The sequence below is a fragment of the Pristiophorus japonicus genome, chromosome 2 (assembly GCF_044704955.1).
Source record: "Pristiophorus japonicus isolate sPriJap1 chromosome 2, sPriJap1.hap1, whole genome shotgun sequence".
Classification (NCBI taxonomy): domain Eukaryota; kingdom Metazoa; phylum Chordata; class Chondrichthyes; family Pristiophoridae; genus Pristiophorus; species Pristiophorus japonicus.
This window is the reverse complement of record NC_091978.1, coordinates 125,312,255-125,456,433: the sequence shown is the minus strand read 5'-3', so window position 1 is coordinate 125,456,433 and position 144,179 is coordinate 125,312,255. Positions and strand designations below refer to the sequence as shown.

Genomic DNA, 144,179 nt, shown 5'->3' with positions numbered 1-144,179 from the left:
ACACCTTTGTAAAAAAAGCCAACCTTAAGTTAAGGAAATTGGCGCTGAACCTGCTGAAATGTCATTCACAGCATACATTGAGGTGTTGTTAAACTTGCAGAAGAGCCTTTTCAATCTAGTAGCCTTAATACAATTGAATGCAACTGCGTGTCAATTTCATACTATTTCAGTCCACAGTATTTTCAGTTAGTGAGTGATTTTTTTTTTTCAGCGCATGCACAGTGATTTTCCGGCGCAGACAACAAGCTCCGCCCACGGAATTGTCTTCAGGTAGCACGTGCTAAAAATAACTTCTGCTTTGCAGAAAGTGCCATTTTTATTGCGCAAACGGGGGGAAAAAAACTTACGTTTTATCGTATGTGGGCGCCAGAAATTGTGAATATGGAAAATCTGGGCCTTAGTTTAATTTGGCAGACCTTGTGAAACCTTCTCACGGACCCGAGTTATAGAATAGGGTAAACATTTGAGACATGTGGTCAGAGACAGTGAAGTAAATGGATACTGGCAAGTGTTTTTCATTAGTGCCCGAGAAATCAATGCTATGGACACATTTAAACGTGACACAAGCTAAACATATTATTAAAAGTCTATATTGAAGATGTACAAAAATCTTTTAAAAATCTGTGAAAGCAATTATTTTAGAATGTTGATGTTACCCCACAACAGCAGTATCTAATGCAAGGATAATCTTAATTAAAAAAAAACATTCACTGTTATGACAAATTTTCCTCTTCAGTTACTTGCCCGACTTTAATTTAAGCACTATTGTCACTAGGTCTCCTTAGCACATTGGTATTAATACACTACAGGAAAAAAAAGTGACATTTAAAACTACACTGCTCATATAATACTCCCAATTTATCATTTCAGACTGCTCCCATCATTAATACTTCATCATGCTATTGCACGGAAAGTTGCCTATGGCAAGATGCTGGCCGCAAGCTCGGCGCTGAGTAGCGCCCTTGATGGTAGGTGGTCCAAGGCTTGTTGGGCAGGCATTGGGAGGGTCAGTGGTCCACTGGAGTTCAGGGTGGAGAGTCAGGGTGGTCACGGCCATGATGCTCACCACGTGCTGGAGGAGAAGAGGCCAGGTCACCAGTGGGGAAGGAGAGGTCCAATCATCGCTGAAGGAGGAGGAGAGGCCAACCGCCGTTGTAGAAAAGGAGGAAACCTGGTCGCCATTAATGAGGAGGTCACCAGTGAGGAAGGAGAAGTCTAGCTGTCGCTGAAGGGGAGGAGGCCCAAACGGCGTTGTGGAGGAGAGGCCCATCTGTCTCCAGTCGTCTTGGACCCCCTTGCCACTGGACCAAGACCTCGCTCAGCTAAGCCTGTGTGGTACCGGTGTAACAGCCACCCCACGTTAAAAGAACACGCGCAGGCATCTTTCACTCCTTTAACATGAAGTTCGGGACCTGGAACATCAGAACCCTCGTGGACAACTCCAACAGCGACAGGCCGGAACGCTGCACCGCCATCGTTGCCCGGGAACTTAGACGCTTTGATGTCGACATCGCCGCCCTAAGTGAGACCCGGCGGGCAGGGGAAGGCCAGCTCAAGGAACAAGGTGGAGATTACACCTTCTTCTGAAAAGGGAAACCAGAGGAAGAATGCCGCCTCCACGAAGTCGGTTTCGCTATCAAAAACAAGCTGGTTGACCGCCTCAAAGACTCCCCCTGCAGGATTAACAAACATAGAAACATAGAAACATAGAAAATAGGTGCAGGAGTAGGCCATTCAGCCCTTCAGTACCCCATTCCTGCTTTCTCACCATACCCCTTGATTCCCCTAGTAGTAAGGACTTCATCTAACTCTTTTTTGAATATATTTAGTGAATTGGCCTCAACAACTTTCTGTGGTAGAGAATTCCACAGGTTCACCACTCTCTGGGTGAAGAAATTCCTCCTCATCTCGGTCCTAAATGGCTTCCCCCTTATCCTTAGACTGTGTCCCCTATTTCTGGACTTCCCCAACATTGGGAACATTCTTCCTGCATCTAACCTGTCTAACCCCGTCAGAACTTTAAACGTTTCTATGAGGTCCCCTCTCATTCTTCTGAACTCCAGTGAATACAAGCCCAGTTAATCCAGTCTTTCTTGATAGGTCAGTCCCGCCATCCCGGGAATCAGTCTGGTGAACCTTCGCTGCACTCCCTCAATAGCAAGAATGTCCTTCCTCAGGTTAGGAGACCAAAACTGTACACAATACTCAAGGTGTGGCCTCACCAAGGCCCTGTACAATTGTAGCAACACCTCCCTGCCCCTGTACTCAAATCCCCTCGCTATGAAGGCCAACATGCCATTTGCTTTCTTAACCGCCTGCTGTACCTGCATGCCAACCTTCAATGACTGATGTACCATGACACCCAGGTCTCTTTGCACCTCCCCTTTTCCTAATCTGTCACCATTCAGATAATAGTCTGTCTCTCTGTTTTTACCACCAAAGTGGATAACCTCACATTTATCCACATTATACTTCATCTGCCATGCATTTGCCCACTCACCTAACCTATCCAAGTCGCTCTGCAGCCTCATAGCATCCTCCTCGCAGCTCACACTGCCACCCAACTTAGTGTCATCCGCAAATTTGGAGATACTACATTTAATCCCCTTGTCTAAATCATTAATGTACAGTGTAAACAGCTGGGGCCCCAGCACAGAACCTTGCGGTACCCCACTAGTCACTGCCTGCCATTCTGAAAAGTCCCCATTTACTCCTACTCTTTGCTTCCTGTCTGACAACCAGTTCTCAATCCATGTCAGCACACTACCTCCAATCCCATCTGCTTTAACTTTGCACATTAATCTCTTGTGTGGGACCTTGTCGAAAGCCTTCTGAAAGTCCAAATATACCACATCAACTGGTTCTCCCTTGTCCACTCTACTGGAAACATCCTAAAAAAATTCCAGAAGATTTGTCAAGCATGATTTCCCTTTCACAAATCCATGCTGACTTGGACCTATCATATTACCTCTTTCCAAATGCACTGCTATGACATCCTTAATAATTGATTCAATCATTTTACCCACTACCGATGTCAGGCTGACCGGTCTATAATTCCCTGTTTTCTCTCTCCCTCCTTTTTTAAAAAGTGGAGTTACATTGGCTACCCTCCACTCCATAGAAACTGATCCAGAGTCAATGGAATGTTGGAAAATGACTGTCAATGCATCCACTATTTCCAAGGCCACCTCCTTAAGTACTCTGGGATGCAGTCCATCAGGCCCTGGGGATTTATCGGCCTTCAATCCCATCAATTTCCCCAACACAATTTCCCGACTAATAAGGATTTCCCTCAGTTCCTCCTCCTTACTAGACCCACTGACCCCTTTTATATCCGGAAGGTTGTTTGTGTCCTCCTCAGTGAATACCGAACCAAAGTACTTGTTCAATTGGTCCGCCATTTCTTTGTTCCCAGTTATGACTTCCCCTGATTCTGACTGCAGGGGACCTACGTTTGTCTTTACTAACCTTTTTCTCTTTACATATCTATAGAAACTTTTGCAGTCCGTCTTAATGTTCCCTGCAAGCTTCTTCTCGTACTCCATTTTCCCTGCCCTAATCAAACTCTTTGTCCTCCTCTGCTGAGTTCTAAATTTCTCCCAGTCCCTGGGTTCGCTGCTATTTCTGGCCAATTTGTATGCCACTTCCTTGGCTTTAATGCTATCCCTGATTTCCCTTGATAGCCACGGTTGAGCCACCTTCCCTTTTTTATTTTTACGCCAGACAGGAATGTACAATTGTTGTAGTTCATCCATGCGGTCTCTAAATGTCTGCCATTGCCCATCCACAGTCAACCCCTTCAGTATCATTCGCCAATCTATCCTAGCCAATTCACGCCTCATACCTTCAAAGTTACCCTTCTTTAAGTTCTGGACCATGGTCTCTGAATTAACTGTTTCATTCTCCATCCTAATGCAGAATTCCACCATATTATGGTCACTCTTCCCCAAGGGGCCTCGCACAACGAGATTGCTAATTAATCCTCTCTCATTGCACAACACCCAGTCTAAGATGGCCTCCCCGCTAGTTGGTTCCTCGACATATTGGTCTAAAAAACCATCCCTTATGCACTCCAGGAAATCCTCCTCCACCGTATTGCTTCCAGTTTGGTTAACCCAATCTATGTGCATATTAAAGTCACCCATTATAACTGCTGCACCTTTATTGCACGCACCCCTAATTTCATGTTTGATGCCCTCCCCAACATCACGACTACTGTTTGGAGGTCTGTACACAACTCCCACTAACGTTTTTTGCCCTTTGGTATTCTGCAGCTCTACCCATATAGATTTCACATCATCCAAGCTAATGTCCTTCCGAACTATTGCCTTAATTTGCTCCTTAACCAGCAATGCTACCCCACCTCCTTTTCCTTTTATTCTATCTTTCCTGAATGTTGAATACCCCTGGATGTTGAGTTCCCAGCCCTGATCATCCTGGAGCCACGTCTCCATAATCCCAATCACATCATATTTGTTAACATCTATTTGCACAGTTAATTCATCCACCTTATTGCGGATACTCCTTGCATTCAGACACAAAGCCTTCAGGCTTGTTTTTTTAACACCCTTTGTCCTTTTAGAATTTTGCTGTACAGTGGCCCTTTTTGTTCTTTGCCTTGGGTTTCTCTGCCTTCCACTTTTCCTCATCTCCTTTCTGTCTTTTGCTTTTGCCTCCTTTTTGTTTCCCTCTGTCTCCCTGCATTGGTTCCCATCCCCCTGCCATATTAGTTTAAATCCTCCCCAACAGCACTAGCAAACACTCCCCCTAGGACATTGGTTCCGGTCCTGCCCAGGTGCAGACCGTCCGGTTTGTACTGGCCCCACCTCCCACAGAACCGGTTCCAATGCCCCAGGAATTTGAATCCCTCCCTGCTGCACCACTGCTCAAGCCACGTATTCATCTGCGCTATCCTGCGATTCCTACTCTGACTATCACGTGGCACTGGTAGCAATCCCGAGATTACTACTTTTGAGGTCCTACTTTTTAATTTAGCTCCTAGCTCCTTAAATTTGTTTCGTAGGACCTCATCCCTTTTTTTACCTATGTCGTTGGTACCAATGTGCACCACGACAACTGGCTGTTCTCCCTCCCTTTTTAAAATGTCCTGCACCCGCTCCGTGACATCCTTGACCCTTGCACCAGGGAGGCAACATACCATCCTGGAGTCTCGGTTGCGGCCGCAGAAACGCCTATCTATTCCCCTCACCATTGAATCCCCAATCACTATTGCTCTCCCACTCTTTTTCCTGCCCTCCTGTGCAGCAGAGCCAGCCATGGTGCCATGAACTTGGCTGCTGCTGCCCTCCCCTGATGAGTCATCCCCCTCAACAGTACCCAAAGCAGTATATCTGTTTTGCAGGGGGATGACCACATGGGACTCCTGCACTACCTTCCTTGCACTGCTCTTCCTGTTGGTCTTCCATTCCCTATCTGGCTGTGGACCCTTTCCCTGCGGTACGACCAACTCGCTACACGTGATACTCACGTCATTCTCAGCATCGTGGATGCTCCAGAGTGAATCCACCCTCAGCTCCAACTCTGCAACGCGGACCGTCAGGAGCTTGAGGTGGATACACTTCCTGCAGATGTAGTCGTCAGGGACACTGGTGTCGTCCCTGAGTTCCCACATGGTACAGGAGGAGCATAACACCCGACCAAGCTCTCCTGCCATGACTTAACCCTTAGATACACTTAAATTGGCAACAACAATGTTAAAAGTTACTCACTGATATAGAAGAGAAAAAAGAAAAACTACTCACCAATCCAGCCAATCACTTACCCTCTTGGCTGTGACGTCACCTTTTGATTTCTTTCTACTTCTTTTTGCCTTCTCCCTGTAGCTGCACAAGTACACCTTTTATAGGCCTCTCCACGCACCTCCGACGCTGCTCCCGACTGCCGCCGACGCTGGGCCCCGGACTCCCTGTTGTGCCTTTTATAGGCCTCTCCACGCACCTCCGACGCTGCTCCCGACTGCCGCCGACGCTGGGCCCCGGACTCCCTGCTGTGTCTTTTATAGGCCTCTCCACGCACCTCCGACGCTGCTCCCGACTGCCGCCGACGCTGGGCCCCGGACTCCCTGCTGTGCCTTTTATAGGCCTCTCCATGCACCTCCGACGCTGCTCCCGACTGCCGCCGACGCTGGGCCCCGGACTCCCTGCTGTGCCTTTTATAGGCCTCTCCACGCACCTCCGACGCTGCTCCCGACTGCCGCCGACGCTGGGCCCCGGACTCCCTGCTGTGCCTTTTATAGGCCTCAGCAACACACCTCCTCGACGCTGCTCCCGACTGCCGCCTCATGATTCTCCGACTCACCCTATCCGGAATCAATGCGCCACAGTCATCAGTGCGTACGCCCCAACACTCATTGCAACAGATGAGACCAAAGAGTGTTTTTACTCCAACCTCAAAATCCCTGTCCTGCGTCCCTGCGGATGATAAATTGATCCTCCTCAGTGACTTCCAATACCAGGGTCGGCAAGGACACAGCCCTCTGGGGTGGCGTGATTGGCAGAGAGGGGTTAGGGAAAACCAACTCCAGTGGTAACCTACTCCTGACAAAATGTCTAGAACATGAACTTCTCAACACCAACACCTTGTTCCACCAGAGGGACAAATACAAGGCATCGCGGCAACACCCTCACTCTAAACACTGGTACCAGCTCGACTATATCATCGTCCGAGCCAGGGACCGCAAGGATGTGCACATCATCCGTGCCATGACAGGAGCTGATGACTGCTGGACGGACCACCGCCTAATCCGATCCATCATCAATATAAACATAGTCCCAAAGCGGCGAGGGCAGCAGAAGCAGTGCTGCAAAAAAGTCAATGCTGGGGCACTTAAGGACCCAGCTAAGGGAGCCCTATACAGCCAGCACCTCACAGCTAACCTGGTGTGCCTTGATGACCCCGAGAGGCAGAATGCCCTCAGCGCTTGGTCTGCCCTCCAGGCCTCCATAACCAGTGTCTGCGAAGAGACGCGCTGTCACTCAACCAGGAAACACCAGGACTGGTTTGATGAGAATGACCAGGAGATCCAAGAGCTATTAGATCACAAGTGCAGGGCATTTCTGAGCCTTAAACAACAACCCAATTCGGGAGCAGCAAGGCAGCATTACAGACAGCTTCAGGCTGAGGTCCAACAAAAAACTCGGGACTCAAAGTACAGATGGTGGATGGAGAAAGCATAGGAGTTACAGCAGCTAGCCGACAGCCATGATATGTGAGGATTCTTCATCGCAGTCAAGGCCATCTACGGTCCAAACCCAAGGCCCCACCGCACTGCTGGCCAACAACGGGGAAACATTCATCAAGGATACCGAGGTAGTCAGGGCTCGCTGGAAGGAGCACTTCGAAGATCTCCTCAATCGAGACTCTGCCTTTGACTCGAGTGTTCTTGACTCCATCCCGCAGCATGCTACCCGCCACCATCTCAGTAAAACCCCAACACTGCACGAAGTAGAAAAAGCTGAAAGGCAGCTTAAGAACAACAAGGCTACGGGAGCGGATGGAATCCCCACTGAGGCACTGAAGTATGGCGGAGAGGCACTGTTGGCATGAATACATGACACCATCTTTCTCATCTGGAGGGAGGAGAGCGTGCCAGGAGATCTCAGAGATGCAGTGATTGTGAACATCTTTAAAAAAGGGGACAAATCCGACTGCGGCAACTACAGAGGAATCTCCCTGTTATCAGCCACTGGGAAGGTTGTCGCTAGAGTCCTCCTCAGCCGATTTCTCCCTGTGGCTGAGGAGCTCCTCCTGGAGTCACAGTGCAGATTTCGTTCCCTACGGAGTGCAACGGGCATGATTTTTACAGAGCGACAGCTGCAGGAAAAATGCAGGGAACAGCGCCAGCCCTTATACATGGCCGCCTTCGACCTTACAAAGACCTTTGACACTGTCAACCACGAGGGTCTATGGAGCGTCCTCCTCTGTTTCGGATGTCCCCAAAAGTTCGTCACCATCCTCCTTCTGCTCCACGACGACATGCAGGCTGTGATCCTTACCAACGGATCCATTAAAGACCCAATCCACGTCCGGACCGGGGTCAAACAGGGCTGCGTCATCGCCCCAACCCTCTTCTCAATCTTCCTCGCTGCCATGCTCCACCTCACAGTCAACAAGCTCCCCGCTGGAGTGGAACAAAACTACAGAACCAGTGGGAACTTGTCCAACATTCATCGTCGTCTCCAGGCCAGGTCCAAGACCACCCCAACCTCTGTCGTCGAGCTACAGTACACGGATGATGCCTGCATCTGCACACATACAGAGGCTGAACTCCAAGTCATAGTCAACATATTCACTGAGGCGTACAAAAGCATGGGCCTTACGCTAAACATCCGTAAGAGAAAGATCCTCCACCAACCTGTCCCCGTCGCACAGCATTGCCCCCCAGTCATCAAGCTCCACGGCGCGGCCCTCAACAACATGGACCACTTCCCATACCTCGGGAGCCTCTTATCAACAAGAGCAGACATTGACAACGAGATTCAACACTGCCTCCAGTGCACCATTGCAGCCTTCGGCCGCCTGAGAAAAGAGTGTTTGAAGACCAGGCCCTCAAATCTACCACCAAGCTCATGGTCTACAGGGCTGTAGTAATACCTGCCCTCCTGTATGGCTCAGAGACATGGACCATGTACAGTAGACACCTCAAGTCGCTGGAGAAATACCACCAACGATGTCTCCACAAAATCCTGCAAATCCCCTGGGAGGACAGGCGCACTAATGTTAGCGTCCTCATCCAAGCCAACATCCCCAGCATTGAAGCACTGACCACACTTGATCAGCTCCGCTGGGCAGACCACATCGTCCGCATGCCAGACACGAGACTCCCAAAGCAAGCGCTCTACTCGGAACTCTTTCACTGTAAACGAGCCAAAGGTGGGCAGAGGCAATGTTACAAGGACACCCTCAAAGCCTCCCTGATAAAGTGAAACATCCCCACTGACACTTGGGAGTCCCTGGCCAAAGACTGCCCGAAGTGGAGGAAGTGCATCTGGGGGGGCCGCTGAGCACCTACAGTCTCAACGCCGAGAGCATGCTGAAATCAAGCGCAGGCAGCGGAAAGAGTGTGCGGCAAACCTGTCCCATCCACCCTTTCCCTCAACGACTATCTGTCCCACCTGTGACAGGGACTGTGGTTCTCATATTGGACTGTTCAGCCACCGAAGGTCTCATTTTTAGAGGGACTGCCTATGATGCACGGAAAGATGTTCTCTACAACAACCTGTATTGGAAGGATAGAATCAGTAATGGTCCTGCTGGGTATTTTTCACAGTTGAACTAGATCCAGTGCCTGGGATTTTCTGCTTCTGTGTGAGTCAACTCTTATTTTTATCCATTCACTTTAAAGGGTAGAAAATCAGGGGCCGGTGAGTGCAGAAGTAGAAAACCATGGCCATTATATATTTTTTAAAAATACACCCATTATTACACTCCGCTGAAATTCTAGTGACAACAAACAAGGCAATAGCCTGGGTTTCTTTCTTTTTTCCCCGCCAGACGGCATTTGCTACTTTTTTATTGGTATTTCAGAAACTTGATCAGCGTCTCCTCCCCAAGTACAGTAAACCTCTACTCTATGGTGCAAATATCTTGCTAGAGATGTTCCAAAAGTACCAGACACATCTTTCCCAAAATTATCAACACTTGTGTCTGGAAGGTGCGGATTCATGTGGAGGCACAATTCCCAATTCCACCAATACTGGCAAACCCTCTTGTACCTCACCAAATGGCCATTCTTTATATATGTGGATCTAGACATTTAAGTGATTGGCTATTTGACTGGGGAGGCATCACAGGCAAGCCTGATTCTGTCTTTACCTGATAACACATTCAATCTTGTCTGATCTTTCTCCTCCCTTGCTCAAGGGCAAATGCATATGCCACAGAACCACTTTGGTTGAGATCAGCTTACTCAATTAGGTATGGTGCCTGGGACCTCCCCCATCTATATTGAAAACCAAGGCATACAATGTGGCCAAAACTAGTGGGAGGCCAGATGATTGGGAATTTTTAAAAAGCCAGCAGAAAACAACTAAAAAACTGACTGAGAGGGAAAATAGATTATGAAAGTAAACTAGCATAAAATATAAAAACAGATAGCAAGAGTTTGTATAGGTACATAAAAAGAAAGAGTGGCTAAAGTGAATGTTGGTCCCCTGGAGGATGAGACTGGGGAATTAATAATGGAGAACAGGGAAATGGCAGAGACGTTGAACAAATATTTTGTATCGGTCTTCAGGGTAGAAGACACTAAAAACACCCCAATTGTAGAAAATCAAGGGACTATAGGGAGGGAGGAACTTAATACTATCACTATCACTAATGAAGTAGTACTAGGTAAAATAATGGGTCTAAAGGCGGACAAGTCCCCTGGACCTGATGGCTTACATCCTAAGGTCTTAAGAGAAGTGGCAGCAGAGATGTATTGGTTGTAATCTACCAAAATTCCCTGGATTCTGGAGCGGTCCCAGCGATTGGAAAACCGCAAATGTAATGCCCCTATTTAAAAAAGAAGGCAGACAAAAAGCAGGAAACTATAGACCAGTCAGCCTAACATCTGTCGTTGGGAAAATGCTGGAGTCCATTATTAAGGAAGCAGTAGCGGGACATTTGGAAAAGCATAATTCAATCAAGCAGAATCAGCATGGTTTTATGAAAGGGAAATCATGTTTGACAAAATTGCTGGAGTTCGTTAAGAATGTAACGAACAGAGTGGATAAGGGGAAACCAGTGGATGTGGTGTATTTGGATTTCCAGAAGGCATTCGATAAGGTGCCACATAAGAGGTTACTGCACAAGATAAAACATCACGGGATTGGGGGTAATATATTAGCATGGATAGAGGATTGGCTAACTAACAGAAAACAGAGAGTCGGATAAATGGGTCATTTTCCAGTTGGCAAACAGTGACTTGTGGGGTACCGCAGGGATCGGTGCTGGGTCCTCAACAATTTACAATCTATATTAATGACTTGGATGAAGGGACCGAGTGTACTGTAGCCAAGTTTGCTGATGATACAAAGATGGGTGAGAAAGCAAATTGTGAGGAGGACACACAAAATCTGTGAAGGCATATAGACAGGCTAAGTGAGTGGGCAAAGATTTGGCAGATGGAGCATAATGTTGGAAAATGTGAGGTTATCCACTTTGGCAGAAATAATAGAAAAGCAAATTATAATTAAAATGGAGAAAAATTGCAAAGTGTTGCAATACAGGGAGACCTGGGGGTCCTTGTGCATGAAACACAAAAGGTTAGTATGCAGGTACAGGAAGTAATCAGGAAGGCAAATGGAATGTTGGCCTTTATTGCAAGGGGGATAGAGTATAAAAGCAGAGAAGTCCTGCTACAACTGTACAGGGTATTGGTGAGGCCACACCTGGAGTACTGCATACAGTTTTTGTCATGTACGTAACCTTCATGTAACTGTAACCTTCATAACAACACTGTATACTGTATACACCTAAGAAATGCACACCTTGACCACAGGGGGTGAACTTGTAGGAGACACTCCTCACCTGGTCATTCAGGTATCTAAAGGGAGGTCCCACGCAGGGTCATCACTTCTTGGTCACAGAGTGAACTTGTCTGCAGAATGTGCCTCGTGTGAATTTATAGTAGTGTGTAAGGACATTACATTTGGCGACGAGAAACAGGAATTGACAACTCACGAGAATGGCCACCGGTAGCACAGAGGAACAGTACTATGTTGGTGAGGACTGGGACGATTTCGTTGAGAGGCTCCAGCAGAGCTTTGTCACGAAGGACTGGCTGGGAGATGCAGCGGCTGACAAGCGAAGGGCGCATCTACTGACCAGCTGTGGGACCTAGGACGTACGCGCTGATGAAAGACCTGCTCGCACCCGAGAAGCCGGCGGACAAAATCTTTGAAGAGCTCAGCAAACTGATCGGAGAGCACCTCAAACTGGCAAGCAGTATACACATGGCCCGACACCGATTCTATACACACCGACGTCGGGAAGGGCAGAGCATACTGGACTTGGTTGCGGCTCTTCGGCGCTTGGCCAGTCTCTGTAAGTTCACAGATGCCTGCAGGAAGGAGATGTTAAGGGATTTTTTTTTCGAGGGCATTGGTCATGCCGAGATTTTCAGAAAGCTAATTGAGACCAAGGAATTGACCTTGGAAGTGGCGGCGTTGATGGCTCAGACCTTCATGGTGGGGGAGGAGGAAACCAAAATAATATATGCGCGCAACTCTGCTTCCAACGTGGCGATGGATCAGGGAGTTAACATTGTAAATGCGACTCAGAACCCCGCAGGCAGGCAAGGGCAATTCAACACCACCCAGGCAGCAACAGACTCTAGAGTGGGTCCTCAAAAGAGACAATGGCAGGTTGAACAGACATTTACGCCATCACAGTGGACAATACGTCCCGGGATGGGGCCATTGACGCCCATTAACAGAGTGCTCAAGAGTAATCAAAGAGACAATCAGAGAGGAATGACTGGTAACAGCCCTTTTGTTCACAACGATCTCAGCTCATGCTGGAGGTGCGGGGGCAGACATGCTGCAAAAACCTGTAGGTTTCAACAATTTATCTGTAGAAATTGTAACTTCAGTGGACATTTAGCCAGAATGTGCAGGAAGCCCGCAGCGAGGCTAATTTACGAGGCAGATCAACCAGAATAGGGGTTGCAAGGCAGGTTGATGCTTGGGACAAAGCAACGGACGCTGAAGTTCAGCAGGTTCATGTGGCAAACATCCACAGCTCATATACCAAAACTCCATCTATGACGATGAAAGTCCTATGGACGCATGAAGCTGGACACAGGGGCCAGCCAGTCACTTATGAGTGTCCAACAATTCGAGAAACTATGGCCACTCAGAGCTAGCAGACCCAAACTAGAACGCATGACACGCAATTACGGACGTACACCAAAGAGATCATCCCAGTGCTAGGCAGTGCAATGTTGGTGGTCACACATAATGGATCAGAGAACTGGCTGCCACTCTGGATTGTCCCGGGAAATGGTCCGGCGCTTTTGGGGAGGAGCTGGCTAGCCGAGATGAACTGGAAATGGGGGGATGTGCACACCATTTCATCTGTGGAGTGAAGTTCATGCTCACAGGTCCTACAGAAATTTGAGTCACTATTTCAACCTGGTGTTGGGACTTTCAAAGGTACCAAAGTAGTGATACGCATCACCCCGGACGCCAGACCAGTGCACCACAAAGCCAGAGCTGTGCCGTATGTGATGCGGGAGAAAATTGAGAGTGAGTTGGACAGGTTGCTAAGAGAGGGCATAATTTCACCCGTTGAATTCAGCGACTCGGCAAGCCCCATTGTCCCTGTCCTAAAAACGGATGGCTCGGTCAGGATCTGTGGCGACTACAAGGCCACTATCAACCGAGTGTCACTACAAGACCAATACCCACTTCCGAGAGCGGAGGATCTTTTTGCCACACTGGCAGGCGGCAAGCTGTTCACCAAGTTGGACCTCACTTCAGCCTACATGACCCAGGAACTGGCCGAAGAATCCAAGCTACTGACCACCATCACCACGCACAAGGGGCTGTTTGTCTACAACAGGTGTCCATTTGGCATTCGATCAGCGGCCGCTATCTTTCAAAGGAACATGGAAAGCCTGCTCAAATCCATCCCTGGAACAATCGTATTTCAGGACGACATCTTTATCACGGGTCAAGACACCGAGGAACACCTCCACAACCTGGAGGAGGTGCTACGCCGACTGGACTGGGTAGGCCTGCGACTAAAGAAGTCCAAGTGTGTGTTTTTGTCCCCAGTGGTCGAGTTTTTGGGCAGGAGGGTTGCCGCAGACGGGATCCGGCCTACCGAATCCAAAACGGAGGTGATTCGTCGTGCGCCCAGGCCCGGCAACACGCTGGAGTTGCGTTCATTCCTGGAACTCTTGAACTATTTCGGGAACTTTCTGCCGAACTTAAACACATTGTTGGAGCCGCTACACGTGCTCCTGCGTAAGGGTTGCGATTGGTTTTAGGGGGACTGTCAGGAACGGGCTTTCAATCGAGTGCGGAACCTGCTTTGTTTTAATAAGCTGTTGACTCTGTACAACCCCTGTAAGAAATTGGTTTTGACATGTGATGCATCATCCTATGGGGTTGGGTGCGTGTTGCAGCAGAGTAATGATGAGGGCCAAATCCAACCTGTGGCTTATGCTTCCAGGTCGCCCTCCCAAGCAGAACGGGAATATGGGATGGTTGAAAAGGAAGCACTCGCATGTGTCTACGGGGTGAAAAAGATGCACCAGTACCTTTTTGGCAGAAGGTTTGAGTTAGAAACGGACCACAAGCCATTAACATCCCTGTTGTCAGACAGCAAAGCTCTCAATGCCAATGCGTCAGCTCGCATACAGCGATGGGCTCTCACGCTGGTTGCGTATGACTACACCATACGGCACCGGCCAGGCACCGAAAATTGCGCTGTCGCACTCAGCAGGCTTCCACTGGCCACCACTGAGGGGGCAGCAGAGCAAAACGCTGAGATGGTCATGGCTGTTGAAGCCTTTGACAGCGCAGGCTCCCCCATCACAGCCCGCCAGATCAAAATCTGGACCAACAGAGATCCCCTCCTATCCTTGATTCAGAAATGTGTCCTGACTGGGGATTGGGCGCCCGCACACGGAGCATGCCCCGAGGAGGTCAGACCGTTTCACAGACGGATGGATGAGCTCTCCATCCAAGCCGACTGCCAACTATGGGGCAGCCGGGTAATCATGCCCCAGAAGGGAAGGGAAGCATTCATCAGGGATCTCCACAGCGGGCACCCAGGAATCGTGCTAATGAAGGCCATTGCCTGGTCACATGTATGGTGGCCGGGAATTGACTCAGACCTGATGCACGATGTGTGCCCAGCTGGGCAAGGCCCCCAGGGAGGCCCCACTCAGTCCATGGTCACGTATTCACGTAGACTACACGGGCCCGTTCATGGGAAAAATGTTCCTCATTGTTGTTGATGCGTACTCGAAATGGATCGAGTGCATCATATTGAATTCGTGCACGACATCCACCACTGTAGAGAGTCTGCGTGCGGTCTTTGCAACCCACGGCTTGCCGGACATCTTGGTGAGCGACAACGGCCCGTGTTTCACTAGCTATGATTTCCAGGAATTCATGTCGGGTAATGGCATCAAACATGTCAGGACGGCACCGTTCAAGCCGGCTTCCAATGGCCAGGTGGAACGTGCAGTCCAAATCATAAAACAGGGCATGCTCCGGATTCAAGGAGCCTCTCTTCATTACCGCCTATCGCGCCTCCTGCTGGCCTATAAGTCCCGCCCGCATTCGCTCACGGGAGTCCCGCCCGCGGAGCTACTCATGAAACGCACGCTTAAAACGCGGCTGTCCCTCATTCATCCTGCTCTATCGGACATTGTTGAGGGCAAGTGCCAGTCCCAAATCAAGTGCCATGATCGCAACTCAGTGGGGAGATGTATAGAAATAGATGCCCCTGTATTTGTTCTTAATCACGCTTTGGGGCCCAAGTGGCTTGAGGGTACTGTAATTGGCAAAGAGGGGAATAGGATCATAGTGGTCAGACTTAACAATGGACAGATATGCCGCAAGCATCTGGACCAAGTAAAAAAAAGGTTCAGCATGGACACTGAGGAACCTGAGGAAGATCATGAGATGTGGCCCACACCACCGCCAGTGAACGAGCAACAAGAACATTCAGCAGTATGCACAGTCCCTGTGGCCAGCCCGGATAAGCCAGAATCACCACAGGTGACAGAGACGCATGCCAAGGCTCAACAACCAAAGCCCCAACTGCGGCGCTCCACGAGAGAGCGTCGACCGCCTGAAAGACTTAATCTTTGACCCCATAAGATGTTGGGGGGAGGTGATGTCATGTATGTAACCTTCATGTAACTGTAACCTTCATAATAACATTGCATACTGTATACACCTAAGAAATGCACACCTTGACCACAGGGGGTGAACTTGTGGGAGACACTCCTCACCTGGTCATCCAGGTATATAAAGGGAGGTCCCACGTAGGGTCATCACTTCTTGGTCCCGTGAATAAAGGTTCAGGTCACAGAGTGACCTTGTCTGCAGAATGTGCCTCGTGTGAATTTATAATAGTGTGTAAGGACATTACAGTTTTGGTCTCCGTATTTAAGGAAGGATATACGGGCATTAGAGGCTGTTCAAAGAAGGTTCACTGGGCTAATTCCGGAGATGAGGGGGTTGATTTATGATGATAGGTTGGGCCTATACATATATTGTAGTTCAGAAGAATGAGAGGTGATCTTATTGAAACTTATAACATAATGAGGAGGCTCGACAAAGTGGATGCAGAGAAGATAACATGAGACTTACTCCGAGAGGTCGGGAGTTTGGAGGTCCGAGAGGTCAGTGAGTTCGGGAGGCCAGAGAGGTCGGTGAGTTCGGGAGGCCGGAGAAGTCGGTGAGTTCGGGAGGTCACCGAGGTCGGTGAGTTCGGGAGGCCACCGAGGCCGGTAAGGTGAGTTGGTTAAGTATCTCTCTTTTCTCTATTTCTTTTTAATTAGATCTTAAACTAGATAAGTCTAACTAGAGGGATGGCAGGGCAGCTCAGTCCCGTGGAGTGCACATCCTGCGGCATATGGGAAGTCCTGGATGCTTCGCACGGCCTAGTCAACCATGTGTGCAGGAGGTGTCTCCAGCTTCAACTACTCCAGCTCCGTGTTTCGGAGCTTAAACAGCAGCTGGAGTCAATACGGTGCATCCACGAGGTTGAGAGTTACCTGGATAGCATGTTTCAGGAGGTGGTCACCCCGCAGCTTAAAAGCGTGCAGGTAGAGGGGAACTGGGTGACCACCAGATGGACTAAGAATGCTAGGCAGGTAGTGCAGGAGTCCCCCGTGAATCCATCACGCTTTCAAACTGATATTCACTTTTGAATATTGGTGAGGGCGATGTGCCTCGGGGGGGCTGCAGCCAGAGCCAATTCCAAAGCACCACGGGTGGCTCAGCTACACAGGGGAGAGGAACGAAGAATAAAAGAGGTCTCGTCATGGGGGATTCTATAGTTAGGGGAACAGACAGGCGTTTCTCCGGCTGTAGACATGACTCCCGAATGGTATGGTGCCTCCCTGGTGCCAGGATCAAGGATGTCAGAGCGGGCACAGGGCATTCTGAGGGGAGAGGGTAAACAGCTAGAGGTCGTGGCCAATATTGGGACCAATTGCACAATATTTATTTTGTAAACGTGCCAAAGACCAATATGCTCACGGGGAGTTTTGCTAGTGCTGTTGGGAAGAGTTTAAACTAGCTTGGCAGGGGGATGGGAATTTGAGAACAAATTCAATAGGGAAGGAAGTAAAGCAGAAATTGGATAGCAAGAATTTAGAAAATGAATCTGTAATACAGAGGAAACAAAGCTTAGTAAGTAGTAATCAAGGAGGTCTTCCTGTGCTAAATGGTATATACTTTACAAGACCGCCCTAAGTGGAGGAAGTGTATCTGAGAAGGCGCTGAGCACCTCGAGTCTCAACGCCAAGAGCATGCAGAAATCAAGCGCAGACAGCAGAAAGAGCGTGCGGAAAATCTGTCCCACCCATCCCTTCCCTCAAAGACTATCAGTCCCACCTGTGACCGTGAGACTGTGGCTCTCGTACTGAACTGTTCAGCCACCAAAGAATTCACTTCAGGAGTGGAAGCAAGTCTTCCTCGATTCCGAGGGACTGCCTATGATGATGATGATAATACTTTAATGCAAGGAGTACAGCAAATAAGGTGGATGAGCTAAGAGCACAGGTAGATACTTTGGAGTATGACATTATAGCCATTACAGAATCATGGTTGAAAGAAGGGCAGGTTTGGCAGCTCAATATTCCTGGTTACAGGATTTTTAGACAAGACAGAGAGTGGGTAAAAAGGGGGGTGGCATCGCGGGTACTGATTAAGGAAACGATTACAGCGGTGAGGAGGGATGAATTATTAGAGGGATCGTCAAATAAGGCCATATGGGTCGAATTGAAAAATAAAAAAGGAGTGATCACACTGCTGGGCATGGATTATAGACCCCCAAACAGTGGGAGGGAGATAGAGGAGCAAATATGTAGGCAAATTGCTGTGAAGTCCAAAAACCATAGGGTAGTAATAGTAGGGGATTTTAACTATCCAAATATTGATTGGGACAAATATAGTGTGAAAGGTATAGAGGGTGCGGAATTCTTGAAATGCAATCAAGAGAACTTTTTTAGTCAGTATGTAACAAGCCGAACACGAGAGGGGGCGGTCTTGGATTTAGTTTTGGGGAATGTAGCTGGGCAGGTTGAAGGGGTATTAGTGGGAGAGCACTTGGGTGCCAGTGACCATAATTGAGTCAGATTCAAGTTGGTTATGGATAAGGACAAGGATAGGCCTGGAATAAAAGTCCCGAATTGGGGAAAAGCTAATTTTGCTAAGTTAAGGAGTGATTTGGTCATAGTGGACTGGAAACAGCTACTTGTGGGTAAATCAGTGTCGGAACAGTGGAAGGCATTCAAGGAGGAGATCCGGAGGGCTCAGGCCAAACATGTGCCCTTAAAGAAAAAGGGTGGGAATAATAATTCTAGAGCCCCATGGATGTCTAGGGACTTACAGGGGAGAATAAAGAAAAAAAGGGCCGCTTATGTCATATACCAACGGCTAAACACTATAGAATCTTTAGAGGAATGTAGAAAGTTAAGGGACAAAATTAAAAAGGATATTAGGAATGCTAAAAGAGAGCAGGAAAAATTCTTGACTAGCACAATTAAGGCAAACTCCAAGATATATTAAGAGTAAGAGGGTAACTAAAGAAAGGGTAGGGCCTAGTAGAGACCATGAGGGTAATTTTTGTGTGGAGGTGGAAGATGTTGGTAAGGTTCTTAATGAATACTTTGCATCTGTTTTCAGAAAGGAAAGGGGCACTGCAGATACTGCTATCGAGGAGGAGTGTGATATTCTGGATGAAATAAATACAGTGAGAGGAAATATTAAGGGGTATAGCAGCTTTGAAAGTAGATAAGTCCCCAGGCCCGTATGAAATGCATCCCATGCTGTTGAGCAAAGTAAAAGAGGAAATAGCAGAGGCCTTGACCATAATTTTCCAGTCCTCTTTGGATTTGGGCATGGTACTGGAGGATTGGAGGACTGCTAATGTAGTACCCTTGTTTAAGAAAGGAGAAAGAGATAGGCCAAGTAATTACAGGCCTGTCAGCCTAACCTCAGTGGTGGGAAAATTATTGGAAAAAATTCTGAAAGACAGGATAAATCTACATCTGGAAAGGCAAGGATTAATTAGGGGCAGTCAGCACGGATTTGTTACGGGAAGATCGTGTTTGACGACCCTGATTAAATTTTTTGAGGAGGTAACCAAAAGGGTCGATGAGGGTAGTACAAACAATGCAGTGCATATGAACTTTAGCAAAGCTTTTGATAAGGTCCCACATGGTAGACTGGTCACGAACGTTAAAGTCCATGGGATCCAGGGCAAAGTGACAAGTTGGATCCAAAATTGGCTTCGAGGTAAGAAGCAAAGGGTTGATGGATATTTTTGTGAATGGAAGTATGTTTCCAATGGGGTTCTGCAGGACTCTGTACTAGGTCCCTTGTTTTTGTGGTATATATCAACGATTTAGATTTGAATATAGGGAATTAAGAAGTTTGCAGACGACACTAAAATTGATTGGTTGATAATGAAGAGGCAAGTCATGGGCTACAGGAGGATATCAATCTACTAGTCAGATGGGCAGAGCAGTGGCAAATGGAATTTAATTCAGAGAAGTGTGAGGTAATGCATTTTGGGAGGCTAATAAGGAGAAGTTAAGCGGTAGGCCACTTAATAGTGTTGATGAAAAAAGGGACCTTGGAGTGCATGTCCACAGAACTCTTTTTGGGAGGAAACTAAAACATTAAATCGTGGCCCCCCGATCTGGGGGACGCACCAAACATTTACAAGGCCCTTTTTTTGTATGTTTTTGTTTTTGTTTTTTTTTGGGCACTAAAATCATATTTTTTTCTCCTAGTGCCCCCTATAAAAGGGGAGGGGGACACTAAAAACACCGCAATTAAAACAAATTAAACTTTAATTCTTAAAATCAAATTAAAATTTGGTTGCCGGGGGTTACGATGCACTCCAGTCCCTCCGGCGCCCACATCTCGCGGAAGGCCGCGAGCGTACCGGTGGACACCGCGTGCTCCATCTCCAAGGACACCCTGGCGCGGATGTACGCGCGGAAGAGAGGCAGGCAGTCAGGTTGAACGACCCACTCGACCGCCCGCTGCCTGGACCGGCTGATGGCACCCTTGGCCGTGCCCAGGAGCAGTCCTACGAGGAGGCCCTCGGACCTACCCGCTCCCCTCCGCACAGGGTGCCCGAAGATCAGGAGTGTGGGACTGAAGTGCAGCCAGAATTTCAGGAGCAGCCCCTTTAAATAATAAAACAGGGGCTGCAACCTCGTGCATTGAATAAAAACATGGAACACGGACTCTTCCAGACCGCAGAAATTGCAGGCGGCCTGGGAGCCCGTGAACCGGCTTAAAAATTTATTGCACGGTACTGCTCCGTGCACCACCCTCCAGGCCAAGTCCCCGATAAATAGTGGGAGGACTCCCGCGTAGAGTGCCCTCCATCGGGGACCCCCGCCTCCTCCGGACGGCAAGATGGTACGCCATGGCGTGTCCGGACGGCAGGCGAGGATGGCAAAGTTGAGAGTGTGCAGGAGCAGCCCGTACAGGAAATCCCTCCGCGCGGAACTGAAAGGCACGGATGAGATTTCCCCGAGGCGGCTCAAGTTGTGAGGCGCCGGCTCCCGAGGGAGATTCCAGGGTTTGGCGCCGATGTGGAATTCTGTCCGGACGGGGGTCAGTTCGGACGGGATCTCCCCACGTGCTTGAGCCTCCTCGATGAACCTAACGGAGTCAGGGCCCAGAGCTCTTTTTAGCGACTCGATGGCATCGGCCGCGCAGCGGACGTTGGCCGAATTTAGGCGCCGCGCCAGCACGTCTGACACCATCCAGCCCGCTCCTCTGCCATCGAGCAGGTCCCTGACCCTGGTCACCTCACTAACCACAGCCCTCTCGTCCGACCGCCACCTAAAACCTTGGTCGTGGAGGTACGGATTCCTGAGCAGCGGCTCCTGCAGGATGGCCGCCACTCCAGCTGGTGGAGAGCTGCGCTTGGTGGAGACTTTGTTCCAGACCCTGATGAGTTCCTTGTAAAAGACAGGCAGCTCCTGGAAGGCGGTCCTGATGCCCCCGAGCTCACAAACAGGAGCTGTGTGTTGTAGTTGAGGTCGTGCTGCTGGCGGAAGAAATACGTCGCCAGAGCACGCCACCGAGGAGGGGGCTCGACGTAAAGGTATCTCTGCAGGGTCTGAAGATGGAAAATCGCGAGCTGGGTGCTGACGCACACCAACGACTGACCGCCCTCCCCAAGCGGGAGACTCAAGACTGCGGCAGAGACCCAGTGCTTCCTGTTGTTCCAGAAGAAGTCCACCAGCTTCTTCTGTATCTTGGTGACAATCGCAGGGGGAGGGGTCAAAGTGACCAGCCGGTACCACAACATGGCGGTCACCAGCTGGTTTATGACTAGCGCTCGACCCCTGTAGGACAGCACTCGGAGCAGTCCTGTCCAGCGCCCTAGGCGAGCGGCGACCTTGGCCTCCAGCTCTTGCCAGTTCGCCGGCCAGGCTTCCTCGTCGGGGCTAAGGTAGACTCCCAGATAGAGGAGATGGGTCGTGCTCCAGGCAAAAGGCCTGACCTCCCCCGGCAGGGAGTCCACCTGCCACTGACCCACCAGGAGTCCGGAATATTTTTCCCAGTTGATCCTGGCAGAGGATGCGGCCGAGTAAATCTCCTGGCACTCTCGCATTCTCCGCAGGTCAGCGGGATCCTCTACCGCGAGTAGCACGTCATCGGCGTAAGCTGAGAGGGCGACCTCCACGCCCGGCCCTTGCAGAGCCAGTCCCGTCAACCTCGTCCGCAGGAGGCGCAGGAAAGGCTCCATGCAGATGGCATATAACTGGCCGGACATGGGGCATCCCTGGCGCACCCCTCTCCTAAAGCGAAGGGGCGCCGTCAAAGACCCGTTAACCTTTATCAGACACTCCGCGGCGGCGTACAAAAGTCGGATCCGGGCGACGAAATGCTTCCCGAACCCGAAAGCGCGCAGAGTCCCGAACAGATAGTCGTGATCCACCCTGTCGGACGCCTTCTCTTGGTCGAGAGATAGGAAGGCGACTAACAGACCAGCCTCCTGGGAATGATGAATGAGGTCCCGGACCAGATGGATGTTATCGTGGATTGTCCGGCCCGGGACCATGTAGGACTGGTCGGGGTGGATCATGTGGTCCAGCACGGGGCCAAGGCGAGCAGACATCGCCCTGGCGAAGATTTTGTAGTCCGTGCTGAGGAGGGAGACCGGGCGCCAGTTCTTAAGGAGGCGGAGATCGACCTTATAGGCAGCAGGACGATGACTGCCCTGCGCCAAGAGAGGGGCATCTCCCCGGTCGCCAGACTTTCCCCCAGGACCCGTACGTAGTCGCCCCCCAGGACGTCCCAGAACGCCCTGTGGAACTCCACGGTCAGCCCGTCCAGCCCCGGGGCTTTTCCCCGACGTCCAGAAGACGCGGTACGCAGTCCCCTCGTGCACCACATTAAAATTACCCTCTGTCGTCTCCTCCCGCGCCAGCCGGACAAAAAGTTGGTGTCGGTGAGGGAGGAGGAGCTTAGCGGGAACAAAGGGCGGGACGTTTGAAAGGATGACCCTCTGCGCGGTGGCCTCAAGAGGGTCCACCGGCAGGAACGTCCCGCCCACCGTGAGCCCCTTTTCAAGGGCCAGGCACACCGCCCGCTCCGACCCCAGGAAGAACACCGCCTTCCCAGACATCTTGGAGGCTGCGACAATGGCCGAGGGGCCGGCTACCCCAGCCATCGCCCGCACGCACTCCGCCCGCACGCACTCCTCAATGCTCATTGTGGGGTGAGTGTAGCTCTTAACCCCGTGTTTCTTTGTTATTAGTCTGAAAGGTGGCAGGGCAGCAGGTGGCGCAGGAGGCGCCGTGGATGTCGACGCCGCCTGTGCATATGTCTTTGCTGGCCCCGCTACCGGCGTGGATGGGGTCGCCATCACGGGGTCCCTTTAAGGGCTACATCCACCCGAAAGTCACAGGCCTTAATGTTCTTAATTGGCCTCGTTTAAGTGTGTGAGCAGAGGAGTTCTCAATGAGGCACACCTCTCCCCTGGTTGACAATTGGGGAGGGGCGTTGCTCTCTCTGCTCAGTTGTCTTAATTGTTTTTTCAATTAGGAGGAAAGAGGCTCTCAGAGAGAGAGGGGAGAGACAGAGAGAGAGAGAAAGAGTGCGGGGGCTGGGAAAGAGGGAAGCTGCGAGGGCAGGTCTCCCCTCACAGCGATGGGTGGGTGTTTTTCTTGGGGTGCACTCCCCAGATGATGGAAAAAACAAACACAGTCTTTGTAGATGGTCTTCGGGTGGGGGGAGAAGATGTCTTCACCTGGGGCAGCTGGAGCCACCCAGGCACACACTCCCAACGATGTTAAATAGGGTAATTAATAGTTCTTCAGCCAGGTAGCTCCAGCTATCCCAGGCTAGGCAATGGGGGAGGGGTGCTTCAGTGGTGTGTGGGGCCTAGTTGTGGGCCAGACCCCCACACACACTTCCACACACACACACCCCCCGCGATGTTCCGGCCCTCTAGCAAGTCTTCTTTCCTCCCCCCACCGATACAACAAAGTCTTTAGGGGAATGCACCAAAACACACCCACCTTTGGTTGATGAAGTTTCTCCCTCCCTCCACACTGGATAGTTGTTGTTCTTTTTCCCCCTCTCTCCAACTCTCTGCAGCAGTATTAAAGGTTGTTGAATTTTCTGCTCTCCTCCTCTCCCTCTGGATGAATTGGAATTGTAGTAAGCCCCCTCCTCCTCTTCCTGGGCTGTTTCACAGGGCTCACTCCAGGCTTTCCAGGCAAGAGCAACAGCAGCAAGCTCCTTCTCTCACAGCAACAGAGCTCCAAGTGAATAGGCCACGCCTCCAAAGCTCCACCATTGGTCCATAGAACTCTTTTTGGGAGAAAACTAAAACATAAAGTCATTAAATCGTGTCCCACACCAAACATTTTCAAGGCCCTTTTTTTGTTTTTTTTGGTGTTTTTTTTTTGTGTTTTTGATTTTTTTTAAAGTTTTTTTTTGGGCACTAAAATCATATTTTTTTCTCCATATGCCCCCTATAAAAGGGGAGGGGGACACTAACAAAACACCGGAAATTAAAACAAATTAACTTTTAAAACATAAAATCAAATTAAAATCTGGTTGCCGGGCGTGATGATGCACACCGCGTGCTCCATCTCCAAGGACACCCTGGCGCAGATGTATGCGCGGAAGTGAGGCAGGCAGTCAGGCTGAACGACCCCCTCGACCGCCCGCTGCCTGGACCGGCTGATGGCACCCTTGGCCGTGCCCAGGAGCAGTCCTACGAGGAGGCCCTCGGACCTACATGCTCCCCTCTGCACAGGGTGCCCAAAGATCAGGAGTGTGGGACTGAAGTGCAGCCAGAATTTCAGGAGCAGCCCCTTTAAATAATAAAACAAGGGCTGCAACCTCGTGCATTCGGTAAAAACATGGAACACGGACTCTTCCAGACCGCAGAAATTGCAGGCGGCCTGGGAGTCCGTGAACCGGCTTAAAAATTTATTGCACGGCACTGCTGCGTGCACCATCCTCCAGGCCAGGTCCCCGCTAAATAGTGGGAGGACTCCCGCGTAGAGTGCCCTCCATCGGGGACCCCTGCCTCCTCCGGACGGCAAGATGGTACGCCATGGCGTGGCCGGACGGCAGGCGAGGATGGCAAAGTTGAGAGTGTGCAGGAGCATCCCGTACAGGAAACCCCTCCACGCGGAACTGAAAGGCACGGAGGGGATTTCCTCGAGGCGGCTCAAGTTGTGAGGCGCCGGCTCCCGAGGGAGGTTCCGGGGTTTGGCGCCGATGAGGAATTCCATCCGGACGGGGGTCAGTTCGGACGGGATTTCCCCACGTGCTTGAGCCTCCTCGACATACCTAATGGAGTCGGGGCCCAGAGTTGTTTTTAGCGACTCGATGGCATCGGCCGCGAGGCGGACGTTGGCAGAATTTAGGCGCCGCGCCAGCATTTCTGGCGCCATCCAGCCCGCTCCTCCGCCATCGAGCAGGTCCCTGACCCTGGTCACCTCACCAGCCACAGCCCTCTTGTCCGACCGCCACCTAAAACCTCGGTGGAGGTACGGATTCCCGAGCAGCGGCTCCTGCAGGATGGCCGCCACTCCAGCCGGTGGAGAGCTGCGCTTGGTGGAGAATTTGTTCTAGACCCTGGTGAGTTCCTTGTAAAAGACAGGCAGCTCCTGGAAGGCTGTCCTGACGCCCCCCACACTCACAAACAGGAGCTGCGTGTCGTAGTTGAGGCCGTGCTACTGGCAGATGAAATACCTCGCCAGAGCACGCCACCTAGGAGGGGGCTCGATGTAAAGGTATCTCTGCAGGGTCTGAAGACGGAAAGTCGCGAGCTGGGTGCTGACGCACACCAACGACTGACCGCCCTCCCCAAGCGGGAGATTCAAGACCGCAGCAGAGACCCATTGCTTCCTGTTGTTCCAGAAGAAGTCCACCAGCTTCTTCTGTATCTTGGTGACAAACGCAGGGGGAGGGGTCAAAGTGACCAGCCGGTACCACAACATGGCGGCCACCAGCTGGTTTATGACTAGCGCTCGATCCCTGTAGGACAGCACTCGGAGCAGTCCTGTCCAGCGCCCTAGGCGAGCGGCGACCTTGGCCTCCAGCTCTTGCCAGTTCGCTGGCCAGGCTTCTTCATCGGGGCTAAGGTAGACTCCCAGATAGAGGAGATGGGTCGTACTCCAGGCAAAAGGCCTGAGCTCCTCCGGCAGGGAGTCCACCCACCACTGACCCACCAGGAGTCCGGAACATTTCTCCCAGTTGATCCTGGCAGAGGATGCGGCCGAGTAAATCTCCTGGCACTCACGCATCCTCCGCAGGTCAGCAGGATCCTTTACCGCGAGGAGCACGTCATCGGCGTAAGCCGAGAGGACGACCTCCACGCCCGACCCTTGCAGAGCCAGTCCCGCCAACCTCGTCCGCAGGAGGCGCAGGAAAGGCTCCACGCAGATGGCATATAACTGGCCGGACATGGGGCATCCCTGGCGCACCCCTCTCCCAAAGCGAAGGGGCGCCGTCAAGGACCCGTTAACCTTTATCAGACACTCCGCGGCGGCGTACAAAAGTCGGATCCGGGCGACGAAATGCGTCCCGAACCCGAAAGCGCGCAGAGTTCCGAACAGATAGTCGTGATCCACCCTGTCGAACGCCTTCTCTTGGTCGAGAGATAGTAAGGTGACCGACAGACCAGTCTCCTGGGAATGATGGATGAGGTACCGGACCAGATAGATGTTATCAAGGATTGTCCGGCCCGGGACCGTGTCGGACTGGTCGGGGTGGATCATGTGGTCCAGCACGGCATCAAGGCGAGCAGACATCGCCCTGGTGAAGATTTTGTAGTCCGTGCTGAGGAGGGAGACCGGGCGCCAGTTCTTAAGGAGGCAGAGATCGCCCTTCTTAGGCAGCAGGATGATGACTGCCCTGCGCCAAGAGAGGGGCATCTCCCCGGTCACCAGACTTTCCCCCAGGACCCGCGCGTAATCGCCCCCCAGGACGTCCCAGAACGCCCTGTGGAACTCCACGGTCAGCCCGTCCAGCCCCGGGGCTTTTCCCCTCGAGAGCCGGTCGAGGGCCCCGGTCAGCTCCGCCAGGCTTAGTGGAGCTTCCAGATTTTCGGCGCCCTCCGGGCCGACCTTCGGCAGGTCCTCCCACATAACTCTACGCGCTTCCTTGCTAGACGGCTCCGGAGAGAACAGAGCCCCGTAATATTCACGGGCCCTGTTGTTGACGCCCTCCAGATCCGAGACGAGAGAGCTGTCGTCGGCCAGGAGCGTCAAGAGCTGTTTACGGACACTCTGTCTTTTTTCCAGCGAGTAGAAGAAGGGGGAGCCGCGGTCCAGATCCCGCAGGAACCGGATCCGCGACCTCATGAACACGCCTCGGGACCCGACGAGTTGCAGGTCCTTCAGCGCGGCCTTCTTCGCTTCGTACACCGTCCGCAGGGCCGGGTCCTCGACGACTTGACCGAGACGGGACTCCAGGTCGAGCACCTCTTTTTCTAGGCGCCCGACCCTGGCCGCCCGCCTCTTGGTCGACCCCCTCGCGTACTCTTGACAAAAGATGCGGACGTGAGCCTTGCCCATGTCCCACCATAGCCTCAAGGAGGGGAAGCCCCCCTGCTTCCTTCTCCAGTCAGCCCAGAATCGACGGAACGAGTCCTGGAACCGCACGTCCTCCAGCAGCCGGTTGTTAAAGTGCCAGTACGCGGACCCCGTCCTCGCGCGGAGCGAAGCGAGCTCCGCCCACACCAGGTGGTGGTCCGAACATGGCACCGGCCGCATGGAGGCCGCCGGGACGCAGGAAACGTACGCCCGAGACACGTAAAGGCGGTCGACTCTGGACCATCCTACTCCAGGACTCACCCAAGTAAAGGCGCTGGAGTCGGGATGGAGATTTCGCCAGACGTCCACCAAGTCGAAGGACCCGACCAGGTCCCTCAACTTCTCCATCGCCGTCATGCTCTGCGAGGCACCGGAGCGGTCCCTCGCCTCGAGGGTGCAGTTAAAATCCCCCCCGAGGACAATGCAGTCGCCGACATCAACGGAGCCAAGAAGAGCGGACACTTCTTCGAAGAAGCGCGTTTGCTGCGGGCCGGGCTGAGGGGCGTACACGTTCACGAGATGGAGCGGCACGTCCCCCAGGTGAATCGTGACGTGCAGCAAGCGGCCTGGCACGGGCTCCTCGACCCCCAAGATCTCCGGCTGAAAATGCGGGGCCAACAAGATGGCCACCCCACAAGAAGTGGTAGTGAGGTGGCTCATGCGAACCTCTCCTTGCCATTCCAGGAGCCACGTGGCTTCGTCTCCCGGAACGGTGTGGGTTTCTTGCAGGAAGCACACCGCATATTTCCCCTCCCGCAGGAGCGAAAATTTGTTTAATCTACGGCGTGCCTCTCTGCCGCCGTTGATGTTGAGGCTGGCTATGATTATCTTCATGGCAAAAGCATAGTGCAACCTCTACCTAACCTATTGTGGGGGAGGGAGCGGAGTCTTTTGTTGACCTCCACTCCTTCAGCAGCCCAGCGAGGAACCTTTTGAGCCGGCGCAGCTCAAGGCCTTGCGCCTTTGATAAGGGCCCGCCCGCGGCCATGGTTTAGCGGCGGCGCGGACGGACGCGACGAGCAGCCCCAGCTCGGACCATCTTTCCAGGGCCAGATAGGCTCGGTTGCGGCGACCCTGGCTCTGGACCAAAAAGTCCCGGAGTTCCTTTGCAGGAATGAGGGGGGACTCAGCGGCAGGCACGAGGAGATCCACCGCCTCACTGGCGATGGTCTCGAGATCTTCTCCCTCATCCCCCACCGAGTCCCCGTCCCCCTCCGGGAGGTCGCCGCCAGCAGCCGGCCCGTCGACCGCACGAGGTACGGCAAACGGCCCGGCCACTCCATCCGGCCCTGGCTCTGCCCCGATCCCAGCCCCAGGATCGTCGGCAGAGGAGTCCCCACTGGGCTCTTTTAAAAGCGGTGCTGGGTCAGGAAGCGACAGCGGAAGGGGTTCCTCCTCCGCCCCAGGAGCCGGGGAACCCGGAGAGACCCGGCCAAAGAAATTCTCCAGGTCCTCCAAGTACCCCAGCTCCAAAGTAGGGGGCGAGGGTTGTTGTTCTTCCCCCTGCCCGCCGCCACCCCCCGGCCCAGCGTGTACAGAATCATTAAAATTGTTAACATTTTTTGTTTCTTCCGGGTCGAGCGACTCCCGGGGGAAGTTGGTTAATGGCTGGGCGGGCTCAGGTTCGGCCTTTTCGGCCCCGCCCGCCTTAGTCCCCGGGACGCTCGACCCGGCGGCTACGCATTCCTCCGCTGGCCCCACGCCCCCCACGACAGGCAGATCTTCCACGCCATCCCCGGGAGGCAGAGGCTGGGCAGCCTCGACTGTCTCACCCTCCCCGGGGACAGACTCCTCACGCCTACGGCGCAGTTTGGGGGCGCTGGTGGGGGACGCGGGACACGCGTGACACGCGGCGGGCACCGACTCCTCCGCGGAGGGATGTTGTTCCACCTCCGCCTCATTGGAGCGCCGCCTCCTTTTGTTCCTGGGGGGGCGCGGAGGCAGGGAGACCTCCATGTCTGCCGAGGCCTCCCGCTCCACTCCCCCCTTTTTCTTATCTTGCCCGCACCCGGGCCCCTCTGTGATATTGGTCAAGGGCTCGGGCATGGGCTCAGGGCACCCCGCGCTCGCCGGTGACAGGGTTGGGCTGAGCGCGGTGATCAAACTGTCTGGCGCACTGAGGGGACCCGCCTCGTGATGTTTCGCCTTCCTCTGCGCCTTCTTTCCGATCGGACGCTCTCCCTCCCCCCCGCCAGAGGCCGTGAAAACATAGGTCCCCGACGATGCCCGCGCACCTACGGCTCCCGGCACGCGGACGCAACTAGGGGGAGGGGTGGCGGCGGCGCCAGCCTTGGCCGCCTTCGGTGGTTTGGCGGCCTTGGAGGCGGGGCAGTTCTTGCGAACGTGCCCCACCTCCCTACAGGCACGCCGTCCGATGTCCAGCAGATGCGGTAGGCAGTCCCCTCGTGCACCACATTAAAATTACCCTCTGTCGTCTCCTCCCGCGCCAGCCGGACAAAAAGCTGGCGACGGAAGGAGAACACATGGCGCAGGCTGTTCTCCCTGAGGTCGAGCGGTATGGGGTTTATTCCTGACCTTACCTCCCCCAGTTGGTGTAGGTGAGGGAGGAGGAACTCAGCGGGAACAAAGGGCGGGACGTTTGAAAGGATGACCCTCTGCGCGGTGGCCTCAAGAGGGTCCAGCGGCAGGAACGTCCCACCCACCGTGAGCCCCTTTTCAAGAGCCAGGGACACCGCCCGCTCCGACCCCAGGAAGAACACCGCCTTCCCAGACATCTTGGAGGCCGCGACAATGGCCGAGGGGCCGGCTACCCCAGCCATCGCCCGCACGCACTCCGCCCGCACGCACTCCTCAATGCTCATTGTGGGGTGAGTGTAGCTCTTAACCCCGTGTTTCTTTGTTATTAGTCTGAAAGGTGGCAGGGCAGCAGGAGACGCCGTGGATGTGGATGCCGCCTGCGCGTATGTCTTTGCTGGCCCTGCCATCACGGGGTCCCTTTAAGGGCCACACCCACCCCTAAGTCACAGGCCTTAATGGTCTTAAATGGCCTCGTTGGCGTTTGAACAGAGGGAGCTCTAAAAGAGGCACACCTCTCCCCTAGTTGACAATTGGGGAGGGGCCTTGCTCCCTCTGCTCAGTTGTCTTAATTGTTTTTTCAATTAGGAGGAAAGGGCTCTCAGAGAGAGAGGGGAGAGACAGAGAGAGAGAGAGAAAGAGTGCGGGGGGTGGGAAAGAGGGAAGCTGCGAGGGCAGGTCTCCCATCACAGCGATGGGTGGGTGTTTTTCTTGGGGTGCACTCCCCAGCTGATGGAAAAACAAACACAGTCTTTGTAGATGGTCTTCGGGTGGGGGGAGAAGATGTCTTCACCTGGGGCAGCTGGAGCCACCCAGGCACACACTCCCAACGATGTTAAATAGGGTAATTAATAGTTCTTCAGCCAGGTAGCTCCAGCTATCCCAGGCTAGGCAATGGGGGATGGGTGCTTCAGTGGTGTGTGGGGCCTAGTTGTGGGCCAGACCCCCACACACACTTCCACACACACACACCCCCCGCGATGTTCCGGCCCTCTAGCAAGTCTTCTTTCCTCCCCCCACCGATACAACAAAGTCTTTAGGGGAATGCACCAAAACACACCCACCTTTGGTTGATGAAGTTTCTCCCTCCTTCCACACTGGATAGTTGTTGTTCTTTTTCCCCCTCTCTCCAACTCTCTGTAGCAGTAATAAAGGTTGATGAATTTTCAGCTCTCCTCCTCTCCCTCTGGATGTTGAATTGTAGTAAGCCCCTTCCTCCTCTTCCTGGGCTGTTTCACAGGGCTCACAACAGGCTTTCCAGGCAGGAGCAACAGCAGGTAGCTCCTTCTCTCACTGCTCCAGGCTCCAACTGAATAGGCCATGCCTCCAAAGCTCCACCATTGGTCCACAGATTCCCTGAAAGTAGCAGGCCAGGTGGATAAGGTGGTTAAGAAGGCATACAGAATGCTTGCCTTTATTGGCCGAGGCATAGAATATAAGAGCAGGGAGGTTATGCTTAAATTGTATAATACTTTGGTTAGGCCACAGCTGGAGTACTGCATGCAGTTCTGGTCACTGTATTAAAGGAAGGACGTGATTGCACTGGAGAGGGTGCAGAGGAGATTTACTAGGATGTTGCCTGGAATGTAGAATCTTAGTTATGAGGACAGATTGGATAGGCTGGGTTTGTTCTCATTGTAACAGAGAAGGTTGAGAGGAGACCTCATTGAGGTCTACAAAATATTGAGGAGCCTGGACATAGTGGATAGTAAGGGCGTTTTTCCATTGGTGGAGGGGTCTATTACGAGGGAGCATAGTTTTAAGGTGGTTGGTGGAAGGTTTAGAAGGGATTTGATGGGGAGCTTCTTTACGCAGAGGGTGGTAGGGATTTGGAACTCACTGCCTGGAAGAGTGGTGGATGCAGAAATCCTCTCCACTTTTAAGAAATGGTTGGATGGGCACTTAACCCTGCCGGTTACGGCACTTTATGGACCTAGAGCTGGTAATTGGGATTCGACTGGATAACGTCTTGTTGGCTGGCGCAGATATAATGGTAAGTACTGCAGGGAATTGAATACGGCCAGGGTGATCTCCTGGACTAGTTTCGATCGCCTGGAATTTTTCCAGATTTTTTTCCCTAAATTGGCCTGGGTTTTTATCCGGTTTTTGCCTCTCCCAGGAGATCACATGGCTCCAGTTGGGGTGGAGTGTAGAATGTTTCAGTGTGAGGGGTGTCACAGTTGTGTGGGGCGGACTGGTTGGGCCAGGTGCTCTTTACCTTTCCGCCATTGTTCATAGGTTTATATGTAACCTTCAGGGCTGCTGACCGAGGGCCGTACAGCTTTGTCGGCCGGCGCGGACAAAATGGGCCGAAATGGCCTCTTTCTGCGCTGTAAATTTCTGTTTCTATCTTTCTATATTTCCACTCATAGTGGAAGCTAAAACTAGGGGACATGGTCTTAGAATAAGGGGCCGACGATTTAAAACTGAGATGAGAAGAAAGTTCTTCTCTCAAGAGGGTTGTAAATCTATGGAATTTTCTGCCCCAGACAGCTGTGGAGGCTGGGTCATTGAATATAGTTAAGGCGGAGATAGACAAATTTTTGAGTGATAAGGGAGTAAAGAGTTGTGGGGAGCGGGCAGGGAAATGGAACTGAGTCCATGATTTGATCAGCCATGATCTCATTGAATCGTGGAGCAGGCTCGAGGGGCCAAATGGCCTATTCCTGCTCCTATTTATTCTGTTCTTATATGGTTCAGAGCCACACAAAAATAACACCATTTAAAACTAATCATAAAAATTAAGTTAGAACCAATTTCTTTCCAGTGGGTTTGTTCGAAAGTTAATTTTTTTGCCACAAACTTGTTGCAAAAGCATACTCTATAAATGATTTTAAAAGGCAGTTAAGAGAATTAATTGTTAAAGAGAAATATTAAAAGACTATAGGGAGGGATCATTTATTTACCATCAAACCTCCCAGGCAGACACACAAAATCCCATGGCATTATTTTTTTTTTTTTTTTTTTAAATTCATGTCCAATCGTTATCCAATCGTTACAATTCTTTGTCAAACGCCAGAGGTCACCCTGCACCAGTCAAGGATCACTCTGCGCCAATGCTCTTAGCCAAAAGGCCTAGAGCCACTGCACCGTTCCTGGAAGTACTGCAATACCAGGTTCGTGCCATGGAGGTGGATGGGTCAGGTCCCCCACACACCTCCGTGGAGGTGGATGGGTCACCAATCCCACCCACCTCCTGTTTACAAAAATGTAAGCATATACCTTCCTGACCAGGGAGGAACCACCCGGACGTCATGGTGGCTGGTCAGGTTAGTTATGCAGATCTTAGCCAAAAGGCCGAGAAGAGCTGAGGCATTCAGCTGGCCAACATTTATTACTCAACAACTTACATTTATCTAGCAACTTTAACGTAGTAAAATGTCAACCAACATCATTAAAACAAATTATCTCATTGCTGTTAATGGGACCCTGCTGTGCACAAACTGGCGCCATTACAGCAGAGACGACACTTCAAAAATACTTCATTGACTGAAGCGCTTGAGGATATCTGGAGTTCGTGAAAGGTACTATAAAAATTCAAGTTCTTTCCCTTTGTTAGGTTAAATGCCTAGTGGAGAACAATAGTGACACAGACTTAATGGGCCACACTGTTCTGCCAGACAATACCTTTGTCAATCAGGGAGTTAAGTGTTAGATATTGAATATTGGGGAACAGGTGTTTAGGTCACATTGCAATGGTTATGCTTCATCACAACTGGATGAATAAATAAATACTCTCTGCCTTCAGCAATTAAAACAGTCTCTTACTGAGATGCCGATATGCAGCCGAGAGCAAAGATAAACAATCCAATCTCTCTCACACACAAAGAAATGGGAAAGTTGTCTGAGACTAAATAAAAATCAAGTCCTTGTTGCAGTCAGGACAATGGCAAGCTCTCCACTGTGTGCATTTGTTGGTGCTTCACCAGGAAAGAATGTTTGTTGAAGCCCCTTCCGCAAGCATCACACACCATTTGTCCCCTGTGTGCGTGCCCTGGTGTCTCATGAGGAGGTATGGCTGAGTGAACCCTTTCCCACAGATATCCCACTTGTATGGGCGGTCCTCTGTGTGAGTGCCGTGGTGTTCCAGCAATGTGGACGATCGTGAACTTTCTGCCACACGTCAGAGGTACGGCTTCTCTCCAGTGTGGATGCACTTGTGCCGCAGCAGGTTGGAGGCATCGCTGAAACTCTTCCCAAGTATGGCACATTTATAAAGTTTCTCCCCTGTATGGGTGCATTTGCGGGCTAGCAGGTTTCAGTATTGCCCAAATCCCTTTCCACAAATGGAGCATTTATACGGGGTGTCTTCTAAGTATTGGTCAGAATCCTTCTCACTTTTTCTGCTCACAAAAAGCGTTTTTTCTCCGACATGTGTGCGCTGATGAGCCACCAGGAGATGTAACAGTTCGAATAACTTCCCGCACACACTACACTGGAAGAACTGATTAACTGCAAGATACCCTAATAACTCCCAAGACTGGCAGCACTCTTCCCCACAAGTTGAGCACAGATGTGGCTTCGCCAGCATGTGTGCAAACGAATGCATTTCTAATTCATTAAAGTCTTCCCCACAAGAATCACATTTAAATACAAGATTGTCTGCGCGTGTTTGCTGATGTTCCTTCCTACAGGTTGGTTTATTTTCTTTTTGTGGTAAAGTCTAACCAGGTGATACAAGCTGAGGAATTTTTTTTCATCACCTGGTTTCCGCTGGGGTTCCACAGGGCTCAGTACTCGGTCCCTTGCTTTTTGTAGTATATATTAGTGATTTAGACTTCAATGTAGGGGGCGTGATTCAAGAAGTTTGAAGGTGATACAAAAATTGGCCAAATGGTTGACAGTGAGGAGGAAAGCTTTAGACTGCAGGAAGATGTCAATGAACTGGTCAGTTGGGCAGGAAAATGGAATTCAATCCGGAAAGGTTTGAGGTAATGTATTTGGGGAGCGGCAGAAAAGCACAACAAATGGGAGGATACTGAGATGTGTCGAGGAACAAAAAGGAGTGTATATCCACAGATTCTTAAAGGTAGCAGGACAGGTCGATAAGCTAGTTAGGTTACAGCTAGAATACTGTGTCCAGTTCTGGTCACCACATTACAGGAAAGATGTGATTGCACTCGAGAGGGTACAGAGGAGATTTACGAGGATGTTGCCGGGAGTGGAAAATCTTAGCTATGAGGACAGATTGGATAGGCTGGGTTTGTTTTCCCTGGAACAGAAGAGGCTCAGGGCAGACCCCATTGAGGTGTATAAAATTATGAGGGGCCTAGATATAGTGGATAGAAAGGGCCTATTTCCCTTGGCAGAGGATTCAACAACCGGGGGCATAAATTTAAAGTAATTGGTAGAAGGTTTAGAGGGGATTTGAAGTGAAATTTCTTCACCCAGAAGGTTGTGGGGGTCTGAAACTCACTGCCTGAAAGGGTGGTAGAGGCAGAAATCCTCACCACATTTAAAAAGTACTTGAATGTGCACTTGAAGTGCTGTAACCTGCAGGTTTACGGACCTAGAGCTGGAAAGTGGGATTAGGCCGGATGGCCTCTTGTTGGCCGGCACGGACATGATGGGCTGAAATGGCCTCCTAGCGTGCTGTAAACTTCTATGATTCTATGATTCTGTGATTCTATGCTCGGGGATCTGGAAGGGCTTCTCTTCCACATATGCGCTTGTGTCTAACCAGATCATTTGACCGGATTAATTCTCTCCCAAACACATCACACTTGTACGGCCTCTCACCACTGTGAATGTGCTTGTGACTTGACAGAGTGGATGAATAATTAAAATTCTTCCCACGCTCGGAACAGTGATCTGGCCTGTCATTTGCATGTTGGTGCACTAACGTGGTGGACGACTGGCTGTACCTCCTATCACATATTGGGCATGGATAGGGCTTATCTCCAGTGTGGTTGCGTTTGTGTATGACCAGGTGATGGGACTAGACAAACTCCCTCCGCATACGTTGCAGTTTCTCACTGCTGTACAAACTTGTGCCTCAAAAACTGTGCGACGTGTTGAAGCTTTTCCCGCAGTCAGGACACTTAAATGGTTTGTCCCCCGAGCACAAGACTTTCTTCTGAAGGGGAACAAAGTCATTATGGTGCTTTACTGCCTCGGGACTTTCTCCTCTGTGAACCTCCTGATGTTGTTTGAGATCAGAGTATTGATTAAAGCCCTCTCTGTACTCTGAAGTTTGTCTTCAGAATGATGTTTATACTGCTGGATATCAGACAGAACTCTACTGAGAGTCAAAATCTGAAAGGCGGGCATCCTCCATGGGGCTGTCTGCCAATCCTATAACAGATCAACCAGGTTATTATTTTTTACATTTCAGTTAATATGACTCCAGTCCCCAATTGCCCCAATTGCCCACTCTCCTGTGAACCCCGTGTGTCTGGTTTCAGTTAGATTTCCATCTATTGTCAAGTCCATTACAAAACAAGAGAATGCGATTGTGATGCTACAGTTGGTTCCCCCCCCACACAAATCCCCATCATCTCCTCTTCCCCCCCCTCCCCACAACAAATCCCCATCATCTCCTCTTCCCCCCCCCTCCCCACAACAAATCCCCATCCTCTCCTCTTCCCCCCCTCCCCATAACAAATCCCCATCATCTCCAACCCCCCCTTCCACAACAAATCCCCATCCTCGCCTCGCACCCGCCCCCGCAACAAATCCCCATCCTCTCCACTCCCCCCCACAACAAATCTCCATCCTCGCCTCGCCTCGCCCCCCCCCCCACAACAAATCCCCATCCTCTCACCCTTCCCCCCCCATTTCCAAGAGGGAAAATGGTCAGGATGCCTGCTGTACATCGGTGTCCAGTTGGGATTGATGGAGGCCTGTAAAACGACTTCTCCTTGTATGGTTGTGTGTGTGGGGGGGGCGTGGGAAATGGGGGATAGGGGATAGAGAATTGGGAGAAGGGACAGCAGCACAACAGACAAAGTAAATAGAGAGGTGCAAACATAGGCGAAGAGCTGTCGCTCAGCTCCTGTGCGCGGTAATGAATATGTGCACCCAGTTTGGCCGCTTCCAACCACTACCCTCCTCCTCCTCCTCCTCCTCCTCCTCCCTCTCTACCTCGCTTCAGGGTTCAATACAACAGTTCAGCTTCTAGAGCAGGCCCCATGAACTATTCAGTTGATTGGCAACTGCTCAGGGTCCCCTTGAAACCTCATCAACAGCTCTCCGGGCAAATTACGGCCTGCGGTTTGCTGGTTGTTTTTAAACTGTTCCTGTGCCCGCTGCTTTGCAATGCATGGTCCGCACCCAAAGCCACAGACCTGCCTCCCTTCACTGCCCAGGAGGCACACCCGCCTTTCTTCACTGCCCACTGGCCCTCAGGACCCAACATGATCTGCACTCTCTATTCCTATTGGGTGTCCTTTGTTGCCACTTACAGGAGCTGCAGCTGGCCAGTTCGAACCTTCAGTGGGAAAGGAATTATTTTCACTTGGCTGCACACCCTAGCGAAGGTATGGTGTCAACATTAATATGTGCTCCCAAAGCAAGCGGTCTACTCAGAACTCCTACATGGCAAGCGAGCCAGAGGTGGGGAGAGGAAACATTTCAAGGACACCCTCAAAGCCTCCTTGATAAAGTGCAACATCCCCACCGGCACCTGGGAATACCTGGCCTAAATCCGCCCTAAGTGGAGGAAGAGCATCCGGGAGGGCGCTGAGCTCCTCGAGTCTCGTCGCCGAGAGTATGCAGAAAGCAAGCGGAAAGAGCGTGTGGCAAACCAGACACCCCACCCACCCTTTCCTTCAACGACTGTCTGTCCCACCTGTGACAGAGACTGTAATTTCCGTATTGGACTGTACAGTCACCTGAGAACTCACTTTTAGAGTGGAAGTAAGTCTTCCTCGATTTCGAGGGACTCCTATGATGATGTGGGATGCAACAAGGCGGCACACAACAAGGCGGCACACACACTGAAGGTCTGCAAATGGGCAGGGGCCTCTGAAGGCAACATACCGCATACAAATTCTTCCCCTGGTCGATAATTAACATCAGCCTGTCATTCCACAGCAAACACAAATAGACTTCGAAAATATTTCCAAGGCTCAACCAAGACAGGTATGCTTAAAAGAGAATACAAAACAGGGACGGGGGGGCAACAACAAGGCTAAATTGTTACAAAAATAATTGCTAGATACTGTAATAAAAGTGTATTTTTGAACCATTGGCGAGCGCTGCGCACCGACACATTGTGCTAGAAATTAGTTTTTTGGTCAGAGCGGTATTTTTTCGCCAAAAATACGGCTTTCACTCCGCTACCGCTACGAGGCCTCAAATTCAGGCTTCAATTCGCGTAGCGGTAAAAATCAGCATTGCATCAGAATTCGTGGCGCAATCTGCAAATTTTCTGCAACTTTAATCCAAGGCTGAAAACGCTGAGAGAGGCCTTGGGAGGGGGAAAACACTGAAAAAAATTGCAAAAAAATAAAAAAGCACAAAACATTCGCAAGACACTTAACTAGCGAATCGCTGCAAAAGAATTACAAAATAAAAACTTTAACTTACCTTTTTTGCAGATCTTCACACTTGGCACTTTCCCTTGGATTATGTTATGTATGTTAACTGGGTTTTACCTGCCACCGGCAGGCGTGACTGTTAGTCCTAATGGTCACTGGCAGACACGTGCAAGCCGTGTGTATAATGTTGGCAGCCATGTTGAATCCTCACTTTGAGAGTCAATAAACTGGAGTGAGGTCATGCCTGAACTAGCTCACTGTACTTAGCCTCATAGATGTAATGTCTGTAAGCTTGTAATGTTTGTAGCTCCACACTGTGGATGTGGACGTATTGTGTTCTGTAAGTGCATAGTTAATCATTAAACAGAACTAGGCAGTTTCCGGAGACTTCCGAGAGAGCTGCCTCCATGTTATAGCTGTGTGTGCTTGTGCTCTGTGAATATATCACAATTTCCCACCTTCAACTCCTTCATGTCTGTAGGTAAAATATGAACAAACCTAACCTGTCCATTATCAAACATCTTTACCAAATATGTGCGAGGACCACATATCTTCACCACACTTCCTGGTAACCACTTTAACCACTTATGGTGATGGTTCTTCACTCTCACCTTCTGGTTTAATTTCACACTTCTCTCTTTTACTCCAACTTTATCATGATTCTCTTTCTGTCTTAATTGTGTCTCTTTGATGGACTGTGCCAAATTTGGCTTTAACAATGAGAATCTGGTTCGTGGCTGTCGCTTGAGAAACAACTCTGCTGGTGTTCTACCAGTAGTTGTATGAGGAGTATTTCGATATGTAATCAAAAAATTAGCCAATTTGTGATCCAATGACAACTGTCGTTTCCTTGGATTAGGATCTAACATTTGTTTTATGAGGGCACGTTTTATAATTTGTACAGTGCGCTCTGCTGCACCATTCGAAGCAGGATGGTATGGTGGAACTTTGGTATGTTTCACACCATTTTTGCTTGTGAATTGTGCAAATTCTTCTGAACGAAATTGGGGTCCGTTATCTGAAACAATTTCTTCAGGGAGGCCAAATGCAGAAAATAATTTTCGCAAAATGTCCAATGTTTTACTTGTTGTTATTTTCCACATTGGAAACACCTCAACCCACTTCGAATGACTATCAATCACAATGAACAATTGTTGTCCTTCTAACTCAGCAAAATCAATATGTAGCCTTTGCCACACCCTGGGAGGCCATTTCCATGGCTGTAATGGTACTGGTGGTGGTTGCTTGCTTACCAATTGACATGTTGTACACTGCCTCACGATGTACTCTATATCTTTATCAAGACCTAGCCACCATAAATAACTGCGTGCAAAACTCTTGGTCAAGCACATTTTCAGGTGCTGGTCATGGAGATCTCCTAATAATTTGGACCTGAATTTATTTGGTATAACCATTCTTGCACCCTACATGATACAATCTTTATCGACTGATAATGCATTCCTACGAATGAAGAATGGATGTGTATCTTTGTCTGTTACCTGGTTTGGCCATCCATTTGCAATATAATCATACACCTTTGACATCACTGGGCCACATTTGGTTGTTCTACCAATCTCTTCAGCTGTGACTGTCAGTTCATCAATGTATGAAAAATAAAACACTTCTTCCCTATCGGGTGTAACTTGTGATGGGGAAGGCAATCTAGACATTGCATCAGCATTACTGTGATCAGCTGATCGTCTGTATTCAATATCATATGTATATGCTGACAAAATCAAAGCCCATCTCTGCATTCGGGCTGCAGCTAAGGTTGGAACTGGGGACTTTGGATGGAGGATTGCTGTTAGGGGCTTATGGTCTGTAACGATGGTAAACTTACGACCATACAAGTATTTGTGAAACTTCTTGACCCCAAAAATTAATGCCAAAGCTTCTCTTTCAATTTGCGCATAATTACTCTCACTGGCACTGAGAGTGCATGAAGCAAAAGCAATTGGTCTCTCCTCCCCACTACTTAATACGAGAGATTACTGCCCCAACTCCACACGGCGAGGCATCACATGCTAGCTTAATCTCCTTAGATATGTCATAGTGAACTAACATGGCGCTCTCTACCAATTTGCTTTTACACTCCTTGAATGCTGTATCGCATTCTTTTGACCACTTCCAATGGGCCTGTTTTTTCAAAAGTTCATTCAGTGGATGTAATACTGTAGCCAAATTTGGTAGGAACTTCCCATAATAGTTCAAAAGACCCAAGAATGAACGAAGTTCAGTGACATTCCTGGGAGTGGGTGCCTTTCTAATTGCATCCAATTTTTCCATGGTTGGATGTAAACCATCTTTGTCTACTCTGTACCCTAGGTACTCCACTGAGTTTTTAAATAACTCACACTTATGAGCAGACACTCGTACTCTGTGCTTCTCTAGCCATTTGAGGACTTCATTCAAAATGTTATTATGAATTTGCCTATTTGGTGCTGAAATTAGTATGTCATCCAAATAACATGCTACCCCTTCAATACCTTGCAAAATCTGGTTCATCACCCCTTGGAATATGGCAGGGGTGGAAGACACTCCAAACGGGAGCCTATTAAATTGATATAGGCCTAGATGAGTATTTATAGTCAAACATGAATTGGACTCCTCATCCAGTTCAAGCTGTAAGTAGGCATTCGTAAGATCCAGTTTTGAGAAGATCTGACCCCCTGTCAGTGTTGTGAACAAATCTTCGACATTCGGCAATGTATTGGGGACATTACCCTCTAGAACCTGGTTTACTTTATAATCACCACACAATCTTACCTTCCCATTGGACTTCGGTACAACAGCAATGGGTGTAGCCCAATTACATTGATCTATTTTACAAATAATGTTCTCAGTCTCTAGTCTTTTGAGTTCTTGCTCAACTTTCTCCTTGAGTGCATATGGTATGGAACGTGGCTTGTAGTAAAACAATTTAGCGTCCTTCTGTACTCTGACACGCCTTGAAGCCTTGGATCAGACTGCCCGTTTCGCAGAACACCTTCGGATACTGCTTGATAACCTCATCTGTTGATGAAAATCTCGCTTCCACACAGAAAATCTTACTCCAATCCAGCTTCAGTGAGCTCAACCAATTTCTTCCTAGTAAGGCAGACTTGTCTCCTTTCACTACTATTGGAGGCAAGTTCTGAACTTGACCTTTATATTTTACCGGTGCGGTGATACGACCTACCACAGGAATTTTCTCTCCCGAGTAGCCCCGCAGCTTTATCTTGGATTTCTCCAGTTGGAAATCACGCAATTTGTCGAGGTACAGTGACTCCGGTACTACACTCATGGATGCACCCGTGTCAATTTCCATTGCTATCTTGAATCCCGCAACATCTATGTGGATTTTGATGCTTTCCGAATCGCTGTCCGTTAACCTCGTGCTCCTGATGACGTGTAACTCTAACATCTCATCGTCCTGTTGTTGTTCTTCCATGCTATGTAGTCTCTTGGGATTTCTACTCATAGCTTTGAACGCTGGACTCATAGCTTTAAAAGCTGGTTTACCCTTCAGTCGGCATGCCTTCGCCAGATGCCCAGTCTTTCTGCAGAAGAAACACTCTGCCTTCACGTATGGACAACTTTGAGCAATGTGTTGTCCCAGGCATCTATAGCACGATTTCGACGCTCTGGTAGAATTTCCAGGTTCTGAGACTTTCGGCCATGCCTGTCTTTTACTTTGAACCTGCAGGTGATTTACCTTGGTTGACTGATGACCGTAATCATTATTTAATTCTCGGGAATATTGTTCAGCCATGCTCATCGACCTCGCTGTCTGACAAGCAATCTCAAAAGTCAAGTCATCCGTCGTCAATAACTTCCTTCTGATCGCATCATTTTTCACCCCACAAACAAAACGATCCCGTAATGCTCGGTTTTGAAAGTTTCCAAAATTACAGTGTATCGATAGCTTTTTTAATGCTATAATGTAATCACCGATACTTTCATCAGCCTTTTTCCGAATCCCGAAACGATAGCTTTCAGCAATTTCTAATGGTTTGGGGTTATAGTGCTGCTCCAGCTTTGTTAAAATCTCTTTAAGTGTTGTGTCCTTTGGCTCGTCAGGCACAAGCAGATTTACAAGGGTTTCGTATAATGCCGGACCTGCCTCTGATAAGAAGATTGCTCTCTTACGTTCCAACACAGCCTGGTTCTGAACTGCATTGTCTGGAACTTCGATTTATGTTATTTGCAGTGAAATACATTTCTAGCCGATCCACATACACTTTAAAACGTTCCCGGTTGTGTCTATATTCACCCAAATGTCCCAATAAACCTGCCATTTTAATCTCTAGCTGTTCACACCATGTGCTGTATTTTACCTTGGATTTTGTAGCTTTTTTCCAAAGACAGAAACTTCCAACGTGTCTCTGTCGGCTGGCTGAATCCTTCACCAACAAATATTAAGCTTTAAATCATCCGAAAAATCCCATCTCGGTCGCCAACTGTTAGGAGCTGTGTGTGCTTGTGCTCTGTGAATATATCACAGTAGAATTAGTCGATACGTAACAGATTCCATGGGCTTTTACTTTTCTGACCAGTCTGTCATGTGGAACCTTGTCAGAAGCCTTGCTAAAATCCATGTAGACTACATCAAACTCATCGACCCTCCTCATTATCTCCTCAAAAATTTCAATCGAGTTAGTCAGACATTCCCTTAACAAATTCATGATGACTTTCCTTGATTAATCTGTACCTTTCTAAATGACGATTAATACTGTCCCTCAGAATTTTTTTCCCATAATTTACCCACCATTGAGATTAGGCTGACTGGCCTTTAATTACTCAGTCTATCCCTTTCTCCCTTTTTAAACAATGGTACAAGGTTCGTAGTCCTCCAATACTACGGCATCACGCCTGTAGCCAGAGAGAATTGGAAAATGATGGTCAGAGCCCCGACTATTTCCTCCCTTGCTTCTCTTAACAGCCTTGGATATATTTCATCTGGGCCTGATGATTTATCTACTTTCAAAGAAGCTAAACCCCTTAATATTTCCTCTTTCACTATGTTTATCTCATCTAATATTTCACACTCCTCCTCCTTAACTACAATATCAGCATTGTCCCTCTCTTCAGTGAAGAGAGACACAGGTTACCTTTTTGGTCCCTAATAGGCCTGACTCTTTCCTTAGTTATCATCTTGCTATTTACGTATTTAGAAAACACCTTTGGGTTTTCCTTGATTTTACTTGCCAATATTTTTCATGTCCTCTCTTTGTTTTCCTAATTTACTTTTTAAAGCACTTTCTATACTCCTCTAGGCTTTCTGCAGTATTTAGCTCAGTACCTGACATAAGTGTCCCTTTTTTGCTTGTATACCCCATGACATCCAGGGGCTCTAGATTTGGGAATCCCACCATTCTTCTTTGTGGGAATATAATTTGCGCTGAATCCTCACTATCCCCTCCTTCAATGCCTGTCACTGCTCTGACACTGCTCCAGTTCACTTAAGCTAAATCACATTTCAGCTTAGTAAGATTGGTCTTTTCCCAATTGAGAACTTTTCCACCTGGTCTATCTTTGTCCTTTTCCATAACTATGCTAAGTCTAACTGAATTGTGATCACCACCAACAAAATATTCTCCCACTGATATTCCTTCCACCTGCCTATCCCCTCTCTTGTTGGGTTTCCTACATACTAGTTAAAAATGTTCTCCTGAATGCATTTTAAGAATTCTGCACCCTCTATTCCTTTTACACTGATTCTATCCTAGTTAATATTACAACTGCACAGGGTATTGGTGAGGCCACACCTGGAGTACTGCGTACAGTTTTGGTCTCCATATTTAAGGAGGATATACTTGCATTGGAGACAGTTCAGAGAAGGTTCACTCGGTTGATTCCGGAGATGAGGGGGTTGACATGAGGATTTGAGCAGGTTGGGCCTATACATATTGGGAGTTCAGAAGAATGAGAGGTGATATTGAAACTTATAAGATAATGAGGAGGCTCGACAAGGTGGATGCAGAGAGAATGTTTCCACTCATAGGGGAAACTAAAACTAAGGGACATGGTCTTAGACTAAGCGACCGCCCATTTCAAATTGAGATGAGGAGAAATTTCTTCTCACAAAGGGTTGTAAATCTATAGAATTCTCTGCCCCAGAGAGCTGTGGAGGCTGGGTCATTGAATATATTTAAGGCGGAGATAGACAGATTTTTGAGTGATAAGGGAGTAAAGGGTTATGGGGAGCAGGCAGGGAAGTGGAGCTGAGTCCATGATCAGATCAGCCATGATCTTATTGAATGGCAGAGCAGGCTCGAGGGGCCAATTGGCCTACTCCTGCTACTATTTATTTATTATGTTCTTAGTTGAAATCCACTACTATTACTGCTTTATTGTTTTTGCACTTCTCAGAAATGCCTACATATTTGTTCTTCTATCTCCCTCTGACTATTTGAGGGTCTAGAATACACACCCAATAGTGTGATTGCCCCTTTTTTGTTGTTCAATTCAACTCATATGGCCTCATTTGATGATCCTTCTAACATATCATCCCTGCAGCTGTAATTGTTTCTTTAACCAATATTGCGACCAGCCCCCCCTCCTTTTTTATTCCCCTCTCTAACTCGTCTGAAAACCCTATAACCAGGAATGTTGAGCTGCCATTCCTGCCCTTCTTTCAACTGTGATGTCATACTTCCACATGTCTATTTGTGCCTTCAGCTCATCTGCCTTATTCTCTAGACTCCATGCATTGAAGTATATACCAATAAGCACTGCCAACTTCTTTGTTGTCTATTTTCTATCCTTTGTTTCCTCTGCCTTCCAAACTCACTAATTTTCTGCCTTCCATTTCCAGCTTTGCTTCTCTCCCTTCTGAATCTATGCTCTGGTTCGCTCCCTCTCCCAAGTTAGTTTAAACTCTCTCCAACAGTGCCAGTTTAAACACTTCCCAACAACATGAACAAACCTCCCCATGAGGATATTGGTGCCAGCCCCATTGAGGTGCAACCCCTCCAGCTTGCACAGGTCCTGCTGTTATATATGTAAACTCATAATTACCATGTATAGCCACCAGAGGGCTTATCTCCTGGAGTCCCAAGGGGTCCTATAATAAAAGACTAAGATCACACTTTACTTTGAGCTCACAGCGTTCAGTCTGACTCTTTCTCCATACTTAACAACTGGTGACGAGATACAGATAAGCGAACCCAAAGATGCAGAGAACAGTGGGCATCCTGGAGAAATTCTCTGGAGGGAGATGATTGGGAAACTTTTGTGGAGCGACTCGACCAATACTTCGTGGCCAATGAGCTACATGGGGAAGAGAACGCTGACAAATGAAGGGCGATCCTCCTCATTGTCTCATGAAGAATCTGCTCACTCCAGCGAAACCCACGGAGAAACTGTACGATGATTTGTGCACACTGGTCCGAGAGCATTTGAAACCGAAGGAAAGCGTTCTGATGGCGAGATACCGGTTCTACACCTACAAAAGATCTGAAGGCCAGGAAGTGGTGAGTTATGTCGCCGAGCTTAGATGCCTTGCAGGACATTGCAAATTTGAAGGACAATTGGAGCACATGCTCAGAGACCTTTTCGGGGTACTTGGCATTGGCCACGAAACCATACTTCGCAAACTTTTGACTGTAGAGATCCCAACCTTGAGTAAGGCCGTAGCGATAGCCCAGGCATTCATTGCCACCAGTGACAATACTAAGCAAATCTCTCAGTACTCAAGTGCTGCTACAAGTACTGTGAACAAAGTGATGTTGTTTTCGAATCGCAATGTACAGGGCAGGTCACACATGCCTGCAGCTGCACGTCCATAGATTTCTCAGAGTCCACCATCAAGGGTGATGAATGCAAGGCCATTAACACCTTGTTGGCGCTGCGGGGGTGATCATCGTTTCCATTCATGCTGATTCCAAGAGTATGTTTGCAAGGGCTGTGCAACAATGGGACACCTCCAACGTATGTGCAGGCGAGCTGCTAATCCTGTTAAACCTGCAAACCACCATGTTGCAAAGGAGGACAGATCCACGGAGGATCACGACGAACCAGAGCCTCAGACCGAGGAGGCAGAGGTACATGGGGTGCACACAATCACCATGAATTGTCCCCCGATAATGCTGAATGTTGAACTAAATGGACTCCCGGTGTCAATGGAACTGGACACGGGTACGAGCCAGTCCATCATGGGCAAAAAGACTTTTGAAAGACTGTGGTGCAACAAGGCCTCAATTTGTACGAAACTAAGAACTTGCATGAAAGAACTGATTCCCGTAATTGGCAGTGCGACCGTAAAGGTCTCCTATGATAGAGCGGTGCACAAGCTACCACTCTGGGTGGTATCAGGCGATGGTCCCATGCTGCTCAGCAGGAGCTGGCTGGGAAAGATACGCTGGAACTGGGACAATGTCCGAGCGCTATTGCCTGCTGATGACACTTCATGTGCCCAGGTCTTAAACAAGTTCCCTTAGCTGTTCGAACCAAGCATTGGGAAATTCCAAGGAGCAAAAGTGAAGATCCACCTAATTCCGGGGGCGCAACCCATCCATCACAAGGCGAGGGCAGTACCGTACATGATGAGAGAAAGGGTAGAGATCGAGCTCGACCGGCTGAAACGAGAGGGCATTATTTCACAGATCGAGTTCAGCGAATGGGCCAGCCCGATCGTTCCTGTCCTCAAGGGAAACGGCACCATCAGAATCTGTGGCGATTACAAAGTAACTATCAATCGTTTCTCTCTGCAGGACCAATACCCACTACCAAAGGCCGACGACCTCTTTGCAATGCTGGCGGGAGGAAAGACGTTCATGAAGCTGGATCTGACTTCAGACTACATGACGCAAGAACTGGAGGAATCATCGAAGGACCTCACCTGCATCAACACGCACAAAGGTCTTTTTATTTATAACAGATGCCAGTTTGGAATCCGATCAGCGGCGGCGATATTCCAGAGAAACATGGAAAGCTTACTGAAGTCGGTCCCGCACACCGTGGTCTTCCAGGACGACGTCTTGATCACAGGTCGGAACACAGCCGAGCATCTGCAGAACCTGGAGGAGATTCTTCATCGGCTCAACCGCGTGGGGCTCAGGTTAAAACGCTCGAAGTGCGTTTTCCTGGTGCCTAAAGTGGAGCTCTTGGGAAGGAGGATTGCGGCGGACGGCATCAGGCCCACCAACGCGAAGATGGAGGCAATTGAGAACACACCGAGGTCACAGAACGTAATGGAGCTGCGGTCGTTTCTGGGACTCCTGAACTATTTTGGTAACTTCTCACCGGGTCTCAGCACACTGTTAGAACCACTGCATGTCTTACTACGAAAAGGGGATGAATGGATTTGGGGCAAAAGCCAAGAAAATGCCTTTGTAAAAGTTAGAAAATTGTTATGCTCAAACAAATTGCTTGTGTTGTATGATCTATGTAAGCGTTTGGTACCAGCATGTGATGCGTCATCATATGGCGTCGGGTTTGTATTGCAACAAGCTAATGATTTCAGGAAACTGCAACCGGTCGCGTATACATCCAGGCGTCTGTCTAAGGCTGAGAGAGCCTATAGCATGATTGAGAAAGAAGCGTTAGCGTGTGTCTATGGGGTAAAGAAAATGCATCAATACCTGTTTGGGCTAAAATTCGAATTGGAAGCTGACCATAAGACACTCATATCCCTGTTTTCCGAGAGTAAAAGGATAAATACAAATACATCGGCCCGCATCCAGAGCTGGGTGCTCACGTTGTCCGCATACAACTACGCCATCTGCCACAGGCCAGGCACAGAAAACTGCACCGATGCTCTCAGTATGCTGCCATTGCCCACCACGGGGCTGGAAATGTCAAAGCCCCCAGGTTTAGCCATGGTTATGGAAGCATTTGAGAGTGAGCAATTACCCGTCACTGCCCGGCAGATGAAAATCTGGACAAGCCAGGACCCCTTATTATCCCTAGTCAAAATTTGTGTGCTTCACGGGAGTGGTCCAGTGTCCCAGTGGAAATGCAGGAAGAGAGAAAGCCGTTCCAGCAGCGCAAAGATGAAATGTCTACACAGGCAGACTGCCTTCTGTGGGGCAATCGTGTAGTGGTTCCCAAGAAGGGCAGAGACACCTTCATCAATGACCTCCACAGTACCCATCCAGGCATCGTAATGATGAAAGTGATTGCCAGATCCCACGTGTGGTGGCCTGGTATCGATGCGGACTTAAGAATCCTGCGTTCACAGATGTAATGCATGCTTGCAGTTAAGCAATGTACCCAGGGAGGCGCCGCTAAGTTTATGGTCTTGGCCCTCCAAACCGTGGTCTAGGTACACGTCGACTATGCAGGCCCGTTCTTGGGTAAAATGTTCCTTGTGGTTGTAGACGTGTACTCCAAGTGGATTGAATGTGAGATAATGTCGGCTAGCACGTCCACTGCCACTACTGAAAGCCTGCGGGCCATGTTTGCCACACACGGCCTACCCGATGTCCTGGTGAGCGACAACGGGCCATATTTCACCAGTGCTGAGTTCAAAGAATTCATGACCCGTAATGGGATCAAACATGTCACATCTGGCCCGTTTAAACCAGCGTCCAATGGTCAGGCAGAGAGAGAGCAGTACAAACCATCAAGCAAGGCTTGAAGAGGGCAACTGAGGGCTAGCTGCAGACTCGCCTATCCCGAGTCCTGCTTAGCTACCGCACGAGACCCCACTCGCTCATTGGGATCCCACCTGCTGAACTGCTCATGAAAAGAGCACTTAAGACAAGGCTCTCGTTAGTTCACCCTGATCTACATGAACAGGTAGAGAGCAGGCGGCTTCAACAAAGTACATACCACGATAGCACAAATGTGTCACGCGAGATTGAAATCAATGATCCTGTATTTGTATTGAATTATGGACAAGGTCCCAAATGGCTTCCCAGTACTGTCGTGGCCAAAGAGGGGAGCAGGGTGTTTTGGGTCAAACTTTCAAATGGACTCATTCACCGGAAACACTTGGACCAAATCAAACTCAGATTCACAGACTATCCTGAGCAACCCACCTTGGACCCTACCTTTTTTGATCCCCCAACATACACACCAGTGGCAACTGGCAACACGGTTGACCATGAAGCAGAACCCATCATCCACAGCAGCCCAGCAGGACCCAACACACCAGGCAGCCCAGCAAGGCCAGCTGCACAGCAGCCCAGCGAGGGTCCAACAAATGATTCAACAATACTAGCTTTCACACCGAGACGATCAACCAGGGCAAGAAGGGCCCCTGATCGACTCACATTGTAAATAGTTACATTATTGACTTTGGGGGGAGTGTTGTTATATATGTAAACTCGTAGTTACTGTACAGCCACCAGAGGGCTCATCCCCTGGAGTCCTAAAGGACCCCATAATCCCTTGGGAGCACAGGTATTTAAGGAGGCCTCTCAGATTGGAGAGGCACTCTGGAGACCTGCAATAAAAGACTAAGGTCACACTTTACTTTGAGTTCACAGTGTTCAGTCTGACTCTTTCTCCATACTTAATGTCGTGGAAAAATATTTCCAAGACTGTATAATATTTAAAGAGAGGGTTATTAAATCGGAGACAAAGCTTTGGGAGAAGTGTTAGAGACCCGCGTCTGCAGAACCAGCTTCTCGATTTGATATCGCCCGTGAGGTTCTTTTATCTTACAAATTACGTCACTTTACATCATGTGCCTTAGCAACAGTCCTTAAATCCAATCATCGCATTACTAGGTTTACAAAGCTTTTCATACAATTACCGTTCAAGGCTGGGCTCTTGATATAAGCCAGCCTCGCATTGTGACAGGCCATTATACACATACAGGAGGACTAATTCCCCTGTTATCACAGGAAAAACAAGTGTCAGGCTTCCTATAACCAGTAAAGGCAAGCATACAATAATGCATCAGTATTGTCTCTTACAAAATTCATTCGAGGGGAACAAATGTTTGGTATACTAGTCAAGTGTTCCACTAGGCTTTATTATGTCCAAAAATCTGCTCCAACATTAACACCCACCTCCCCCAGAACTGGTTCCACTGCTTCATGAATCTAAAACCCCCTCTCCTACATCATCTCTCCAGCCACGCATTCATCTGCTCTATCCTCCTATTTTTGTACTCACTTGCGCATGGTACCGGGAGTAATCTGAAAATTACTACCTTTTGAGATCCTTATTAATCTCTTTCCTCGCTCACTAAAATCTGCCTGCAGGACCTCATCCATCATTCTACCTATGTCATTAGTACTAGATATGGACCATGACCTCTTGCTGTTCACCCTCCCCCACCCTCCTCTAAATGCCTTTTTAAAATGTTTTTATGTTATAAACACTAAGGCAAAAATTCCACTCCTGGGCACAGGAAAGTGGAAAACTGGGAGCAGAGTTCTTGTGTCCCATATGTGTGTGACCACATTGCTTGTACTTTTACACCGAGGTACCACATGAGAAGGTTCATGCTGGTCCAGGGCACAAACCTGGATTCTTCCATCCACAACAGTGCCCGTTTTCTTCCCTATCTCAACCATCTGCTCCTGAAACCCACATCCATGTCTTCATCACCTCTCCACTCAACTTTCCATTGCTTTTCTGGTTGGCCTCCTATCCTCAAACTCCCATAAACTTCAACTCATCCATTGCTCTGCAGTCCTTAACCTGTATCAATTTTTATATACATTCAAAACTAAATTAAAAAAAATGAAAGATATATAAGAACATGCATGCAGCAGAGCAGTTCATTTTCCATGAGTTTATGCCACATTTAAGTGAGGTCGTCAGATGGGCATCAAATCTGTGTGACTCACGGAAAATACTACATTTATGTCCCAGCACTTGCCCCCAGAAACATCAGTGAAGTCCTGGGAGGAGGACGCAATGATTAGTTTCAACAACAACAATGTATATTTATATGGCGTCTTTAATGTAGTGAAATGTCCCAAGGCACTTCACAGGAGTATTATGAGATAAAAAATTTGACATGAGCCGCATAAGTAGAAATTAGCGCAGATGACTAAAAGCCTGGTCGAAGAGGTATGTTTTAAGGAGCGCCTTGAAGGAGGAAAGAGAGGTAGAGTTCCAGGCAGGGAGTTCCAGCGCTTGGGGCCCAGGCAACAGAAGGCACGGCCACCAATGGTTGAGCGATTATAATCAGGGATGCTCAAGAGGGCAGAATTAGAGGAGCGCAGACATCTCGGGGCGGCGGGGGGAGGTGTTATGGGGCTGGAGGAAATTAAAGATAGGGAGGGGTGAGGCTAAAGGAGGGATTTGAAAATAAGGATGAGAATTTTGAAATCGAGGCGTTGCTTTACTGGAAGCCAATGTAGATCAGCGAGCACAGGGGTGATGGGTGAAGCGGGATTTGGTGCGAGTTAGGACATGGGCAGCTGAGTTTTGGATCATCTCTTGTTTATGTAGGTCAGAATGTAGGCCAGCCAGGAGTGCGTTGGAATAGTCAAGTCTAAAGACAACAAAGGCATGGATGAGGACTTCAGCAGAGGATGAGCTGAGGTAAGAGCGGAGAAGGGCGATGTTATGGAGGTGGAAATAGCCGGTCTTAGTTATGCTGCGGATATGTGGTCGAAAGCTCATTTCAGCGTCGCTTGGCGCAGCAGATAACCTGCATTTGTATTGTCTGTATTTGATGTAAAAAAAAGTCATTGTACTTTTCTGAGGATCACATAAATATTGCAGAGTAGTGACTTTTCCCTAAAGTTGCAAACACACAACCTGCTCTCCCCGAGCTGCACGCGCCACTGCCTCTTCCGTTCGATCACTTTACGTTGTCTCTGATTGGTAGAACCCGGTGAATTCGAGCGTTCAGTGGTCCGGTCACAAACTGTCTGGTCGCCCCTGGTTACCGCTTCCCTATAAGGGCAGGTCCTGGGAGTTATGGGACTGTAGCTCTCGTCCAATCAGAGCGCAGTTTCCCTCTTCCTACAGATTTAAACTCGCCCAGGTTCAACGCGCGAAAAGAAACACGATGGAAGTTAACGGACAGTTGGGTGGCAGTGGCAGTGCCCGTGGCCGGGCACCGACACACGGCGCCCAGTGAGCCGAGCCGACGCAGCTGGGAGCAGGAGGGCTGTGAGGGCAGCGGCGCCAGCGGCGCCGTGCAGTGTCGATGTGAAGACCATGGAGAGCAAGATAACGCCGGGTCCGTACAGGGCCACCAAGTTGGTGAGTCGCTCTGAACAGCCCGGCGAAAGCTCTCGCTGTCCACGTGAAGCCGGCGCTGGTTTAAAAGCGTCCTTTTTATTACTGGCATCTTTAGTTCAGTTGTGTTTACGATGTCTTCGGTTGTGATTTCAAAATGCCCATTATTTATTTAGTTTCCGAGTGACTTGTGGTCAGCACTAGATGTGCTCGATACTATTTGTTTATCCAAATCGTGCACCTGACAACTTGCGATTTCGAGGTATTTGCTCATCTGTTTGTTAACATTAATTTACCATTTAAACGCATAGATAAGTGTGTGGTGTTGCATTTTGCTAGGAAGAATAGGGCGGGCACATATGCCTTTGATAATAAATCTAAATGGGGCAGAGAAGCAGAGGGATCTAGGGGTACAGATACACAGATCATTGTTGGTTAAAGAGGAAATTAATGCAATAGTAAGGAAGGACATTAGCTTGGATGATGTGGAATCGGTACGGGTGGAGCTGCGGAATACCAAAGGGCAGAAAACGCTAGTGGCAGTTGTGTGCAGACCACAAATAGTAGTAGTGAGGTTGGGTACAGCATCAAACAAGAAATAAGGGATGTGTGCAATAAAAGTACAGCAGTTATCATGGGTGACTTTAATCTACATATAGATTGGGCTAACCAAACTGGTAGTAATGCGGTGGAGGCGGATTTCCTGGAGTGTATTAGGGATGGTTTTCTAGACCAATATGTCGAGGAACCAACTAGAGAGCTGGCCATCCTAGACTGGGTGAGCTGTAATGAGAAGGGACTAATTAGCAATCTTGTTGTGCGAGGCCCCTTGGGGAAGAGTGACCATAATATGGTAGAATTCTTTATTAAGATGGAGAGTGACAGTTAATTTGGAAACTAGGGTCCTGAACTTAAGGAAAGGTAACTTCGACTGCATGAGGTGTGAATTGGCTAGAATAGACTGGCAAAGGATACTTAAAGGGTTGACGGTGGATAAGCAATGGCAAACATTTAAAGAACACATTGATGAACTTCAGCAATTGTACATCCCAGTCTGGAATAAAAATAAAACTTGGAAGGTGGCTCAACCATGGCTAATAAGAGAAATTAAGGATATTGTTAAAACCAAGGAAGAGGCATATAAATTGGCTAAAAAAAAGTAATAAACCTGATGACTGGGAGAAATTTAGAATTCAACAGAGGAGGACTAAGAGTTTAATTAAGAGGGGGAAAATAGAGTATGAGAGGAAGCTTGCAGGGAACATAAAAACTGACTGCAAAAGCTTCTATAAATATGTGAAGAGAAAAAGATTAGTAAAGACAAACGTAGGTCCCTTGCAGTTGGATTGAGGTGAATTTCTAATGGGGAACAAAGAAATGGGGAACAAAGAAATGGCAGACCAATTGAAAAATACTTTGGTGCTGTCTTCACGAAGGAAGACACAAATAACCTTCCGAATGTACTAGGGACATTGGGACTAGTGAGAAGGAGGAACTGAAGGATATCCTTATTAGGCGGGAAATTGATGGGATTGAAGGCTGATAAATCCCCGGGGTCTGATAGTCTGCATTCCAGAGTACTTAAGGAAGTGGCCCTAGAAATAGTGGAAGCATTGGTGATCATTTTCCAACAGTCTATCAACTCTGGATCAGTTCCTATGGACTGGAGGATAGCTAATGTAACACCACTTTTTAAAAAAGGAGGGAGAGAGAAAACTGGTAATTATAGACCGGTTAGCCTGACATCAGTAGTGGCGAAAATGTTGGAATCAATTATTAAAGATGAAATAGCAGCGCATTTGGAAAGCAGTGACAGGATCGGTCCAAGTCAGCATGGATTTATGAAAGGGAAATCATGCTTGACGCATCTTCTGGAATTTTTTGAGGATGTAACTAGCAGAGTGGACAAAGGAGAACCAGTGGATGTGGTGTATTTGGACTTTCAAAAGGCTTTTGACAAGATCCCGCACAAGAGATAGGTGTGCAAAATCAAAGCGCATGGTTTTGGGGGTAATGTACTGACGTGGATAGAGAACTGGTTGGCAGACAGGAAGCAGAGAGTCGGGATAAACTGGTTCTTTTCAGAACGGCAGGCAGTGATTAATGGAGTGCCGCAGGGCTCAGTGTTGGGACCCCAGCTCTTGACAATATACATTAACGATTTGGATGAAGGAATTGAGTGTAATATCTCCAAGTTTGCAGATGACACTAAACTGGGTGGCGGTGTGAGCTGTGAGGGGGACGCTAGGAGGCTGCAGGGTGACTTGGACAGGTTAGGTGAGTGGGCAAATGCATGGCAGATGCAGTATAATGTGGATAAATGTGAGGTTATCCATTTTGGGGACTAAAACACAAAGGCAGATTATTATCTGAATGGCGGCAGATTAGGAAAAGGCAAGGTGCAACGAGACCTGGGTGTCATGGTGCATCAGTCATTGAAAGTTGGCATGCAGGTACAGCAGGCGATGAAGAAGGCAAATTGTATGTTGGCCTTCATAGCTAGGGGATTTGAGTATAGAAGCAGGGAGGTCTTACTGCAGTTGTACAGGGCCTTAGTGAGGCCTCACCTGGAATATTGTGTTCAGTTTTGGTCTCCTAATCTGAGGAAGGACGTTCTTGCTATTGAGGGAGTGCAACAAAGGTTCACCAGACTCATTCCAGGGATGGTTGGACTGTCATGAGGAGCGACTGGATCAACTGGGCCTTTATTCACTGGAGTTTAGAAGGATGAGTGGGGATCTCATAGAAACGTATTAGATTCTGACGGGACTGGACAGGTTAGATGCGGGAAGAATGTTCCTGATGTTGGGGATGTCCAGAACCAGGGGACACAGTCTTAGGATACGGGGTAGGCCATTTAAGACTCAGACGAGGAGAAACTTCTTCACTCAGAGTTGTTAACCTGTGGAATTCCCTGCTGCAGAGAGTTGTTGATGCCAGCTCATTGGATATATTCAAGAGGGAGTTAGATATGGCCCTTACGGCTAAGGGGATCAAGGGGTATGGAGAGAAAGCAGGAAAGGGATACTGAGGGAATGATCAGCCATGATCTTATTGATCAGGCTCGAAGGGCCGAATGGCCTACTCCTGCACCTATTTTCTATGTTTCTATTGAAAGTAGTGATCCTGGTTAATGAAGCCATTTTAAAAAGTAGCAAAGCACTGGGATTAATTTCTGGAGGGATAGAATTCAAAAGCAGATCCATTATGTTAAACTGGTTAGACCGTACTTGCAGTACTGTGAACTGTTGTGATTTCTATATTACTAAAAGTAATAGACTTTTAGTAATATAGACTTTGCTGTGAGCGTGGAAGGAATGGCTTTTGCTGTTCACCTCGCGTACAGTTCCGCAAAGACTTTTCGCGGGCTTATCAGCGGAGACCTCCTGGCATTGGGTATCTGATCCAGTGCAGAACCCACTGCGGGGGATCTGTGGTGTCTGTGTGCAGGAAAGCAGCAGCGAGGCTCTTCAACCAATCAAATTGAAGAATCCTCACTGAGACACGCAGACTTCAAGGTAGGAAGTAAAATAACAGTAAATATAAATTACATTTAAATGGTTGTAAACGAAGTAAAATAGAGATTGGACCAGATATAAAATAGAAAACCAAACTGAAAATATTTTTTTTATTTCAAAAAAATCTGCCAACATTAATTTTCTTCAGTAATGAGACTTCACACTTGTAAAATTATGTGTTCAGGACCAAAGAGGTTGTTCAGCAGTAATAATTTATTACGCTGTTTTAAAAACTCAGTTACTCCTGATTGTACACGCCTGAACTTTTTCACCTTTTTTAGTGCGAGAATAGCGTATAATTAGCCCAGGTTCATGCCCTTACAGTAATTTCTATGCAGATTCCATCGGCGAAGACTGCAATGGCGCAGCCTGTGGAGGATGAGGGTATGACTGACAACAACATCTGGATTTCTGCATTTAACTGCACGTGCACGGATGGCAGAAATTGCTGCCAGTTTTACCCTGTAATAACGGCGAGCGCTGACAGCCTTGCCATCATTAGCAGCAAAATCTGGACCATAAAGTCACTAGAGAAGGTGAAAAAAATAATTACAAGGCTGATATCAGAATTGAGAGGTTATAGCTATCAGGGAGGGGCTCTTTTTCCCCCCCTCCAGAGAACGCCGAGGGGTGACCTGATCGAGGCCTTCAAGATTATTAAGAGGTTTGATATAGGGTAGGTGTAGAGAAGATGTTTCCACTTGTAGGGAGACCATAAATATAAGATAGCTGCCAAAAGGAAATTTAGGAGGAACTTCTTTACCCAGAGTGTGATTAGAATGTCGAACTTGCTACCTGCCACTTGGAGTTGTTGAAGTGATTAGCACCAATGCATTTAAGGGGAAGCTAGATCAAACACGGAGGAAGGAAGGAAGGAAGGAAGGAATAGAAGGTTACGAGATAGTCAGATGAAGAAGGTTGGGAAGAGGCTCGTGTGGAGCATAAGCACTGGCATAGGCTGAATTGGCTGAATTTAGCTGAATTTCTCTGTTTATGCCTGTGACAATTATTTTTTTCTAAGTTATGTCATCTTATTTCTCCTGTGCCATGGGTACATGCAGGTTTGAAGTTGATTACTATTAGCTGATTTCCCCCCCTCCCCAAGTTGCAGAAATATGTATTATGTTGAAGGTATTTGTGTGCATTTCTTTCCTGTGGGATGAAACTTCATCAAATAAGATTAGCCATGTTCTAATCAAGCATTCCTGATAGCGGAGTGAACAAGTGTTGGATTTTCTTCAATCACACAGAGACCTGTGTTTGGAACAACCATTCCATTCAATTGATATGCAATTTTATATTCTGTTAATAGTTTAAAATTAGATTGATGATGAAGACTTGAACTAGGTTTGTATGAGAGGCAGGGCAATTTGTTTTTTGTAGCCCCTTTGATTCTGTTGCTAAGAGATACCGGTTGTAGGGTTTAAAAATTGGCTATCTAAACCAGCTCCTAACCAATCACTTATCTTTTCTTGGTGCACTGCTCATTGACATCATTCCATTTCTGCAGGCATTATTTTCTCCCCTTTCAAAACTGCTGCCATCATCCCCTTAAGCCCACCATAACTCATTTTTTATTGTCACCCAACAACTGCCAAGTATCTAACTGCCTCTTCATCTAAAGTGCTGAAATGCCATTGCCCCCCAACTCTGTGCTTGCCTCTTCCACTGCTTGTTGCTATTCACATATCCGAATAATGGCTTTAGCAAACTGTTTCTTCCCCCCCCACCCCCTTCTAAGACATTTTAAAGTTGACTAAAGTTTAAAAACAATTATTTTACTCAGCTGTTGTGTAGGGGTGAAAATATATACTGTAAAATGTATATTTCAAAAATCCATAGATTAAGGAAATGCATTAATGACATTTTTTAAGGAAGGATTGTTGTACGTTATCAGATCACAGCTTCTTCACATCAAAGTACATCTGTTGTAGCAATATTGCGATTCAGACAGTTACAGGAAATTGTAAAATACCCCAGATCATGGTGGCTTGTTTGCAGCATTTGTGATTCCTGAAATAATTTAAACAAGCCTTTGGGCAAATAGTGGCAGTTTATTTTTAAACATAGTACTTTTGGGATCTATGCTTTGTAACTTCCAGGCAAAGGATAAGCTTAGCTTGTACTTTTAGTTTCCTGTATTATAAATTAAAGGGAATATTTGGATTGCAACATTGTTCTTTTGAGTGTTCTGCATTTTACATTCCCACTTTTGCATTGCTGCTTTTGCATCTAACTCGATGGTAGAACTTTATTCTTGCTGTATGATGAGAATATCGAGTGAAAACATTCATAATATTATGTGGAGTCCAATTTTAAGTGCTGCATAACCTTCTGGCAAATTTGAAAATGTTCTATTTATTTCAGTCCAATAAGGATCTGTAGTTCCCTGATTGGGTCAGCAGGATGCAGTTAAGTTTCTGCAAGGTTGGGTATCTCTTGCACCACTACTCACTTTGCTCTGATGGGATGGAATGGGTGGGCACCAGGATACCATCAGCCAGAAGTCCTGGCCTGACTCACTTTGACAGAGTAGGATTATGAAATTTTGGGCCCAGTATCTTTACCATGGTTTGTCAATGTTTTGAACTCTTAACAGCCTAGATATGCTGGTCACCTTGGTGCCAGCAACAAATGCATTTATAATGCCCTTTTTAATATAAAGTCCCAAGATGTTTTGCAATGAAAATAGATGATTTAAGAGAGGGAAGATAGATTATGAAAGTAAACTAGCATGAAATATAAAAACAGATGGTAAGAGTTTCTACAAGTACAAAGGAAAAACGTGGCTAAAGTAAATGTTGGTCCCCCTGGAGGATGAGACTGGGAAATTAATAATGGAGAACAGGGAAATGGCAGAGATGTTGAACGAATATTTTGTGTCGCTCTTCATGGTAGAAGACACTAAAAACATCCCAACAGTGGAAAATCAAGGGGCTATAGGGAGGGAGGAACTCTATCACTAATGAAGTAGTACTAGGTAAAATAATGGGACTAAAGGCGGACAATTTCCCATGACCTGATAGCTTACATCCATTAAAAAAAGTGGCTGCAGAGATAGTGGATGCATTGGTTGTAATCTAGCAAAATTCCCTGGATTCTGGGGCGGTCCCAGCGGATTGGAAAACCGAAAATGTAACGCCCCTATTTAAAAAGAAAAAGGAGGCAGACAAAAAACAGGAAACCATCGACCAGTTAGCTTAACATCTGTCGTTGGGAAAATGCTGGAGTCCACTATTAAGGAAGCAGTAGCGGGACATTTCGAAAAGCATGATTTCAATCAAGCAAATCAGCATGGTTTTATGAAAGGGAAATCATGTTTGACAAATTTGCTGGAGTTCTTTGAGGATGTAACGAACAGGGTGGATAAGGGGGAACCAGTGGATGTGGTGTGTTTGGATTTCCAGAAGGCATTTGATAAGGTGCCACACAAGAGGTTACTGCACAAGATAAGAGCTCACGGGGTTGGGGATAATATATTAGCATGGATAGAGGTTAACCAACAGAAAACAGAGTCGGGATAAATGGATCATTTTCCAGTTGGCAAACAGTGACTATTCGGGTGCTGCAGGGATCGGTGTTGGGTTCTCAACTATTTACAATCTATATGAATGACTTGGATGAAGGGACCAAGTGTAATGTAGCCAAGTTTGCTGATGATACAAAGATGGGTGGGAAAGCAAATTGTGAGGAAGGCACAAAAAATCTTCAAAGGGATGTAGACAGGCTAAGTGAGTGTGCAAAAATTTGGCAGATGGAGTATAATGTTGGAAAATGTGAGTTTATCCACTTTGGCAGAACTAATAGAAAAGCAAATTATAATTTAAATGGAGAAAAATTGCAAAGTGCTGCATAACAGAGAGACCTTGGGGTCCTTGTGCATGAATCACAAAAAGTTAGTATGCAGGAACTGCAAGTAATCAGAAAGGCAAATGGAATGTAGATTGGCTAGAATAGACTGGCGAATGATACTTAAAGGGTTGACGGTGGATAGGCAATGGCAAACATTTAAAGATCACATGGATGAACTTCAACAATTGTACAGCCCTGTCTGGAGTAAAAATAAAACTGGGAAGGTGGCTAACAAGGGAAATTAAGGGTAGTGTTCAATCCAAGGAAGAGGCATATAAATTGGCCAGAAAAAGCAGCAACCTGAGGACTGGGAGAAATTTAGAATTAGTAGAGGGGAAATAATATATGTATGAGAGGAAGCTTGCTGGGAACATAAAAACTCACTGCAAAAGCTTCTATAGATATGTGAAAAGAAAAAGATTAGTGTAGGTCCCTTGCAGTCAGATTCAGGTTAATTTATAATGGGGAACAAAGAAATGGCAGACCAATTGAATAAATACTTTGGTTCTGTCTTCACGAAGGAAGACACAAATAACCTTCTGGAAGTACTAAGGGACCGAGGGTCTAGTGAGAAGGATATCCTTATTCAGCGGGATTGAAGGCTGATAAATCCCCGGGGCCTGATAGTCTGCATCCCAGAGTACTTAAGGAAGTGTCCCTAGAAATAGTGGATGCATTGCTGATCATTTTCCAACAGTCTATCAACTCTGGATCAGTTCCTATGGACTGAAGGGTAGCTAATGTAACACCACTTTTTAAAAAAGGAGGGAGAGAGAAAACGGGTAATTATAGACCGGTTAGCCTGACATCAGTAGTGGGGAAAATGTTGGAATCAATTATTAAAGATGAAATAGCAGCGCATTTGGAAAGCAGTGACAGGATCGGTCCAAGTCAGCATGGATTTATGAAAGGGAAATCATGCTTGACGCATCTTCTGGAATTTTTTGAGGATGTAACTAGCAGAGTGGACAAAGGAGAACCAGTGGATGTGGTGTATTTGGACTTTCAAAAGGCTTTTGACAAGATCCCGCACAAGAGATAGGTGTGCAAAATCAAAGCGCATGGTATTGGGGGTAATGTACTGACGTGGATAGAGAACTGGTTGGCAGACAGGAAGCAGAGAGTTGGGATAAACTGGTTCTTTTCAGAACGGCAGGCAGTGATTAATGGAGTGCTGCAGGGCTCAGTGCTGGGACCCCAGCTCTTTACAATATACATTAACGATTTGGATGAAGGAATTGAGTGTAATATCTCCAAGTTTGCAGATGACACTAAACTGGGTGGCGGTGTGAGCTGTGAGGGGGACGCCAGGAGGCTGCAGGGTGACTTGGACAGGTTAGGTGAGTGGGCAAATGCATGGCAGATGCAGTATAATGTGGATAAATGTGAGGTTATCCATTTTGGAGGCAAAAATATGAAGGCTGAATACTATCTGAATGGCGGCAGATTAGGAAAAGGTGAGATGCAACGAGACCTGGGTGTCATGGTACATCAGTCATTGAAAGTTGGCATGCAGGTACAGCAGGCGGTGAAGAAGGCAAATGGCATGTTGGCCTTCATAGCTAGGGGATTTGAGTATAGGAGCAGGGAGGTCTTGCTGCAGTTGTATAGGGCCTTGGTGAGGCCTCGCCTGGAATGTTGTGTTCACTTTTGGTCTCCTAATCTGAGGAAGGACGTTCTTGCTATTGAAGGAGTGCAGCGAAGGTTCACCAGACTGATTCCCAGGATGGCAGGACTGACATATGACGGGAGACTGGATCGACTGGGCCTGTATTCACTGGAATTTAGAAGGATGAGAGGGGATCTCAAAGAAACATATAAACTTCTGATGGGACTGGACAGGTTAAATGCAGGAAGAATGTTCCCGATGTTAGGGAAGTCGAGAACCAGGGGTCACCGGATAAGGGGTAAGCCATTTAGGACCGAGATGAGGAGAAACTTCTTCATTCAGAGAGTTGTTAACCTGTGGAGTTCTCTACCGCAGAGAGTTGTTGATGCCAGTTCGTTGGATATATTCAAGAGGGAGTTGGATGTGACTCTTACGGCGAAAGAGGTATGGAGAGAGAGCAGGAAAGGGGTACTGAGGTGAATGATCTGCCATGATCTTATTGAATGGTGGTACAGGCTCGAAGGGCCGAATGGCCTACTCCTGCACCTATTTTCTCTTTTTATGTTGTTGCAAGGGGGATAGAGTTTAACAGCAGAGAAGTCCTGCTACAGCTGTACAGGCTTTTGGTGAGGCCACACCTGGAGTACTGCGCACAGTTTTGGTCTCCATATTTAAGGAAGGATATACTTGCATTGGAGGCTGTTCAGAGAAGGTTCACTAAGTTGATTCTGGAGATGAGGGGGTTGACTTATGGGGATAGGTTGGGCCTATATACATTGGAGTTCAGAAGAATGAGAGGTGATCTTATTGAAAGGTATAAGATAATGAGGGGGCTTGGCAAGGTGGATGCAGGGAGGATATTTCCACTCATAGGTGAAACTAAAAGTAGGGGACATAGGGGCTGATTTTCAGCAAGGCCTCCGCCTGCCAAAATACTGCCGATGGCTGCCGAGTTATCGGACGGTACTTTGGCCGGGATATTCATGAAGGTCGGCGGGCGGCAAATGGAAGACATACTGGTGACTAGGGCAGGACAGGCTGTGGTATTTTAGGCACATTGAAGTCTATGGAAGCTGGATGATGTGAGGCTGGTAATGAGGGCGTTGGAATAATTTTAAGTCTGGAGGGGACAGGAGCATGGATAAGGGTTCTAACATTAGAGGAGCTGAGATAGGGACAGAAGTGGGAGATTGCTGACGATACAAAGATGGGAGGGAAAGCAATGTGTGAGGAGGACACATACAATCTGCAAGAGGACATAGACAGGCTAAGTGAGTGGGCAAAAATTTTGCAGATGGAGTATAACGTTGGAAAGTGCGAGGTCATGCACTTTGGCAGAAAAAAATTGAAGAGCAAGTTATTATTTAAATGGGGAAAGATTACAAGGTGCCGCAGTATAGCGGGACCTGCGAGTACTTGTGCATGAAATGCAAAAGGGTAGTATGCAGGTACAGCAAGTGATCAAGAAGGCCAATGGACTTTATTGCAAAGGGGATGGAGTATAAAAGCAGGACAGTGTTGCTACAGCTATATAAGATATTGGTGTGGCCACACCTGGAATACTGCGTGTAGTTTTGGTTTCCATATTTCGAAAGGATATACTTGCTTTGGAGGCAGTTCAGAGATGGTTCACTCGGTTGATTCTGGGGATGAGGGGGTTGACTTCTGAGGAAAGATTGAGTAGGTTGGGCATCTACTGATTGGAATTCAGAAGAATGAGAGGTGATCTTATCGAAACCTATAAGATTGAGGGGGCTTGACAAGATGGATGCAGAGATGTTGCTACTGATGGGGGAGAATAGAACTAGAGGGCATGATCTTTGAATAAGGGGCCGCCCATTTAAAACAGAGAAGAAGAGAAATTTCTTCTCCTGAGGGTTGTAAATCTGTGGAATTTGCTGCCTCAGAGAGCTGTGGAATCTGGGACATTGAATAAATTTAAGATAGAAATAGACAGTTTCTTAAACGATAAGGGTTATGGGGAGTGGGCGGGGAAGTGGAGCTGAGTCCATGATCAGATCAGCCATGATCTTATTGACTGGCGGAGCAGGCTTGAGGGGCTGTAAGGCATATTCCTGTTCCTATTTCTTATGTTCTTGTGTTGTGGAGGTGAAAGTCAGTAGTATCATTGATGGACAGGATGTGGGATCTCAAGCTCTGTTCTAGCTAATGCTGGGAGACCAAGGTTTAGCACTCATTCACAGTGCTGAGGGAGTGGAGTTATGGCTTCATTTTTTCCCGATATTTAAATGAATGCCAGAAATGTATAGTGTTATGTCTTGAATAAAGCAATGTGACTGAGTATTGTAGATGTGAGTAAGTGTGACCGTAGTCTCTTTTTTTATTCTAACTCCAGAGTGCTGGTACAGCATGGGAGGCCAGCTTATATACCGTGCTCCCAAGGGATGCTGGGATCCGTTGGGACTCCAACAGATACGCTCTCTGGTGGCGGTAGAATGCTGGTTACATAGGGTTGCATACATAACATATAGCATGTTGGCACACAGGTTGAAGGAGTAGATTGGAGTGTCAGCTTCCATATGCATACTGGTCCCATGTCTGCAAATGACATTAGAGGGTTAACATCTAGATAAGAGCAGGGGTCATTGAGAAATGGAGTGTTGGGCACTGCAATGGTGATTATGCAGGGCAGAGAGAATTTACAGCTCAGAAATAGGCCCTTCAGCTCAACTGGTCTCTGGCGGTGTTTATGCTCTACACAAGCTTCCTCCCACTCAGCTTAATCTATCGCACTCGACTTCATCTAACCCTATCGGCATATCCTTCTGTTCCTTTCTCCCTCATATACTTATCTAGCTTCCCCTTAAATGTATCTATGCTAGTCGTCTCAACGACTGCATGTAGTGGCAAGTTCCACATTCTAACCATACTCTAGGTTCGTTTTTCCTGAATTCTTTATTGGATTTATCAGTGTCTATCTTATATTTATGATCCCTAGTTTTGGGTCCTCCACAAGTGGAAATATCTCTATGTTTAGCCTATCAAACCCCTTCATAAATTTAAAGACTTCTATTGGGTCACCCGTTGGCATTCTCTTTTCCAGAAGTCATTAGAATTTGGATAGGTGGGAGTGAATCATGCATAGGCAGCACTGTGCCCTTTGAAAAGCCAGCTGTGCGGCTTAATGTAAAAACCGTGCAGGCGCGGTATTTTGAATGACCCACATAGTCCCTTAAAGGGGCCACGCAGGGTCAAAACAAATTACAGGGAACATTGATAGGCAGTCCAACAGAGTTAGATAATGGAGGAGAGGGATTTGAGGACCAATATTTTAAACTGCAAGATTGAGGACAATACGAATAATGCACCATGGTCAAGGTCATGGGGAATGCCAATCATGACTTCCCAGAGCAGAGCAGAGAAGAGCAGACGATAGACTAGAGGGGTTTGAACAATGAGTTTCGAGAGGAAAGGTTAAGTGATGGGAGTTGAACGAGGAGGAGGTCCAGGATGGGAGCTGGATATCATGGAAGTGGTATGTGTGTAAGGGGCATGGGAAGTGAGAAAGCTGTAACATTGTGATTAGAGCTGGAACTTGTAGCTCACAGGAGCAGGAAGGGAAAAGAAGAGTAAGCAGAAGGAACATAGGAACAGGCGTAGGCCATTCAAAACCTCAAGCCTGTTCTGCCATTCTGTGAGATCTGTATCTTGACTCCACTGATCTGCCTTGGGTCCATATCCTCTTATACCTTTGTCTGGCAAAAATCTATCCATCTCTAATTTTAAACTTATTGAGGGACAGCTGCATGGATGGTTTCAACCTAAAATTTAAAAAAAACTCCATTTGGAATCTTCCATTTGGTGTTAGAAGCCAGGGTATAGGGACAGAAGAAAGAGGTTTAATAAGGAGATAATTCCTCAGAGGAGTTTGTGTTTATCCTTGTCTTCCAGGTTGACCCTAGAGTAGTAGACTTTCTCTGCACATTCTAATGTTTGACAGATTTGGCTTGATTATGTCAATGATTCTGCCTGAAGTGTGCCATGTGCACTTGACTTTGCAGCCATCCGACATGACATTAAAGTGGGGGATTGCACTGGGGGAGGAGCAGGGGTGATGGTGAGTGATTTTGGTAGGGACAAGGGCGACAAATGCAGAGGCAATGGAGTGGTTAAGCAAGTCAGTGGTGACTGGTGTTGTGGAGGGTTTAGAATAAAGGCTGTTGGGAGTTGGTGAATTAGTGAAGAAGCTGGGGGAAAGCTCTTCTTGGGCAGATGGAAGAGGGTTGTCACATCAAGGGACAGCAGTGGGTGGAGAGGGAGATGAGGAAATCGCTGGAGACAGCCTTGTCAGTGATCAATGCCTTGGGAGAAATGTGATGGCCATGGGTGTAGGTTGTAAAATGTTTTGAGGCTGAGATTACGGGTAATGTCAGAGTAAAGTCAGAAGAGGAGCTGGGGGAGTTGAGTGCAGATTTGAAGTCTGGATAAGTCAACTGGTGCTAAAGGAGAACACCTGAGGAAATTGACTGAGTTTGAAAGGTGAGTATGTAATGATTTTAATTAAGGTGGCGAAGTGAATGGAAGAAGACTAGGAAGAGAAGGTTCTAGAAGAATTTTGTGGGGGTGAAAGATGCCTAGGTGGCCTGAAGTAACCTTTTGAGTATTGCTCTCGAGTGGTTGTTTGTTTGTTTGGGAGAACCCAGACTCCCAACCCCCGCCACTGGAGTCTGGCAAACCTCACTGTCAGTTAATTCAGTTCAGACCAGGAATTGAAATGGGCATCTTCCAGTATTTTAAGTTACCTGCTGAGCTATTGGGAGAGATTTTCTCATTTACATCACTTTACTTTTTTAGACATTCTGTCTTAGATTTAATGGATTTGAGCTTGGAAGAATGAATATCATGTTTTGGCAGAGGGTAGAGGCGATGGTTTACATATAGTTGAGTTTTCCTAACTGGAAGGTAGTATTTCTTACATTGCCTACCTGCCCACTTCATGTACTGAAAGCTTCACTTCTCCCGTTTATACCAGCCTGATGTGAATTTTCTTGTCTTTACCAGCATATACAGCTGAGCATAAGGAGCGGAGCTGTTTAAACATATGTTGAATTAAATAATCTTGCTTTACACATTACTGCAATTCAACTGTAAATTGGAACCTTTCCCCTCAAAAAGACTGTGGATGCTGAGCCACTAGAAATCTAAGATTGCAATCAATATCTATTTTGTTAGGCAAGGGTATCGAGGAAGATGGAGTTGTGGTACACATCAGCCATGATATTGAATGGTGAACAGGCTTGGAGGATTGAATGGTCTACTCCTGTTTCTGTAAATTTACCAAATTTTAATTATTTCTAGTTTACAACCTGTAATTTCATCAGTTGATAACTTTTGGGGGGAAAAGGATCTGGATACTATGGGATGTAATACTGTATGTACAAGTGAACTGCCTCTCTTACTTTTCAAAATGCCTTTGCTAGTGCTTAACAACAAATCTGATTAGATTACTTTTTTTCCTCCCACCTCTAGTGGAATGAAACTATTGAACTTTTTCGAGCCGGGATGCCCCTGAAGAAGCATCGTCTTCATTTCCGTACTCATGATCGCTGCTTTACTGCCTCAGAAGGTGTTGATTGGCTACATGAATTACTTCGAAGTAATCACAATTTTGGACCTGAAGTTACTCGTTACCAGACTGTGCAGTTGCTCAAAAAGTTCTTAAAAAATCATGTGATTGAAGATATAAAAGGAAGATGGGGAAAAGAAGATTTTGAAGATAATAATCGATTGTACAGGTAGGGCACAATTTTTAACTTTTGTGGTGGAGATTTTCTTTAAAAAACGGAGTAATTTTAATCCCTTTCCTTCATCTGGTATATGCAGCGAGACAATGGCCCATTGCTCACTCCCTGTGGACATCTGCTGAGGTGCCAAAGATTTTTCTACTGAATCTACTGATCTTTGCCTCTTACAAGGAAACTCATTGCTTGATACAGCTCAGATTGATAGCTGAACAGATTTGAACTTGCATTCAGCCTTACTCACTGGTATCAAAAATTAAATTACTGCTGTCCTATTTTCCCTTTTTTTCCATTTTGGTTTACTTTAATCCAATGCTGAACAGTTTACTCCCATGCCAATAACGTAATTATTGAGCTGGACACTGGAATTTTCATTTGAGTAACTGTGATGTGTTTTTTTTGTTACTTCTGTGTTATCTGGGCATATACTCTCTGGAGTTTAGAAGAATGAGCGGTGATCTCATTGAAACATAAGAGGAGATTCTGAGAGGGCTTAACAGGGTAGGTGCTGAGAGGCTGTTTTCCCTGACTGGAGAGTCCAGAACTAGGGGTGATAGTTTCAGGATAAGGGGTCAGCCATTGAGGACTAACATGAGAATTTTCTTCTTTTAGGGTTGTGAATCTTTGAAATTCTCTATCCCAGAAGGCTGTGAATGCTCAGTTGTTGAGTACATTCAAGACCAAGATCACTCGGTTTTTGGATATTCAGGGACTCTAGGGATATGGGGATCGTGTGGGAAGGTGGAATTGAGGTCGATCAGCCATGATCTGTTGAATGGCAGAGCAGGCTCTAGGGGCCATGTAGCCTACCTCTGTTCCTATTTCTTGCATTCTTAAGTGTTCTACATATGCTGTTAACCTTCATTTTCTAACCACCTTTCCATTTTTTAAAATAATGCTCCCTCTTTTCTTGCATTAGATGTTTCTTCAATTGTGATCTTTTTCTTTGTATTATTCCTTTTCAGTGCTGGGCACCATTGGCACTTCAACTTTCAATGTTCTGGCAGCAGACAGCTGTCTCTCTTTTTAGATTCCCAAAATATAACTTGTTGCAAATTTTGCTTGTATTAAATAATCTTTCCAATAAATGGATCGTATGCTCAGGGCTTTTCCTTTTGTACCCAATATCTTGTTATGGTAGTGTAACCTTGGTCACAACAATGAAACTCCTCATTGTGTGAGCTGCATACTGTCATGTTGCACGAGGCCCCACATGTTTCATCTATCTATCACAAGATTGATTCATAGTCTCACTGCCAGTTGTAAACCAACCAGTTGGCATTTTTAACAAACAGAATGTCGAGTGAGTTTTAATCTATTTCATAATGCTACTTTACAGGATCCCTGTTAATGGGCTAAATTCATTTTACAAATAACAGAACTCAAACCAGACAGTACTCCTGTTTTACAAAGGTTCTCTCAGTCTTCCTCCAGGTTTTCCAGACTTTGACTCAACTAGACTAGAAGGCAAAGATTACAATTGACCCACTCCTAGCTCTAGTCAATTGTAGTGAAAATAGCTAAATAGAAATTTTTAGGTAGAGGGCAAGGGAAGAAGTGCACATCTAACTGCACATTCATATCATAAGTTTGTCAATAATAATTGAGTAAATAATTTTTGGCTTAGCACCAAAGCTAAACTCATGAAATGTAAATTTGGTGGCTTGAACTTACATCTGGAGCAGAGTAACACTCCCTCCTCCAGGGCATCTCTTCGCTTCACTTCACTGTCAGCTCAGGCCTGGTCCTGGATGCAGACTGCATTTGTACTAACTGCAGTGTTGGTGTGAAGCAAAATCACTTTGCACCAATGCTGCAGTTGCCATATAAATGCATCCAGAGTCTTCTGGTCAGATGACTAGAATTTCACAAGCTCACTGTATATTCTGTAACAAATTAAACTATCATTAACCATTGTGTAAATAGACTAATTGCATGATGTATACTTTTTGTGTTGCAGATTTCCTCCATCCTCTCCTCTTAAGCCTTATCCAAAAAAGTCATCCCATTTAATTTGTGACATAAAACCCACATTTCCAAATTGGAGTGACTATGATGTTCCAAAGCCAGGTTCTGTCCCAGTAAGGCCTATAATTTTGGTAAGACATTTTAAAATTAATTTGTATTTCTTGATAGTCATTTAGTTGCAATTCAAATTTGGACCATAAGTATATATATATATATGGTACATTAGAGATGATCTTCACTTCAGCCACATACTTAACTTGTTAAGTATTGAAAATTCCACGTTGTAAAATGGTACTGTTTAAATCTCTGTTTGGTATAAAACAGGGAGTGAGATCTTGCGTTCAATGTAGTCACTTTTGTAGGCAAATGTGCTATGGCAATTTACATGGTAAGTTAAGTTTTACTTAACTATTTCTGGGCATCATTTGACTGTATACATATACATGCATCTGCTGTCAAACCTATTGTATGTTTCCGAAATTTGTTTGAATTTAATTAATTCAGAGTGTGGGCCTTTCTGGCAAAACCAGCATTTATTGCCCATTCCGAATTTCCCATGAGAAGGTGTTGGTGAGCTGCCGCCTTGAACCGCTACAGTCTTGTGTGGTGAGGGTACTTTCACAGTGCTGTTACGTAAGGAATTCCAGAATTTTGATCCAGTGACAATGAAGGAATGGTGATATTCATCCAAGTGAGGATGGTGTGTGACTTGGAGGTGATGGTGTTTCCATGCACCTGCTGTGCTTGTCCTTCTAGTTGGTAGAGGTCACAGGTTTGGGAGATGCAGTTGAAGAAACCGAGGCGAGTTGCTGCAGAGCATCTTGTAGGTGATACTGCAGCCTCGGTGCGCCGGTGGTGGAGGGAGTGAATGTTTAATGGGGTGCCAAACAAGCAGACTGCTTTGTCCTGGATGGTGGCGAGCTTCTTGAGTGTTGTTGGAGCTGTACTCATCCAGGCAAGTGGAGAATATTCCATCACACTCCTGACTTCTGTCTTGTAGATGGTGGAGAGGTTTTAGGAAGTCAGTAAGTGACTCTCCTGCTCTTGTAACAACAATATTTGTGTGGCTGGTCCAGTTAAGTTTCTGATCAATGTTGACCCCCAGGATGTTGATGGTGGCGGATTAAACGATGGTAATGTCATTTAACGTAATGGGGAGGTGGTTAGACCCTCTCGTTGAAGATGATTGTTACCTGGCACCTGTGTGCCATGAATATTACTTGCCACTTATCATTTGAAGTCTGCATGTTGTCCAGGTCGTGCTGCATTATCTGAGGAGTATCAAATGGAATGGAACACTCTGCAATCATCAGGGAAGATCCCCACCTCTGGCCTTTATGATGGAGGAAAGGTCATTGATGAACTAGTTGAAGATGGTTGGGCCTAGGATACTGCCCTGAGGAATTCCTGCAGTGATATCCTGGGGCTGAGGTGATTGGCCTCCAACAACCACAATCATCATCTTTTGTGCTAGATATAACTCTAGCCAGCAGAAGGTTTTCCCCCGATCCCCATTGACTTCATTTTTACTAGGTCGTGCCACACTTGGTGTGCTGCTTTAATGTTGAGGGCAGTCACTCTTGCCTCATCTCCTGAAATGTCCTCGTAATACTCCTGTGAAGCGCGTAGGTCCCCTGCAATCAGAATCAGGTGAATTTATAATGGGGAACAAAGAAATGGCAGACCAATTGAACAAATATTTTAGTTCTGTCTTCACTAGGGAAGACACAAATAACCTTCCGGAAATACTACTGGACCGAGGGCCTAGTGAGAAGGAGGAACTGAAGGAAATCCTTATTAGGCGGAAAATTGTGTTAGGGAAATTGATGGGATTGCAGGCCGATAAATCCCCGGTACCTGATAGTCTGCATCCCCGAGTACTTAAGGAAGTGGCCCTAGAAATAGTGGATGCATTGGTGATCATTTTCCAAAAGTCTATCGACTGTGGATCAGTTCCTATGGACTGGAGGGTAGCTAAAGTAACACTTTTTTAAAAAAGAAGGGAGAGAAAAAACGGGTAATTATAGACCGGTTAGCCTGACATCAGTAGTGGGGAAAATGTTGGAATCAATTATTAAAGATGAAATAGCAGCGCATTTGGAAAGCAGTGACGGGATCAGTCCAAGTCGGCATGGATTTATGAAGGGGAAATCATGATTGACAAATCTTCTAGAATATTTTGAGGATGTAACTAGTAGAGTGGACAAGGGAGAACAAGTGGATGTGGTGTATGGACTTTCAAAAGGCTTTTGACAAGGTCCCACACAAGAGATTGGTGTGCAAAATTAAAGCACATGGTATTGGGGGTAATGTACTGACGTGGATAGAGAAGTAGTTGGCAGACAGGCAGCAGAGAGTCGGGATAGAAACATAGAAAATAGGTGCAGGAGTAGGCCATTCGGCCCTTCGAGCCTGCACCGCCATTCAATAAGATCATGGCTGATTACTCCCTCAGTAGCCCTTTCCTGCTTTCTCTCCATACCCCTTGATCCTCTTAGCTCTAAGGGCCATATCTAACTCCCTCTTGAATATATCCAATGAACTGGCATCAACAACTCTCTGCGGCAGGGAATTCCACAGGTTAACATCTCTCTGAGTGAAGAAGTTTCTCCTCATCTCAGTCCTAAATGGCCTACCCCTTATCCTAAGACTGTGTCCCCTGGTTCTGGACTTCCCCAACATGGGAAACATTCTTCCCGCATCTAACCTGTCCAGTCCCGTCAGATTCTTACACGTTTCTATGAGATCCCCTCTCATCCTTCTAAACTCCAGTGAATAAAGGCCCAGTTGATCCAGTGTCTCCTCATACGACACTCCTGCCATCCCTGGAATCAGTCTGGTGAACCTTCGCTGCACTCCCTCAATAGCAAGAATGTTTGTCTTCAGATTAGGAGACCAAAACTGAACACAATATTCCAGATGAGGCCTCACTAAGACCCTGTACAACTGCAGTAAGACCTCCCTGCTCCTATACTCAAATCCACTAGCTATGAAGGCCAACATACCATTTGCCGCCTTCACCGGCTGCTGTACCTGCATGCCAACTTTCAATGACTGATGTACTATGACACCCAGGTCTCGTTGCACCTCCCCTTTTCCTAATCTGCCGCCAATCAGATAATATTCTGCCCCCAAAATGGATAACCTCACATTTATCCACATTATACTGCATCTGCCATGCATTTGTCCACTCACTTAACCTGTCCAAGTCACCCTGCAGTCTCTTGGCATCCTCCTCACAGCTCACACTGCCACCCAGTTGAGTATCATCTGAAAACTTGGAGATATTACACTCAATTCCTTCATCTAAATCGTTAATGTATATTGTGAAGTGCTTGGGTTCCCTGAGCCCTGTGGCACTCCACTAGTCACTTCCTGCCATTCTGAAAAGGACCCATTTATCCCGACTCTCTGCTTCCTGTCTGCCAACCAATTCTCCATCCACGTCGGTCCATTACCCCCAATACCATGCACTTTGATTTTGCACACCAATCTCTTGTGCGGGACCTTGTCAAAAGCCTTTTGAAAGTCCAAATACACCACGTCCACTGGTTCTCCCTTGTCCACTCTGCTAGTTACATCCTCAAAGAAATTCCAGAAGATTCGTCAAACATGATTTCCCTTTCATAAATCCATGGTGACTTGGACTGATCCTGTCACCGCTTTCCAAATGCTATTTCATCCTTAATGATTGATTCCAACATTTTCCCCACTACTGATGTCGGGCTAACCAGTCTATAATTACCCGTTTTCTCTCTCCCTCCATTTTTAAAAAGTGGTGTTACATTAGCTACTCTCCAGTCCATAGGAACTGATCCAGAGTCGATAGACTGTTGGAAAATGATCTCCAATGCCTCCACTATTTCTAGGGCCACTTCCTTAAGCACTCTGGGATGCAGACTATCAGGCCCCAGGGACTTATCTGCCTTGAATCCCATCAAATTCCCTAACACAATTTCCCACCTAATAAGGATATCCTTCAGTTCCTCCTTCTCACTAGACCCACTGTCCCCTAGTACATTCGCAAGGTTATTTGTGTCTTCCCTAGTGAAGACAGAACCAAAGTATTTGTTCAATTGGTCTGCCATTTCTTTGTTCCCCATGATAAATTCACCTGAATCCGACTGCAAGGGACCTACGTTTGTCTTCACTAATCTTGTTCTCTTCACATATCTATAGAAGCTTTTGCAGTCAAATTTTATGTTCCCTGCAAGCTTCCTCTCGTACTCTATTTTCCCCCTCTTAATTAAACCCTCAGTCCTCTTCTGTTTTATTCTAAATTTCTGCCAATCCTCAGGTTTGTTGCTTTTTCTAGCCAATTTATATGCCTCTTCCTTCATTTTAAAACTATCTTAATTTCTCTTAGAAGTCACCTTCCTCGTTTTATTTTTACTCCAGACAGAGATGTACAATTGCTGAAGTTCATCCATGAGATCTTTAAATGTTTGCCATTGCTTATCCACCGTCAACCCTTTAAGTATCCTTTGCCAGTCTATTCTAGCCAATTCACACCTCATACCGTCGAAGTTACCTTTCATTAAGTTCAGGACCCTAGTTTCCGAATTAACTGTCGCACTCCATCTTAATAAAGAATTCTACCATATTATGGTGACTCTTCCCCAAGGGGCCTCGCATAACAAGATTGCTAATTAGTCCCTTCTCATTACACATCACCCAGTCTAGGATGGCCAGCTCTCTAGTTGGTTCCTTGACATCTTGGTCTCGAAAACCATCCCTAATACACTCCAGAAAACCCTCCTCCACCGTGTTGCTACCAGTTTGGTTAGCCCAATCAATATGTAGATTAAAGTTGCCCATGATAGCTGCTGTATCTTTATTGCACACATCCCTTATTTCTTGTTTGATGCTGTCCCCAACCTCACTACTACTGTTTGGTGGTCTGTATACAACTCCCACTATTGTTTTCTGCCCTATGATATTCCGCAGCTCCACCCATACTGATTCCACATCATCCAGGCTCGAGTCCTTCATTAATATTGCATTAATTTCCTCTTTAACCAGCAACGCCACCCCACCTCCTTTTCCTCTCTGCCTATCCTTCCTAAATGTTGAATACCCTTGGATGTTGAGTTCCCAGCTTTGGTCACCCTGGAGCCATGTCGCCGTGATGACAATTACATCATATCCATTAACTGCTGTCTGCGCAGTTAATACGTCCACCTTATTCCGAATACTCCTCGCATTGAGGCACAGAGCCTTCAGGCTTGTCTTTTTAACACACTTTGCCCCTTTAGAATTTTGCTGTAATGTGGGACTTTTTGTTTTTTGTCTTGGGTTTCCCTGCCCTCCACTTTTACTATTCTCCTTTCTATCTTTTGCTTCTGCCTCCATTTTATTTCCCTCTGTCTTCCTGCATAGGTTCCCATCCCCCTGCCATGTTAGTTTAACTCCTCCCCAACAGCACTAGCAAGCATTCCTCCTAAGGACATTGGTTCCAGTCCTGCCCAGGTGCAGACGTCCGGTTTGTACTGGTCCCACCTCCCCCAGAACCGGTTCCAATGTCCCAAGAATTTGAATTCCTCCCTTTTGCACCACTCCTCAAGCCACGTATTCATCTGAGCTATCCTGCGATTCCTACTCTGACTAGCACGTGGCACTGGTAACATTCCTGAGATTACTACTTTTGAGGTCCTACTTTTTAATTGAGCTCCTAGCTCCCTAAATTCATCTTGTCGGACCTCATTCCCTTTTTTAACCTATACCATTAGTACCTGTATGCACCATGACAATTGGCTGTTCATCCTCCCTTTTCAGAATGACCTGGACCTGCTCTGAGACATCCTTGACCCTTGCACCAGGGAGGCAACATACCATCCTGGAGTCTCGGTTGTGGCCGCGGAAGCGCCTATCTATTCTCCTTACAATCGAATCCCCTATCACTATAGCTCTCCCACTCTCTTTTTCCTGCCCTCCTGTGCAGCAGAGCCACCCACGGTGCCATGAACTTGGCTGCTGCTGCTCCCCCTTGATGAGTCATCCCCCTCAACAGTACCCAAAGCGGTGTATCTGTTTTGCAGGCGGTTGACCGCAGGGGACCCCTGCACTACCTTCCTTGCACTGCTCTTCCTGTTGGTCACCCATTTACTATCTGGCTGTGTACCCTTGACCTGCGATAGGACCAACTCGCTAAACGTGCTATTCACGTCATTCTCAGCATCATGGATGCCCAGAGTTCATCCACCCGCAGCTCCAGGGCCGCAATGCGGTCCGTCAGGAGCTGGAGGCGGATACACTTCCCGCGCACGTAGTCGTCGGGGACACCGGAAGCGTCCCTGACTTCCCACATAGTACAGGAGGAGCATTACACGTGTCTGAGCTCTCCTGCCATGACTTAACCCCGAGATAAACTTAATTTGACAACAACAATGCTAAATGTTACTTACTGATAAAGAAAAGAAAAAAGAAAAGCTGCTTACCAATCACTTACCCCCTTGGCTGGGTCCTTTTCAGAATGGCAGGCAGTGACTAGTGGGGTGCCGCAGGGCTCGGTGCTGGGACCCCAGCTATTTACAATATACATTCATGATTTAGATGAAGGAATAGAGTAATATCTCTAAGTTTGCAGATGACACTAAGCTGGGTGGCGGTGTGAGCTGTGAGGAGGACGCGAAGAGGCTGCAGGGCGACGGACAGGTGAGGTGAGTGGGCAAATGCATGGCAGATGCAGTATAATGTGGATAAATGTGAGGTTATCCATTTTGGTGGCAAAAACACGAAGGCAGAATATTATCTGAATGGCGGCAGATTAGGAAAAGGGGAGGTGCAACGAGACCTGGGTGTTTTGGTACCTCAGTCATTGAAAGTTGGCATGCAGGTACAGCAGGTGGTGAAGAAGGCAAATGATATGTTGGCCTTCATAGCTAGAGGTTTTGAGTATAGGAGCAGGGAGGTCTTACTGTAGTTGTACAGGGACTTGGTGAGGCCTCACCTGGAATATTGTGTTCAGTTTTGTTCTCCTAATCTGAGGAAGGACGTTCTTGCTATTGAGGGAGTGCAGCGAAGGTTCACCAGACTGATTCCCAGGATGACAGGACTGACATATGAGGAGAGACTGGATTGACTGGGCCTGTATTCACTGCAGTTTAGAAGGATGAGAGTGGAGCTCATAGAAACATAAAATTCTGACGGGACTGGACAGGTAGATGCAGGAAGATTGTTCTCGATGCTGGGGAAGTCCAGAACCAGGGGACACAGTCTAAGGATAAGGGGTAAGCCATTTAGGACAGAGATGAGGAGAAACTTCTTCCCTGAGTTGTTGACCTGTGGAATTTTCTACTGCAGAGAGTTGTTGATGCCAGTTCATTGGATGTATTCAAGAGGGAGTGGGATATGGCCCTTGCGGCTAAAGGGATCAAGGGGTATGGAGAGAAGGCAGGAAAGGGGTACTGAGGTGAATGATCAGCCATGATCTTATTGAATGGTGGTGCAGGCTCGAAGGGCCGAATGGCTTGCTCCTGTACCTATTTTGTATGTTTCACTCCGTTAAAGGTGCTATATAAATGCAAGTTGTGGTTGTATCTGCGACGGGTAGATTGGTGAAGGAACTTTTTTGTCCATGTTTGGACCATGGCTGTAATGAGGTCTGGAGCCGACTGGTCCTGGCAGAAACCAAACTGAGCATCGGTGAGCCAGTTATTGGTGAGTAAGTGCCATATTGATAGCATTGTCGATAAACACCTTCCATCAATTTACTGTTAATTCAGAGTAGACCAATAGGGTAGTAATTGGGTTTACATAAGAACATAAGAAATAGGAGCAGGAGAAGGCCATCCAGCCCCTCGAGCCTGCTCTGCCATTTAATACGATCATGGCTGATCCAATCATGGACTCGGGTCCACTTCCCTGTCCGCTTCCCATAACCCCTTACTCCCTTATCGATTTGTCCTGGTTTTTGTGAACAGGACATACTTGGGCAATTTTCCACTTTGCTGGGTAGATTCCAGTGTTGAAGCTGTTCTGGAACAGCTTGGCTAGAGGCGCGGCTAATTATGGAGCACAGGTCTTCAGCACTACATCCAGGATGCTGTTGGGGCCTTTGCTGTATGCAGTGCACTCAGCAGTTTCTCTATCAAATTGGCTGAAGACTGGCATTTGTGATGATGGGACCTTGGGAGGAGGCCAAGATGGATCATCCACTCAGCACTTTTGCTTGAAGATGGTTGCGAATGTTTCGGTCTTGTCTTTTGCACCTGGTGCTTGGCTCCGCCATCGTTGAGGATGGGGATGTTCATGGAGCATCCTCCTCCCGTTGTGTAATTGTCCACCACCAGTTCCAACTGAATGTGATAGGACTTCAGTGCTTTGATTTGATCCCTTGGTGGAATTGCGTAGCTCCGTCTATAGCCTGCTGCTTCTGCTGTTTAGTATACATGTAGTCCTGTGTTGGAGCTTTACCAGATAGGTACCTCATTTACAGGTACACCTGGCATACTCTTCTACACACTTCATTGAACCAGGGTTAGTCACCTGGTTTGATGGTAATGGTAGAATGAGGGATATGCCAGGCCATGACGTTACAGATTGTGGTGGAATACAGTTCTGCTGCTGATGGCACACACTGCCTTACGATTGCCCATTTTGAACAGCTAGATCTGTTCTATCCCATTTAGCACAGTGGTCATGCCACACGTCTGTCATAGAAACATAGAAAATAGGTGCAGGAGCAGGCCATTCAGCCCTTCTAGCCTGCACTGCCATTCAATGAGTTCATGGCTGAACATGAAACTTCAGTACCCCATTCCTGCTTTCTCGCCATACCCCTTGATCCCCCGAGTAGTAAGGACTTCATCTAACTCCCTTTTGAATATATTTAGTGAATTGGCCTCAACTACTTTCTGTGGTAGAGAATTCCACAGGTTCACCACTCTCTGGGTGAAGAAGTTTCTCCTCATCTCGGTCCTAAATGGCTTACCCCTTATCCTTAGACTGTGACCCCTGGTTCTGGACTTCCCCAACATTGGGAACATTCTTCCTGCATCTAACCTGTCTAAACCCGTCAGAATTTTAAACGTTTCTATGAGATCCCCTCTCATTCTTCTGAACTCCAGTGAATACAAGCCCAGTTGATCCAGTCTTTCTTGATAGGTCAGTCCCACCATCCCGGGAATCAGTCTGGTGAATCTTCGCTGCACTCCCTCAATAGCAAGAATGTCCTTCCTCAAGTTAGGAGACCAAAACTGTACACAATACTCCAGGTGTGGCCTCACCAAGGCCCTGTACAACTGTAGCAACACCTCCCTGCCCCTGTACTCAAATCCCCTCGCTGTGAAGGCCAACATGCCATTTGCTTTCTTAACCGCCTGCTGTACCTGCATGCCAACCTTCAATGACTGATGTACCATGACACCCAGGTCTCGTTGCACCTTCCCTTTTCCTAATCTGTCACCATTCAGGTAATAGTCTGTCTCTCTGTTTTTACCACCAAAGTGGATAACCTCACATTTATCCACATTATACTTCATCTGCCATTCATTTGCCCACTCACCTAACCAAGTCACTCTGCAGCCTCATAGCATCCTCCTCGCAGCTCACACTGCCACCCAACTTAGTGTCATCCGCAAATTTGGAGATACTATATTTAATCCCCTCGTCTAAATCATTAATGTACAATGTAAACAGCTGGGGCCCCAGCACAGAACCTTGCGGTACCCCACTAGACACTGCCTGCCATTCTGAAAAGTACATGAACAGACCTCCTATATCTCATCTACACTGATGATATCCAGCTGTACCTCACTACCACTTCTCTTGACATCTCCTCAGTCTCTAAATTGTCCGTCTGCTTGTTCAACATCCAGTTCTGGACAAGGAGAAATTTTCTCCAGTTGAAGATTGGGAAGACCGGAGCCATTGTTTTCGGTCCCTGCCACAAACTCCATTCCCTAACCACTGACTCCATCCCTCTCCTCAATGTCTGTCTGAGGCAGAATCAGACTGTTTGCAACCTTGGTGTCATATTTGACCCTGAAATGAGCTGTCGATCACGCATCCACAGCATAATTAAGACCGCTTATTTCTACCTCTAACATTGCCCATCTCCGCCCTTGCCTCAGACCCGCTGCTAAAGCCCTCGTCCATTCCTTTGAATAAGACTATTCCAACGTACTCCCGGCTGGCCTCCCACATTCTACCATTCACGTAGTGAATTGAATTGGTTGAAGACTGACTTCTGTGATAGTGGGGACCTGAGGAGGGGGCCGATATGGATCATCCACTTGGCACTCCAAGTAAAGAAAAAAATATTTAAAGTGCCAAAACCTACAGGGCTACGGACCAAGAGCTGGAACATGGGTTTAGGCTGGATAGCTCTTAGTCGGCTGGGGCGGACATGATGGGCCGAAATGGCCGCTTCCTGTGCTGCAAATTTCTATGATTCTGGCTGAAGATGGTTGCAAACACTTCAGCCTTGTCTTTTGCACTCGCGTGCTGGGCTCTGCCATTATTAAGGATTGGGATATTCATGGAGGCTCCACATCTCGCTAGTTATTTAATGGGCCACCACCATTCACATATTCACAAAAAAACCTGCATCTCAATGTCGGATTTGTGGGATGCAAAATGCTTGCATTTGGGGTAATAGCACCACATGTCTTAAAAGAAGATGGAAGATTAGTTTGTTGTCCAAATAGGCTACGTGTTGCAAACATTGCTGAAAATAGTTTAAAACACCCACGTTTTTTATTCCTCCCAATGCTTATAACTTGCTGTTTTATTCGATCTCCAAGATTAATCGTTCACAAGCTCTGTATATGATTTGTTTCTACAGCCATTCAACTTCCTTCCTTTTGATCCATTGCAGAATTCTGAATCGTGGCACAAGCGCCATAGCATTGCTATTGGGGAAGTATCCGAATGTAGAATCGTAGATCGTAAAGAGGTTTCCCAAGCAACTGTGGAGGAAATCTGGAAATCAATGACGTTAGCACAGTATGTGTTGAGTTCTTTTGCTCTTCATTATTTTCCTTTCCCTTCTCTTTTTCTCTCTCCCTCACCCCCCAATAAGACAATTGCTTGTTTCCTTCCATTGATGTTGATCCTTTCTCTCAAAATTAAATTTCTAAAATATCTTCAAGTAAATTTTCCCTGAGCTACCCATTGGAAAGAGATCTTTCATTTATGTATGCCTTTAGTGTTAACAAAATGTCCAGAATTGCAGGAATGAGTGGACAAAATAGGAAGTAGCAAATACATTGTTTTTATTTTGGAGGATGATATGGGTGGAAGGGAATGATGGCAGGGGTGAGTAAAATAAATAAGATTAAAAGTGGGAACAGCAGAGGGGTCTATACTGTGTTTTCAGGCTGGTGTGAGGATGGAATGAAACCATGGAGGGATTTCAAGACCAGAATGACAAAGGTGAAGAAAAAAAATACATTATTTAATGAAACCTTTTTAATGCAAAAAGACCCTAACTTGTCGACATCCACTGATTTCTGCAAGTTGTCTATTTTTGCCTAATTTTAATGAAACCTCCTAAAAGTGTCTTGGTTGCTATTGAATTAAATTTATTGCAGCAATATGAAAATCCTTAATGGACATGAGCATTTAATCAGTAATTTGAGATTCAAAAGTGAACTGCCATCATTTTGTATAATACTCCCAGGCAATTCATGTAGGGGAGAGCATACTGAGCAAGAATAGGAGAGTAATATTTTTGTCTTCTAATACTACTGTGAAGCGCCTTGGGGCATTTTACTGCGTTAAAGGTGCAAAATAAATACTTATCATTGTCGTAATATGTGGTTCATAGTTCTTGATACATATATAATATTTTCCCTCCATTGGCTCTACATTCTGGATTTCCTTCAGTTCCTCCTTCTCACTAGACCCTTGGTCCCCTAGTATTTCCGGAAGGTTATTTGTGTCTTCCTTCGTGAAGACAGAACCAAAGTATTTGTTCAACTGGTCTGCTATTTCTTTGTTTCCCATTATGATTCTGACTGCAAGGGACCTACATTTGTCTTCACTAATCTTTTTCTCTTCACATATCTATAGAAGCTTTTGCAGTCAGTTTTTATGTTCCCAGCAAGCTTCCTCTCATACTCTATTTTCCCCCTCCTAATTAAATCCTTTGTCCTCCTCTGCTGAATTCTAAATTTCTCCCCGTCCTCAGGTTTGCTGCTTTTTCTGGCCAATTTATATGCCTCTTCCTTGGATTTAACACTGTCCTTAATTTCCCTTGTGAGCCACCTTCCCCATTTTATTTTTACTCCAGACAGGGATGTACAATTGTTGAAGTTCATCCATGTGATCTTTAAATGTTTGCCATTGCCTATCCACCGTCAACCCTTTAAGTATCATTCGCCAGTCTATTCTAGCCAATTCACGTTTCAAGGTGGATGAATTAACTGCGCAGATAGTTGTTAACGGATATGATGTAATTGGGATTATGGAGACATGGCTCCAGGGTGACCAAGGTTGGGAACTCAATACAAGAACATAAGAATTAGGAACAGGAGTAGGCTATCTAGCCCCTCGAGCCTGCTCCGCCACTCAACAAGATCATGGCTGATCTGGCCGTGGACTCGGCTCCACTAACCCGCCCGCTCCCCATAACCCTTAATTCCCTTATTGGTTAAAAATCTATCTATCTGTGATTTGAATACATTCAATGAGCTAGCCTCAACTGCTTCCCTGGGCAGAGAATTCCACAGATTCACAACCTCCTGGGAGAAGAAATTCCTTCTCAACTCGGTTTTAAATTGGCTCCCCCGTATTTTGAGGCTGTGCCCCCTAGTTCTAGTCTCCCCGACCAGTGGAAACAACCTCTCAGCCTCTATCTTGTCTATCCCTTTCATTATTTTAAATGTTTCTATAAGATCACCCCTCATCCTTCTGAACTCCAACGAGTAAAGACCCAGTCTACTCAATCTATCATCATAAGGTAACCCCCTCATCTCCGGAATCAGCCTAGTGAATCGTCTCTGTACCCCCTCCAAAGCTAGTATATCCTTCCTTAAGTAAGGTGACCAAAACTGCATGCAGTACTCCAGGTGTGGCCTCACCAATACCTTGTACAGTTGCAGCAGGACCTCCCTGCTTTTGTACTCCATCCCTCTTACAATGAAGGCCAACATATTCCATTCGCCTTCCTGATTACCTGCTGCACCTGCAAGCTAACTTTTTGGGATTCATGCACAAGGACCCCCAGGTCCCTCTCCCCATTCAAATAATATTCCATTTTACTGCTTTTTTTTCCAAGGTGGATGACCTCACATTTTCCGACATTGTATTCCATCTGCCAAACCTTAGCCCATTCGTTTAACCTATCTAAATCTCTTTGCAGCCTCTCTGTGTCCTCGACACAACCTGCTTTCCCACTAATCTTTGTGTCATCTGCAAATTTTGTTAGACTACACTCTGTCTCCTCTTCCAGGTCATCCATGTATATTGTAAACAGTTGTGGTCCCAGCACCGATCCCTGTGGCACACCACTAACCACCGATTTCCAACCCAAAAAGGACCCATTTATCCCGACTCTCTGCTTTCTGTTCGCCAGCCAGTTCTCTATCCATGCTAATACATTTCATCTGACTCCGCGTACCTTTATCTTCTGCAGTAACCTTTTGTGTGGCACCTTATCGAATGCCTTTTGGAAATCCAAATACACCACATCCATTGGTACACCTCTATCCACCATGCTCGTTATATCCTCAAAGAATTCCAGTAAATTAGTTAAACATGATTTCCCCTTCATGAATCCATGTTGCGCCTGCTTGATTGCATTATTCCTATCTAGATGTCCCGCTATTTCTTCCTTAATGATCGTTTCAAGCATTTTCCCCACTACAGATGTTAAACTAACCGGCCTATAGTTACCTGCCTTTTGTCTGCCCCCTTTTTTTAAACAGAGGCGTTACATTAGCTACTTTCCAATCCGATGGTACCTCCCCAGAGTCCAGAGAATTTTGGTAGATTATAACGAATGCATCTGCTATAACTTCCGCCATCTCTTTTTAATACCCTGCATTTCATCAGGACCTGGGGACTTGTCTACCTTGAGACTCATTAGCCTGTCCAGCACTACCCCCCTAGTGATAGTGATTGTCTCAAGGTCCTCCCTTCCCACATTCCCGTGACCAGCAATTTTTGGCATCGTTTTTGTGTCTTCCACTGTGAAGACCGAAGCAAAATAATTGTTTAAGGTCTTGGCCATTTCCCATTATTAAATCCCCCTTCTCACCTTGTAAGGGACCAACATTTACTTTAGTCACTCTTTTCCATTTTATATATCTGTAAAAGCTTTTACTATCTGTTTTTATGTTTTGCGCGTTTACTTTCAGAATTTATCTTTCCTTTCTTTATTGCTTTCTTAATCATTGTTTGCTGTCGTTTAAAATTTTCCCAATCTTCTAGTTTCCCACTAACCTTTGCCACCTTATACGCATTGGTTTTTAATTTGATACTCTCCTTTATTTCCTTGGCTATCCATGGCTGGTTATGCCTTCTCTTACCGCCCTTCTTTTTCACTGGAATATATTTTTGTTGAGCACTATGAAAGAGCTCCTTAAAAGTCCTCCACTGTTCCTCAGTTGTGCCACCGTTTAATCTGTGTTTCCAGTCTACTTTAACCAACTCTGTCTTCATCCCACTGTAATCCCCTTTGTTTAAGCATAGTACGCTCGTTTGAGACACGACTTCCTCACCCTCAATCTGTATTACAAATTCAACCATACTGTGATCACTCATTCCGAGAGGAACTTTTACTCGGAGATCGTTTACTATTCCTGTCTCATTACACAGGACCAGATCTAAGATAGCTTGCTCCCTTGTAGGTTCTGTAACATACTGTTCTAAGAAACAATCCCGTATGCATTCTATGAATTCCTCCTCAAGGGGTATTCAATATTCAGGAATGATAGGCAGAAAGGAAAAGGAGGTGGGGCAGCGTTGCTGGTTAAAGAGGAGATTACCGCAATAGTAGGGAAGGACATTAGCTTGGATGATGTGGAATCTGTATGGATAGAGCTGCGGAACACCAAAGCCCAGAAAATGCTTGTCGGAGTTGTGCACAGACCACCAAACAATAATAGGGAGGTTGGGGATGGCATCAAACAGGAAATTAGGGATGCATGCAATAAAGGTACAGCAGTTATAATTGATGACTTTAATCTGCATATAGATTGGGCTAACCAAACGGGTAACAATACGGTGGAGGAGGATTTCCTGGAGTGTATAAGGATGGTTTTCTAGACTAATACGTCAAGGAACCAACTAGAGAGCTGGGCATCCTAGACTGGGTGTTGTGTAACGAGAGAGGATTAATTAGCAATCTTGGGGAAGAGTGACCATAATATGGTAGAATTCGTCATTTAAGATGGAGAGTGACACAGTTAATTCAGAGACTAGGGGCCTGAACTTAAAGAAAGGTAACTTCGATGGTATGAGACATGAATTGGCTAGGATAGACTGGCGAATGATACTTGAAGGGTTGACAGTGGATAGGCAATGGCAGACATTTAAAGATCACATGGATGCACTTCAACAATTGTACATCCCTGCCTAGTATAAAAATAAAATGGGGAAGGTGGCTTTACCGTGGCTAACAAGCGAAATTAGGGATAATGTTAAATCCAAGGAAGAGGCATATAAATTGGCCAGAAAAAGCAGCAAACTTGAGGACTGGGAGAAATTTAGAATTTAGCAGAGGAGGACAAAGGGTTTAATATGGAGGGGGAAAATAGGAGAATGAGAGTAAGGTTGCAGGGAACATAAAAAACTTACTGCAAAATCTTCTATAGATATGTGAAGAGAAAAATATTAGTGAAGACAAATGTAGGTCCCTTGCAGTCAGAATCAGGTGAATTTATAATGGGGAACAAATAAATGGCAGACCAATTGAACAAATACTTTGGTTCTGTCTTCACTAAGGAAGACACAAATAACCACCTAGTGGACCGAGGGTCTAGCGAGAAGGAGGAACTGAAGAAAATCCGTATTAGTCAGAAAATTGTTTTGGGGAAATTGATGGGACTGAAGGCCCCAAGGCCTGTTAGTCTGCATCCCAGAGTACTTAAGGAAGTGGCCCTAGAAATAGTGGATGCATTGGTGGTCATTTTCCAACATTCTATAGACTCTGGATCAGTTCCTATGGATTGGAGGGTAACTAATGTAACATCACTTTTTTTTAAAAAAGGAGGGAGAGAGAAAACAGGGAATTATAGACCGGTTAGCCTGACATCGGTAGTGGGGAAAATGTTGGAATCAATTATTAAAGATGTAATAGCAGCGCGTTTGGAAAGCAGTGATAGGATTGGTCCAAGTCAGCATGTATTTATGAAAGGGAAATCATGTTTGACAAATCTTCCAGAATTTTTTTGAGGATGTAACTAGTAGAGTGGACAAGGGAGAACCAGTGGATGTGGTGTATTTGGACTTTCAAAAGGCTTTTGACAAGGTCCCACACAAGAGATTAGTGTGCAAAATTAAAGCACATGATATTGGGGGTAATGTATTGACGTGGCTAGAGAACTGGTTGGCAGACAGGAAGCAAAGAGTAGGAATAAACGGGTCCTTTTTCAGAATGGCAGGCAGTGACTAATGGGGTACCGCAAGGTTCATTGCTGGGACCCCAGCTATTTACAATATATATTAATGATTTAGACAAAGGAATTGAATGTAATATCTCCAAATTTGCAGATGACACTAAGCTGAGTGGCAGTGTGAGCTGTGAGGAGGATGCTAAGACGCTGCAGGGTGACTTGGACAGGTTAGGCGAGTGGGCAAATGCATGGCAGATGCAGTATAATGTAGATAAATGTGAGGTTATCCACTTTAGTGGCAAAAATAGGAAGGCAGAATATTATCTGAATGATGACCGATTTAGGAAAAGGGGAGGTGCAACGAGACCTGGGTGTCATGGTACATCAGTCATTGAAAGTTGGCATGCAGGTACAGCAGGCGGTGAAGAAGACAAATAGAATGCTGGCCTTTATTGCAAGGGGGATAGAGTTTAAAAGCAGAGAAGTCCTGCTACAACTGTACAGGGTATTGGTGAGGCCACAGCTAGATTACTGCATACAGTTTTGGTCTCCTTATTTAAGGAAGGATATACTTGCATTGGAGGCTGTTCAGAGAAGGTTCACTAGGTTGATTCCAGAGATGAGGGGTTTGACTTATGAAAGTAGGTTGAGCCTATACTCATTGGAGTTCAGAAGAATGAGAGGTGATTTTATCGAAACATACAAGACCAGGCGGATGCAGGGAGGATATTTCCACTCGGGGAAAGTAAAACTAGGGGGCATAGTCTCAGAATAAGGTGCTGCCCATTTAAAACAGAGATGAGGAGGAATTTCTTCTCGGAGGGTCATGAATCTATGTAATCCTCTGCCCCAGAGAGCTGTGGAGGCTGGATCATTGAATATATTTTAAGACTGAGATAGATTAAATTTTGAGCGATAAGGGAATAAAGGGTTATGGGGAGTGGACAGGGAAGTGGAGTTGAGTCCATGATCAGATCAGCCATGATCTTATTAAATGGCGGAGCAGGCTCGAAGGGCCAGGTGGCCTACTCCTGCTCCTATTTCTTATGTTTCATCTCATTTGTGTTGGAAGGGATTGAAGAATAACTGTATAATCACCCAAATATCTATTCATGAAAAGTACTGTCGATGTGGATTTTACTGCGCATTTTCCATTTGTAAGTCTTCCTCCTGCTAAAGAGCAACCTCCTGATCCTAGCAACAGAAGTTTGCTGCTTTCCTTACACCAGGAAAGAAGTGTTATCTGGAAATAACCAGACAAGGTTTTACTTAATTCAGGGTTGGCTTTGCAACTTTATACTCTTATTTGGATCAGTTGGTTATAGATTCAAATCATACAACAGGATCTGAACATAAAATCTAGGTTGACACTCCAGTACTGAGGGAATGGTGCACATTGTCTGATGAGATGTAACACTAAGGTAGAATCCATTTGTTCAGAAGGATATTACGTTAAGATCCCATGACACGATTCAAAGAATAGGAGAGTTCTTTTGGTGTCCTGAAAAACATTCCTACTTCAACCAATACCATAAGTTAGTACACTAGACACCATTACTGATACACAATGGCTGCTGCATTTGTTTATATAGCAATCACTGCACTCAAAAAGCAATTTTTGTGAAGTATGAAGATAAGGTGCTCTATAAATGCAAGCACAAGTCCCACTCGCTTAGCACCTGTACTCCCAACTGTCACTAACTTTCAATGCAACAAATTCAAAATCCTCAGCCTTTACAAACCCATCCATGGACTTAGCCCATCCACTGCAATCTCTTCTGGCTGTACATCCCAGTAAATGGTCTAAAATCTTCCATTTCTGGTCTCCTGTGCATCCCACATACCTCAAATATTGAATGTTTAACCAAAAGACAAGTTTATCCAAACTGTAGGGAACAAAGAATGTTCCCGATGTTGGGGAAGTCCAGAACCAGGGGACACAGTCTAACGATAAGGGGTAAGCCACTTAGGACTGAGATGAGGAGAAACTTCTTCCCTGAGTTGTTGACCTGTGGAATTCTCTACCGCAGAGAGTTGTTGATGCCAGTTCATTGGATATATTCAAGAGGGAGTTAGATATGGCCCTTGCGGCTAAAGGCGTCAAGGGGTATGTAGAGAAAGCAGGAAAGGGGTACTGAGGTGAATGATCAGCCATGATCTTATTGAATGGTGGTGCAGGCTCGAAGGGCCGAATGGCCTACTCCTGCACCTATTTTCTATGTTTCTGTCATTTTTTGATCTGACTGCTTGAAATTATGCAGTCATGAGCAATAAATTACTCCATCATAGGCAGTCCCTCGAAATCAAGGAAGACTGAATTCCACTCTAAAAGTGAGTTCTCAGGTGACTGAAAAGTCCAATGCGGGAATTACAGTCTCTGTCACAGGTGGGACTGACAGTCGTTGGAGGAAAGGGTTTGCCGCGTGCTCCTTCCACTGCCTGTGCTTGTTTTCTGCATGCTCTCGGCGACGAGACTCGGTGCTCAGCGTGCTCCCGGATGCTCTTCCTCCACTTAGGGCAGTCTTTGTTCAGAGACTCCCAGGTGTTGTGGTGATGTTGCACTTTATCAAGGAGGCTTTGAAGGTGTCCTTGAAATGTTTTCTCTGCCCACCTGGGACTCGCTTGCCGTGTAGAAGTTCCGAGTAGAGCACTTGCTTTGGGAGTCTTATGTCGGGCATGCGAACAATGTGACCTGCCCAACGGAGCTGGTCGAGTGTGGTCAGTGCTTCGATGCTGGGGATGTTGGCCTGATCGAGAACACCGACGTTGGTGCGTCTGTCCTACCGGGGATTTGCAGGATCTTGCGGAGACATTGTGGTGGTATTTCGCCAGCGATCTGAGCCATACATATTGTGTTCCTAACACAGATGCAGCTGCACACACACAGGTTAAAGTAACAGTGACCTCAGTCTTCAATAAGAAACTCCAGAGTGATGAACAGGCCTTAGGGGCCGGCTTATATACAGTGCTCCCAAGGGATGCTGGGATCCCTTGGGACTCCAGGGGATGAGCTCCTTGGTGGCAGAACATGGGAGTGCATGCTTTACAGATACACAACAGTACAGGAGGGCGGGTATCACTACAGCCTTGTAGACCATAAGCTTGGTGCCAGATTTGAAGGCCCGATCTTCGAACGCTCTTCCTCAGGCGATCGAAGGCTGCGCATTGGAGGCAGTGTTGAACCTCGTCGTCGATGTCTGCCCTTGCTGATGATAAATTACTATTGAAGTATTGTGATCATAGGAATCAAAAATGAGCAACATGCCTGCAAAAACTGCCAATGAAGCGCTACTAGGGATGCCTGAAAATAAATCAGTCAGGAAATGAGCCAATTTCATTTATTTTCTCATTTTGAAAATTCTGAAGCTGTTTCGACTTTAGACACTGCTCTACCTTAGCAGTAGATTAACATATTGTGTATTACATAGTATAATGCTGCTATCTTTACAAACAGCATATCCTTAATGTAGTGGTATGTGACTGGACTATTGAGAATGTGAGTTCAACTTCCACCATGGCAGTTTAAATTCAGTTTTAAAAACAAAATCTGGTAATTAAAAAAAAAATAGCTGGTATTCATAAAAGCAGTCGGGTTATTGTTTAAAAACCCCACATGTTCACTGATGTCCTTTTTGGGAAGGAAGCCTGCCGTTTTTACCCGATGCAGCCTATATGTGACTCCAGTCCTACACCAATGTGGTTGACTCTTAGCTGCCCTCTGAAGTGGGCTAAGAAGCCACTCAATTATCGCAAACTACTGGACTGCAGTGATTCAAGAAGATCTTTGCTCTGAAAATCAAGAAGTAGAATCTGTTTGGGTGGAGCTAAAAGAGCAAGGGGCAGAAAACATTGGTGGAAGTTGTTGTTTATATGCCTCCAAACAGTAGTTGTAATGTAGGGCAGAGTATAAATCAGGAAATTAGAGGTGCATGTAACAAGGGTAATACAGTCATCGTGGGCGAGATTAATTTACATATATACTGGGCAAAGAGACAAATTCATGTAATGTATACAAGATAGTTTTCTAGATCAGTATGTTGAGGAACCAACTAGGGTACAAGCTATTTTAGATTTAGTATTGTGCAATGAGAAAGGGTTCATTAATAACCTTGTAGTAAAGGGGCCTTTAGGGAAGAATGACCAAAATATGATAGAACTTATATTGAGTTTGAAAATGATTTAGTTAATTTGGAAACTAGGATCTTAAATCTAAACAAAGCAAACTACGTAGGTATGAGGAGCAAGTTGGCTAAGCTAGATTAGGAAACTACAAAAGGTATGACTGGAGACAAGCGATGGATAGCATTTAAAGAATTAATAATTTACAACAAAAAGACCTTCCTTTAAGTCACAAAAACCCACCAGAAAATTGGTCCAACTGTGGCCAACGAGGAGTTAAAAATTAGATCAAAGGAACATGCTTATAATGTTGCCAAAAAGAGTAGTAAGCCTGAGGATTGGGAGGATTTTAGAATTCAGCAAAAGAGGACCAAGAAATTGATAAAGAAATGGAAAATAGAATATGAGAGTGAACTAGCGAGAGACTTAAAGACAGACTGTAAAAGCTTCCACAGGTATGTAAAAAGGAAAAGATTAGCAAAAGTAAATGTGGGTTCCTTACAGGCTGAGACACGAGAAGTTATAATGGGGAATAAGGAAATGGCAGAGAAAAGAATCTATCAAGAATGAGGAACTGAAATTAATTAGTATTAGTAAAAAAAAATAGTACTGGAGAAATTAATGGGACTGAAACCTGATAAATCCCCTGGATCTGATGAATCTGAAAGAGGTGGCTATAGAGAGAGAGTGGATGCATTGGTTGACATCTTCCAAAATTCCATAGATTCTAGAACGGTTCTCGCGGATTGGAAGGTAGCAAATGTAACCCCGCTATTGGAGAGAAAACTGGGAACGACAGACCAGTTCACCTGATATCAGTAGTAGAGAAACATAGAAAATAGGTGCAGGAGTAGGCCATTCGGCCCTTCGAGCCTGCACCGCCATTCAATAAGATCATGGCTGATCATTCCCTCAGTACCCCTTTCCTGCTTTCTTTCCATACCCCTTGATCCTCTTAGCCGTAAGGGCCATATCTAACTCCCTCTTGAATATATCCAATGAACTGGCATCAACAACTCTCTGCGGCAGGGAATTCCACAGGTTAACAACTCTCTGAGTGAAGAAGTTTCTCCTCATCTCAGTCCTAAATGGCCTACCCCTTATGCGAAGACGATGTCCCTTGGTTCTGGACTTCCCCAATATCGGAAATATTCTTCCTGAATCTCACATGTCCAGTCCCGTCAGAACCTTATACGTTTCGATGAGATCCCCTCTCATCCTTCGAAACTCCAGTGAATAAAGGCCCAGTTGATCCAGTCTCCTCATATGTCAGTCCAGCCATCCCTGGAATCAGTCTGGTGAACCTTCGCTGCACTCCCTCAATAGCAAGAACGTCCTTCCTCAGATTAGGAGACCAAAACTGAACACAATATTCCAGGTGAGGCCTCACTAAGGCCGTGTACAATTGCAGTAAGACCTCCCTGCTCCTGTACTCAAATCCCCTAGCTATGAAGGCCAACATACCATTTGCCGCCTTCACTGCCTGCTGTACCTGCATGCCAACTTTCAATGACTGATGAACCATGACACCCAGGTCTCGTTGCACCTCCTTTTCCTAATCTGCTGCCATTCAGATAATGTTCTGCCTTCGTGTTTTTGCCCCCAAAAGGGATAACCTCACATTTATCCACATTATACTGCATCTGCCATGCATTTACCCACTCACCTAACCTGTCCAAGTCACCCTGCAGCCTCTGAGTGTCTTCCTCACAGCTCTCACCGCCACCCAGTTTAGTGTCATCTGCAAACTTGGAGATATTACACTCAATTCCTTCATCTAAATCGTTAATGTATATTGTAAAGAGCTGAGGTCCCAGCACTGAGCCCTGTGGCACTCCACTAGTCACTGCCTGCCATTCTGAAAAGGACCCGTTTATCCTGACTCTCTGCTTCCTGTCTGCTAACCAGTTCTCTATCCACGTCAGTACATTACCCCTAATACCATGCGCTTTGATTTTGCACACCAATTTCTTGTGCCGGACCTTGTCAAAAGCCTTTTGAAAGTCCAAATACACCACATCCACTGGTTCTCCCTTGTCCACTCTGCTAGTTACATCCTCAAAAAAATTCCAGAAGATTCATCAAGCATGATTTCCCTTTCATAAATCCACGCAGACTTGGACCGATCCTGTCACTGCATTCCAAATGCGTTGCTATTTCATCCTTAATGATTGATTCCAACATTTTCCCCACTACTGATGTCCGGCTAACTGGTCTATAATACCCATTTTCTCTCTTCCCTCCTTTTTTAAAAAAGTGGTGTATATTAGCTACCCTCCAGTCCATAGGAACTGATCCAGAGTCGATGGACTGTTGGAAAATGATCACCAATGCATCCACTATTTCTAGGGTCACTTCCTTAAGTACTCTGGGATGCAGACTATCAGGCTCTGGGGATTTATCGGCCTTCAATCCCATCAATTTCCCTAATAAGGATATCCTTCAGTTCCTCCTTCTCATGAGACCCAATGTCCCCTAGTACATTCGGAAGATTATTTGTGTCCTCCTTCGTGAAGACAGAACCGAAGTATTTGTTCAATTGGTCTGACATTTCTTTGTTCCCCCATTTATAAATTCACCTGAATCCGACTGCAAGGGACCTACGTTTGTCTTCATTAATCTTTTTCTCTTCACATATTTATAGAAGCTTTTGCAGTCAGTTTTTATGTTCCCTGCAAGCTTCCTCTTGTATTCTATTTTCCCCCTCTTAATTAAACCCTTAGTCCTCCTCTGTTGAATTCTAAATTTCTCCCAGTCCTCAAGTTTGTTGCTTTTTCTAGCCAATTTATATGCCTCTTCCTTGGTTTTAACAATATCCTTAATTTCCTTTGTTAGCCATGGTTGAGCCACCTTCCCCATTTTATTTTTACTCCAGACAGGGATGTACAATTGCTGAAATTCATCCATGTGATCTTTAAATGTTTGCCATTGCTTATCCATGGTCAACCCTTTAAGTATCCTTTGCCAGTCTATTCTAGCCCATTCACGCCTCATACCGTTGAAGTTACCTTTCCTTAAGGTCAGGACCATAGTTTCCGAATTAACTGTGTCACACTCCATCTTAATAAAGAGTTCTACCATATTATGGTCACTCTTCCCCAAGGGGCCTCACACAACAAGATTGCTAATTAGTCCCTTCTCATTACACATCACCCAGTCTAGGATGGCCAGCTCTCTAGTTGGTTCCTCGACATATTGGTCTAGAAAACCATCCCTAATACACTCCAGGAAATCCTCCTCCACCGCATTACTACCAGTTTGGTTAGCTCAATCAATATGTAGATTAAAGTTGCCCATGACAATTGCTGTACCTTTATTGCACACATCCCTTATTTCTTGTTTGATGCTGTCCCCAACCTCACTACTACTGTTTGGTGGTCTGCACACAACTGCCACTAGCGTTTTCTGCCCTTTGCTATTCCGCAGCTCCATCCATACCGATTCCACATACTTCAGGCTAATGTCCCTCCTTACTATTGCATTAATTTCCTCTTTATTGTTAGAATCTATTACTAAGGATGTGGTAACAGGGCACTTAGAAAATAATAAGATTGGGCAGTGTCAATGCTGATTTATGAAATGGAAATCATGTTTGACATCTGTTAGTTTTTTTGAGGTTGTAATTAGCAGAATAAATAAGGGGGAACTAGTGGATGTTTCGATTATCAGAAGGCATTTGATAAGGTGCCACATAAGAGATTATTAAACAAAATTAAAGCTCATGGGATTGGGGGCAATATATTCACAGGGATTGAGGGTTGGTTAATGGACAAAACAGAGTAAGTATAAACGGGTAATTTTCGGGTTGGCAGGCTGTAACAAGTGGGGTACCACAAGGATCAGTGCTTGGGCCTCAGTTATTTACAATTTATATCCATGATATGGATGAAGGGACAAAATGTAATATATCCAAGTTTGCTGATGATTCAATGCTAATGTAATGTAAGTTTTGAGGAGGCTGCAAAAAGTCTTCACGGGGATATAGACAGGCTAAGTGAGTGGGCAAGAACGTGGCAAATTTGGACTTTCAGAAGGCTTTTGACAAGGTCCCACACAAGAGATTAATGTGCAAAGTTAAAGCACATGGGATTGGGGGTAGTGTGCTGACGTGGATTGAGAACTGGTTGTCAGACAGGAAGCAAAGAGTAGGAGTAAATGGGTACTTTTCAGAATGGCAGGCAGTGACTAGTGGGTACCGCAAGGTTCTGTGCTGGGGCCCCAGCTGTTTACATTGTACATTAATGATTTAGACGAGGGGATTAAATGTAGTATCTCCAAATTTGCGGATGACACTAAGTTGGGTGGCAGTGTGAGCTGCGAGGAGGATGCTATGAGGCTGCAGAGTGACTTGGATAGGTAGGTGAGTGGACAAATGAATGGCAGATGAAGTATAATGTGGATAAATGTGAGGTTATCCACTTTGGTGGTAAAAACAGAGAGACAGACTATTATCTGAATGGTGACAGATTAGGAAAAGGGAAGGTGCAACGAGACCTGGGTGTCATGGTACATCAGTCATTGAAGGTTGGCATGCAGGTACAGCAGGCGGTTAAGAAAGCAAATGGCATGTTGGCCTTCACAGCGAGGGGATTTGAGTACAGGGGCAGGGAGGTGTTGCTACAGTTGTACAGGGCCTTGGTGAGGCCACACCTGGAGTATTGTGTACAGTTTTGGTCTCCTAACTTGAGGAAGGACATTCTTGCTATTGAGGGAGTGCAGCGAAGATTCACCAGACTGATTCCCGGGATGGTGGGACTGACCTATCAAGAAAGACTGATCAACTGGGCTTGTATTCACTGGAGTTCAGAAGAATGAGAGGGGACCTCATAGAAACGTTTAAAATTCTGACGGGTTTAGACAGGTTAGATGCAGGAAGAATGTTCCCAATGTTGGGGAAGTCCAGAACCAGGGGTCACAGTCTAAGGATAAGGGGTAAGCCATTTAGGACCGAGATGAGGAGAAACTTCTTCACCCAGAGAGTGGTGAACCTGTGGAATTCTCTACCACAGAAAGTAGTTGAGGCCAATTCACTAAATATATTCAAAAGGGAGTTAGTTGAAGTCCTTACTATTCGGGGGATCAAGGGGTATGGCGAGAAAGCAGGAAGGGGGTACTGAAGTTTCATGTTCAGCCATGAACTCATTGAATGGCGGTGCAGGCTAGAAGGGCTGAATGGCCTGCTCCTGCACCTATTTTCTATGTTTCTAAATGGAATATAATGTGGAGAAATGTGAAGTTATCCATTTTGGTAGGGAAAAATAGAAAAGCAGAGTATTTTATAAATGGTGAGCGATTGGGAAATAGTTTTCAGAGGGACATGGGTGACCTTGTACACGAATCACTGAAAGTTAACAGGCAGGTACAGCAAGCAATTAAGAAAGCAAATGGTATGTTGGCCTTTATTACAAGAGGATTTGACTACAAGAGTAAAGACATCTTACTGCAATTATGTAGGGCCCTAATGAGACCACACCTGGAGTATAGTGTATAGTTTTGGTCTCCTTACCTAAGGAAGGATATACTTGCCATAGAGGGAGTGCAATAAAGGTTCACCAGACTGATTCCTGGGATGGAGGGATTGTCCTAAGGAGAGATTGAGTAGTCTAGGCCTATATTCTCTAGAGTTTAGAAGAATGAGAGGAAACATACTAAATTCTTACAGGGTAGATGCGGGGAGAATGTTTCCCCTGGCTGGGGAATCTGTGTGCCCTGGTTCTAGACTCCGAATAAGGTGTTGGTCATTTAGAACTGAGATGAGGAGAAATTTCTTCATTCGGATAATGGTGAATCTTTGGAATTCTCTACCCTAGAGGGCTGTAGATGCTCAATCGTTGAATATATTCAAGGCAGAGATCAATAATTTTTTGGATATTAAGGGAATCAAAGGATATGGGGATAGTGCAGGCAAGTGGAGTTGAGGTAGAAAATCAGCCATGATCTTATTGAATGGCAGAGCAGGCTTGAGGGGCCAAATGGCCTACTCCTGTTCCTATTTATGTTCTTGTTTTGCCTGCCACCACCACCTCAGGGCAATAAATGCTGGCCTCATCAGCGATGACACATCCTGAGAAATATTTTAAAAGAAATCTGATGTACTGTGAGCAACACCATATGATCTAGTTTCTACACTGTTCTTGTTCCTGTTAAATGAACAAATTGTTGAGGAGGCTAATTGTGAAATGCTTATTGTGCTCAATTTATTATGTTATGTAATTTACATACTGGCTTCCAGGATAAGTAGAATAATGGCCAAAATTGTACTGACCTGTTCTTGTCTTCCAGTTTGCAGAAGATCCTCGGGCTCGATGTTCTGGATGGAGTGCTGGATTCTAAACTGCTCAATCCCAAACATATCATCTGTAATGTTCATCACATTAATAAACAAGGAATAGTAATTCTAGAGAATAAATTGGGTGTGTATTTTTAAATATTCTAATTTAAGAATTTGATTTAAATAAAGTAAAATTAATTTTGTTGAAAATGAACAGAATGTTTGTCAAAAATTCTTAGATTCAGATTTTAAGGAAAGCAAGCTGCCTACTTACATTTTAATTACAAGTGACTTTATTTCCCCCCTCACTTCTATTAGTCCTGTCCTGAAGATGGTGACTAATGCTTCCTATGGGTTCCATGAGTGCTGGCAGTCCTCCAGTTCCTTGCCCAAGTTGTCATTTTCAAGTGGTAGTTTGGTTAATCTGGGAAGTATGGGCAATCATAGCTGAGTTGGTCCATGCAGGATATCCAAACATGCACTCTCCCAGTCACAGCTGCGAGATAGGACTGAGGAGAACAAATCAGATTTTCTTTTCTTTTTCCTCTTTACTGTGGCTCACTGAGACCAATTGAAACAGGTGTAATGCTGCCCAGCTGAGACCAGCAAAGACTAGAGATCAATACTCAAGATTCTCTGAATCTGTGTGGTTTAGTCCTACACCTGAAAGTGCTTTTACTCCAAGACTTGAAGGATGTGCAAATTGCAGATGGCTCCTTAAAGCAAGTGTATACTTGTCATATGATGCTGTTTAAAGATTGTTTTTAATTGTCTTGGAGGAAATAAAATGTTGAAGTCTATGTAAACAGCGAAATGCCGTTGTAACCATTCACACCTGCAGGGTTTAAAAAAACTGTTCTTTGGAATTTAATCTATAGATCCTAATGGTGTATTAAATAAAATGATTAATTAGCATCCCTCTTTTTGAACAGAAGAGCTTCCACACTGGGTTCTGTCAGCCATGAGGTGTCTGGCAAACTGTAAGTATTAGTGTAATTGTCTATAATTTGTATTGTGACTTTGTATAAAATAATATTCCCATGGATGAATTAGACATGTAAACCAGGATTTTCCACTTTTGCAGGAGTTCAATGGATCTTGGTTGTGGTTGCATTTCCACTTAAAACAGTTTAATTTTTGGTCTGATGGCATATTTTCGGTAGGCTCACAAGTGAAGTTTGCCTGGGAGTGCTGGAGAATAACCATGACACAATGTGACATGCCTGGCAGCCTCTGCGCTGGATATTAGTGATTTTTTAAAAAAAAAAGTAAAAGCAGCCTCTTGGTGTACACTTGCATAGAGTATGCAGCCCTTTTAAACTTAAATACGTGCTGTATTCCTTGTTGCCCTGCGTTGCTATGGCACAAAGATGGAAAATGCACTGGATGGTGTAGTTCCGTTATTTGCACAGTATCACAGTATGCCTACTGATTATAGGGTGGACATATTTTATACCCTCATCACTCTTGCAGGGAGCCAGGGGACAACTTTGGCCCCAGTTTGTTCAAGTTGATATCCGGAATGGTGTAAACAAAGTGGAAAACTTAGGCCACCTTGTTTCAATAAATTATAAATATGCACATAACACAATCCTGATTAAAGGGGAGCAGAGGAATAATATGTGCTTTCTTTGGTTGGAGATGATGAGAAATAGATGAAATCCTGAAACAAGATTTGTATTAAAGCACACTGATGATTTTTTTTTTAGTTCCTATATTTTATGTTTGAGGTGGAAATAATTTTGTCCCCTAATTTGTTTGATCCACATAATGCAGATGTGGAAAATACTAATTTTTCATATCGTGGATTATAGGTTTAGTTAACATTGGAAGCTGAGCATATGCCTCAAAATTCCTGAGGCTGGAGAGGGTAGCAGTTATACTGGGGAAGGGCTGGAAAATGGGCCAGATCCCGAGTATACCTCTGCTTTTTCCCCAACCCCCCCACCCCTGTCGGAAACAGACCAAAACTTCTCTGAATCTACCCTCTGTTGCACTATTTAGTAATGGTGACCATGAAATTACCAGATTGTCATAAAAATATTCTTCAAGGAAGGAAATCTGCCATCCTTACCCTATATGTGACTCCAGACCCACAGCAGTGTGGTTGACTCTTAACTGCCCTCTGAAATGGCCTAGCAAGCCAGTCTGTTGTACCATTTTCAGCCACAAGTGGACCTCCTAAGCCAGTCATCAGCCAATTCGATTCACTCCACATGATATCAAGAAACGGCTGAGCGCACTGGATACAGCAAAGGTTATGGGCCGTGACAACATCCCGACTGTTGTGCTGAAGACCTGTGCTCCAGAACTATTCACGCTAGCCAGCTGTTCCAGTACAGCTACAACACTGACATTGACCCAACAATGTGGTAAATTGCCTAGGAATATCCTGTCCACAGAAAGCAGGACAAATCCAATCCGGCCAATTACCGCACCATCAGTCTACTCTCAATCATCAGCAAATTGATGGAAGGTGCCAACATCGTGGCACATTGTCATCAATAACCTGCTCACCGGTGCTCAGTTTGATAAGTTGATCAAGGCAGCATTTGACCGAATGTGGCATCAAGGAGCCCGAGTAAAATTGAAGTCAATGGGAATCGGAAGGGAGGAAGGGGAGGGGAGGGGGATGGGGTGGTGGCTGTGTAACACTCCACTGGCTGAATCATACCTAGCACAAAGGAAGATGGTTGTGCTTGTTGGAGGCCAATCATCTCAGTCTCAGGACATCACTGCAGGAATTCCTCAGGGCAATGTCCTAAGCCCAACAATCTTCAGCTGCTTCATCAATGACCTTCCCTCCATCATAAGATTAGAAATGAGGATGTTCGCTGCTGATTACAGAACCGTGTTCAGTGCCATTCGCAACTCCTCAGATAATGAACTAGTCTGTGCCCGCATGTGGCAAGACCTGGATGACATTCAGGCTTGGGCTGACAAGTGGCAAGTAACATTCGTGCCACGCAGTGACTATCTCCAACAAGCGATAGTCTAACCACCTCCCCATGACATTGAATGACATTACCATCACCAAATCCCCCACCATCAACATCCTGGGGGTCACCGTTGACCAGAAACCTAACTGGACCAAGCACACACATACTGTGGCTACAAGAGAAGGTCAGAGGCTGGGTATTCGGTAGCGAATTACTTAACTGACCAATGTTTCCTCTAATTTCCACCTGTACTGGGCATGATTCAAACTCCTGAGCGTGATTTTTTTGTCCATGAGCAGTTAACATCAAAAACAACAATGCCCTACCCAACAACAGCAGCAGCAGCAACAACAGAAAACTCTGATCTTTCATTGTTTTTGTTCTTTGCACAAGTACTTTTTGAAGTCCTTGAAGTGTTAATGACTCTCTCTCTCTCTCTCTCTCTCTCTCTCTCTCTCTCTCTCTCTCTCTCTCTCCATTTCTTGACACCAAGCAATCACAGATCAGGTTCTAATATCTTGAGTGTGCAAAGGAGATTGAGAATGGTACCACGGTTGAGGGACATCAGTTATCTGAATGATTCAAGAAGCTAGATTAATAGATGTGTTCCAACATTTTGAGGGGTTTTGATAGAGTAAGTAAGGAGAAACTGTTTCCACTGGCAAGAGGACATGTTACCAGAGGACACGGATTTAAGGAATTGGGTAAATATTTCATAAAATCGTAGAATGGTTACAGCATGGAAAGAGGCCATTCGGCAAGAGCACCTCAGCTTGTCCCACTTGCCCACCCTTTCCCTGTCGTCCTGCAAATTTTTTCTTTTCAGGTACTTATCCAACTCACTTTTAAAGGCCATGATTGAGTCTGCCTCCACCACTCTTTCAGGCAGTGCATTCCAGATCCTAACCACTCTGCGTAAAAACAGTTTTTTCTTATGTCGCCTTTGGTTCTTTTGCCAATCACCTTAAATCTGTGTCCTCTGGTTCTCAACCCTTCTGTCAATGGAAATAGTTTCTCTATCTACTCTGTCCAGACATCTCGTGATTTTGAACACCTATATGAAATCTCCTCAATCTTCTCTGCTCCAAGGTGAATAACGCCAGCTTCTCCACTCTGTCTACGTAACTGAAGTCCCTCATCCTTTGAATCTTTCTCGCAAATTTTTCCTGCACCTTCTCCAAGGTCTTCACATCCTTTCTAAAGTGTGTGTCCAGAATTGGACACACTACTCTAGTTCAGGCCGAACCAGTGTTTTATACAGGTTCATTATAATTTCCACGCTTTTGTACTCTACCTCTATTCATGAAGCCCAGGATCCCGCAAGCTTTTTTAACTGCTTTCTCAACCTGCCTTGTCACCTTCAATAATTTGTGCACCCCCTTTAGAATTGTACCATTTAGTTTATATTTCCTCTCCTCATTCTGCCAAAATGTATCACCTCACACTTTTCTGCGCTAAATTTCATCTACTCTGTGTCTGCCCATTCCTCACTTCACTATACTTCCAAGCTTTGTGTCATCTGCAAATTTTGAAATTGTGCCCTGTACTCCCAAGTCCAAGTCATTCATGTGTATCAAGAAAAGCAGTAGTCCTAGTACCGACTCCTGAGAATCACCACTATATATCTTTCTCCAGTCTGAAAAACAACTGTTCACCACTACTCTGTGTCCTGTCACTTAGCCAATTTTGTATCCATGCTGCCACTGTCCTTTTTATTCCATGTGCTTCAACGTTGCTAGCAAGCCTATTATGTGGTCTTTTGGAAATACATATACACCACGTTAACCCTCATCAACCCTCTGTTACCTCATCAAAAAACTCGATCAAGTTGGTTAAACACGATTTGCCTTTAACAGTGCTGGCTTCTTCGGCAGCACCTCCCAAACCCGTGACCTCTACTGCCTAGAAGGACGAGGGCAGCCGACACATGGTAGCACCATCAACTCCAAGTTCCCTTCCAAGTCACGCACCATGGTGACTTGGAACTATATCACCGTTCCTTCATTGTCACTGGGTCAAAATCTTGGAACTCCCTACCTCACAGCATTGTGGCAGTACCTTCACCACACTGACTACAGCGGTTCAAGAAGGCGGCTCACCACCTTCTCGAGGGCAATTGGGGATGGGCAATAAATGCTGGCCTTGCCAGTGATGCCCACACCATGAACAAATATTTTAAAATTTGAATCTGAAAACTCCATGATGACCATATATGGGAGCAGGGGGCGAGGGAGGGCTGACCACTGCTCGGCCCTCTTCCTCCAAAAGGGTTTTCAGTGGATTTTCCACTGCTGCCCTGGGATGCACCACTATCCCTCTTTTTTGGTGGCCCCAAATTTCTTCTAAGGTAATCGCTCTGCTGGCTCTCACTTCAACACAAATGTCTTAGTAAGTTATATGGTTTTGTCCTGGTCTAACCCATATGTGTTGCCATGATATTGTTTTCTTTTTTTCTCTTAGGGCCAAATGGAAGTGAATTGAACCAACCCATGTACCCAGGGTTTGAAAGGGATGTGTTCAAGACAATAGCAGATTACTTTCAAAAACCAAAGGAGCCACTGTTGACGTTTGAGTTGTATGAACTCTTCATTAACATTTTAGGTGGGTATTTAATAATAAACAAATAAGCATGACTAAGCAAAATCACAAATTTCTGCATTGAGTAACCTAGTTTACATAGTAACAGCTTCAGTCAAGGGAAGAACTTTGGTCCATCTGGCCTAACTATCCACATTATTCCCTTGTTGCATTTCTAATATCCTGGAATCTCATTTTTGACCAGAATCTGTTTAGTATTTTATGAAAAGCATGAAGGATTTTTGTTCTCTCTCCAGTCCTGGCAATCTGTTCTATGTACTTGCCACCCTTTTTAGTTTTTTTAAAAAAAAAGGTTCCTCCTGCATTTCGTTGTACATAATTCCCTTAAGTTCTGGGATCAACTGTGTCGTCTTAAGCAGTCCCCCAGAGTCGAGGATGACTTGCTTCCACACTAAAATGAGTTCCACGGTGAATGATGAAACCAATGCGGGATCTACAGTCTCTATCACAGGTGGGGCAGACGGTGGCTGGGTGGATGGGGTGTTTGATTTGTCATATGCTCCGTCTGCTTTTTGTGCTTGGCTTCCATGTGCTCCCGGTGAAGAGACTCGAGTGTTTGGTGCCTTCTCAGATGCTCCTCCTCCACTTTGAGCGGTCTTGCATCAAGGATTACTAAGAGTCGGTGGGGATGTTGCATTTTTTCAAGGAGGCTTTGCGGGTGTTCTTGAAGCGTTTTCTCGGCCCTTCTGGGGCTGGCCTATCGTGACGTAGCTTGGAATAGAGTGCTTGTTTCGGGAGTCTAGCATCGGGCATGCGGACACTAATGTGGCCTGCTTGGATTGGTCGAGCGTGGTCAATGCCTTGATGCTGGGGATGTTGGCCTGAGAGAGAACACTGACATTGGTGCACCTATCCTGCCAATGAATTTGCAGGATTTTGTGGCGGCCGCGTTGGTGGTACTTCTCCAGTACTTTCAGGTGCCTACTGTGGGCATATAGGAGGACTGGTATCACTGCTGCTCTGCAGGCCATGAGCTTGGTGCCGGGTTTGAGATCCTGGTCTTCGAACACTCTTCATCAGGCGGCCAAAGGCTGCACTGGCACATTGAAGGCGGTGTTGGACTTTATCATCGATGTCTGCCCTTGCTGATAGTAGGCTCCCAAGGTATGGGAAGTGGTCCACATTGTCCAAAGTCTCATCGTGGATCTTGATACCTGGGTAGCAATACTGTGTGGCGGGGCAGGTTGGTAGAGGACCTGATGTTTAATGTGAGGCCCAGACTTCCGTATGCTTCAGTGAAGGTGTCAACGATAGTTTGGACTCCAAGTGTGCACCAACGCAAGCATCATCTGCATATTGTAATTCGAGGTTAGAGCATCATTGGATCTGGATTGGAGGCGTCTGAGGTTGAACAATTTCCCACTTGTCCTGTAGATTAACTCCACTCCTGTGGGGAGCTTGTTAAGGGTGAGGTGAAGCATTGCAGTGAGAAAGATTGAGAAGAGCGTTGGTGCGATGACATAGCCTTGCTTGACCTCGGTCTTCACTTGTATTGGGTCTGTGGTGGATCCATTGGTAAGAATCATGGCTGCATGTCATCGTGACGCAGGCGGAGGGTGGTGATGAGTTTTTGAGGACAGCCGAATTTAAGAAGGACACTCCATAATCCCTCGCAGTTGACTGAGTCGAACGCCTTTGTGAGGTCAAAGAAAGCAATGTAGAGAGATTGATGCAGCTCCCTACCGTTTTCTTGGATTTGTCGTGCAGTGAAGATCATGTCCTTTGTGCCCTTTAGTGGGCGGAATCCACATTGCAACTCTGGGAGGAGCTCTTCAGCTTCTTGAAGGAGACGATTTGAAGAGCATTCTTGTGGTGATTTTCCCAGCGGCAGACAGCCGGGAAACTCCTCTGTAATTACCACAGCCGGACTTGTTCCCTTTCTTGAAGATGGTCACGATTACGGCATCTCTGAGATCCCTGGCATGCTCTCCTCCTTCCAGATCAGAGAGATGAGGTCATGGATTCGCGCCAAGAGTACTTCTCCGCCATGTTTCAGTACTTTGGCACAGATTCCATATGCTCCTGAGGCTTTATTGTTTTTCAGTTGATGGCCTTTGCAACCTCATGCCGGGCTGGGATTGTGCCGAGGTGATGACTGGTAGCTGCTGTGGGATAGAGTCAAGGACATTCTCGTCAAAGACAGTGTCTTGGTTGAGAAGATCCTTGAAGTGCTCCTTCCAGCGGGAACTGACTGCCTCTCTGCCCTTGATGAGCACCTCTCCGTTCTTGGCTCAGTGGAGTAGGACCTTGAGTGCTTGGGCCGTAGGTGGACTTGACTGCACTAAAAAATGTACTCGCGTCATGATTGTCGGCTAGATGCTGGATCTCCTGCGTTTTTTTTTAACCATTTGTTCTTTAGGTCACGAGTTTTTTGTTGGACCTGCGCCTTAAGTTGTCTAAGTATGCTTTCATTCACGAGTTGTGGAGTTGCAATTCAGAAATGCCCTGCCATTGTGGTTTATTAGCTCCTGGATCTCCTGGCCATTCTCATCGAACCAGTCTTGATGTTTTCTAGTAGAGTAACCAAGAGTCTCTTCGCAGGTGCTAATTCTGGTGGATTTGAGAGCAGACCAGACATTATGGATACTCTGTGGCTCCGGTGCATTGGAAGTCGTCTGGTAGTCTGAGGCGTTGGCTGAGTAGGGCTTTCTTTGCAGGGTCTTTGAGTGCTTCAGCGTTGCTCTTTTTGCGGCAGCGTTTCTGTTGCCCCCGCCGTTTTGAGGCTATGTTGGAGATATCCGAGTGGACTAGCCAGTGATCAGTCCAGCAGTCGTCCGCTCCTGTCATAGTGCGAGTGACGCGGATGTCTTTGCGGTCCCTCGCTCGGACGACTATGTAGTCTAGCAGATGCCGGTGCTTGGAGCGAGGTTGTTGCCAGGAGGCCTTGTACTTGTCTTTCTGATGAAACATGGTGTTGGTTCTAAGACCATGTTCTGAGCATTTCGTCAGGAGAAGGATACCATTGGAGTTGATTTTCCCTACCCCTTTCCTACCAATCACCTCTCCATAGGTCTGTGTCCTTTCCAACTCTGGCATTAAAGTTGCCAAGGAGAATCAGTTTGTCGTCCGTTGGGACTCTGGACCGGGATTGTTCAAGGCTGGAGTAGAATTCCTTTTTGGCTTCGTCCGTAGCTTCCAGGGTTGGGGCATATGCACTGATGACCGTAGCATACTGGTTCCAGGTTAGGGTGAGCCGAAGGGTCATGAGGCGCTCGTTTATCTTGTAGGGGGAATCTCCAAGGCGCCAAACTAGCTCATTTTTGATGGCGAAGCCAACCCCATACAAGATTCTAACTGGACGGGACAGGTTAGATGCGAGTAGATTGTTCCTGATGTTGGGGATGTCCAGAACCAGGGGACACAGTCTTGGGATAAGGGGTAGGCCATTTAGGACTGAGTTGAGGAGAAACTTCTTCACTCAGAGTTGTTAACCTGTGGAATTCCCTTCCGCAGAGAGTTGTTGATGCCAGTTCATTGGATATATTCAAGAGGGAGTTCGATATGGCCCTTATGGCTAAAGGGATCAAGGGGTATGGAGAGAAAGCAGGAAAGGGGTACTGAGGGAATGATCAGCCATGATCTTATCAAATGGTGGTGCAGGCTCGAAGGGCCGAATGGCCTACTGCACCTATTTTCTATGTTAATTTCTATGAGACTGCATTCTTCTGGTTTGCCTTTCCAGAAGAAGGTGTATCCACCATAGTGTTCCTTGAGCTGACCTTCTCATGCCCGCCGTGTCTCGCTCAGGGCAGCAAAGTCGTAGCGTCTGAGTTCCTGGGCAATGATAGCAGTACGACATCCAGTCTGTTGCTTTTGGGGTGGTTCATGAGGGTCCTGATGTAGCATGTCCCGAACTTCATTTTAAAGAGTGGAAGATCCCTGTGCGTGAATTCTTCTAACGTGGGGTGGCTGTTGTATGCCAGCTACCACACAAACTTGTCAGAGCAAGGTCTTGGTCCCATAGCAAGGGGATCCAAGATGATTGGCGAGCAGGCTCTGCCGCATAGATCTAGCACGCACGCACACTGAGCCACTAATTGAACTTGTCAAGAACTTATTGAATTTTTTGCTTTAGGGAGCTAGGAGAGATTAAAAAGCAGGACCTCAAAAGTAGTAGTCTCCGGATTACTGCCGGTGCCACGTGCTAGTGAGTACAGAAATAGAAGGATAAAGAAGATGAATAATTGGCTGGAGAAATGGTGCAGGTGGGCGGGCTTGAGATTCCTGAGGCATTGGGACCTGTACAAGCCGGACGACTTGCACCTCAACAGAGCTGGGACCAGTATCTTCGCAGGAGGTTTTGCTAGTGCTGTTGGGAAGGGTTTAAACTAGCTTGGCAGGGGGATAGGAATCGGAGAATAGATTCAATGAGAAGCAAAGCTGGAATTGGGCAGCAGAGCAGTAGAAGTAGAAAGTGAATTTGGAAGACAGAGAAAACAAGGGCTGGAACATAGACAACAGTGGAGTTTGGCACTACTAAATGATATACTTCAATGCAAGAAGTATAGGAAATAAGGCAGATGAGCTGAGAGCACAGGTTGACACTTGGGAGTACGATATAGCTATTACTAAGACATGACTGAAAGAAGGGCAGGTATGGCAGCTCAACATTCCTGGTTACAGGGTTTTCAGAAGGGATAGAGAGAGGGGTAAAAAAGGAAGGGTGGGGGGGGTGGTCGCAGTATTGATTTAAAGAAACAATTACAGCTGTGGGAAAGGATGATATGTTCAAGGGGTCATCAAACGAGGCCATACATCTTGAATTAAAGACCAAAAAAGGGGCTCCTTGTCTCCGCAAGATCTTGCAAATCCCCTGGGAGGACAGACGCACCAACGTTGGCGTCCTCTATCAGGCCAGCATCGAAGCACTGACCACACTCTACCAGCTTCATTGGGCGGGCCACATTGTTCGCATGCCTGACACAAGACTCTCTAAGCAAGCGCTCTACTCTGAACTCCTACACGGCAAGCGAGCCCCAGGTAGGCAGACAAAATGTTTCAAGGACATCCTCAAAGCCGCCTCGATAATGCAACATCCCCGCCGACACCTGGGAGTCTCTGGCTGAAGACTGCAATAAGTGGAGGAAGAGCATCCGGGAGGGCGCTGAGCATCTCGAGTCTCGTCGCCGAGAGCATGCAGAAAACAAACGCAGGCAGCGGAAGGAGCATGCGGGAAACCATTCTTCCTACCCACTCTTTCCTTCAATGACCGTCTGTCCCACCTGTGACAGAAACTGTAATTCCCATATTGGACTGTTCAGTCACCTAAGAACTCACTTTTAGAATGGGATCAAGTCTTCCTCGATTTCGAGGGACTGCCTATGATGATGGAGTATGCTATAGACCCCCAAGCAGTCGGAGGGAGATAGAAGAACAAATATGTGGGCAAATTGCTGCAAAGTGCAAAAACTTTAGAGCTGTAATAGTGGGGGATTTCAACTACCCTAATATTAACTGGGAAAAAAGGTAGTGTGAATGGTACAGAGGGTGCGGAATTACTAAAATGCATTCTGGAGAACTTTAGCCAGTATGTAACAAGCCCAATGAGGGAGGGGGCGGTTCTGGACTTGGTTTTAGGGAAAGAAGAGGGGCAGGGAAGGGATATCAGTGGGAGAACATTTTGGTGCTGGTCATCATAATTCAGTAACATTTAGGGTAGTTATGGAAAAGGACAAAGGGGGACCAGGAATAAAAGTTCTCACTTTGGGTAAAGCTAATTTTGCTGAGCTGAGATGGGATATGGCCAAAGTGGACTGGAAACGGCTACGTGATAGTAAATCAGTGTCCAAGCAGTGGGCGGCATTCAAGGAGGACATCCTGAGGGTACAGAGCAAGTATGTTCCCTTTATATAAAATTTTTTAAAAAAAGGTGGAGATAACAAATCGAGAGACTCCTGGATGTCAAGGGACATACAGGTTAAGATAAAGAAAAAAGGGAAGCTTATGACAGATACCAGGAGCTTAATACTGCAGAGACTCTAGAGGAATATAAGAAGTGCAGGGGTGCAATTAAAAAAGATATCCGGAAAGCAGAGAGAGAGAGAGAGAGCATGAAAGAATGTCGGCAAGTAAAATCGGGGAAAACCCAAAAATGTTTATTAAAAACATTAAGAGCAAGAGGATAACTAGAGAAAGAGTGGGGCCTATGGAGACCATAAAGGAAATCGTATGTGGAGGTGGAAGATGTGGATAGGATTCTTAATGAATACTTTGCATCCGTTTTCACACGAGAGGGGCGATGCAGACTTTGCAATGAGGGAGGAGGATTGTGAAATATTAGACGAGATAAAATATAGTGAGAGAGGAAGTATTAAGAGTCTTTAGCATCTTTGAAAGTGGATAAATCCCCAAGCTCGGATGAAATGTATCCCAGGCTGTTATGAGAAGCAAAAGAGGAAATAGTAGAGGCTCTGACCATCATTTTCCAATCCCCTCTGGCTCCAGGAGAGTTGCCAGAGGACTGGAGGACTGCTAATGTTGTACCTTTGGCTAGAAAGGGATAGATCGAGTAATTATAGGCCAGGCAGCCTAACTTTTTGGTGGTGGGAAGATTATTGGGAAAAATCCTGAGGGACAGGATAAATCTTCATTTGGAAATACTTGGATTAATCAAGGACAGTCAGCATGGATTTGTCAAGGGAAGGTAGTGTCGAACTTGATTAAATTTTTCGAGAAGGTAACCAGAAGGGTTGATGAGGGCAGTGTGTATGATGTAGTGTATATGGATTTTAGCAAAACTTTTGATGGGGTCCAACGTGGCAAACTGGTCGTGAAAAAAATAGCCCATGGAATCCAGGGCAAAGTGGCAAGTTGGATCCAAAATTGGCTCGGAGGCAGAAAGCAAAGGGTAATGGTTGATGGGGGTTTGTGACTGGAGGGCTGTATCCAGTGGGGTTCCGCAGGGCTCCGTGCTGGGTACCTTGCTTTTTGTGTTATATATCAATGACTTGGACTTAAATGTTGGTGCTATGATTAAGAATTTTGCCGATGACACTAAAATAGGTTGTGTGGTTGATAATGAAGAAGAAAGCTGCGGACTGCAGGAGGATATCAATGTACTGGTCAGGTGGGTAGAACAGTGGCATATGGAGCCTCCTATCAACAAGAGCAGGCATCGACGACAAGATCCAACACCGCCTCCAGTGCGCCAGTGCAGCCTTTGGCCGTCTGAGGAAAAAAGTGTTTGAAGACCAGGCCCTTAAAACTGCCACCGAGCTCATGGTCTACAGGGCTGTAGTAATACCTGCCCTCCTGTATGGCTCGGAGACATGGACCATGTACAGTAGACACCAAGTTGCTGGAAAAATATCACCAACGATGTCTCCGCAAGATCCTACAAATCCCCTGGGAGGATAAGCGCACCAACATCAGCGTCCTCATTCAGGCTAACATCCCCAGCATTGAAGCATTGACCACACTCTGATCAGCTCCACTGGGCAGGCCACATAGTTCAAATACCAGACACGAGACAGCCAAAGCAAGTGCTCTACTCGGAGCTCCTTCACAGCAAACGAGTCAAAGGTGGACAGCCCAAATGCTACAAGGACACCTTCAAAGCCTCCCTGATAAAGTGCGACATCCCCACTGACACCTGGGAGTCCCTGGCCCAAGACCGCCCTAAGTGGAGGAAGTGCATCTGAGAGGGCACTGAGCACCTCGAGTCTCAACGCAGAAATGAAGCGCAGGCAATGGAAAGAGCGTGTGGCAAACCAGTCCCACCCACCCCTTCCCTCAATGACTATCTGTCCCACCTGTGACAGAGTCTGTGGCTCTCTTATTGGACTGTTCAGCCACCAAAGAACTCATTTCAGGAGTGGAAGCAAGTTTTCCGCGATTCCGAGGGACTGCCTATGATGATGATTGAATTCAATCCTGCTAAGTGTGAGGTAATGCATTTGGGGAGGTCTAACAAGGCACGACTCTGAAAAGTGTAGAGGAACAAAGGGACCTTGGAGTGCAGGTCCACAGATACCTGAAGGTAGCAGGCCAGGTAGATAAGGTGGTTAAGAAGACATATGGAATACTTGCCGTTATAAGTTGAGGCATGGAATACAAGAGCAAGGAACTGTATATAAAATATTGGTTAGGGCGCAGCTGGAGAACTGTGTACTGTTCTGGTCACCACATTACAGGAAAGATGTGATTGCACTGGAAAGGGTGCAGAGGAGATTTATAAGAATGTTGCCTGGACTGGAGAATTTTGGCTATGAGGAAAGATTGGAGATGCTGGGTCTGTTTTCTTTGGAACAGTGGAGGCTGAGGGGATGCCTGATTGAGGTATATAAAATTATGAGGGTCCTGGATAGAGTGGATCGGAAGGACCTGTTTCACTTGGCAGAGGGGTCAACAACCAAGGGGCATAGATTTAAAGTAATTGAGGGGAGGTTTAGAGGAGATATGAGGGCAAATTTCTTCACCCAGAGGGTGATGGGGGTCTGGAACTCATTGCCTGAAAGGGTGGTAGAGGCAGAAACTCTCTCCACATTTAAAAAAAAAAAAATATATTTGGATGTGTATTTAAAGTGCCATAACCTACAGGGCTATAGACCAAGAGCTGGAAAGTGGGATTAGGCTGGATAGCTCTTGGTCGGCTGGCACAGACACGATGGGCTGAAATGACGACCTTCCATGCTGTAAATTTCTATGATTAACCAACCATTTCCCACTCCTATTGACGGATTTTAACTATCCAAAGATAGATTGCGATAACTGTTAGCCATGGCTCAATGGTAGCACTCCCACCTCAGTCAGAAAGTTGTGGGTTGAAGTCCCACTCCAGAGATTTGAGCACAATGTGCCTCGGCTGATATTTCAGTGCGGTAATGTGGGAGTGCCCCCCTCGAGGACATAAGATCCCATGGCACTGTTTCAAAGAGCAGGGGAGTTCTCCCCTGTATCCTGGCCAATATTTATCCCTCAACCAACAGTATTCTTCTTTCGTATAGTAGTAGCAAATCAAATGTTAATATCTAAGGTGGATATCCAGGCCAAAGCTTCCAGTGTAACTGCGTGGATATCGTGTAGGCTGCCTGTGAATTTCCTCTGAGGGTAGTGCTCAATGATGTGTTCGAGAGTCTGATTAGGAGCTCCACAGTCGCATGATGGGGATGCTTTAATCTTCCATCTATGGAAATGGTGGCAGCATCTGAGGCGGTTGATAGTTGTCCAATGTTTGCGAGGAATGTTTGATCCTTCAGGTTGTACTGTGGGGTCCTCTCTAAGGAATCCATTCCATATGTCAAAGTTCTTCCAAGCATCTCACCATGTCATCAAGGCCGAGGGGAAATCACTGAAGGGCTTCGGCGAGGGTCCAAAATGGCCTTTTAGATTTGAGACGGGTTGGTGGTAGATGGTTCAAGTCGGCATGGTGTAGAGGTTGTATTCTCTGGAGACTGCATATTCGCGGCGTCGGTGTTTGGTGTGGTAGTGCGATGTTTGTAAGTGTGGGCAGCCAAGATGTTGGTGTCGATAAAAACGTAGTGGTGATAGAAACATAGAAAATAGGTGCAGGAGTAGGCCATTCGGCCCTTCGAGCCTGCACCACCATTCAATACGATCATGGCTAATCATTCACCTCAGTACCCCTTTCCTGCTTTCTCTCCATACCCCTTCATCCCTTTAGCCGTAAGGGCCAGATCTAACTTCCTCTTGAATATATCCAGTGAACTGGCATCAACAACACTCTGCAGTAGGGAATTCCACAGGTTAACAACTCTGAGTGAAGAAGTTTCTCCTCATCTCAGTCCTAAAAGGGCCTGCCCCTTATCCTTCGACTGTGTCCCCTGGTTCTGGACTTCCCCAACATCGGGAACATTCTTCCTGCATCTAACCTGTCCAGTCCCGTCAGAATTTGATGTTTTTCAATGAGATCCCCCCCTCATCCTTTTAAACTCCAGTGAATAAATACCCAGTCGATCCAGTCTCTCCTCATATGTCTTGCACTCTCTCAATAGCAAGAATGTCCTTCCTCAGATTAGACCAAAACTGAACACAATATTCCAGGTGAGGCCTCACCAAGACCCTGTACAACTGCAGTAAGACCTCCCTGCTCTTGTACTCAAAACCCCTAGCTATGAAGGCCAACATACCATTTGCCGCCTTCACCGCCTGCTGTACCTGCATGCCAACTTTCAATGACTGTACCTTGACACACAGGTCTTGTTGCACCTCCCTTTTTCCTAATCTGCCATTCAGATAATATTCTGCCTTCATGTTTTTGCCCCCAAAGTGGATAACCTCACATTTATCCACATTGTACTGCATCTGCCGTGCATTTTCCCACTCACCTAACCTGTCCAAGTCACCCTGCAGCATCTTAGCCCCCTCCTCACAGCTTACACCACCATATTACACTCAATTCCTTCATCCAAATCATTAATGTATATTGTAAAGAGCTGGGGTCCCAGCACTGAGCCCACGGCACCCTATTAGTCACTGCCTGCCATTCTGAAAAGGACCCGTTTATCCCGACTCTCTGCTTCCTGTCTGCCAACCAGTTCTCTATCCACGTCAGTACATTACCCCCAATACCATGTGCTTTAATTTTGCACACTAATCTCTTGTGTGGGACCTTGTCAGAAGCCTTTTGAAAGTCCAAATACACCACATCCACTGGTTCTCCCTTGTCCAATCTACTAGTTATATCCTCAAAAAATTCAAGAAGATTTGTCAAGCATGATTTCCCTTTCATGAATCCATGTTGACTTGGACCAATTCTGTCACTGCTTTCCAAATGCACTGCTATTTCATCTTTAATAATTGATTCCAACATTTTCCCCACTACTGATGCCAGGTTAACCGGTCTATAATTCCCCATTTTCTCTCTCCCTCCTTTTTTTAAAAAAGTGGTGTTACATTAGCTAGTCCATAGGAACTGATCCAGAGTCTACAGACTGTTGGAAAATGATCACCAATGCACCCACTATTTCTAAGGCCACTTCCTTAAGTACTCTGGGATGCACACTATCAGGCCCCGGGGATTTATCGGCCTTCAATCCCATCAATTTCCCTAACACAATTTCCCGCCTAATAAGGATATCCATCAGTTCCTCCTCCTTATTAGACCCTCGGTCCCCTAGTACTTCCGGAAGGTTATTTGTGTCTTCCTTCGTGAAGACAGAATCAAAGTATTTGTTCAACTGGTCTGCCATTTCTTTGTTCCCCATTATAAATTCACCTGAATCCGACTGCAAGGGACCTACATTAGTTGTCACTAATCTTTTTCTCTTCACATATCTATAGAAGCGTTTGCAGTCAGTTTTTATATTCCCGGCAAGCTTCCTCTCATACTCTATTTCCCCCCTCCTAATTAAACCCTTTGTCCTCCTCTGCTGATAAATCTCATAGTAGAATTCAGCTGGACATCAATGGATTTGACAGGCGGACATGATAACCATGCCATACGGAGGGTTTGAACGTCTGCGCCTCATGTGGATCTGGTGAGTTTCTGGATCAAGCTGACCCTACAGTTTAGTTTCTGGAGATGTTGCCTATATGACAGGGTACGTTCAAGCATGACTCCTAAAATAGGAGAGTTTTTTTTGGCATGGTTTACCTCTGCACCGCAAAAGGAGACTTTCAAAGCTTAGTTTGCTTGATGTGTGTTGAGGTAGAATGTCGAGGTGGTGATCTTTTACCGGTTTGGCTGAGGTCACCATTGGCGGAAATAGGCCTCCATTCTTTGTAAATCGCTATTTGGGGTCTCTTTACTGATGGACAGATTCATGTTTTGCGTGGCCAAGGCAATGTCATCAGTATATACGAACTTGTGGGACTCTGTTTCAGGCATATCACTGGTGTAAAACTTGAATAATATGGGTGCCAGGACCAACAGTATTAAAACCGATCATCTGATCATTATCTTATTGCTGTTTGTGGGACCTTGAGCACAAATTGCCGACTGCGTTTCCTACATTACAGCAGTGATTGCACTTCAAAATTACTTCATTGACTGTAAAGCGTTTTTGGATTGTGTAAAGCAACATTTTTTTAATAATTCTGTCATTAAAATAGGAAGTCTTTTTAGAATGCATACAAGATGGCCTCTTTTTTTAATCCCAAAAGGTTCTGAGACATCAAGTGGGATAAATAAGAGTCAGAACAATTGAAAAATAGTGACCACACCATAATTGAAGTGGAGGAGATTATGAAGACTCAAAGGAAGTTGAGATAAGAAGGAATTTGGCCTAAATTAACTGGACAAACCTGGATTCAAAATATTCAAATATGCATACAGAAATGATTCACAAGGATGAGAAATTTTAGTTATGAGGGAAAACTTGAGATACTGAGATTATTTCAATTTAAGCAGAGAAGGCGAAGGGAAGAATTAATGGAGGTACAAGTGGCAAAACCAGTGAATGCACTGCATATTGTTGCGTTATATATGCTCCCATACACAAGAATCTGAGATCTCACAAATTAAAATTACCATACAGAAAAAGTGAGCTTCCATGCACAAAAAGGGAGACCCCATCTACATACGAGACCTCTATCCACACAACGAGACCCCATCCTCTTTCTCTGAAGCCTGCAAACTTGGGAGCTTCAGGTGTCTTTTGGGTCTGGAGGAATGCATCCTTGCTTAAAATCTACCAATTCGGGAGCAGCTGCTTGCAATCTTCTAGGCCAGGGAACTTTAACTGTCCAAAGCTGCTAAAATTTGGTTTTCATATGTGCACAAAGCAAATAAGAGCTTTGCTGGTAAAATCAAAGGTGCTCATGGGCTGCATTTGGCTCGCGTGTGGCTGCCTTGTGAACACTGCTGCCTTACATCATTGTGTTTACAACCTTGCGAATTATCACTCACTCACTTCAAATTGTGCGCTCTACACTCTTTCCAGTAGAGTGGACAAGGGAGAACCAGTTGATGTGTATTTGGACTTTCAGAAGGCTTTCGACAAGGTCCCACACAAGAGATTAATGTGCAAAGTTAAAGCACATGGGATTGGGGGTAGTGTGCTGACATGGATTGAGAACTGGTTGTCAGACAGGAAGCAAAGAGTAGGAGTAAATGGGGACTTTTCAGAATGGCAGGCAGTGACTAGTGGGGTACCGCAAGGTTCTGTGCTGGGGCCCCAGCTGTTTACACTGTACATTAATGATTTAGACGAGGGGATTAAATGTAGTATCTCCAAATTTGCGGATGACACTAAGTTGGGTGGCAGTGTGAGCTGCGAGGAGGATGCTATGAGGCTGCAGAGCGACTTGGATAGGTTAGGTGAGTGGGTAAATGCATAGCAGATGAAGTATAATGTGGATAACTGTGAGGTTATCCACTTTGGTGGTAAAAACAGAGAGACAGACTATTATCTGAATGGTGACAGATTAGGAAAAGGGGAGGTGCAAAGAGACCTGGGTGTTATGGTACATCAGTCATTGAAGGTTGGCATGCAGGTACAGCAGGCAGTTAAGAAAGCAAATGGCATGTTGGCCTTCATAGCGAGGGGATTTGAGTACAGGGGCAGGGAGGTGTTGCTACAGTTGTACAGGGCCTTGGTGAGGCCACACCTGGAGTATTGTGTAGTTTTGGTCTCCTAACCTGAGGAAGGACATTCTTGCTATTGAGGGAGTGCAGCGAAGGCTCACCAGACTCCCGGGATGGCGGGACTGACCTATCAAGAAAGACTGGATCAACTGGGCTTGTATTCACTGGAGTTCAGAAGAATGAGAGGGGACCTCATAGAAACGTTTAAAATTCTGACGGGTTTAGACAGGTTAGATGCAGGAAGAATGTTCCCAATGTTGGGGAAGTCCAAAACCAGGGGTCACAGTCTAAGGATAAGGGGTAAGCCATTTAGGACTGAGATGAGGAGAAACTTCTTCACCCAGAGAGTGGTGAACCTGTGGAATTCTCTACCACAGAAAGTTGTTGAGGCCAATTCACTAAATATATTCAAAAAGGAGTTAGATGAAGTCCTTACTACTAGGTGGATCAAGGGGTATGGCGAGAAAGCAGGAATGGGGTACTGAAGTTGCATGTTCAGCCATGAACTCATTGAATGGCGGTGCAGGCTAGAAGGGCCAAATGGCCTACTCCTGCACCTATTTTCTATGTTTCTATGTTTATCCAGCAATTATATTTTTACTTCCAATTCCACAGTTTTATTGGTGCGTGCAGTTTTTGGAGGGGCAGTAAAAGAAACATTTTGCATTTCAGTTCTGCAGCCACTTAAATCATGGCAATTGTGTTCATAAATCTCACCTTCATAAGTGCATGCATCCAGGGATCTCCCACTGTGCATGCTGAATCTAGTCATTCATAATTAGAAGCTAAGTTATGGAAGGAGGAGGTGGATATGCTGCTGTACAATGTTTTGCTCAGTGCCCATTACAGATATTCAACCCTGAATCAAAAGAACTAAGATGTTACAGTTGAAAAATGTCTTTAGTGGGCATGTATCATTTCACAATTAATTACCACCTCCTGTTAAATTTCACATCTTATTTGTGATATCTGGACAATGAGAATATCTGCATTCAGGTGACCTATTTTCTTGGTCAATTTCCATTGCTACTGGATTTTCCTTAACTGCTGATAAATTATTTGTTTTTCTTTATATGTATGTCCCAGTCATCATTCAACAGCATTTTCTCCACGTATCATCATTTCGATGATAAAAAATAAAAACAGAAAATGCTGGAAATACTCAGCAGGTCAGCAGCATCTGTGGAGAGAGAAACAGAGTTGATGTTTCAGACTGCTGGCTTTTCGTCAGAACTGAATTTGATAGACTTATGTTCACAAACTGCAATTTTTATACGATTTGTAGTATGGGATTACAACAATCAAAAGGGTTTACCTAACTCCATGCCACATTTATTCCCTCCAGTGTCGCTGTGATTCTATAGATTACAGTTAGTGCCATACAATATTAATTTTTTTTTTGTTCCGTACCATTTTGTTACACTTCATGCAGCACTCTCTGGGTTTATTGCATTTCCTTGTCAAACTTCGGAAAATGAAGAGTTGAAGAGAACCACTTTATATACAACAACCGCTGACTGGTGACTCGGGCAGCCAGCTCAAGCTCGGTTAATTTATTTCCATTGAACATCTTGTATTGAGTCTAGCTAGAAAAGAGGAGTTTTTAAAAGGTTCAGCTGAAGCATTGTCTAATCAGTCATCACTTGATTTCTTCAAATCAAATCCATCCAGATCGTCTTTAAATGACTGACATGTAAAGAAAAGTCAGAGGATCATATTTCCATGGAGCATACTATCGGTCACAATTTTGCAAAAAAGATTTCCACCAATTATGTGGATCACCAGACTCTTGAATGCTTTTCTAAGGAAAACACGCATTCTGTCATGAGTCGAGGCAATAGCTTTCAAAATCTCAAATAATTTAAAGATACAACTGTAAATCCTTGGCTGTCCACTTACTAGCATTGTTCATTAGAAAACCTCACCATGTCAATAAATGGTAGTGAAGAGAGGTTCTTCCTCAATTCAAATGTAGATTTGCTTTTTAAAATGGATAACCAGGAAAATGAGAAATTTGGAATGTGTCTGACTTCTTTGCTGTTTTAGTCATTGCATAGTTTGTCAATAAGATACAAGGCTTCTAGGTTGGCTGCAAGTGAGTCAAATTCCCAATCTGCATTTAGAATGGATCGGGTCTGTCCGTCATTTAATGAAGGCAGTAAATGGCAGTAAATTACTGCCTTCCCACATAGTAAATTCCCACATGCCAACAGTGACTACACTTCAAAAAAAAAAGTACTTCACTGGCTGGAAGCCATTTTGAGATGTCCGGTGGTTGGGAAAGGTGCTATATAAATGCAAGTCTTTCTTTCTCTTAAATATAACCAAGGAAATAAAGCTCAGTGGGATCATTTTCAGCATACATAAAGCCTCAACGCCATCATAATGGCAAAACATATTTCACACAGCCAGCTAATAACTAAACTGAAAATGCATTGGCATCTCTGTTCATCCCTCATCAGTCCAACATACTAAAGGTTAGCTCTTCAAGCAAGCCACTGAAAAACTTGTGCAACGTTCAAAGTACTTGGGCAGTGAGCTTGCCTTCTAGACCTAGGCCAGGCAGTGACTTTGGTAATCAATACAGCACTTCTACTAACCCACTGCTCCGAAAGTACTATTCAGATCTAGCAGCATGCCAAGTAAGCTCCTGCAGATGATTCCTTTCTGTTCTGCTTTCAGGAATCATCTGGTAGCTTTTGTTGAGCTGGTCTTGGTGGTTTGTGGTGAGCTTTGCTTTCCTGTGATCTACTTCCATAATTTGCTTTAAGTATAAAGGTTCTGTGGAATTGTGACCCAAAATGTTACTTGAAACATTTGCTTTTGAATTTAAAAAAAACTTACCGGTATAAAATTTGCGTGTTACATCACCTTAGGATGTCTTTTAGTGGGTTTGTGGTGAAGAAGCAGTTACAAAATGTGGCTCAATCAATGCATTTCTTTTGAGTGTTCTATTTCAATTTTTTTTTTTTTTGTCATTCAATTTACCTAACTGCAATCAGATGTAGCCCCAGTGGCCTTTGGTTTAACTCTGCTTTTTTTTGAAAGCTAGGTCTTCTGCAACAACGGCGAGTTGGTATTGAAGCACTTCAAGTTTGTTGTCTTCTTTTACCCCCGGAAAATCGGAGAAAGCTTCAGCTCCTAATTCGAATGATGACTCGAATTGTTCATAATGTCGAAATGCCACCTCTTCATGATGCTATTGCAACCAGAATGTTGGTGAGTTTGGCACAGTTGACTCAATTTATAAAAAAACATCATGACATTTTTATGAGCAGTAACCCAAAATAGTCGATGGAATTTCAGTTTGGTCAAGGTGGTCATTTTATTACTGTACTTCAAGTTTTCCAATGTAGGTCATTGATCAAAGATAGTTGTGGAAAACTCTTTGGTAAAATTCAATAAATATATCACAAGCTAAAATAAGCTAATTGTATGACATTGGACATAATATGGTACATTTAACAGTCCCAGCACTGACAGTGGGACCAACTTTCCATCCATTTCTCCTTGATTTTTCCAGTCATTTTTGTTGCATATTCCATTTGCCCACTGTGGTCCTGGTGTTAGGAGCTTGCCATGGATAAGTAGGAAACTATATACATTAGCAGTCTTTAAAGGGCTGCAGCTAAAATTTTAAAAGCATGCAGCCAACTTAAGGTAAGTGGAAGCAGAAACAAAGAAAACAAATCAGATGCAGATAAAGATCATCTGGAAACTACATGGTATCACTATTGGTGTTAGATGGCTGGCAGCATGTTGGACAGTTATGCAACTGGCTTCTTTCTCATTTGAAGCTGACAGTTATTTTCTTATGGTCATTGCCAGATCCTGCAAATATGTTTTGTTCCACAATGGTTGTTATGGGAAATAAAAACCAAAAATGCTGGAAATACTCAGCAGGTCAGGCAGCATTGGTGGAGAGAGAAACCGAGTTTAAAGTTTCAGATCGATGACCTTTCTTCAGAACTGGAAAAAGTTAGAGATGTAACAGATTTTAAGCAAGTGCAAGGGCAGGGAAAGCGGGGAGGGGAGGGAAGGTCTGTGATCGGGTGGAAGGCAGGAGTGATGAGTGAATAAATGACAAAAGGTATGATAGTAAAAAGCAAAAGGAGATGGTATGGGCAGTCTGGCTGTGATGACTACTGGTTTCCTTAGCATCCCATCTTCCTATTTGTGCCACTTCTATTACAAAATACTGCATTTATGGTGCTACAGAACCAAACCCCTTTATTGGGCCCAAGTTTCCCCAGGAGTTGCTCATATTTTTTTGGAGCAACTAGTTTTTTTTTTGGAGTATCTTTAAAAAATCGCAATTCTCCCCATTTAGTTTGCTCCAGTTTGTGAGTTAGTTTAGTTTATTTTTAGTTTTTTTTTTCAAAAGGGGGCGTTACCAGCCACTTATGCCTGTTTTGGCCATTTAAGCAAGTTTAGCCAACGAAAAGTTACTCCAAACTAAGTTAGGCTAGCATATGTGTCCACTTGTATGCTCAGAAAAACCTTGAGGAGACTTAAGAAATCAGCATAGGTAGCCAAAGATATTGGGGGGAGGGGAAGGGAAGTTAAAGGATTTTCCAAAACACTAAACACCTTCGCAACAACATTAAAGAAGCATAAGTACATTTTAAAGCACTAAACAAAGCAGTACATTTAAAGCACTAAACAAAGCACAAAAATAAGCATTCGATAACAAATAAGAAATACAAGGAAGCTGAGAGGAACCGGAACCAAGACTTACAAAGCACAAAAAGTAATCAGCAATTAATTTTTAACACAAAAATAGAAGGAACCCTGCACCTAAAGCACCAAGACCAAAGTAATAAGCAATCAATCAATCAATAATAAATAAAAAAATAGAAGTCCCACCTTTTTATGTGAAGGGAAGGCAGCGGGCTGCTGATGAGGGAGCCCATTCGGCTAGGGCAAGGGGCGGCGTGTTTCAGGCCCCTCCTGCACAGCCTGCAGAGCCCATCGAGTCCGTGCCAGCTAAAATTGCAAAAATCCTACATTGTCTGCAACCTCACTGAAATAATGGGAACTGGCTCCTTTGAATTGTGGAACTTCACTCAGCCAAGAATTCAAACACCCCCGTAACTAAGAAAATTTGAGCTAAATCGACAAGTTCCTTCGCGTGCTTCAGGCCAAAGTTCCATCTTGATTTTCATAGTGTTTCTAATCTGTAAATCCCCTAATCCAAGGCTGAAAAGAATCAAATCATCTTTTAACATGAAGAGAAGAAAACAATCCGATGACACAACCTGCAGAGCACACTCTGGCCGCCGATGAGGGAGCCCATTCGGCCAGGGCTAGGGGCGGCGTGCTTCGGGCCCCTCCCACGCAGCTTGCAGAGATTGTGGGGGTGAGGAGCTACTGCACATGCGCGCACACTCTAGCGCGCATGTGCAGAGGTCCTGACACTTTTCAGCGCCGGGACCTGGCTCCGTCCCCCAATGGATGTGGTGCACTACGCCGAAGCTGAAGACGTCCTGAGGAATTCCTCTAAGTTTTAGGCGCAGTTTTTGTTCTAAAAAGTCAGCGCACCTCATGGAGTTGTGCCGTTCTAAGCGTTGGGGCAAACTTGGGCCCATTAATTTTAACTTGTTGAACACCACAAGACTCTTCGCTTAGTTGCCTTGAAACTTTGTATGGGAAGAGCTCCTTTTTCATGCTTAGTCATTTTCCTGCTATTCCTGTTCTGCTGGTATTCTGCAAGTGCTTTGATTGCAGTATAGCAGACAATGTTTCATTTAGTTAAGGTTTCATTCAAACATTATGCAATCATGGTTACCTCTTTCTCCTTTGTCTCCTTCCAGGCTAGCATTGGGATATCTGCAGGATCAGCTAATTTGCAGCCCATCGATATGACTGGCACAAAATAAGAATGTAAGTGTACTAGAAGAGGGTACATTCCTCTAGTACACTTACATTCTTATCACTCCACCATTGGCAGTAGTGCCTTCAGCTGTCTAGGCCCTAAGCTCTGGAATTCCTTCCTAACCCTCTCCGCCTCTCTATCTCTCCCCTCCTTTTCAGACTCTCCTTTTAAACCCCCCCCCCCCCGTCCGCTAAGATGCTCCTTAAAACCTATCTCTTTGACCAAGCATCTGTCCTAATATCTCCTTCTGTGGCTTGGTGTCAAATTTTGGGTAAACTCTCCTGTGATATGCCTTGCGATTTTACTATGTTATATAAATGCAAGTTGATCAGGAAGGCTTAGTGCTCCATAAACATGCAGATTGGTTCTTACCACATCATATGGCTCCGGTTGGAGTGGGGTGTAAAATGTTTCAGTACATGGGGTGTCGCAGTTGTGAGACTGGTTGGGCTGGGTGCTCTTTGGCTTTCCGTCATTGTTCATTGGTTTATATGCAATTTTTAGGGCTGCTGACCAAGGGCTGTGCGGCTCTTTGTCGGCTGGCGCGGGCACGATGGGTCGAAATGGCCGCCTTCTGCGCTGTAAATTTCTGTGTTTCTATATATGATGTTACACATATCTAGGTAGCATCCATGTCACTCTTATCATGCAGCAGTCCATAGTGCCTGCATTATTTGAAAGTAGAGAGAGAATGAATGGATAGCTGATGGGAAACCAAGGCTACACTTTGTGGTCATGTCTGATAACTGCATTTGGAAACCCCCATGCAACAGCTAAGTTAAAATACTATATGGTGAAGCACATGCTGCCACCTCAATTACTGGGCAGCATACCACAGGATGCTCGAGCAATAATTCAATTGTTTGGACCACTGAGGTAAGGTGCTGCTCTACAGTGCAGCCTATGTTTTCAAAATCATCACTGTCTGCTGAATGTTACAAAATTGTATCATCCAATGAGGGATGAGCATGCAGTAGGACAATGAGATCAATTGGGCTCTCGATCCGAGGGAGACATGAAGAGTGGATCAGATACAGGGAGATTGCTGTGGAACTCTGAGAACTACTTCCACTGCCCAACTTACTACTTGCTTTTTAGAGCCAATCATTGTGATTCCACAAACATGTTGCACATTGCCTCTATTGAAGTGGATCTGCCATCTTTCAGCTCCCTCCCAGCACTTCTTTCTTTTCCATTGCCCTACCCAACAAACGCTGTCAATGCAAAGTAGAAATAAACAGTTCAATATTTACAAGTATCATGCGCTCTAAGCCTGTTCTTTCCCTTGTCCTATTTGTTAGGTTATGGTTGTGTCTAATGTGTTCCTTGTGTTGGGAGGAGGAACTATGGTGAGGCATAACCCTGTTGGTATGTCTGTGTCTGACAATACAGTGGCTGCCAATGCCTTTCTACTCTCTGAAAATTCCTCAATCCATTGAACAGGGTAATGTGTGAATACCTTGAAGCTGCTTTAGGTATCAGTCTTGGCTCAGTGGTGGCACTCTTTCTTAGTCAGGAGGTAGGAACAGGAGTAGGTCCTTTAGCCCCTTGAGCCAACTCTGCCATTCAATTATATCATGGCTGATCTGCACTTTACCTGCATTTTCACCATATCCCTTGATATCCTTGCCGAACAAGAATGTATCTATCGCAGTCTTGAAAGCTCCAATTGTCCTAGCATCCACAGCTTTTTGATAACTAAAATTGAGCACAATGCCTCAGGATAGCCTTTATAGACTTTCTCACTGTACTAGCTATGTATTCCAATATTCTATTGTTTTGTGCCATTTTCTTTTCCATATCGTCTCTAAGTTTCCAGGTATTTTTCCAAGTCGTCCTCTGCTAATCCTCTCTATTCTATACTATATTCATTTTCATTCAACATGCAAAACTTTAGAATTATCAGTAATAAATATAATTTGCTATTTCTCTTCCCGTCAAAACAGAGATAAATCCTTTTGCAGTCATAAACTACACCCTCATCTTCAATGCCCTCCCTAATTTAGTATCAGCAAATTTCACTTGGTTTCGGGATCATGGTCATTTGCATAAATGGGTGTTGAAACACTGACTCCTCATATAGCAAGTAACACTTCCCATACGTCTGATTCTAAATCTCTTATCAGGACATTCTGTCAGGGTAATTCTGTGATCCCACACTTCTAGTCGAGAGCACAGGGCAGAGAGTCGGGGCTGTAAAGAGAGTTCCACTTTCTACTTTACTCTTTGCTGTCTATTTTCTTTTGAGCGTGTTGCAAATCAGTCAACTAGAAACCATCACCACCTGAATCCCTGGTGGCTGTTTCTTATTAAGCAATTGCTATATCGATGCTCCGCTAGCCAACTCTTCGAATGGGTTTTATTGTTTTACCTTTTTGTTGAGTTATGCTAATGAGCTAGTAGTTTCCTCTGCCAGATTTGCCCTTTTTCTTTATTGGGGCTGTGTGGAACATCTCCAGTACTTAATGACTCTTGCATCTAAAGCCAGTGTCCCACAAATTTCCTTTTGAGGAACTTTCAGCACTTCAGATTATGACCCAGTTTTCAATCTCTAACCTGCACTTTAAAAACCTTTTATTTTCTTTTGAATTTGAAGATGATTCAAACCTTCTCTCACTGTATCCTGTGTTCAGAGGATGAAGTGGACCTTGATGAATTGCTAGCTACCAGACTTGTCAGTTTTATGATGGATCATTATCAAGATATTTTGAGAGTTCCTGAGCATCTGCAAAGTGCAGTAGAGGAACATTTAGCCCACCTCCGAAGAGTTCAGGTACTTTTATAGAACTTTTGATTTTAAGACTAAGTGTGAAGCAACAGTTTTTGTTTTACTTGAAAGGAATAATATTATAAAGTATGTAATTTGATGATCTGCAGTAACTTTAAAATGTGTAGAAACTCATGCTTACAGCCTCGGGGATTAAACATTCATCAGACAAGGTTCTTGAACTTGGTTGTAAATATTTTTCTTCCCCCCCCCCCCCCCGCCCCCAGATAAAGTATGCAGGTGCTGATGCTGATGCTACGTTGGCTTCCTACACTTTTTGTCATCAGATTAGTACTGAAGATTTTAAAAAACAGCAGAGAGGCTCTCAAACTGCAGTTTCAGCACTGCTGGAAGAAATAATAATGGATAAAAGCATGTCTGTCAAAGAGAAGAAGAAGAAATTAAAGCAGGTAGGACTGTTTGAGAACTCCATTCTGTCATTTTTAGAACATTACTAAAAATATTTTGAATACAGAATATATGGTTTTATTGCCCCAAAATGGGGTATTTTTCCTTCATTGAGTACCCTTCACATACAGTAGGCTTAAAGCCTAGCTTGATTGGTTCTGGGAAAACCATGTGTATTTTAGAACCTGGAAACTCATTACAATTATATTTTTGCAGCCCCAGAATTGTGGTGCCTGCTGTATATTTTCTCCATATAAATAAGTTTATGCTTTGAAATGGCTCTCCATTGCTGTAACCAGGTTTTAATTTTAACCACATGTATATGGTGATGTTGCAGATAGGCTGTGTTCTGCACATGGTCATCATCCCCATGTTGTATAAAGCCCCAGAATCTGCATCATTGCTCCTGGTAAAATGTTGCATTCTCTGCTCCTCACACTGCACCTTTCAGCAGCATCAGATTAATCAGCTATCTCAACTGAGACTGGAGATCAAACCTGGAATGTACCTGGTCCATATAGCTCATCATGTCACATGGTGTATTTACCCACTGAGCTTTTGAGCCTAATACTCAATTTCTTTAATGGGGAATCAGTAGGTTGTTAACACAGCTTGAAACTCATCGCCACACTAAGAATCTGCGATCCAGCTTGCTAAAACATCTATGCCTATGAATGCATGGGGAAATAGGAAAGCATTCAACTTGCCCATTTCCAGAGAGCTTAAGACCCCCAACTGTGTGCAGGAGTACTGCTGGAGATTAAAATACTAAAACTACAAAGCTCATCATCATTAGCTATTTGGGAAACTTCCTACTGTTTCCCCATTTAGGACCACTGCTGATGATGGCATTTACTTTCTGGGTTATCTGGAGCAGAGTGTGAAGAATTCAAGTTTCCAGTAACTGGTCTACTCTTCCAGGTTCCAATAATGAGCCAGTCTGTCGAGCCAATCATTTGGACTGCTGCAGCCCTGATTGGTTCACCAAAAAGGGTTGACTTTGCTCTGAACTTCCATAGCCAAGTGTATCATCTTGGAACCATCTCACGTACAAAGGGACTTTGTTTACTTCTCTGTTCCCCCTGGAAGATGCTCAATAATCAGTTAAGGCAGCCAACATGAGTTTGAGTACTCAATGGGCCCAAGTTTCCACAAGAAAAAAAACGGGCGCCCCTCCGAGCTGGGCGCCCGTTTTTCGCGCCTAAAAAAATCCTCGGTAGTCTCCACCGACTTACAGGTCCTGTGGCACTCGGCGCAGCCGGCACTAGCTGTGGGGGGGGGGCGGAGCCAGGTCCCTGCGCTGAAAACAGTGCCGGGACCTCTGCACATGCGCGCTACAGTCGGCACGCAAGTGCAGTAGCTCCAGGCGCCGAACAGTGTGGGAGGGGCCCGAAGCACGCAGCCCCTAGCCCTGGCCCAATGGCCTCACTGGGGCTGCGTGAATGAGGCTCCTCCCACGGCCAGCTCCTGCTCCCTGCCCGACCAGACCCGACACTCGCTCCCCCCCCCCGCCGACCAGACCCGACCCGACACCCGCTCCCCCCCCGCCCCCACGACACCCGACACCCGAGACCCGACCCGACACCCGCTTCCCCCCCCCCCCCCCCCCGCCCCGACCGAGACCCGACACCCGCTCCCCCCCCCGACCCGAGACCCGCTCTTCCCCCCGACCCGACACCCGAGACCCGCTCCCCCCCGCCCCGACAGAGACCCGAGACCCGCTCTTCCCCCCCCCCGACCCGAGGCCCGCTCCCCCCCCCCCCCGACCCGACACCAGCTCCCTCCCCCTGACCCGACACCCGCTCCCCCCCCCGACCCCCCCCTCTCTCTCTCTCTCTCCCTCCCTCGCTCAGCGGCACGAACAGCTGCAGCATTCTCCCTGGCTGAAGCACTTTCACACAGGTAGGAAGATGGTTTATTTAATCTTTTCTTGGCTTATAAATGTTTATTCAGGTTGGATTTATTTGTAGAAGTATAAATAAGGATTTATTGTCAAATTTAATGAGTTCCCTTCCCCCCCCCCCACCTCGTTCTGGGTGCCTAATTTGTAACCTGCGCCTGATTTTTTAATGTGTAGAACAGGTTTTTTCAGTTCTACAAAAATCTTCACTGGCGCCATTCTACTTTAGTTTGGAGTACATTTTCACTGTGGAAACTTTCAAATCAGGCGTCAGTGGCCGGACACGCCCCCTTTTGAAGAAAAAATTCTGTTCTAAACTAGAACTGTTCTACCTGACTAGAACTGCAGAAAAAAAAGTGGAGAATTGCGATTTCTAAAATAGTCAGTTCTCCACCAGTTGCTCCTAAAAATCAGGCGCGAATCATGTGGAAACTTGGGCCCATTAGGTGGACAGAAGGTAACAGGAGTTACTCGTAAGTGGCATGGTGAGCAGCATAACTAATAATGTGTGAGTACAATGCCACCATCCTCCTGACCACAACAGGGGCACAGATCATTCCCCTCCCCCCACCAACCCCCAGCCATGAAACAGTGGTCCCTGTAGTTGAAGCTGAAGAGCTTCAAAGACTGCTGCTTGACTATCTGCAACCTAATCATGGTGAGCACTAAGCCCCAGATAAATAACTCTTTATCTGTTCCCTGTAATAATCAGAATAGGAAATATATACATTTCACAACACTGGAGAACCCAATAGGTTCTTTCATTGTCCATCAGAACATCCCTAATTCTTGTTGCAAGAGCAAGTTCTTGAAGTCACAAGTGGCCTGGAGGGTAACCATTGTGGCAATTTATTGTCTAGTGTTTCTAGTGGAAGAGAGCTGCAAGTTGCTCGTGGTGTGTTATGAATATAAATTCTTTAATTTGTAAAACAATGCAGTATTGGTTTAGAATAACTTGGTCCTTATTGTAAACCATTTCTCTTTTTCAGTTTCAGAAGTCCTACCCTGATATTTACAAAAAACAGTTTCCAACAACGGAGAGTGAAGCAGTGCTCTTCCTGAAAAACCAAAGCTCAAACCACAGCTCATGTTTTTCACGATGAAAAAATCATTCCAACCATTTTATAGAACCCGGAGTTTCCGGATGTAAAATTTTATAACTGAGGAAAGCTGCTGCTACTGTGAGACTTTTTTTATTTACTGTCCTCAGTTTACAATTCTTTGTCCGTGGAATTTGGAGATCCTTGGTACTAAATATTTGTTACTTTTGTATAACATCCACTGATTTTAGTAGAATTCTGCAGACCCTGTTACTTGATGATGATATTTATTTATATAGAGCCTTTAACGTAGTAAAACGTCCCAAGGCGCTTCACAACAGTGTTATAAATAAACAGATACATTTGATACCGAGTAGAAATTAAGGCAGATGATCAAAAGCTTGTTTAAAGAGGTAGGTTTTACGAGTATCTTAAAGGAGGTAGAGAGGCATAGAGGTTTAGGGCCCAACATTGCCCAATCCCTCTTTTCGGCGCACTGACCTGAAGCGCGCTGACCTTGCGCACTGGAAAGGGCACCAGAAAAAAGGGGCCCCATCCTTGCCGCTCTTCGGAGTCCCGGAGTCGTGGCGTGGTATGGAGGCTGAAGGAGGGGGCGGAGCAACAGGCTAGCGCAGAAAGCACTGCCGGCACCTGCGCGCATGCTCCGTGAGGACTATGCACATGCTCCTGACCTCCCAGTGCGTCCTGTGGGCTCTGAGCAGGACCCGATGCGCGCAGCCCCTATCTCAGGCCAAAGGGACGTACGATCTCGCCGCACCCTATCCCTGGCCAAGTGGACTCCTGCGCCGGCTGGCTTGCTGAGTTCCCAGGCAGGTAAGGACTTTGCTTTTATTTTTTATTTAGTGGCTGTGCTTGAAACTTTTGATTGGGGGGGAAGGGAAGGGAGTTTTTTTTTGGGGGGGGGGGGTGGAAAGGAGAAGAGTTTTTTTGGTGGGGGGGGAGGAGGAGGAGGAGGAGGAGAGGTTTTTTTTGGGGGGGAGGAGGAGGAGGAGGAGGAGGAGGAGGGTTTTTGTGGGGGGGTGGGGGGAGGAGGTGGAGGAGAGTTTTTGTGGGGGGAGGGGGAGGAGGAGGGTTTTTGTGGGGGGAGGAGGAGGAGGAGGGTTTTTGTGGGAGGAGGAGGAGGGTTTTTGTGGGGGGAGGAGGAGGAGGAGGGTTTTTGTGGGGGGAGGAGGAGGAGGAGGGTTTTTGTGGGGGGAGGAGGAGGAGGAGGAGGAGGGTTTTTGTGGGAGGAGGAGGAGGGTTTTTGTGGGGGGAGGAGGAGGGTTTTTGTGGGGGGAGGAGGAGGAGGAGGAGGTTTTTGTGGGGAGAGGAGGAGGAGGGTTTTTTTTGGGGGGTGGGGGGAGGAGGGTTTTTGTGGGGGGAGGAGGAGGTTTTTGTGGGGGGGTGGGGGGAGCAGGAGGGTTTTTGTGAGGGGGTGGGGGGAGGGGGAGGGTTTTGTGAGGGGGTGGGGGGAGGAGGAGGAGGGTTTTGTGGGGGGGTGGGGGGGAGGAGGAGGGTTTTGTGGGGGGATGGGAGGAGGAGGAGGTTTTTTGTGGGGGGGAGGAGGAGGTGGAGAGTTTTTGTGGGGGGAGGAGGAGGTGGAGAGTTTTTGTGGGGGGAGGAGGAGGTTTTTGTGGGGGGGTGGGGGGGAGGAGGAGGGTTTTGTGGGGGGGTGGGGGGGAGGAGGAGGGTTTTTGTGGGGGGGGGGAGGAGGCGAGTTTTTGCGGGGGGGTGGGGAGGAGGAGAGTTTTTGCGGGGGGTGGGTGGGTGGGAGGAGGAGAGTTTTTGTGGGGGAGGAGGAGGAGAGATTTTGTGGGGGGGCAGGGCAGGGGGAGAAATGAGACTTCTACACCCAGGAGCTGTGATTCCTCCGGTCGCTCGGCAGCCCCTCCTCCCCTCCCCCCTGAGACGCCCCAGCCCAGCAGCTGTGACTTCTCCGGTGCGCGTCTTCCCTCCCCTATCCCAGACCGAATGGTCTCACACACAGGCCGGCCCGCTGCCTTTCCCGGAAGACTTTACAGATAAGGTAGGATTTACTTTTTTTAAAATTGTATTTTAATGGTTTGAGCTTTTCCTTAATGTTTGCTGCTTGGTTGTTGAGGTCCTTTCCAGTTCCCTTCCCTCCCCTCTCCCTGCTCTAATGTCTGCCGAATGTGCGCTGCTTTTTCTTAGCTGCCCGCAAGGTTTTTCAGAGCTGGCCACATACTCCAAATCCACTTTGGTCAGCGTATGTTTTTGCTGGCCAAAGTGGCATAAATGGCCAAAACTGTCGCAAGTGTCTGGGAACGCCCCCTTTTGGGGGAAAAAAAACCTGACCTAAAAAAAAATCGTACCTGACCGACTTACTCTGGGGCAAATTTTTTGAGGAAAATGACATTTTCTAACTTGCATCAGAAAAAACAACTTACTCCAAAAAAAATTTGATGCAAATCATGGCCAATGTTAGGCCCTTAGGGAGGGAGTTCAAGAGCTTGGGGCCCAGGCAGCTGAAGGCACGTCAAATGATGATTGAGCAATTATAATGAGGGATGTTTAAGAGGCCAGAATTTGAGGAGCGCAGACATCTTGTGGGATTGTGAGGCTAAAAATGATTAGAGATAGGGAGGGGCAAGTCCATGGAGTGATGGGTATGAATAGCTGAGTCTGAAGTTTAGGAGAAGCCATTCACTTTATAAATTTATTCATTGCATACTGTATATAAAACATTTCAATTTAATTAATAACCGTTGTGTTAAAGCCAAACTGTTTGATAGAGCAGAAATCTAATATTTTAAGAGTATTATACATCTAGCTATTGATAAGCTATAAGCAAACAATGTTGGCACATTTTGGGTCCCATTTTCAGTGTTCATTTTTATGCTTGGTCCCAGTTGGAAAATGGCAAACGAGATGTCTTGTTTGAGGGTACAGTAACCGAGTGCTTCTGGTACTGCATTAGCAACCTAGAGGTTATGAGTTATCCCACAATGGTAAGTTGTGAAATTGAATTCAAGAATCTGGCAATCTGTTGGCTGCCATCAGAACAATTACATAAAAGCTGTTGGATTATCATTTTTTTTTAAATGCTGGTTCGCTAATGACCTTCAGGTAAGGGAACCTTACCACCCTTACCCAGTCTGATCTACGTGTGACTCCAATTGCACATTAGGTGGTTGACTCTTAATACCTTCAGGGCAACTAGGAATGGGCAATAAATGCTGCCATACCAGCACTGTACACATTCAGAGAAATAATTTGTTAAAATCAGTATTAATACCAATTTACTTTTCAAATATGCGCTGAACTCTGTATTAAACATTTATAGCAAGTGGACTAAAGTGCCTATTACTAGGGCAGTAGCCCTCTGGATGTATAAAGGTTAGGTCAGTCCTGTTGAAAAACAGCTAGTTTGGACTTTATTTTCTTCTCCTTACCCCTCACACATTTGAGGCCCTGTCCATGCTCCCAGCAGGGAAAGCATCGCAGGTGCACAACACATGATTTATGAGATAGTAGCAGTAATGGACAGAAATTCATCGACTGTGCTCCTGTGATGCACTCTCAAGCATGGAATTGGTCCACGCCTCTCCGGTAACCAGACTTGCTGATTACCTGCTCCCAATCTGCCATGAGTAACAGCAACACAATGCTGCGGGTGCTGGAAATCTGAAATAAAAACCGCTAATATTGGAAACCACTAAGCAGGTCGGGCAGCATCTGTGGAGAGATAAACAGAATGAATGTTTCAGGTCGATGACCTTTCATCAGAACAGTTTCAATCAGACCTGCTAATCTGCCAATGGTGCTCTTGAGCTAGCTACCATGAGGTGCAAAAAAGTGTGAATTGACTTTTTTATTCTTCTCCCATGCTTTCCTGCTCTCCTTTGGAGAGCCATCTACTCCTGATAGTCTGGTTGGTATTGGGAAATTGTTGTGTGGGGAAACTTCAGTATGAAAGGACCCACATACAGTGTATTAATGCACCATTGTGCTACTCCACTGGGTCAACATCTTATTGTTATGACTTTTTATCTTGGTAAAGGGATACTAAGGAAAGAGTGGAGATTACTACCAGTGCACTTCTAATATTGGCACAATGGGCTGGAGGTTGCCAATATTAGTAGAAATCATGGTGAGGCCAATAGCATCGCCGTCATTTACATAGAAATCAGACAACTTCTGGTGACTGCACATCCGCAGTAAAATGTTGAAATCCAGAAGTTGTTGTCCAAGATGGATGTTCTCGAAGCGCTTCCTGAAAATGGCATCTCACCGTGTGGCTCCCCGTTCAAATACATTGAATGGCGTGACAGTACTGTACTTGCCTCATACAAGTGTGCAGTCTCATTCCTTCAGAATTTAATTCTTGATGGAAATTTTTTTTTTACTTTTTCTGTCTCTTGTATCTCAGTCCAATCTTTCTCCTTTTTATTTTGCTTTCTGTACCTGATTTGACATTGAATTTAATATTCTCACGACACCTCCTGGTTCAGACTCTGCTGCTCATTCAGGATTCTTCAATCTGATTGGTTAAGGAGAGGCACAGAATTAAAAATGTCCATTATGTTCATTGGTCCCAGATGCTCTGTAGAGGGTGCTGTGCTTTTGGCTCTAATTTACAGTAAGTTCCAGTGCAAAACCCCTTAAAAAGTATATGGGCAAGTGCAAGTGAACGGTGCTGAGAGCAAAATCAGACCCAATATGGTGTCCGTCCCCCCGTATCCCGTATATAATAAGAAATAACGTGGCTGTCGCAATGCACTGATCTCAGTTAGACTAGGAAACCCACGCATAGTTGTTAACATTATTTTAGCTTTCAATATAAATAAGGGTCTGTGGAAATTACTTTATTTAGTTAACTAGTATTTGGTAATAGCACAGACTTTCCTTTTGTAGATTTTGCACAGTTGAAAACATTTATTGTATGAGTTTTTAACTTTTCAGCAGTTCAATCTAATTTGTTAAATGCATTTGAGGCTGTTGCCTAACTGCTGCCATCTACTGTAGTCAGTCTCAATCACTGAATATACTTCATTTTGTTGTATTATCTTGTTACATTTTGTTCCAGTGCTACACGGATCCATTTTCTTTATTGCCTCAAGTAGCCTACGTGAAGTTTGTATACTTCATTCCTTATTTTTGTAAAATATAAGTTGCAAAACTTATTTGCTGTGATGTTTTGTTTCATCTTTTCTTCCGTGTACCATTCCTTAGCCATGAGGTGGCATGGTTGCTTATTTCCAAACCTCTGCCAATGTTGTTTTTGATACCGCTGCTGGACAGCGTATTCTGGTTTAAACTAGTTGCTCTTTTGTAAATCTCCATTCTGATAGGGATGTACATGTTTTCCTCCTGTGGAGTTTGGCAACTTACCTGCAGGTGTGAACTTTGTATCCTACCACTAGCTGTCAAAAGAATAACTGAAAAAGTAAATGCACAATTGTAGTAAAATAGTACAAATGTTAATGCAGAATTTTGTACCACATCTACTGTTGCTTTTCTGATAAAACTACTGAAAACTATTTTGCCTCCAATAAAATAATTGAAAATAATGAACATGTTGATTTACTGAATAATTTACCAAATCTCTGCACAACCTGTGAACCTTGCAGGTTATTTTGTAAATTAATTACCTTGGACTTTAAGTTGTCTGGAGCCTTTGAAGCTGTTGAAATAATTACCTATAGTGATTTTCTTTTCCTTTTTTTAAAAATAAATGTAATCGGCATTTTCCCTCCAGTTGTTTTGCATTCTTTCTTGAAGGAACTGACGCTTGCTGGTGTGCAGTTCACCTGTCAGCCTAGACAGTAAGTATCACAGCTAAGCCCAATCCTGTCCTCTGACATTCAAACAGGTGTGATTTACACTAGGCAGCTAATTTTGCCCCACCTTCCTTACTACAGCTTAACAAAAACACAAAACTCTGGAGACACTCCAGGTCAGGCAGTATCGAGAAAACATTTAGTTCATGTTTTGGGTATAAAACCTATCCTCAATTGATATATTACAGATGAACAGCATTTAATAGGAACATAATGGGGGGGAAAACACGCACACTGATCACAAAGAGACAAAGACAGGGTGACCTGCAAAGTGCTGCAGTGGGGATCAGGAAATGAGAGAATCAGAAGTGGTGCGTGCAGGAGAGAATAGGTGACATGATGCGAAAAATCTATGAAATAAAATACACGAGCACTAAAGGAGGATAGGCAAGTGGAATTGGAAGTATGAAAAACTGGCAAAATGGATGGGGGTTCCTACTCCACCCCTAGCATCAATCCATTCGCCTCCCTCATCCAGAAATGCTAGTACACCCATCCCACGTTGCTATCACCTACAACCGGAGAGAAAATGGGAACGAAAGTTAAGATTTGAAATTGTTAAAAGCCAATGGCCCTGAATTTGCGGATGGTGGCATAGCTAAGGGAAAACGCACTTAACCTGGGGTGGACCCCACTTCGAGAAATTGCGTTGTTCCGCTGTGGATTTGTGTGCAGTGTAGTGGCCCTCTGATCCCAGGAGCGCACCATTGCGCGTTAGCATACCTGGGATCATGTGGGATGGTGCTCCTTTCACTTCCTGTCTTAACTAATCAGGAAGCATTGCTATTGTTTGTTGTTGTAGATATTCCCAGTTTTTTGTGTAGCGTTCACTTATAAAGACCTACTATAAGAACATAAGAATTAGGAACAGGAGTAGGCCATCTAGCTCCTCGAGCCTGCTCCGCCATTCAATAAGATCATAAAGAGGATGTTATTGATATCCAAATATTTCACTTCCATAAAACAAAAGTGATACCAAACTGGAAACTGAAGGGATTGTTAAAATAAAGCTAGGTGAACAGTGACAGATTTATGCCATGTTGGATTCTGAATTTTACATGCTGATAAATATTTCAAATAATGCGCAGCATTAGTATAATGGAAAACATGTCAGTTTTTAAAAAAAATGGATAAAAGATGAAAGGAATAATAACCGATGGTAAGGTCATTCAGAAGTCAGCATTGCATCTTAATGCTTATTCGAGTGGGTTTTGACAAAAAAGGTGAGGAAAACGGCAAAGGCGTTATTTATTTAATTTAAGATAATGAATATCTATACAATTTTCTCATCCCAACCCTCTGCCCTCACCTTATGCTGTGCAAACGGGTTTCTGCACCTGTTTGCACCAGCTGTAAAACATTCCAGCATACTTGATGCACAGTAGGTGGGCAATTAACCTAACTCTTCACCAGCACATTAACTTCAATTGGTAGGTGAAATATGTGGTGAAGCCGATGCGGAGTCGAACTTGACAAATTGCAACTTGTTGTCAATTTCAAAGGCAGTGTGACGGCATACTAAGAGTATGCAGTCATACCGACTGCAAATTCAGGGCCAATATTAAGGTAAGACGAGTACAAAGTGCCCAGAAAAAGTTGGAGTGGTTCTTTGAGCTTCACTGGAACAGTGGAGAAGGCCATTGAGAGGTCAGAGTGGGTGTGCGGTGGGGAACTGAAGTGGCACGCAACAGGAAATTAGGAGTTATGCTTGTAGAAAAGAGGTGTTGGACAAGGGAACACTTACTCTGCGTTTGACCGCCCGAATGTAGAAATTGCACTGTTGGCTATTGATAGAGAATTCAAGCTCTGCAGCCTGGCTGCAGTTTTGAGAAAACACAGACCACATTGCATTAAGTCATCAATCAACTTAACATTTTAGGACCTTTTGGTAGCGAGCCAATTAAAGGGTAACAGTATATCAATTGAGCCAATAAGGTCAAAGAAGGCACGTTCTTTTCAGTAAACTGAGTCAGGTATAAGAACAGCCATTTTGGCCATGTGGTCTCAGAAGGACAAAGGCCTGGCTCAAAGCCAGCTGCTGCCAGAATAAAGTTACATTAAAACTACAACCGGAGTTCGCATTTCATTGAAAATTAAGAGATCTAACAATTTTGACGTCACGATCACGATCGCTGAGGAAAGAAACTGAATTTTGGACATCGGACCTACATACTGAGGTAAGGACTCCTCTTTTTATAAAAGTCCTCGGTCAAAAGTCTAAATTTGCCTCTCCTTCTACGCGATTCCGAAAGCCTCCGGTTTGCGAACCCACGGGTTGGTAGTCGGCTCGAGGTCCCATAGATGTCTAACTTCGGCGGTGTGTTAGTTAATTAATCACCGACCCACTGATCGGCTGGAAAGCCTACGACTCGAGCCCCGAGTAAAGAAATCAGTATTATGGCAGCAGGAGATAAGAGCAAAGAATTGCCTACAACTGTAAAAGGTGGGCAGGCACCACCTGAGGTTTCGATAGATGAAATCCTTGAACAGTTGAAAGAATACATAGAGCAACAATTCAACTTATCTAAAAACCTGTATTAAGATCGAACAAAAGTACGGAACCTCCAAAGGACAATGGTCCTTGGACAAGATCAAAAGGGTCTGGGGAAAAACGACCCGTATGAAAAATAAAGAGCGAATCCGATGGTCCCTAACCGTTATGGGACAGATCCGACAGCGGAATGAAATTATAACGCGTTCCCAACATGATAGGGACCTGACCAGTACAAAGGACTAATTGCAAGCTGTTTGTGCACAGCTGCGATAGAAAAGACTTGAACTTGAAAAGTTGGAAGCGGATGTTAAAGATCTTAAAGGTGAAATTAAAGAATGGAAAAAATCATTAGGTCAAGAGACAGTAATAGGAAAAGGAAAATGTATCGGTCAATTCCCAGAGTACCTATGTTTGGATAAATTAAAAGCGCAAACCCGAAGACACGACCAAGGAATAGATACGGATTCTGAATCCTCGGAGGATGCAGTTTCGGAGGATGAAGAATTAGGGGTGCGCTTTGCCCCGTTTTAAAAAAGCCGAGTTGTAGTCAAATAAGAAGAGACTGCGGATGAGGGCGGAACCAAAAAAACGAGGAAAAGGGTGTATGGAGAATACTTATTTCATGATCCGACAGACCCAGAGAAAATTGATAAATGGTCCAAGGAGTTGCCCAATCCAAAGAAAGGGGGAAGTGAAAACGTGGGACCAATTGGACCGCTTAAGAAATATATATCAACTTCATCCCTGGGACAGAGTGCAAATTTTGACCATAATGGTGCCAAAAACACAGAGAAGAAAATTGCACGACAAGGTAGAAGAAGCTTTGGGGCAGGATGAGCAGGAATTAAACACAGGATGGGAGGCGATTAAACACTGGCTGCAAGCCTTCAGTCCAGCTAAGACAGACTGGGGGAAAATTGCAGCCTGCCAACAGAAAGGAACAGAGGAGGTCCTGGAATATGACGAGCGGTTTAGATGCACGTGGCTAGAACATTCGGGTATGAATAATACGGATGAGGAAATGGATGAACAAGTGTTTGGACCCCTGAAAGCAGCTTTCGTGGCAGGTCTAAAGCCAGAACTGTCCAAAATGCTTAAGGTAGTGTTACCGGACTGGGAAGGTAGAGGAACTACCTTTGCAGCATTGGTGGATCGATGTAACCAATTAGATCGGGATATGAGAGCTAAAGTCCGAGCTGTACAGGCTATAGGATGGAAATCCCAGGATTCCGATAAACAGTTATTAGGAAAATTACCCGGAAAATGTCATTATTGTGGGAAAGAAGGTCACTGGACCAAGACGTGCAGGGCAAAACAGCAAGGTCGCGGCCGGGGAAGAGGACGCAGCCAGGGATACAATTCAGCCAACAAACCAGGCTTGTCACAAGATAATGACCTCATAGAAGCATTTAAGCGACTGACAATACAACAACAGAAGGAGTTACTTGGGATAGCAAAAAACTATTAGAGCCCACCCTGGCCCCCCTCCTCGCACTAATACAATAGAGGGGAGATGGGCTACATATAACTGTGAGGATGGGCGATAAGGATGTGGACTGTCTTTTAGACACAGGGGCGGAATTAACAGGCTTACCCCTACAATATGGAGACTTTTTGCCGTTGGATGGTAGGGCACGTACAGCCTATGGTGTTGGGGGCATAAAATGGAAATTAAAAGGACAACACCGGTACTTATAGGGCTGGGTCCACATGAACTAACGTCGATCTGGATAGGCCCAATAGATCAACCCCTTTTGGGAATGGACGTTCTAATCCAAGTAGATTCATCGTTGCATTTTGAGGATGGTTGGGTGACATGGTCAATTAGAACTTTGAAGAAAGAAGAATTGAAGGAACACCCAATATGAGCTAAAGATAAGAACGATTGTGGCCTACTCCAGATGAAGCCTGCGTCATTTACCGGGACCAAGCCTCCATGCACTAAACAGTATCCTATCAGTCCAACTGCCATCGCGGGAATCTTACCGGTTATTCAGCAATTGGAGAAACAAGGGGTGCTTATTAAAACGCATAGCTCCTCCAATAGCCCCGTGTGGCCGGTACAGAAATCTAATAAAATTTGCCGTTTGACTGTTGATTGTAGGAAAGCTAACCAGTGTATTGATCAAAAAGCTCCTTTGGTCGCAGATCCCTCCACCATTTTTAATGCCCTCAAACCGGAACATAAATATTTCTCGGTTATAGATATGGCCAACGGATTTTGGTCGGTGCCTCTGGCACTGGAGGTTCGACAGTGATTTGCTTTCACGGTCCAAGGACAACAGTATACTTGGACCCGGTTACCGCAGGGTTTCCACAACAGCCCTACGGTATTCCACATGGCTTTACAAAGCCATTTGCGAGAATTACCTCCCCTGTTATCCACAGTCATCCAATATGTAGACGATATCCTGCTAGCTTCAAACACGGAAGAACAGCGCATGAACAAGATTTACGAGCTTTGCTGGACCACTTTTGGCTGAAAAGGCATAAAGCCAGCATCGACAAAGCACAAATATCCCAAGAAGAGGTTGTATACCTGGGACAAAAGATTTCACAAGGAAAGAGAACTTATCCAGGATAGAACTGCAGCCATTCGGGCTGCTAAAAAACCCACCACTATTCAGGAACTGAGGTCTTTTTTGGGATTGTGTAACTTCAACAAAAATTGGATTGACTCCTTCACACAGCTTGCTCAGCCATTGAATGATAATGTAAAGGGGAAACGTGCCTCTAAAGAAGCCATCACCCTCACGAAGGAACAGCAAGAGGCCTTCCTAAGTTTGAAAAAGGCTTTGTGTTCGGCACCAGCTCTGGGAATCCTCGACAGTGGTAAGCCATTTACCCTGTTTGTCCATGAGAAAGAAGGATATATGACCGCTATACTGACACAAGAACATGGGGATCGCAAAGATCTATTGGCTATTATTCGGCAAAACTGGATGCAGTAGCCCTCGGCTGGGGAAGTTGCCTAAGGGCCATGGAAGCTACATGTCGAGTGTTAATGATCACTGCGGGTCTAGTCTTCGACCAAAAGCTGATTGTCAAGTGTCCCCACACCGTACACGCTTTGCTGTCTATGAATAGAATGTCTCAGGTGACGGCAGCTCGATGGACCCGCTGGACAGCAGTTTTGGAAGCTCCTAATCTCCATATCGTCTGGGCCAGCACGGTTAATCCCGCAACTATGCTCCCGATGTCAGAATCGAAGGAGCAAGAGAGGGGAGAATGTGAAGAGCATGACTGCATGGAGATTTTAAAAGAAACAGAAGAAGCAGCCTGAGCAGCAGAGGAGCCTCTGCACAATCCAGACCTCATCCTGTTTACAGATGGTTCCTCCTTTGTTGACAATGGTACCAGAAAAGCAGGATGGGCGGTTACAACCTTATATGAGGTAGTGGCAAAAGGATATTTACCCTCAGGAACATCAGCACAACAGGCCGAGTTACGGGCCCTGTCAGAATCATGTCGATTAGCAGAAGGATAGACAGCTAATGTTTACACAGATTCACGTTATGCTTTTGGAGTCGCTCACGACTTTGGTCTGTTATGGTGGAAAAGAGGATTCCTCACTGCTGCTGGTACACCTATCCGAAATGGAAAAGTCGTCCGAGACTTACTAGAGGCCATATAATTACCTCAGGAAGTGTCTATCCTGAAGTGTAAGGCCCATACCAAGGAAAATACCACGGAAACACAGGGAAATGCCCTAGCCGACCAGGCAGCTAAAGATGCCACCTCACAGGGCGTTCCCCCAGAAGAACCAACACAGATGTGCAGATTGAAAGCACGCAGGACTCTGACACGAGACCTTCAAACAATGCAAGGTGAGTGCTCCCGAGAGGAAAAATGGACATGGATTGAGCAGGAATTAAGCTATGTAAAGATGGTGTCTGGAGACAAAGAGTTATCGACAAGCCAGTCGCGCCACAAGCGCTTATGCCTTTTTTAACCCAATAGTTCCACTCGTGGGGATACTTGGCCTCACAACCAATGATGGCACGGTTCCAGAAAAGCTGGTGGGGTCGGGGATTTAAAAAACATGCCCAGCTGGTAGCAGACCGCTGTGTGGTCTGCCAAAAAAATTATTCTGGACCCATCACGGTAATACCCCAACTGAGGCCCCCTGCCCCTGTCTGACCATTCCAGCATCTGCAGGTTGATTATATATCTCTTCCTCCATGCCAAGGATACACTAACATTCTTGACATGGTCGACAGATTCTCTAGATGAGTAGAAGCTGTCCCAACTAAAAGAGCCACAGCCAATCACACTGCAAAGGTCTTGTGTAAGGATTACATTCCCCGATGGGGAGTCTCGAGTAGCATTGACTCAGATCAGGGAACACACTTAACAGGTGCTGTCTGCCAAGAAGTCTGTAGGTTACTGAACATAACATGGGATTTACACTGTCCTTATCATCCACAATCATCAGGACAAGTAGAGCGAATGAATCGAACTCTGAAACAACGGCTTGCCAAATATCACCAAGAAGGAACACCATGGCCCCAGGCACTACCAATAGTGCTATGTAGCATTAGGGCAACCCCGAACAGAACTACAGGTCTAAGCCCATTTGAAATTATAACAGGAAGACCCATGTCGCTGCCAGGAACTATCGATTTACGGAAAGCTGATGTTCACTTAATGAATGACACTTTGTTATCATACTGTCAGAACCTAACCAATGCTATTAGTTCTGTTTCCCGACAGGTATCGGCAGCTTGGGGTAATCCACCCGAAGGATAACACGACATCATCCCGGGAGTCTGGGTGTATGTGAAAAAGTTGCATAAAGAACCTTTGGGTGCCAAGTGGGAGGGACCTTATCAAGTGTCATTGACCACCCAGGCAGCTGTTAAAGTCCAAGGAAAGAAAGCCTGGATCCACGCTTCACACGTTAAACGAGCACCCGTAACTGAAGCTGAAATCTAATGAGGACAATTACTTTTTGCCAAAATGTATAAATTTACTGTATTACTGATTGTATCCATTCTAGACATTTGCCTACTTCTTACTAGCTGACCCTCTGCACCAAAGGGAAATAGGGTAGCAAGGGAATTACATGTAAATACCTTTTTATATATGTCATACATTTATGCCAAACAAGGTAACATTTCTAGTTGTTGGGTGTGTGCGCATATTCCTATTCACTCAAAGGGAGGGATTCCCTTGAGGCCAGTTCCCTTGAATATCTCGGAAATGGCTGAGTGGATAATTAATTAAAACAAAACAGGCAATGTGTTTCAGGATACGGAAAACTGGGCACGTAAATGGAAGTCAGCAGGTTGCAATCTGACTACCTTTGAAGGGGGATACCAACCGTGCTGCAATAATTCCAAACGGCCCCCATTTTTTGTTATCACTAATAAAACGGGAATAGGAAGACCGGGGGAATCGGTCTGTTTGATTAGAAACATCATAGGAGTCCAAAATATGGGGTATAGTAACTGCTCCCGGAATTATAATGTAATCAAGCCACGGAACCGTCCAAACTGGGCCGATGTGGGAATTCTTAACGTAACGGGGGTTCTGAATAAAACAGATGGAAAAGCCTGGACATGCTGTGTTGCTGACAAAGAAACAGCTAACATTCATTGCATATAATGGCACCTATTGGGTGTGTGGCCATAAGGCCTACCCTTGGTTGCCCCAGAATTGGATGGGATCCTGCTATTTAGCCTACATTGTGCCTTATATGTATCATATAAAGTCACTGTCGGAACATTTACACTGTCCTAAGAGAGCTATCACAGAAACAGAGAGGTTCTTTGCCATTCTGATCCCCAGGTATGGGACCGCCAGACTGGCAAGGGAATCCATTAACATGGCATCCGTTGTGGAACGGGTAGCAAATGATACCTCAGAGGCCCTAGTTAAAATCAATGCAGAAATGGTAGCAATCCGCAAGTAGCCCTACAGAATAGACTGGCCCTTGATTACATCCTGGCTGAAAAGGGAGGTACTTGCGCCCTACTCGGAACTGAGTGTTGCACGTATATCCCAGATAGCTCCAAAGAAATTACCCACTGAGCAGAGCATATCCAAAAGGAGGTAGAAAAACTTAAGCATTCCCCATCATTCACTTTGTGGAGCGGAGCCACTGAATGGCTAGGTTCAATAGGAACGTCATTGGTGGAAGGTTTAATTCTATTCGTTGTCATTATTTTACTTTTATATTGTTTGTTTATGTTGATTAAATGTTGTTGCGACCAGGCGGCTGTAGCTGCTGTCCCGCAGGTGAGACACCTTGCAGGTCCCAGCAGACCGTCTGTACATGGCACAGGGGTATGTTATGCTTAAGGGAAGGTTGTTTACTGGTTGAATTAAGATATTGATTTGGATTAAATTGGAATAAGGTTAATTAACCTACTAAAACCAGACTTCTATTGTGCACGATGGAATTCGGGTTGGTGTAAATTTGTGTTGAAGCTACTAGTCCGGACATGTGGCAAAACACATCAACAAATTTTAGAAGGAAACTCTTAACATGTATGAAATTATTTTGTAGAATGTTTAACCAGTGATACCTGATGTTTTATGATTTGTTTGTGAAAGAATCAAAGGGGGATTGGTAGAGAATTCAAGCTCTGCAGCTAGCTACAGTTTTGAGAAAACACAGACCACATTGCATTAAGTCATCAATCAACTTGACATTTTAGGACCTTTGGTAGCGAACCAATTAAAGGGTAACAGTATATCAATTGAGCCAATAAAATCAAAGAAGGCGCATTCTTTTCTGTAAACTGAGTCAGGTATAAGAACAGCCATTTTGGCCATGTGGTCTCAGAAGGATAAAGGCCTGGCTTAAAGTCAGAAGCTTGTTGCTGCTGCCAGAATAAAGTTACATTAAAACTACAACCGGAATTCGCATTTCATTGAAAATTAAGAGATCTAACAGCTATGAATACAGTACACTAGGTTGGAGAAAGTACATGCAAATTGCTATCTCACCCGGAAGGAGTGTTTGAGGTCCTGAATAAATTTCCAATTGCTACTCTGGCTGAAGTCAGTTCACGAAGCACAAACCAAGATTTGAACTTGGTGACCTTCTGGTCTGTATGACTTGCTGCAGTGCTTTTAACCACAGGCTCATAGGGGAAGTGAATTTCTCCACTCCCTCTGCTGGGCCTGGGATGGTGATCATGTGGGATGGTGATCATGTGGGATGGTGATCATGGTCTGCAGTAAAACAACAACATGCATTTATATAGCTCCTTTTAATGTCATAAAAACATCCCAAGGTGCTTCATAGGAACATTCAAACAAAATTGGAGTCTGAGCCATCAAGATATTAGGACGGGTAAGAGGTAGGTTTTAAGGAGGCGAGAGGCAGTGAGGTTTAAGGAGGGAATTTCAGAGCTTGGAGTTTTGCTAGATGAGAGCACAGCTGCTAATGGTGGAGCGATGAAACTTTGGGATGCACAAGTTGCCAGAATTGGAGCAGTGCAGATATCTCGGAGGGGACAAGGCCATGGAGGCACTTGGAGGATGACAATTTCAATGAGGATCCTGTGAAGATGTGGGGTAGAACCAAAAGTGAAAGAATTCAAGTTTCTCTGTTATTCTGGTTTCATTAGAATATTGCACCCAAATGGAAACACTCGGAAAAACCTGGTGAAGTGTAAAAGACATGAGGAACAACAAGCAATAATAACTTGCATTTATATAGCACCTTGAACAGAGTAAAACATCCCAAAGTGCTTCACTGGAGCGTTATCAAACAAAATTTGACAATAGATCTCAGGACCTCCTGGGTTAGAGAAGGTTTTTTTTTAAAAAGCTAGGACCATCACTTCTGATCATTAGTAAATGACCCCTGTTGGGAGGTGGGAGTGTGCAAACTGAGAAAAGAATTTGGTTTGGCTGTGATGCTCTTGTAATCTCATGGTCTCCTGACACTCATTATCTTGGCTGTTGCATTAAGAAATGTCCATTTGATTTACCAAGAGCAGCCAGCAGCCGTAGCACCAAGTAGTTGGGAGGAGTTCAGGAGAGAAAGGCAGAATGTTTGCAGAAAAGTGTTATCACTTTTACCAAAAATAATCTTACATTTCAAAAGTAAAAGACTATCGCATTGAACGCACAAGCAAAGAAGTTGCAGTTATCCTATTTTGGGATGCCCCAAAATGCTTCACATCCAGTGAGTTACTTTTTGAAATGTATTGTAGAAAGTTTAATTTTTTTTTAAAAGCAACACCAACCAACCCAACAATTCCTTGTAATCTGAAATCAAAGGTAATCAAAAAAAACCTCAAGTGTGCAGTGACAAACATGCATAGGACTAGTCTGCTTGCTTGAGTGGTTGTAGTGCATGTGGCAGGTGAATATTGACTACCAAAAGCAAAAATTAACTTTTTTTTTAGCATCTCCCAGCAATTAAAACCTGTGAACAGATGGAATCAGCTGTTTATTCAATAGAATAAAAAATCAATTTCAACGTCTTCAGGGCCAAATAAATGGTAGCTCTCAATTAAAACCAAATGATCTGGATTTTGATCAAAAACCGCCACCACCGGATTACCGCCCAAAACACCACTATGATTATTCAATTAACTCGGCGGAAAATTAATCAAAAATTGGAAGAAAAAATCCACCCGGCAGGAAAAATCGCCTTTACGTGGATTCTTGGCGGAAAACGCAATCCTAGTCAAATTTAGTCCGAGGCTACAAATTGGGCCTAGGGAGAGGGGAAAACACGCAATATTTTTCAAAAAAATAAAAAATCGGAGAACATTCAACTTTTCCAGTGAATCGTTGCAAAAGAATTTAGAAAACATTTTTTTTCAGGGTTTCATGCCAACCGCCGATCAAAAGGCTGCTCTGACTTTGTTTTTTTTCACCAAGTACAGATCATCGCTACCACCAAACTCGGACGGAAGCGGTTTTA

General features: G+C 45.8%; 1 protein-coding gene and 1 pseudogene across 1 annotated transcript; one reads left to right on the top strand and one right to left on the bottom strand.

Moving 5' to 3' along the window:
* Window positions 1-32,903: 32,903 nt before the first annotated feature.
* On the bottom strand, window positions 32,904-33,133 carry LOC139252477 (U2 spliceosomal RNA; annotated as a pseudogene).
* A 19,048-nt stretch (window positions 33,134-52,181) lies between these two features.
* On the top strand, window positions 52,182-127,862 carry LOC139232116 (DEP domain-containing protein 1B-like). The gene is given in 12 exon segments (XM_070862551.1): window positions 52,182-52,404; window positions 66,850-67,115; window positions 69,082-69,220; window positions 79,909-80,036; window positions 95,993-96,123; window positions 96,914-96,961; window positions 101,381-101,521; window positions 118,057-118,223; window positions 123,476-123,652; window positions 123,874-124,056; window positions 126,944-127,010; window positions 127,013-127,862. Coding segments are annotated over 12 exon segments (1,584 nt in total). The 5' UTR covers window positions 52,182-52,359; the 3' UTR covers window positions 127,105-127,862.
* The last annotated feature ends 16,317 nt before the right edge of the window (window positions 127,863-144,179 follow it).